Raw genomic sequence first — 144,179 nt, 5'->3', positions numbered from 1 at the left:
TACATATAGGACCTCCCCTTCCTTCTCCCCTCCTATATAGGACCTCCCCTTCCTTCTGCCCTTCCTTTATAGGCCCTCCCCTTCCTTCTCCTCCCACATATAGGACCTCCCCTTCCTTCTCACAGATATAGGACCTCCCCTTCCTTCTCCTCCCACATATAGGACCTCCCCTTCCTTCTCCTCACAGATATAGGACCTCCCCTTCCTTCTCCTCCCACATATAGGACCTCCCCTTCCTTCTCCCACATATAGGACCTCCCCTTCCTTCTCCTCCCACATATAGGACCTCCCCTTCCTTCTCCCCTCCTATATAGGCCCTCCCCTTCCTTCTCCCCTCCTATATAGGCCCTCCCCTTCCTTCTCCTCACAGATATAGGCCCTCCCCTTCCTTCTCCTCACAGATATAGGCCCTCCTCTTCCTTCTACTCACAGATATAGTACCTCCCCTTCCTTCTCCTCCCACATATAGGACCTCCCCTTCCTTCTCCTCCCAGATATAGGACCTCCCCTTCCTTCTCCTCCAAGATATAGGACCTCCCCTTCCTTCTCCTCCCACATATAGGACCTCCCCTTCCTTCTCCTCCCAGATATAGGACCTCCCCTTCCTTCTCCTCCCACATATAGGACCTCCCCTTCCTTCTCCTCCCACATATAGGACCTCCCCTTCCTTCTCCTCCCACCTATAGGACCTCCCCTTCCTTCTCACAGATATGGACCTCCCCTTCCTTCTCACAGATATAGACCTCCCCTTCCTTCTCCTCCCACATATAGGACCTCCCCTTACTTCTCCTCCCACATATAGGCCCTCCCCTTCCTTCTCCTCACAGATATAGGCCCTCCCCTTCCTTCTCACAGATATAGACATCCCCTTCCTTCTCCTCCCACATATAGGACCTCCCCTTCCTTCTCCTCCCAAATATAGGACCTCCCCTTCCTTCTCCTCCCACATATAGGACCTCCCCTTCCTTCTCCTCCCAGATATAGGACCTACCCTTCCTTCTCCTCCCACATATAGGACCTCCCCTTCCTTCTCCTCCCACATATAGGACCTCCCCTTCCTTCTCCTCCCAGATATAGGACCTCCCCTTCCTTCTCCTCCCAGATATAGGACCTCCCCTTCCTTCTCCTCCCACATATAGGACCTCCCCTTCCTTCTCCTCCCACATATAGGACCTCCCCTTCCTTCTCCTCCCACATATAGGACATCCCCTTCCTTCTCACAGATATGGACCTCCCTTCCTTCTCACAGATATACACCTCCCCTTCCTTCTCCTCCCACATATAGGACCTCCCCTTCCTTCTCCCCTCCTATATAGGCCCTCCCCTTCCTTCTCCTCACAGATATAGGCCCTCCCCTTCCTTCTCCTCACAGATATAGGCCCTCCTCTTCCTTCTACTCACAGATATAGTACCTCCCCTTCCTTCTCCTCCCACATATAGGACCTCCCCTTCCTTCTCCTGACTTATCAAGATGGTCGGAGTAAAGGGACTACAGATGACTTATCAAGCTGGTCAAAGTGAAGAGACGACAGAGCTAATCTTGTTGAGCTGGTCAGAGTGAAGAGACGACAGAGCTAATCTTGTTGAGCTGGCCAGAGTGAAGAGACAGAGCTAATCTTGTTGAGCTGGTCAGAGTGAAGAGACTACAGATGACGTATCAAGCTGGTCAGAGTGAAGAGACGACAGAGCTAATCTTGTTGAGCTGGCCAGAGTGAAGAAACGACAGAGCTAATCTTGTTGAGCTGGTCAGAGTGAAGAGACGACAGAGCTAATCTTGTTGAGCTGGTCAGAGTGAAGAGACGACAGAGCTAATCTTGTTGAGCTGGTCAGAGTGAAGAGACGACAGAGCTAATCTTGTTGAGCTGGTCAAAGTGAAGAAACGACAGAGCTAATCTTGTTGAGCTGGCCAGAGTGAAGAGACGACAGAGCTAATCTTGTTGAGCTGGCCAGAGTGAATAGACGACAGAGCTAATCTTGTTGAGCTGGCCAGAGTGAAGAGACTACAGATGACGTATCAAGCTGGTCAGAGTGAAGAGACGACAGAGCTAATCTTGTTGAGCTGGCCAGAGTGAAGAGACGACAGAGCTAATCTTGTTGAGCTGGCCAGAGTGAAGAAACGACAGAGCTAATCTTGTTGAGCTGGCCAGAGTGAAGAGGCGACAGAGCTAATCTTGTTGAGCTGGCCAGAGTGAATAGACGACAGAGCTAATCTTGTTGAGCTGGTCAGAGTGAAGAGACTACAGATGACGTATCAAGCTGGTCAGAGTGAAGAGACGACAGAGCTAATCTTGTTGAGCTGGTCAGAGTGAAGAGACTACAGAGCTAATCTTGTTGAGCTGGCCAGAGTGAAGAGACGACAGAGCTAATCTTGTTGAGCTGGCCAGAGTGAAGAGACGACAGAGCTAATCTTGTTGAGCTGGCCAGAGTGAAGATCGACAGAGCTAATCTTGTTGAGCTGGCCAGAATGAAGAGACGACAGAGCTAATCTTGTTGAGCTGGCCAGAGTGAAGAAACGACAGAGCTAATCTTGTTGAGCTGGTCAGAGTGAAGAGACGACAGAGCTAATCTTGTTGAGCTGGTCAGAGTGAAGAGACGACAGAGCTAATCTTGTTGAGCTGGTCAGAGTGAAGAGACGACAGAGCTAATCTTGTTGAGCTGGTCAAAGTGAAGAGACGACAGAGCTAATCTTGTTGAGCTGGTCAGAGTGAAGAGACGACAGAGCTAATCTTGTTGAGCTGGTCAAAGTGAAGAGACGACAGAGCTAATCTTGTTGAGCTGGTCAAAGTGAAGAGACGACAGAGCTAATCTTGTTGAGCTGGTCAAAGTGAAGAGACGACAGAGCTAATCTTGTTGAGCTGGTCAGAGTGAAGAGACGACAGAGCTAATCTTGTTGAGCTGGTCAGAGTGAAGAGACGACAGAGCTAATCTTGTTGAGCTGGTCAAAGTGAAGAGACGACAGAGCTAATCTTAATGAGCTGGTCAAAGTGAAGAGACGACAGAGCTAATCTTGTTGAGCTGGTCAAAGTGAAGAGACGACAGAGCTAATCTTGTTGAGCTGGTCAAAGTGAAAGAGACGACAGAGCTAATCTTGTTGAGCTGGTCAGAGTGAAGAGACGACAGAGCTAATCTTGTTGAGCTGGTCAGAGTGAAGAGACGACAGAGCTAATCTTGTTGAGCTGGTCAAAGTGAAGAGACGACAGAGCTAATCTTGTTGAGCTGGTCAAAGTGAAGAGACGACAGAGCTAATCTTGTTGAGCTGGTCAGAGTGAAGAGACGACAGAGCTAATCTTGTTGAGCTGGTCAGAGTGAAGAGACGACAGAGCTAATCTTGTTGAGCTGGTCAGAGTGAAGAGACGACAGAGCTAATCTTGTTGAGCTGGTCAGAGTGAAGAGAGCGACAGAGCTAATCTTGTTGAGCTGGTCAAAGTGAAGAGACGACAGAGCTAATCTTGTTGAGCTGGTCAAAGTGAAGAGACGACAGAGCTAATCTTGTTGAGCTGGTCAAAGTGAAGAGACGACAGAGCTAATCTTAATGAGCTGGTCAAAGTGAAGAGACGACAGAGCTAATCTTGTTGAGCTGGTCAAAGTGAAGAGACGACAGAGCTAATCTTGTTGAGCTGGTCAAAGTGAAGAGACGACAGAGCTAATCTTGTTGAGCTGGTCAAAGTGAAGAGACGACAGAGCTAATCTTGTTGAGCTGGTCAGAGTGAAGAGACGACAGAGCTAATCTTGTTGAGCTGGTCAGAGTGAAGAGACGACAGAGCTAATCTTGTTGAGCTGGTCAGAGTGAAGAGACGACAGAGCTAATCTTATTGAGCTGGTCAGAGTGAAGAGACGACAGAGCTAATCTTGTTGAGCTGGTCAGAGTGAAGAGACGACAGAGCTAATCTTGTTGAGCGTGCATCATTACTGTATTATACGAGCGGGAATTATGCACCACCAACCATGAACCTGGGAGAGAACGTGATGCTGGTGCAGGACACGGCCTACAAAGTTCATTATAGACTAGCCAATTAGATTTTGAAATATTTAACATTTGCATAATTAGTAGGCTGACTCATTGCTTCATCCATTCCTCGCTTTCAACAGTTAACTGAAATGTTTTGTTTTCCTGAACTTCATCATTGTCATGACATTGCTTGAATAATATAGGACTAGAGTAAAAGATGGAGATGGCATTCTAGTCTCTTCATGAAGATTGAATGGCTAAGGGGTCTGAACAAATACCAGCCTACCGCCATCCTGCGTTCTCTTCTTTCAGGGTCCCCGGCTGTGGCCATGAGTTCTATTGGCTGCCGTATTTACCATTCAGCAAACAAGAGCTTTGCTTCCCTCTTCCAATAGTCTATTAGTGTAAGAAATGCTGAAAAAGAAGTAGCTTTTCACGCTTCTCCAAGAGCAAACACGTTTTTTTTTTTAAGGAAAAGCCAAGAGAGACGAAAAACGTTATACGCTTACACATAGCCTATCATTTATTAGCTAAATACCAAGGCTAATAACTGCACTGAATTTATCATTTAAAAAAAATATATATATATATAAGATGACCCCTGAAAGCCAGATGGAGATATGTAAATTACACACACGCATAGTCCTTATATTACAGTATCATAGCAACCACTATGGAAATAATTCTGATTTTATTGTGTAATATAACTTTAAAAGTAATATGTGTGTTGTCATGACAATGGCCTGAGGGTAGGTTTATGACAGTCATAAATACCTCTTCCCCCCCTTTTTCCTCTCTCAACCCTACTGATGTGACATTTGAAACCCCTTGGTTAACATAGAGAGCTAAACGTCAGAAAGTGGGGGGAAATTAACTATGTTCTGGTAATGCGAAAAATTTAACATGTGCGGTGGTACTTAATGAATATGATGTCAGTTCGGTTGTCATCTGAGACATTCTCAATGATAAGATGACACACTACAGTGGAAAGTCTACACATCAGAGTTATCGGATTCACATGGAATTGTTGTTCAATTTAAATGTTTGAATATGAAATTATTTGTGATGGGATGAAATGTTATTTTAGCTTTAAAATGTGAGATTTCATAAGATATTGCTGCTCACTCAGTGGCCCCGCCTCTGTGAAAGGAAATGGGTTATAAAACTTTTCAAACACGCCCTTGCCCTTCCTATATAAAGCCTTGACGACAACAGAACTTCCTGTTCCGATGAGGTAGGATGACGGTCCTATGTCAGAATGGTTCAGATAATAATTAAAGAACGAAGCCAACATCAGCATGAGCTTTGGTTGCGAATGGTATGAACTTTGAACTCTTATTCACGACAAAAGTGATACCTCCCAGCCGTTGAGTTAGTGACCGCAGCTGCAAACGCAGGTTAGGAATGGAACAGACAGAGTATCCCATCTACCAAACTATTACTAGTACCATCACCATTACCAGTACTAACAATCACCATTACCAGTACTAACGACCACCATTACCAGTACTAACGACAACTACTAGTACTAACAATTATAACTACTACCACTCACTTAAAGGTTAAATAAATGTGTACAAATTAAATTACTACTAATACTATTAATCAATCGTTATTACTCATTAGTATTACGAATTACTTTTAGTAGTACTAATTACCATTATTACAAGAACTAATAATCACTTACTAACGATCATTACTACTAGTACTAACGATCACTATCACTAATACTAACAGTCACCATCGCTACCGGTCACCATCGCTACCGGTCACCATCGCTACCGGTCGCCAGTGCAACCGGTCACCATCGGCCACCATCGCCAGTGTAACCGGTCAACATCGCCAGTGCTACCGGACACTATCACCAGTACTACCGGACACTATCACCAGTACTAACGGACACTATCACCAGTACTAACGGACACTATCACCAGTACTACCGGACACTAGTACTAACGGTCACTATTACCAGTACTACCGGACACTAGTACTAACGGTCACTATCACCAGTACTACCGGACACCATAACCAGTGCTACGGTCACTATCACCAGTACTACCGGACACTAGTACTAACGGTCACTATTACCAGTACTAACGGACACTATCACCAGTACTACCGGACACTATCACCAGTACTACCGGACACTATCACCAGTACTACCGGACACCATAACCAGTGCTATACCGGTCACTATCACCAGTACTACCGGACACTAGTACTAACGGTCACTATTACCAGTACTACCGGACACTAGTACTAACGGTCACTATCACCAGTACTACCGGACACTATCACCAGTACTACCGGACACTATCACCAGTACTACCGGACACTATCACCAGTACTACCGGACACCATAACCAGTGCTATACCGGTCACTATCACCAGTACTACCGGACACTAGTACTAACGATCACTATTACCAGTACTACCGGACACTAGTACTAACGGTCACTATCACCAGTACTACCGGACACTATCACCAGTACTACCGACACTATCACCAGTACTACCGGACACTATCACCAGTACTACCGGACACTATCACCAGTACTAACGGACACTATCACCAGTACTAACGGACACTAGTACTACCGGACACCATAACCAGTACTACCGGACACTATCACCAGTACTACCGGACACTAGTACTACCGGACACCATAACCAGTACTACCGGACACCATCACCAGTACTACCGGACACCATCACCAGTACTACGGACACCATCACCAGTACTACCGGACACTATCACCAGTACTACGGTCACTATCACCAGTACTACCGGACACTAGTACTACCGGACACCATAACCAGTACTACCGGACACCATCACCAGTACTACCGGACACTATCACCAGTACTACCGGACACTATCACCAGTACTACGGACACTATCACCAGTACTACCGGACACTATCACCAGTACTACCGGACACTAGTACTACCGGACACCATAACCAGTACTACCGGACACCATCACCAGTACTACCGGACACTATCACCAGTACTACCGGACACTATCACCAGTACTACCGGACACTATCACCAGTACTACCGGACACTATCACCAGTACTACCGGACACTAGTACTACCGGACACCATAACCAGTACTACCGGACACCATCACCAGTACTACCGGACACCATCACCAGTACTACCGGACACTATCACCAGTACTACCGGACACTATCACCAGTACTACCGGACACTATCACCAGTACTACCGGTCACTAGTACTAACGGTCACTATCACCAGTACTACCGGACACTAGTACTAACGGTCACTATCACCAGTACTACCGGACACTATCACTAGTACTACCGGACACTATCACCAGTACTACCGGACACGAGTACAAACGGACACTATCACCAGTACTAACGGACACTATCACCAGTACTAACGGACACTAGTACTACCGGACACCATAACCAGTACTACCGGACACTATCACCAGTACTACCGGACACTAGTACTACCGGACACCATAACCAGTACTACCGGACACTATCACCAGTACTACCGGACACTATCACCAGTACTACCGGACACCATAACCAGTGCTATACCGGTCACTATCACCAGTACTACCGGACACTAGTACTAACGGTCACTATTACCAGTACTACCGGACACTAGTACTCACGGTCACTATCACTAGTACTAACGGTCACTATTACCAGTACTAACGGACACTAGTACTAACGGTCACTATCACCAGTACTACCGGACACTAGTACTGTACTAACGGTCACTATTATAGTACTAACGATCACTATAACTAACTAACTATAACTAGATGGTTTATGAAAGCTTTTAGGAAGACATTACTGTGGTATTATACCTACAGCTCCAGTGTCAGAAGGGGCTTAACACAGCCACAGTAGGTTTAGTTCCCTAAACAAGCCCAGACAGTAAACATAGGTACAAGATTTACAACCTCGAAGAGTTCACAGAGGGACAAATCCTAACTCCAGTTAAAACCATCCACTCTATCACAGTACCTGCTGGGGTCCAGTATTCAGGGCCTATACATTATAGAATGTAATAGAATGTGACAGTACCTGCTGGGGTCCAGTATGCAGGGCCTATACATTATATTATGTGGCAGTACCTGCTGGGGTCCAGTATTCAGGGCCTATACATTATAGAATATAATAGAATGTGACAGTACCAGCTGGGGTCCAGTATTCAGGGCCTATACATTATATTATGTGACAGTACCTGCTGGGGTCCAGTATTCAGGGCCTATACATTATAGAATGTAATAGAATGTGACAGTCAGTACCTGCTGAGGTCCAGTATTCAGGGCCTATACATTATAGAATATAATAGAATGTGACAGTACCTGCTGAGGTCCAGTATTCAGGGCCTATACATTATAGAATATAATAGAATGTGACAGTACCTGCTGAGGTCCAGTATTCAGGGCCTATACATTATAGAATATAATAGAATGTGACAGTAACAGCTGGGGTCCAGTATTCAGGGCCTATACATTATAGAATATAATAGAATGTGACAGTACCTGCTGAGGTCCAGTATTCAGGGCCTATACATTATAGAATATAATAGAATGTGACAGTACCTGCTGGGGTCCAGTATTCAGGGCCTATACATTATAGAACGTGACAGTACCTGCTGGGGTCCCTCTCCGTTGACCATGGCAGGGGGAGGCGAGGCGAGGAGCGGGAGGTCGGGGCTGAGTATCTGGCCGGACTCCAGTGGGGGGGTGTGGTCTGCCATGACTCCCTCATTCACAACACCGACCAGGCACTCCAAGTTCCTGGAACACAACAATGGCATGAACGGAGGGCATGGATATATATATATTTTTTAACCTTTATTTAACCAGGCAAGTCAGTTAAAGAACAAATTCTTATTTTCAATGACAGCCTAGGAACAGTGGGTTAACTGCCTGTTCAGGGGCAGAACGACATATTTGTACCTTGTCACCTCGGGGATTTGAACTTGCAACATTTGGGTTACGAGTCCAACACTCACCACTAGGCTCCCCTGCCGCCTCTACACTCTAACCACTAGGCTCCCCTGCCGCCTCTACACTCTAACCACTAGGCTCCCCTGCCGCCTCTACACTCTAACCACTAGGCTCCCCTGCCGCCTCTACACTCTAACCACTAGGCTCCCCTGCCGCCTCTACACTCTAACCACTAGGCTCCCTGCCGCCTGACACTCTAACCACTAGGCTGCCCTGCCGCCTCTACACTCTAACCACAGGGCCGCCTCTACACTCTAACCACTAGGCTCCCCTGCCGCCTCTACACTCTAACCACTAGGCTCCCCTGCCGCCTCTACACTCTAACCACTAGGCTGCCCTGCCGCCTACACTCTAACCACTAGGCTGCCCTGCCGACACTCTAACCACTAGGCTGCCCTGCCGCCTCTACACTCTAACCACTAGGCTGCCCTGCCGCCTCTACACTCTAACCACTAGGCTGCCCTGCCGACACTCTAACCACTAGGCTGCCCTGCCGCCTCTACACTCTAACCACTAGGCTGCCCTGCCGCCTCTACACTCTAACCACTAGGCTGCCTGCCGCCTCTACACTCTAACCACTAGGCTGCCCTGCCGACAGTCTAACCACTAGGCTGCCCTGCCGCCTCTACACTCTAACCACTAGGCTACCCTGCCGCCTACACTCTAACCACTAGGCTACCCTAGCCTCTACACTCTAACCACTAGGCTACCCTGCCGCTCTACACTCTAACCACTAGGCTACCCTGCCGCCTCTACACTCTAACCACTAGGCTACCCTGCCGCCTCTACACTCTAACCACTAGGCTACCCTGCCGCCTCTACCTCTAACCACTAGGCTACCCTGCCGCCTCTACACTCTAACCACTAGGCTACCCTGCCGCCTCTACACTCTAACCATAGGCTACCCTGCCGACACTCTAACCACTAGGCTACCCTGCCGCCTGACACTCTAACCACTAGGCTACCCTGCCGCCTCTACACTCTAACCACTAGGCTACCCTGCCGCCTCTACACTCTAACCACTAGGCTACCCTGCCACCTCTACACTCTAACCACTAGGCTACCCTGCCACCTCTACACTCTACCCACTAGGCTACCCTGCCACCTCTACACTCTAACCACTAGGCTACCCTGCCACCTCTACACTCTAACCACTAGGATGCCCTGCCACCTCTACACTCTAACCACTAGGATACCCTGCCACCTCTACCTCTAACCACTAGGCTACCCTGCCACCTCTACACTCTAACCACTAGGCTGCCCTACCACCTCTACACTCTAACCACTAGGCTGCCCTACCACCTCTACACTCTAACCACTAGGCTGCCCTGCCTCTACACTCTAACCACTAGGCTGCCCTGCCGACACTCTAACCACTAGGCTGCCCTGCCGCCTCTACACTCTAACCACTAGGCTACCCTGCCGCCTCTAGAATCTAACCACTAGGCTACCCTGCCGCCTCTACACTCTAACCACTAGGGGTACCCTGCCGCCTCTACACTCTAACCACTAGGCTACCCTGCCGCCTCTACATCTAACCACTAGGCTACCCTGCCGCCTCTACACTCTAACCACTAGGCTACCCTGCCGCCTCTACACTCTAACCACTAGGCTACCCTGCCGCCTCTACACTCTAACCACTAGGCTGCCCTGCCAACCCTACACTCTAACCATAAAGGACCCTGCCGACACTCTAACCACTAGGCTACCCTGCCGGCTCTACACTCTAACCACTAGGCTACCCTGCCACCTCTACACTCTAACCACTAGGCTACCCCTGCCACCTCTACATCTAACCACTAGGCTACCCTGCCACCTCTACACTCTAACCACTAGGCTACCCTGCCACCTCTACACTCTAACCACTAGGCTACCCTGCCACCTCTACACTCTAACCACTAGGATGCCCTGCCACCTCTACACTCTAACCACTAGGCTACCCTGCCACCTCTACACTCTAACCACTAGGCTGCCCTACCACCTCTACATCTAACCACTAGGCTACCCTGCCGCCTCTACCTCTAACCACTAGGCTGCCCTGCCGCCTCTACACTCTAACCACTAGGCTACCCTGCCGCCTCTACATCTAACCACTAGGCTAATGCCTGACACTCTACCACTAGGCTACCCTACCCCCTCTACACTCTAACCACTAGGCTACCCTGCCACCTCTACACTCTAACCACTAGGCTACCCTGCCACCTCTACACTCTAACCACTAGGCTGCCCAGGGCCTCTACACTCTAACCACTAGGCTGCCCTACCACCTCTACACTCTAACCACTAGGCTGCCCTGCCACCTCTACACTAACCACTAGGCTACCTGCCACCTCTACACTCTAACCACTAGGCTGCCCTACCACCTCTACAGTAACCACTAGGCTCCCCTGCCGCCTCTACCTCTAACCACTAGGCTCCCCTGAGGCTACACTCTAACCACTAGGCTCCCCTGCCGCCTCTACACTCTAACCACTAGGCTACCCTGCCACCTCTACACTCTAACCACTAGGCTACCCTGCCGCCTCTACACTCTAACCACTAGGCTACCCTGCCACCTCTACACTCTAACCACTAGGCAACCCTGCCACCTCTACACTCTAACCAATGGCACCCTGCCTCTACACTCTTACCACTAGGCTACCCTGCCACCTCTACACTCTTACCACTAGGCTACCCTGCCACCTCTACACTCTTACCACTAGGCTACCCTGCCACCTCTACACTCTAACCACTAGGCTACCCTGCCACCTCTACACTCTAACCACTAGGCTACCCTGCCACCTCTACACTCTAACCACTAGGCTACCCTGCCACCTCTACACTCTAACCACTAGGCTACCCTGCCACCTCTACACTCTAACCACTAGGCTACCCTACCACCTCTACACTCTTACCACTAGGCTACCCTGCCACCTCTACACTCTAACCACTAGGCTACCCTGCCACCTCTACACTCTAACCACTAGGCTACCCTGCCTCCTCTACACTCTAACCACTAGGCTACCCTGCCACCTCTACACTCTAACCACTAGGCTACCCTACCGCCTCTACACTCTAACCACTAGGCTACCCTGCCGCCTCTACACTCTAACCACTAGGCTACCCTGCCGCCTCTACACTCTAACCACTAGGCTACCCTACCGCCTCTACACTCTAACCACTAGACTACCCTGCCACCTCTACACTCTAACCACGAGGCTACCTACCACCTCTACACTCTAACCACTAGGCTACCCTACCACCTCTACACTCTAACCACTAGGCTGCCCTGCCCGCCCCTACACTCTAACCACTAGGCTACCCTGCCACCTCTACACTCTAACCACTAGGCTGCCCTACCACCTCTACACTCTAACCACTAGGCTACCCTGCCGCCTCTACACTCTAACCACTAGGCTCCCCTGCCGCCTCTACACTCTAACCACTAGGCTACCCTGCCGCCTCTACACTCTAACCACTAGGCTACCCTGCCACCTCTACACTCTAACCACTAGGCTACCCTGCCACCTCTACACTCTAACCACTAGGCTACCCTGCCACCTCTACACTCTTACCACTAGGCTACCCTGCCACCTCTACACTCTTACCACTAGGCTACCCTGCCACCTCTACCTCTACCACAGCGCTCTAACCACTAGGCTACCCTGCCGCCTCTACACTCTCTACACTCTTACCACTAGGCTACCCTGCCACCTCTACACTCTAACCACTAGGCTACCCTGCCACCTCTACACTCTAACCACTAGGCTACCCTGCCACCTCTACACTCTAACCACTAGGCTACCCTGCCACCTCTACACTCTAACCACTAGGCTACCCTGCCGCCTCTGCACTCTAACCACTAGGCTACCCTGCCACCTCTACACTCTAACCACTAGGCTACCCTGCCGCCTCTACACTCTAACCACTAGGCTACCCTGCCGCCTCTACACTCTAACCACTAGGCTACCCTGCCGCCTCTACACTCTAACCACTAGGCTACCCTGCCAGCCTCTACACTCTAACCACTAGGCTACCCTGCCACCTCTACACTCTAACCACTAGGCTACCCTGCCACCTCTACACTCTAACCACTAGGCTACCCTGCCACCTCTACACTCTAACCACTAGGCTACCCTGCCACCTCTACACTCTAACCACTAGGCTACCCTGCCACCTCTACACTCTAACCACTAGGCTACCCTGCCGCCTCTACACTCTAACCACTAGGCTACCCTGCCGCCTCTACACTCTAACCACTAGGCTACCCTGCCGCCTCTACACTCTAACCACTAGGCTACCCTGCCGCCTCTACACTCTAACCACTAGGCTCCCCTGCCGCCTCTACACTCTAACCACTAGGCTCCCTGCCGCCTCTACACTCTAACCACTAGGCTCCCCTGCCGCCTCTACACTCTAACCACTAGGCTACCCTGCCGCCTCTACACTCTAACCACTAGGCTACCCTGCCGCCTCTACACTCTAACCACTAGGCTCCCCTGCCGCCTCTACCTCTAACCACTAGGCTCCCCTGCCGCCTCTACACTCTAACCACTAGGCTGCCCCTGCCGCCTCTACACTCTAACCACTAGGCTGCCCTGCCACCTCTACACTCTAACCACTAGGCTGCCCTGCCGCCTCTACACTCTAACCACTAGGCTACCCTGCCGCCTCTACACTCTAACCACTAGGCTACCCTGCCGCCTCTACACTCTAACCACTAGGCTACCCTGCCGCCTCTACACTCTAACCACTAGGCTACCCTACCCCCTCTACACTCTAACCACTAGGCTACCCTGCCACCTCTACACTCTAACCACTAGGCTACCCTGCCACCTCTACACTCTAACCACTAGGCTGCCCTACCACCTCTACACTCTAACCACTAGGCTGCCCTACCACCTCTACACTCTAACCACTAGGCTGCCCTGCCACCTCTACACTAACCACTAGGCTACCCTGCCACCTCTACACTCTAACCACTAGGCTGCCCTACCACCTCTACACTCTAACCACTAGGCTCCCCTGCCGCCTCTACACTCTAACCACTAGGCTCCCCTGCCGCCTCTACACTCTAACCACTAGGCTACCCTGCCACCTCTACACTCTAACCACTAGGCTACCCTGCCGCCTCTACACTCTAACCACTAGGCTACCCTGCCACCTCTACACTCTAACCACTAGGCAACCCTGCCACCTCTACACTCTAACCACTAGGCTACCCTGCCACCTCTACACTCTTACCACTAGGCTACCCTGCCACCTCTACACTCTTACCACTAGGCTACCCTGCCACCTCTACACTCTAACCACTAGGCTACCCTGCCACCTCTACACTCTAACCACTAGGCTACCCTGCCACCTCTACACTCTAACCACTAGGCTACCCTGCCACCTCTACACTCTAACCACTAGGCTACCCTGCCACCTCTACACTCTAACCACTAGGCTACCCTGCCACCTCTACACTCTAACCACTAGGCTACCCTACCACCTCTACACTCTAACCACTAGGCTACCCTGCCACCTCTACACTCTAACCACTAGGCTACCCTGCCACCTCTACACTCTAACCACTAGGCTACCCTGCCTCCTCTACACTCTAACCACTAGGCTACCCTGCCACCTCTACACTCTAACCACTAGGCTACCCTACCACCTCTACACTCTAACCACTAGGCTACCCTGCCGCCTCTACACTCTAACCACTAGGCTACCCTGCCACCTCTACACTCTAACCACTAGGCTACCCTGCCACCTCTACACTCTAACCACTAGGCTACCCTGCCACCTCTACACTCTAACCACTAGGCTACCCTACCACCTCTACACTCTAACCACTAGGCTACCCTACCACCTCTACACTCTAACCACTAGGCTACCCTACCGCCTCTACACTCTAACCACTAGGCTGCCCTGCCCGCCTCTACACTCTAACCACTAGGCTACCCTGCCACCTCTACACTCTAACCACAGGCTACCCTGGCCTCTACACTCTAACCACTACCACCTCTACACTCTAACCACTAGGCTACCCTGCCGCCTCTACACTCTAACCACTAGGCTACCCTGCCGCCTCTACACTCTAACCACTAGGCTACCCTGCCACCTCTACACTCTAACCACTAGGCTTCCTGCCGCCTCTACACTCTAACCACTAGGCTACCCTGCCACCTCTACACTCTAACCACTAGGCTACCCTGCCACCTCTACACTCTAACCACTAGGCTACCCTGCCGCCTCTACACTCTAACCACTAGGCTACCCTACCGCCTCTACACTCTTACCACTAGGCTACCCTGCCTCCTCTACACTCTAACCACTAGACTACCCTGCCGCCTCTACACTCTAACCACTAGGCTACCCTGCCACCTCTACACTCTAACCACTAGGCTACCCTGCCACCTCTACACTCTAACCACTAGGCTACCCTGCCACCTCTACACTCTAACCACTAGGCTACCCTGCCACCTCTACACTCTAACCACTAGGCTACCCTGCCACCTCTACACTCTAACCACTAGGCTACCCTGCCACCTCTACACTCTAACCACTAGGCTACCCTGCCACCTCTACACTCTAACCACTAGGCTACCCTGCCGCCTCTACACTCTAACCACTAGGCTACCCTGCCGCCTCTACACTCTAACCACTAGGCTACCCTGCCGCCTCTACACTCTAACCACTAGGCTACCCTGCCGCCACTACACTCTAACCACTAGGCTACCCTGCCGCCTCTACACTCTAACCACTAGGCTACCCTGCCGCCCCTACACTCTAACCACTAGGCTACCCTGCCGCCTCTACACTCTAACCACTAGGCTACCCTGCCGCCTCTACACTCTAACCACTAGGCTACCCTGCCGCCTCTACACTCTAACCACTAGGCTACCCTGCCCCTCTACACTCTAACCACTAGGCTACCCTGCCACCTCTACACTCTAACCACTAGGCTACCCTGCCACCTCTACACTCTAACCACTAGGCTACCCTGCCACCTCTACACTCTAACCACTAGGCTACCCTGCCACCTCTACACTCTAACCACTAGGCTACCCTGCCACCTCTACACTCTAACCACGAGGCTACCCTGCCGCCTCTACACTCTAACCACTAGGCTACCCTGCCGCCTCTACACTCTAACCACTAGGCTACCCTGCCACCTCTACACTCTAACCACTAGGCTACCCTGCCACCTCTACACTCTAACCACGAGGCTACCCTGCCGCCTCTACACTCTAACCACTAGGCTACCCTGCCACCTCTACACTCTAACCACTAGGCTACCCTGCCACCTCTACACTCTAACCACTAGGCTACCCTGCCACCTCTACACTCTAACCACTAGGCTACCCTGCCACCTCTACACTCTAACCACTAGGCTACCCTGCCACCTCTACACTCTAACCACTAGGCTACCCTGCCACCTCTACACTCTAACCACTAGGCTACCCTGCCCGCCCCCGATACGGATGGAAGCGATATACACAAAGACGTAAGCCTAGAACACTACCGATATGCATGTCCTTCGACAGTCGGCGCTCTTTACAAAAAAATAAAATTAAAAAAAAAGCTTTTAATGCTGCGAGAAACAGCACATTAAAGTTCCCCCCCGAAAGCAAAATAAAAAGAACGGAACAGTGGAAACACATTCAGAAAGATGTTCCAGCTGTGTAACAAATGGCACCCTATCCCCTACATAGGACCCTACGGACCCTGGTCTACAGTAGTACACTTTATGGTAGGGAAGACCCCCAATTAGTCGACTGTTTGGTTGATAAGCTGTTGGTCGACCAAGATTTTAGTCGAGCAGTAGCGCACACACACACACACACACACACACACACACACACACACACACACACACACTCGCCCAGCTCAGTGAACAACTCCATTGCGGAGGCCTAGACTAAAAAAACAAATTGACGCTTGATTCTAAAAATGTGGTCGGAAGCTCCATATGACACAATCGCAGAGCTTCCGGAGTCATGAGGAGGCGCCATGTGCCTCCTAATCGGTGTAACAATACGATGGGCTCTGTATAACTCCGCACTGACAAGATCGGTTGACGGTAGGCGGGGGGTGGACAAACACAAACTCACTTCCTTAAATTTCTTCACATCAGCTCTGCGTTGCTCTGCGAAGCGCAAGAAGTGTGAATATGCCCTGAATTCTGCGGAGGCCGTATCACCGTAAAATGCTGCATGTGGCCAACGCAGAAGTCGAATTGACCATGCAGCAACCAGACGCACAAATGCACTTCCTCTCTCCAGAATGTTCTCTCTTTCCTGCCAATTTGTGCACATTCATTGTTTCATAACTTCATTGTGTGAATCGTTTGTGTTTGATTGTTAGTGTCTATCAATTCCCCATACTGGTGAACATGTCACCAGTAGTACATTTAGCATCTACAATGTTCGTTACTTTGGTTAAGGTCACTTATTTTAATGCATTCCATATTACCATTCCGGTCCAACGTCCTCATGGTCAGAGTGGACACATTGTTTGCAGAGTGCACAGCCTATGCTGCTACACTAGTGAAAAACAAGTTAATTTAATTCCATTTGTGAGTTTTGTCAATTAAATGTAGTCATTATCTCGTGTTTGGAGTGCTCCTGTCAATGTTGAGTAAGGACACGCACCTGATTACACATAGAACCAGGCCTATAGACTGCCTGGCCCGATTACACATAGAAGTAGACCTATAGGCTACCTGGCCCGATTACACATAGAAGCAGGCCTATCGGCTACCTGGCCCGATTACACATAGAAGCAGGCCTATAGGCTACCTGGCCTGATTACACATAGAAGGCCTGCACACAAATATAGGCACATAAATGTGAACATTTGGGGATCTGACAGTATTTCTGATTGGCTTAACGCACCACCACTAATAACCTGTGGGGCTCATTGTTCCTGTATCCCAAACAAAACAAAGTCTGTTTTTGCATCCATTGAGAATTACAATAGTTACATAAAGAGGCCCAGCCAACGAGAGCGTACAGGTTGCAGTGGTGGGTAGTATATGGGGCTTTGGTGACAAAACAGACGGCACTGTGATAGACTGCATCCAGTTTGCTGAGTAGAGTGTTGGAGGCTATTTTGTAAATGACATCGTCGAAGTCGAGGATCGGTAGGATAGTCAGTTTTACGAGGGTATGTTTGGCAGCGTGAGTGAAGGATGCTTTCTTGCGAAATAGGAAGCTGATTCTAGATGTAATGTTGAATTGGAGATGCTTAATGTGAGTCTGGAAGGAGAGTTTACAGTCTAAACAGACACCTAGGTATTTGTAGATGTCCACATATTCTAAGTCAGAACCGTCCAGAGTAGTGATGCTGGACGGGCAGGCAGGTGCTGGTAGCAATCGGTTGAAGAGCATGCATTTAGTTTTACTTGCGTTTAAGAGCAATTGGAGGCCACGGAAGGAGTGTTGTATGGTATTGAAGCTCGTCTGGAGGTTAGTTAACACAGTGTCCAATGAAGGGCCAGAAGTATACAGAATGGTGTCGTCTGCGTAGAGGTGGATCAGGGAATCACCAGCAGTGAGAGCGACATCATTGACGTATACAGAAAAAAAAAGAGTCGGCCCGAGAATTGAACCCTGTGGCACCCCCATAGAGACTGCCAGAGACCTGGACAACAGACCCTTCCGATTTGACACACTGAACTCTGTCTGAGAAGTAGTTGGTGAACCAGGCGAGGCAGTCATTTGAGAAACCAAGGCTGTTGAGTCTGCCGATAAGAATGTGGTGTTTGACAGAGTCGAAAGCCTTGGCCAGGTCGATGAAGACTGTTGCACAGTATTGTCTCTTATCGATGGCGGTTATGAAATCGTTTAGTACCTTTGAGCGTGGCTGAGGTGCACCCATGACCAGCTCGGAAAACAGATTGCAAAGTGGAGAAGGTACGGTGGGATTCGAAATGGATGGTGATCTGTTATGTTAACTTGGCTTTCGAAGACCTTAGAAAGGCAGGGTAGGATGGATATAGGTCTGTAGCAGTTTGGGTCTAGAGTGTCTCCCCCTTTGAAGAGGGGGATGACCGCAGCAGCTTTCCAATCTTTGGGGATCTCAGACAATATGGAAGAGAGATTAAACAGGCTAGTAATAGGGGTTGCAACAATTTCGGCTAATAATTTTAGAAAGAAAGAAAGAAAGAAAGGGTCCAGATTGTCTAGTCCTGCTGATTTGTAGGGGTTCAGATTTTGCAGCTCTTTCAGAACATCAGCTATCTGGATTTAGGTGAAGGAGAAGTGGGGGAGGCTTGGGCAAGTTGCTGTGGGGGGGGTGCATGGATGTTGACCAGGGTAGGGGAAGCCAGGTGGAAAGCATGGCCAGCCGTAGAATTTTTTTTTTTTGAAATTCTCAATTATAGTGGATGCATCTATCCGTGGTGACAGTGTTTCCTAGCCTCAGTGCAGTGGGCAGATGGGATGAGGTGCTCTTATTCTCAATGGACTTTACAATGTCCCAGAACTTTTGAGTTTGTGCTACAGGATGCAACATTTTGTGCTGGTCAAGGGCAGTCGGGTCTGGAGGGCAGGTTGGTTAGGATGATATCTAAGATGGTGCCCGTGTTTACATATTTGGGGTTGTACCTGGTAGGTTCATTGATAATTTGTGTGGGATTGAGGGCATCAAGTTTAGATTGTAGGATGGCCGGGGTGAGCATGAAAGGGAAAAATGTCATGCTCTGATCAGGTGGAAAGTCATAAAATAGGCCTACCCGATTACTTCTGATCAGTGATAAACTTCTATACCATGTGTAAATACTCATTTTGGGTGCTTGTACTGTTTATATTTAGACACAGGAGCTCTACAACACTTTTGAGCAGATATTCTGTAAGACGAACAAGAGCTCAAGCAGTAGAAAATTGTAGACGCCGTCCAGTGAGCAACTGCCGCCCAAGTCAAACACTGCTTCTTATCCATTGTGCAAATAGCCGACAGCTGTGTCTGTCCCGAGCTCACTAGCACAGTAAACTATGAGGTCCCAAAATACTTTATACAATGTTGCAAGTTTGCTAGAGCAAGCTTGAGGTCTAACCCAAGTTAAATAGTTGGTACAATGTTTCAAGTTCGTTGCAGACAGGCCATGAGTAGCCAATGCAATTTATAGGATTTTTTAAAATTATTATTATAATTTTTTTTAATCACGATATTTTTCTACCTGAAATTTGGCAAGAGAAGTTTAGGTTTCTATCATTTTCAGATATTTTTCTAAAACAGTTGTGTCTTTATGTGCATATGAAAACCATAACTGGCACGCAGATCGGTAGAAAAGATCAATTGGCATATGCCACGCGAGGGGAAAAAAGGTGGGCTACTCCTCATGCAGCCTATTACTGGCAACTTCATGAGAGTAATGGCAGAATCTGAGAAAGCCTGCAGGAAGAGAAAGGTTGAGTCAGGTTCATGTTTTTCCCTCTACCTCTAGATCTCTGGCTCCCTCGAGTCATTTGTGTCTTATTTCATCAAACAGTGCGCTTAAAGCATCAGACAAGGTCAACGCATATAGTTGATTTTATTAAAACACACAGGGTGTGTTCGGGTGACTCATTTCGGGAAACTAGGCCCGCATCATCACTACTCATCATTTGAATGTAAAACATTTGATCAAAATGTGTTTTATGGCAGAAATCCCTTCTGGAACATGTGAACTTCCATGTGCCTTAAATAACACACTTGTTTACCATGTGTAAATATGAATATTACCACATCTAGGTTCCAGGAAATCTACAGGAAACCACACCTAGCTTCCGGGAGATCTACAGGAAACCACATCTAGGTTCCAGGAGATCTACAGGAAACCACACCTAGCTTCCGGGAGATCTAGAGGAAACCACATCTAGGTTCCGTGAGATCTACAGGAAACCACATCTAGGTTCCAGGAAATCTACAGGAAACCACATCTAGGTTCCATGAGATCTACAGGAAACCACATCTTGCTTCCGGGAGATCTACAGGAAACCACATCTAGGTTCCGGGAGATCTACAGGAAACCACACCTAGGTTCCAGGAAATCTACAGGAAACCACACCTAGCTTCCGGGAGATCTACAGGGAACCACACCTAGCTTCCGGGAGATCTACAGGGAACCACACCTAGCTTCCGGGAGATCTACAGGGAACCACACCTAGCTTCCGGGAGATCTACAGGGAACCACACCTAGCTTCCGGGAGATCTACAGGGAACCACATCAAGGTTCCGTGAGATCTACAGGAAACCACATCAAGGTTCCGTGAGATCTACAGGAAACCACATCAAGGTTCCGTGAGATCTACAGGAAACCACATCAAGGTTCCGTGAGATCTACAGGAAACCACATCAAGGTTCCGTGAGATCTACAGGAAACCACATCAAGGTTCCGTGAGATCTACAGGAAACCACATCAAGGTTCCGTGAGATCTACAGGAAACCACATCTAGGTTCCGGGAGATCTACAGGAAACCACATCTAGGTTCCGTGAGATCTACAGGAAACCACATCAAGGTTCCGTGAGATCTACAGGAAACCACATCAAGGTTACAACAGAGTATCCTAAAATTCACTTGCTGGCTTTAGGCCCAGTTGACAATAGTGTTATAATAGCATTGCAGCAGCATCAACTACTGCATTACAAAGCTATCAACAAAGTAGCAGCCGATGATAATTATATGAACGTTTCTATGTAATAATACTTCATTAATTTACAGCAGACATTACTACTATTACAAAGCCATCAACAACATAGCAAGCAGCCTACCACAGTAGTGATGCTTAATTTTCAATATAGAAACACAGTCCTTCAAATAAAGTGGGAGTTGGTACGAGCATAAGGAGGTCAATAACAGTGAGTAAAGGAGACATTAAAAGCTGATGACGGTTCAGTTTACGATACAATCCTCTGTCCCCTCAGTGGGCATCCACACACACACACACACACACACACACACACACACACACACACACACACACACAGTGGGGCAAAATAATGATTCTTAAGCTGTCGGCCGGCGTGCTTCAGGGCGGCTGGCGCCAAGCCAAACTCGGCTAGGCACAACGAACGCGTGTGCCCCCATACTGCTTTAAAAAAAAAGTCCTTCGCTCGAAAAATGAGAAAAGGAGTGACAATAGCACTGTTTGTCCATTTTGATACACCGTAGCTAGAATTACACTTCCTTGAAGTGGCCGGCCTAGAGGACAGCTCATTAGAGCTGGGGGCCTGAGAGAACTGACTTCTACTGTAGCAGGCCTAGAGGACAGCTCACACACACACACACACACCTCTCTCTAAGTGGGTCACACACAATTATGTTAAGTGGCCATGTGAATACTAGCCTCCCCTTTGCTAGAGTACAAACACTTAAGGGTCCTCTCACTGACCTGCCAGCCCAGCTCCAGTCCAAGTCCCCCGTCTACCCTACACCCACGCAGTGCTATAATGCAGCCAGCGCAGTGGAGCTAACCCCAGGCAGGCAGGGTTATAGGCAATTACACTACTCACAGTCATTGCCTCCTCTCAAGATCTGACTGCAGTGGCCCAATGGCAAGAGAAAATGGCCCAGAGTACAGCACCCTGCAAAAATAAGTGGACCACTTTCTACTACCCCAGAATTGAATTGGTGTCAGTGAGAGTCAGGGTGAGAAAGAAAACATTTTTTTTTTTAAATGACTTCCATCATTTAGCAAGAAAGAAAGATGAGAGCAAGAGAGTGAGAGACAACAGAGAGAGAGAAGGGGCGTAGTTTGTTTTTAACATGGGGGGGGGGGCATTATGGAGGAGGAGTGGCAAACACCTATAGATGGAGAAGATGAGTCGAGTCAAGGGTAAGGTCAAGGATGCCTTCAAAATGGCACCCTATTCCCTATTGGCCCTGGTTCAAAGGCACCCCATTGGCCCTGGTTCAAAGGCACCCTTTGGCCCTGGTTCAAAGGCACCCCCAATGGCCCTGGTTCAAAAACACCCCATTGGCCCGGGTTCAAAGGCACCCCATTGGCCCGGGTTCAAAGGCACCCCATTGGCCCGGGTTCAAAGGCACCCCATTGGCCCGGGTTCAAAGGCACCCCATTGGCCCGGGTTCAAAGGCACCCCATTGGCCCGGGTTCAAAGGCACCCCATTGGCCCGGGTTCAAAGGCACCCCATTGGCCCGGGTTAAAAGCCACTCTATTGGCCCGGGTTAAAAGGCACCCTATTGGCCCAGGTTAAAAGCCACCCTATTGGCCCTGGTTCAAAGCAGTGCACTATACAGGGAATGAGGTGTAGACATAAGTCAAGTGCTCTGAGGAAACAGAGATTGGTCTTTACTCAGTCATGAGGTCACAAAGAGAACATCCTTCGCTACAATACTTAGGAACTATGCCGTTACATTACTGGGGAACATTTGAATTTCCTCAAAATGTCCACCCCATATGAAAATCACTTTCAATATCTCAGGCAATAATTGTGCATAAAGAACTAAATCTGACAAACTGAGATCAGTGGAGTTTCGTTTGAAAATGTTTCTTACACTCGACCTCAACACAGTACCGAAACAAGCACAAATAGCTGTGATAGTTGTGTTTTTCAGTTTCGGGTGGTTATAAACAGCACAACTACCTTCCTGAGTCTGTCCCAAAACACAGTAGCCTACTCTCGGCAGCTGTAATGACCACTCTTATATAGGACACCTGGACTGGAGACATACTGTATCTGAGGCTAAATGTAGATTATCAAGAGTAGGACCGCTGATCAAAGATCAGTTATATCTTCAAGATCGTAGTAAATAAGAGAGGATAACTGATCCTAGAACAGCACTCATATTCAGAGACCCTGAGCACATACAGCCCGTGGTTGTTCACTTCATTCATTTGTGAACAACTTAGACTGAACGTTTCATTTAACATGTCTTTCACAGCAGTCATAAAAGTAAACATGGTGGAGGCTTAGGTTAGTTGACCATCAGGCTTGGGTTAGTTGACCATCAGGCTTGGGTTAGTTGACCATCAGGCTTAGGTTAGTTGACCATCAGGCTTAGGTTAGTTGACCATCAGGCTTGGGTTAGTTGACCATCAGGCTTGGGTTAGTTGACCATCAGGCTTGGGTTAGTTGACCATCAGGCTTGGGTTAGTTGACCATCAGGCTTGGGTTAGTTGACCATCAGGCTTGGGTTAGTTGACCATCAGGCTTGGGTTAGTTGACCATCAGGCTTGGGTTAGTTGACCATCAGGCTTGGGTTAGTTGACCATCAGGCTTGGGTTAGTTGACCATCAGGCTTGGGTTAGTTGACCATCAGGCTTAGGTTAGTTGACCATCAGGCTTGGGTTAGTTGACCATCAGGCTTAGGTTAGTTGACCATCAGGCTTGGGTTAGTTGACCATCAGGCTTGGGTTAGTTGACCATCAGGCTTAGGTTAGTTGACCATCAGGCTTGGGTTAGTTGACCATCAGGCTTGGGTTAGTTGACCATCAGGCTTGGGTTAGTTGACCATCAGGCTTAGGTTAGTTGACCATCAGGCTTGGGTTAGTTGACCATCAGGCTTAGGTTAGTTGACCATCAGGCTTGGGTTAGTTGACCATCAAGCTTGGGTTAGTTGACCATCAGGCTTAGGTTAGTTGACCATCAAGCTTGGGTTAGTTGACCATCAGGCTTGGGTTAGTTGACCATCAGGCTTGGGTTAGTTGACCATCAGGCTTGGGTTAGTTGACCATCAGGCTTGGGTTAGTTGACCATCAGGCTTGGGTTAGTTGACCATCAGGCTTGGGTTAGTTGACCATCAGGCTTGGGTTAGTTGACCATCAGGCTTGGGTTAGTTGACCATCAGGCTTGGGTTAGTTGACCATCAGGCTTGGGTTAGTTGACCATCAGGCTTGGGTTAGTTGACCATCAGGCTTGGGTTAGTTGACCATCAGGCTTGGGTTAGTTGACCATCAGGCTTGGGTTAGTTGACCATCAGGCTTGGGTTAGTTGACCATCAGGCTTGGGTTAGTTGACCATCAGGCTTGGGTTAGTTGACCATCAGGCTTGGGTTAGTTGACCATCAGGCTTGGGGTAGTTGAGAAGATTCTAAAATATATTTTTATTCATCAGGCTTGGGTTAGTTGACCATCAGGCTTGGGTTAGTTGACCATCAGGCTTGGGTTAGTTGACCATCAGGCTTGGGTTAGTTGACCATCAGGCTTGGGTTAGTTGACCATCAGGCTTGGGTTAGTTGACCATCAGGCTTGGGTTAGTTGACCATCAGGCTTGGGTTAGTTGACCATCAGGCTTGGGTTAGTTGACCATCAGGCTTGGGTTAGTTGACCATCAGGCTTGGGTTAGTTGACCATCAGGCTTGGGTTAGTTGACCATCAGGCTTGGGTTAGTTGACCATCAGGCTTGGGTTAGTTGACCATCAGGCTTGGGTTAGTTGACCATCAGGCTTGGGTTAGTTGACCATCAGGCTTGGGTTAGTTGACCATCAGGCTTGGGTTAGTTGACCATCAGGCTTGGGTTAGTTGACCATCAGGCTTGGGTTAGTTGACCATCAGGCTTGGGTTAGTTGAGAAGATTCTAAAATATATTTTGATTTGTTTAACACTTTGATTACTACATGATTCCATATGTGTGTTATTTATTCGCTATTATTTATTTTATGTATTCGCTATTATTCTGCAATGTAGAAAAGGGTAAAAATAAAGAAAAACCTTTGAAATTAGTAGGTGTGTCCAAACTTTTGACATACACACCATAGATGTGAAGAGGGCACAACATCATCTTTCACCCCCCCAGGAGACTGAAAGATTTGCCATGGGTCCCCAGAAACTCAAACAGATCTACAGCTGCACCATCCTGAGTGGTTGCATCACTGCCTGGTACGGCAATTGCTCGGCATCTGACCGTAAGGCGCTACAGAGGGTAGTGCCTACAGCCCAGTACGTCACTGGGGCTAAGCAGCCTGCCATCCAGGACCTCTATACTACGCAGTGTCACACTGGTGCTACTCACTGTTTATTATCTATGCATAGTCCCTTAATATAGAACAGGGCAGCACAGCTGGCCCTTAAAAAAAGTACACAGTGAGCTAACATTAATGACATGCATATCAATCTCTCATAGCTCAAAGTAGTAGAAGCGATATTGACTTAATCACTGCTTGTTTTTTAAGAGGTGTTGACAAGCTGAATGCACCGAGCTGCCAGTTTAAAATACTTGCACACAGCTCAGACACGTATGCATGCCCCACAAGATATGCCACAAGAGGCCTCTTCACAGTCCCCAAGTCCAGAACAGACTATGGGAGGTACACAGTACTACATAGAGCCATGACAACATGGAACTCTATTCCACAGTTACTACATAGAGCCATGACTACATGGAACTCTATTCCACAGTACTACATAGAGCCATGACTACATGGAACTCTATTCCACAGAACTACATAGAGCCATGACTACATGGAACTCTATTCCACAGAACTACATAGAGCCATGACTACATGGAACTCTATTCCACAGTACTACATAGAGCCATGACTACATGGAACTCTATTCCACAGTACTACATAGAGCCATGACTACATGGAACTCTATTCCAGTTACTACATAGAGCCATGACGACATGGAACTCTATTCCACAGTTACTACATAGAGCCATGACTACATGGAACTCTATTCCACAGTACTACATAGAGCCATGACGACATGGAACTCTATTCCACAGTACTACATAGAGCCATGACGACATGGAACTCTATTCCACAGTTACTACATAGAGCCATGACGACATGGAACTCTATTCCAGTTACTACATAGAGCCATGACTACATGGAACTCTATTCCACAGTACTACATAGAGCCATGACTACATGGAACTCTATTCCACAGTACTACATAGAGCCATGACTACATGGAACTCTATTCCACAGTACTACATAGAGCCATGACTACATGGAACTCTATTCCACAGTACTACATAGAGCCATGACGACATGGAACTCTATTCCACAGTACTACATAGAGCCATGACGACATGGAACTCTATTCCACAGTACTACATAGAGCCATGACGACATGGAACTCTATTCCACAGTACTACATAGAGCCATGACGACATGGAACTCTATTCCACAGAACTACATAGAGCCATGACTACATGGAACTCTATTCCACAGAACTACATAGAGCCATGACTACATGGAACTCTATTCCACAGTACTACATAGAGCCATGTCTACATGGAACTCTATTCCACATCAGGTAACTGATGCAGCAGTAGAATCTTTTTTTAACATTTTTATACAGGTAAAAATACACCTTATGGAACAGCGAGGACTGTTAAGAGACACATGCATACATTGTGATATTGTTGTATGCGTCACGCCTTGGTCTTAGTATTTTGTGTTTTCTTTATTATTTGGTCAGGTTTGTTGTGATGCCATATTCTTTCAATTTTTTACTAATGGATTTAATGGTGCTCTGTTGAATGTTCAAAGTTTCTGATACAGTGGGGCAAAAAAGTATTTAGTCAGCCACCAATTGTGCAAGTTCACCCACTTAAAAAGATGAGAGAGGCCTGTAATTTTCATCATAGGTACAACTATGACAGACAAAATGAAGAAAAAAAATCCAGAAAATCACATTGTTGTCACGCCTTGGTCATTGTATTTTGTGTTTTCGTTATATATTTGGTCAGTCCAGGGTGTGACATGGGTTTATGTTGTTGTATTTCGTATTGGGGTTTTTGTATTATTGGGATTGCGGCTGAGTAGGGGTGTTGTATGGGCTTGGCTGCCTGAGGCGGTTCTCAATCAGAGTCAGGTGATTCTCGTTGTCTCTGATTGGGAACCGTATTTAGGTAGCCTGGTTTCGCTTTGTATTTCGTGGGTGATTGTTCCTGTCTCTGTGTAGTTTCACCAGATAGGCTGTATTAGGTTTCACGTTCCGTTTGTTGTTTTCGTATTTGTATAGTTATTTCATGTATCGTGTCACTTTCCTTCATTAAAGATCACGAGTAACAACCACGCTGCATTTCGGTCCGACTCACTTTCGACAAACGAAGAACGCCGTTACAGTATGGTGCTATTAAACATTTGGTTTTCTAGATATGTAGTGGTATAATAATATTATATGTACTGTTTTACAATTTCTTTTTTTTTTTTAAGTAATGTAAGTGCTTTAATATGTTTGGACCCCAGGAAGAGTAGTGGGGTTCCATAATAAGTACATTAACAAATTACCTATACATAACCTGTACTGTCGTTGTTATTTTGTTGTGTTACTAAAAATATATTACTAAAAATATATATATATATATATATATATATATATATATATATATATACACACACACTTTAGTATATTTAGTAAATCTTTTCTTACCTATTTCTTGAACTACATTGTTGGTTAAAGGGCTTGTAAACTAAGAATTTCCACGGGAAGGTGCATGTGATAAATACAATGTGATAATAAAAAGACTACTACGTAAAGAACATTGTGAAGAACATTTCATTTTCTCTCTGTACCGAAATCGCACCGTGGACCTAAACCGCAATTAGTACCGAACCATGGGTATGTACGGTGAACCTTTACACTCCTAGTTTCAACCGGTTTTAACTTCAGTTCCAGCCGACAGCATTTTTGTGACAAGACGTCTGTGGCGTCCATCTTCCGTCCACACACACACAGGTGTTCAGAGAGCAGACAGCACAGGCAGTCCACTCCATCTTCCGTCTGTTTTCCGTAAACAAGGGTTGTAAAAAAAAACATGTCTGTGTGGAAACCCTAAACCTTTAAAAATGTGTTCCCAAAATCGTACCGCAAGCGATGCGTGTTCATGTTTAGCCTTTCGACGAGGGTTTTAACTAAAAAACTCCCCGGTCAGATACATACTATCGCCAATACTTGGCGGTAAAGCAGTTAGCGTCTATGGCAAAAGCCAGCTACAGGTGTTGTAGTAGGCCGTTTAATAGCTATAATAGCTAACTAAACTAGCTAAAACTTAGCTTTTTAAAAAAATGGCCTACCTACAACACATGTAGCTGCTATTATTAACACGCTAATAGCGACTATTAACAAAAACAACAGGCGAGAATAACATTCACACTGACGATAGCCACATTCGGATAGCTTAACACTCATGTTTAGCTTCCTATAGCATTAAACGTTACACAAGTCAAGACTAAGTTAGCCGTCTGCGCTAGTTGCTAATTAGCACCAAATGTATGTCACCAAATGGTACTCACCACAGTTGTTTCCTTGCTCGGCGGCGGCAATGTGATTAATAGTGATGAAGTTAGCTAGTTACTGTAAGTAGCTATAATCGTCGAAGATAATTAGTTAGCACAGGCAAGCAGCACCTGATACTGTTGTAGTTAGCTGGACAGCTGGCTAGCTACTCTCAACCTAACGTTAGCTAGCCAAGTTAACTCACGTTTAAGTAAGTAGTCGGTCAGATTTTGGCTATGTGACATGTTTTAAAGTGACTATTTTGAGATTTTCTGTGCTCTCCCCCCCCCAACCCCCCAAAAAAATTGCAAAATGAACAGCTATTCTTGACACTTTTGTAATCGTTAACCCTCAGCTCAGGTCCGCACATAACGCAAACAGTCTCTCGCACTGACTCGCAGAAGAATGTACACAACTCTTCGTACGCATGCGCATCACAGACATATTCTCTGTAGCCTAAATCCAGAAATTAGTTTTTTTTAAAGCCAGGTTTGCTTGTGATGGATGCTGTTCATATGAGATGGGTGGGAGTTTCAATGTTTCTTATCAAAAGCAATAAGTGATTCAACTGTTAGCCAATAAAGACTGGCTTGCATAGTATTATATATATATATAAATACACATTTCATCTTTATTTAATAAAGCAGGTAGGCTAGTTGAAAACAAGTTCTCAATTACAACTGCGACCTGGCCAAGATAAAGCAAAACAGTTCAACACATACAACAATAAAGAGTTACACATGGAATAAACAAACATAGTCAATAATACAGTAGGAAAAAAAAGTATATATACAGTGTGTGCAAATGAGGTAAGATAAGGGAGGTAAAGGCAATAAAATAGGCCATAGTGGCAAGGTAATTACGATACAGCAATTAAACACTGGAGTGATAGATGTGCAGAAGATGAATGTGCAAGCAGAGATACTGGGGTGCAAAGGAGCAAAATAAATAAATACAGTATGGGGATGAGGTAGTTGGATGGGCTGTTTACAGATGGGCTATGAACAGGTGCAATGATCTGTGAGCTGCTCTGACTGCTGGTGCTTGAAGATAGTGAGGGAGATGAGAGTCTCCAGCTTCAGTGATTTTTGCAGTTCGTTCAAGTCATTGCCAGCAGAGAACTGTGAGGAAAGGCGGCCAAAGGAGGAATTGGCTTTGGGGGTGACCAGTGAAATATACCTGCTGGGGGCGTGTGTTGCGGGTGGGTGCTGCTATGGTGACCAGTGAACTGAGATAAGGCGGGGCTTTACCTAGCAAAGACTTGTAGATGACCTGGAGCCAGTGGGTTTGGCGATGAGTATGTAGCCCGGAGGACAGCTAGCTTCCATCCTCCTCTGGGTACATTGACTTCAATACAAAACCTAGGAGGCTCATGGTTCTCACCCCCTTCCATAGACGTACACAGTAATTACTTCCAGAGGATGTCCTCCAACCTATCAGAGTTCTTACAGCATGAACTGACATGTTGTCCACCCAATCAAAGGATCAGATAATTAATATTCTACTGAAAGCACAAGCTACAACTAGCTAACACTGCATTGTTTAAAATGTGGTGAGTAGTTAACTCAAAGAGAGAGACAGACAATAGTTTAACAGTTTTGAACTAATTCATTTCTTTCTAAATGAAGGAGAAGCAAGAGAGAAATAGAGATAGAGTTTTTTTTTTTCACTTTCAGTTTTGCTTACTTAGCTAGCAAATGCAGCTAGCTAGTTTAGCCTATTGAAACAACCTGCCCAAACAGAGGGATACTATGTTAGCTAGCTGGCTATGACTTTCCAACACAACACTGGAACTCTTCCAAGTCAAGGTAAAGCTTTTGGTTTCATTACTTTATTGCCACTGGAGCCCACCGGTGTAACTGCTTAGTGACTGTACACTGTAACGTTACCGCATGATTGTAGCGGGTTTACTAACCCGTTAGTTCTATTAGCAATGCTGACTATGACGTTACTTTAGCTAATATGGTGACAATGATGTCGGCTGGGTGTAGTGGTTTGGCTTGGAAACTTTTTTCCCTTGGTCACATACAGCTGATGTGTCGTGCATTAAAGTCCACAAGAGAAGGTGAAGAGGTGAAAGGAGGAGAGTGCGTAGATGTGAGAAGGAATACAACGTGGCTGCAATGAAAGTGAACTGTGTTTACGCGTGATCAGGGGTGTATTCATTCCGTCGAATCTGTTGAAAAACGTTTGTTAAACGGAAGCAAACGGAACAAAATGAGGATAAACATACTTGAATTTGTCCAATAGAAACTCTCGTTTGCAACTGTTGGACTAATGATTACATCCCACTATCAACTAGATGCAGGTAAGAGAGTGCAAGGAGGTATTGAATGACAGTCATCCAATATGCTGTAATAGAAATAAGGCCATGCTCATTAAAATATATACGCTGTATCCATGGTAGCGTGCCATCAGAAAGGGGTAAACAGTTAGTGGAGAGTCAACGGAGTAGGTACAACCTGAACAACATGGTGGACGACATCGTATGCAGAACCACCAATGGAGCGTCAGTGATGGCCAAGTACGGGAGACCTGCTAAAATAAAGGTCAAATAAAATAAAATAAAATAAAAACATGCTACTTTACATGTCTGTGACTGAGCACGTCTGTGACTGACTGTGACTGACTGGCTGTCAAGAACTGATGTCCTCTGTGACTGATGTCCTGTCTGTGACTGATGTCCTGGCTGTGACTGATGTCCTGTCTGTGACTGATGTCCTGGCTGTGACTGATGTCCTGTCTGTGACTGATGTCCTGGCTGTGACTGATGTCCTGGCTGTGACTGATGTCCTGGTGTAACACGGTTGAAATTGACATGTATGTATGGGGCGGCAGGGTAGCCTAGTGGTTAGAGCGTTGGACTAGTAACCAGAGTTCAAACCTCCGAGCTGACAAGGTACAAATCTGTCATTCTGCCCCTGAACAGGCAGTTAACCCACTGTTCCTAGCCCGTCATTGAAAATAAGAAGTTGTTCTTAACTGACTTGCCTGGTTAAATAAAGGTAAAAAAAAAAATAAAAAAAAATGTATGTATGTACATGTATGTGTAGTTGTGGAGCCACCTGCTGTATTATTTGTGCAACTGCATCTCTGTGCATAATACGTCATATATCTCATATTACGTCTGCATGATCACGCAGCATCCAGCCAACGAGTTGTTCAACTTTGATTGGAGGTTATGTGTCGTGCTCCATGCTGCGCCCAGTGTTTTCACTTTTAAAATGATACCTAATGTATGTTAAGGCTGAAAACGATATTGTTTTATAATCACTATCGATGTTGACCTGTTATATGATAGTGTAATGACCTGACTAGATCATAAATGAACAATTGTCCAGACAGAGGCTTGAGTTTGCGAATTGACGGTTTATTAAACCAACTTTACACAGGCTACTGTTTGGGCCGTAGCACACGCCAAATAGATGACAGATAACCCACAAGCCAATCGTGACCTTCTCTTGTGAAGCCCAGACGTAAGAGAGAGAGAACAAAGGCTGAACCTGGTCTTAACTTCCAATGCTCCACCCCCCTCCACGCCACTCCACCAACCACCAGGAAGCCCGGCATCAGAACATTCCAGGCATTCCTGTGATTGGCAGATAGCAGGTTGATTGACAGGTCGGACCCCGCGAACACCGGGTACTGGTCAGTGCAACACAACCACCTCCTCCTAGCCTAACACATAACACACAGCTGTCTGTGCGCGTCGCTACAATAGTGTTTCAGAGTTGTTCCCTGTATTTACAATTGTATGGACATGTACGCTAAAGGCTAGCTTAGCGTCCATCCTGTACTTTCCCTGCTCGTGAGATTAGTCACCTCGTGAAGTGTAAATGTGTTTTTATTTAAGGTGAATCAGATTTCATGACGGATTTGCAGTTGCTCTGAGGTTTACCCATTGGGTTGTGTGTGTGTGTGTGTGTGTGTGTGTGGGGGGGGGGGTGTGTGTGTGGGTGTGTGGGTTGTGTGTGTGAGTCTTCAGGTACGTGCTCCCAAACTGTTATGGACCAATGTTATGTGACTGTATAGGTGGAGGCCATGTGCTGCGGTGCTGTGTCATGACCAACAGATGGAGACATACTAAATTGAGGGCTCCTCTGTCGTCATGTTGTTGGAGATGTCATGATACATATTGTAAGTATGAATTTGTTCTTAACTTGTCTAGTTAAATAAAAGGTAACAGTTTTTTTTTGTGGTTTAAAAAAAAATAAAACATTTTTCTACAACTACTATTATTTTATTTTTATTTATTTTACCTTTACCTTTATTTAACCAGGCAAGTCAGTTAAGAACACATTCTTATTTTCAATGACGGCCTGGGAACAGTGGGTAAACTGCCTGTTCAGGGGCAGAACGACCTTCCGGTTACTAGTCCAACGCTCTAACCACTAGGCTACCCTGCCCCCCCCAATCTCCATTATAAAAATGGAGATTGGAGATTTCATCATGAATTTTCAGTTGCTCTGAAGTTTACACCTTGTGTTGTGTTTCTGTCTGCAGAATAAACCGTGGAAGAGAACAGCACTGTGTCCTTTGTCGTCCAAGCAAATGAGAACCGTTACAGCAGCCACTTACCAGAGATGATGACAGCAGAGATGATGACAGCAGAGATGATGACAGCAGCCACTTACCAGAGATGATGACAGCAGAGATGATGACAGCAGCCACTTACCAGAGATGATGACAGCAGTCACTTACCAGAGATGATGACAGCAGAGATGATGACAGCAGAGATGATGACAGCAGCCACTTACCAGAGATGATGACAGCAGAGATGATGACAGCAGCCACTTACCAGAGATGATGACAGCAGTCACTTACCAGAGATGATGACAGCAGAGATGATGACAGCAGCCACTTACCAGAGATGATGACAGCAGTCACTTACCAGAGATGATGACAGCAGAGATGATGACAGCAGCCACTTACCAGAGATGATGACAGCAGCCACTTACCAGAGATGATGACAGCAGCCACTTACCAGAGATGATGACCGCAGCCACTTACCAGAGATGATGACAGCAGAGATGATGACAGCAGCCACATATATAAAATATATGCCATTTATCAGACGCTTTTATCCAAAGCGACTTACAGTCATGTGTGCATACATTCTACGTATGGGTGGTCCCGGGGATCGAACCCACTACCCTGGCGTTACAAGCGCCATGCTCTACCAACTGAGCTACAGAAGGACCAGAGATGATGACAGCAGAGATGATGACAGCAGAGATGATGACAGCAGCCACTTACCAGAGATGATGACAGCAGAGATGATGACAGCAGAGATGATGACAGCAGAGATGATGACAGCAGCCACTTACCAGAGATGATGACAGCAGAGATGATGACAGCAGCCACTTACCAGAGATGATGACAGCAGAGATGATGACAGCAGAGATGATGACAGCAGAGATGATGACAGCAGCCACTTACCAGAGATGATGACAGCAGAGATGATGACAGCAGCCACTTACCAGAGATGATGACAGCAGCCACTTACCAGAGATGATGACAGCAGCCACTTACCAGAGATGATGACAGCAGAGATGATGACAGCAGCCACTTACCAGAGATGATGACAGCAGCCACTTACCAGAGATGATGACAGCAGCCACTTACCAGAGATGATGACCGCAGCCACTTACCAGAGATGATGACAGCAGAGATGATGACAGCAGCCACTTACCAGAGATGATGACAGCAGAGATGATGACAGCAGCCACTTACCAGAGATGATGACAGCAGAGATGATGACAGCAGCCACTTACCAGAGATGATGACAGCAGAGATGATGACAGCAGCCACTTACCAGAGATGATGACAGCAGAGATGATGATGGAACTGACGGAAGAAGCAGAGGGAATCGGAGCCCTGTCCCACGTACGAGATGATCTGCACAACACAGTGAAGAGGATCCTAAAGATTTGCATGTCACTTTCACAGGGCCCAACAGTCAGCGATGATAAGCTTCAGGCCTACGTGCAACAGGAGATGGAGCATGAACTGACCCTGATATTGGATTGTCGAACCCGCTGGAACGGCCTCGCCTTTTTGGTTGGAGCGATGTGTGCTGTTGCACAGATCAGTGTGCAAGGCTCTAATCGATGTCAATCCAGGACTTCTTGTGAGTGATGGGCAGCTGAAACTTAATATAATATAATAATAATAATATATGCCATTTAGCTGACGCTTTTATCCAAAGCGACTTACAGTCATGTGTGCATACATTCTACGTATGGGTGGTCCCGGGAATCGAACCCACTACCCTGGCGTTACAAGCGCCATGCTCTACCAACTGAGCCACAGAAGGACCACTTTTGCAAGAGCTAATCTCACCTAGTCTAAAAAACCTGTCAAAATGGACGTGGAGTAATTCTCATCGTGGCAGATGGATTCATTCGGTCCACACCGGATTAAGCCCCGATCTGCCTGGAGATACCGTCGAGACCAGATTCAACCAGCGGATGCAAAATAACCTGGTCTTCCTCTTCAGGCATAGGCTTGCATATGTATCCAATTTATATTTTTAGTATTCCAATGTGTAACAGTATAGCTTCCGTGCCTCTCCTCGCCCCCTACCTGGGCTCGAAACCACAGACCCTCTGCACACATCTACAACTGCTTCCCACGAAGCAGTCGCTCCACAAGCTAGTCGCTCCACTAGCTAGTTGCCTATGTAACAGAATAACTTTACGTCCGTCCCCTCGCCCATACCCGGGCGCGAACCAGGGACCTTCTGCACACAACGACAACAGTCACCCTCGAAGCATCGTTACCCATCACTCCACAAAAGCCGCGGCCCTTGCAGAGCAAGGGGAACTACTACTTCAAGGTCTCAGAGGGAGTGACGTCACCGATTGAAACGCTATTAGCGCGCACCACGCTAACTAGCTAGCCATTTCACACCGGTTACACTAGCATATAGTGTAATAAAGAGGTTTTATTCCCCATTATAAAAACACTCATAGTTTAGGCGACGATTGCCTATGATTCTATCTTCGGTAAATCATCAGACTATGCCAGTACCTATGTGAAAGTGATTTTGTCTTATTTTTAAAAAATATTTACAGGTACCTCCTGAATCCATCTGTTCTGAGCAAACTACCCGACGACGCCTTCAGGATACCATCGCAGCAAATGGCCTTGTCGAAGACCTGCTATTCGAGGCCAAGGAGGAAGATGCAGAGTCAGAGAGCCCTATAGACCTGTAGGAGCTGAATAAAGCCCTGTAGGAGCTGAATAAAGCCCTGTAGGAGCTGGATAAAGCCCTGTAAGAGCTGAATAAATCCCTGCAGGACCTGAATAAAGCCCTGTAGGAGCTGGATAAAGCCCTGTAAGAGCTGATTAAAGCCCTGTAGGAGCTGAATAAAGCCCTGTAGGAGCTGAATAAAGTCCTGTAAGACCTGAATAAAGCCCTGTAAGAGCAGGCCCCGAAAGATGGCGTTTATTATGATGATGTTAATTATTTTAATATGTTTATTATTTTAATATGTTTATTATTTTAATATGTTTATTATTTTAATATGTTAATTATTTTAATATGATAATTTTAATATGTTTAAGTATTTTAATATGTTAATTATTTTAAAATGTTAGTTATTTTAATATGTTAATTATTTTAATATGTTTAAGTATTTTAATATGGTAATTATTTTAATATGTGTAATTATTTTAATATGTTAATTATTTTAGTATGCTAATTATTTTTAATATGGTAATTATTTTAATATGTTAATTATTTTAATATGTTTAAGTATTTTAATATGGTAATTATTTTAATATGTTAATTATTTTAATATGGTAATTATTTTAATATGTTAATTATTTTAGTATGCTAATTGTTTTAATATGTTAATTATTTTAATATGTTAATTATTTTAGTATGCTAATTGTTTTAATATGATAATTATTTTAATATGTTTATTATTTTCCAACAGAAAAAAAGAAGACGAAGATACAAACATTGACATCATTGTTGTGTTGAACGGGATGGCAAATGTACAGGACAAAACTAAACTCGCATATACAAAAATAAAAAATCCTATTAGGTGGTAGATATTATAAGCGGATAGTCATTACAAGCAGTGTGGTTAAACCACAAGCACATATTAAGTGGTATATAGTACACAGTAGCAGCAGATCATCATGAAGGGGCAAGAGACCATTTAACCAGTATCGGCTGACATATTTATTTTTATAACATTGGACTTCTATTGGAGGTATTGTATCGAATCTTCTCCATATGTATTACATCCCCTAAATCCCGTAACCACATTTCAAAGGTAGGTACAGTCTCCAATTTCCCAAATTACAACATGAGCCTTTTGGCTAATAGTCTTCCCTTCCTGGTAAATCCCCACCAACTGTAGCCAAACAGAGTGATCAATGGCTCTGGGACTATGACTCTTATCAAAGGCTTTAGATAAGCCCAGTAAGCATGTAACTAAGGACATGTCTAAAAATCAGTGGGTCAATGTCCCCCTCACCCTGATTGCACCTCTTGCACAGTGGTGAGGTCCCTTGGAATATTTTATGTAGTTTAAACCGTTGAGTAATTTAAACTGTGTAGGGAGCATCTTTAAGTGCACAAGGGGAGGCCAAAAACTTACAACAAGTGATCTCCATGACAACTGACCCCCCCCCCCTGACATGGGAGAGAAGTGATGACATGCACAAGATTCTCAGAGGATCAATTTTTTTTATAAATAATAACTTGCCTGTGCTACAGACAGCTATACATCTACTAATACAGAACGTGTAAAGACACAGTGTACTACTTTTGTGAGATTATAAAAAATGTTCTCCATAAAAAAAAATATATATATATATTATTGTTTTTTGTATAGTGATTTTTCAGTATCCCTTCTTCCCGCTGCTATGTAAGGAACTGGTATTGTTTGATGCAGCAAATAAAGATCGGGTCACCTCCAACAGCTGGTTAAGGCGCTTCCCACCATAAAGGCGACATCTTGGAGGCAGAAAGGACCTTATATCGGTGGACAGTTTGTCACCAAGCTACGAAATCGTCTGAGATCAGAGTCCATCAGCGCTCTTATGTTTTTTGAGAACGCACTTAAGAGAGAAGCTACACGTTCCCTAGCCCAATGTTGCACACTCAAATCCCCCTCATAAACATCCCAGATAGGCCATTATGTGTTACTGATAGGCTACTGTAGGCTCTTTTCACCTGTAATGTGTTTGTTATTCAAAATAATATTGTATGTAAGGGATATTCAACTTACCACCGGCCCTGTCAACCATTATTACGCACACCTGGACTTCATCATCACCTTGATTATCTTCTCTTTATTTATCCCTCTGTAGCCTCAGTCATCAGACAGTGTTGGTTTGTTTTCATGTTCAGTTCGCGTCTCCTGTTTTGGTCTCTTTTTTTGTAACTTGCATCAAACGCTCCTTCTGCTCCTGCTTCCTACCGAGTTTGATTATTTTCCACAGAAGCATAACGTCCTATCCCTTTAAAACCATGGCTGTAATTTAACACATTTGCCACTAGAAATGTGTTCTCAACATCCACTGGAGTAGCTCGCAAGTCTACTAGATAGCTACAGTCGTTACCGTGGTAAACATACAGACTTGCCAGTTTAGTTGACCAAACTATCCGTCCTAGTTCGCTATTATGAAAATCGAACTAAACAAAACAAATAGGATTTTCAATTAGACTTTTGCTTTCAAAAAGCAGCTCAAACAAAACTTGTAAAAAATTAAGTAATAGCCATTGAATTCCAAATATACCGTGGTAGGGGTATATGGCCAATAAACTGTAACGACCCAAAGCTAAAGGCTGTTAATTAAGCACAACGCAACACCTGGATACAGCCTTCGCCGTGGTGCCTTAGTGCTATTATAAACGAGTTATCAAGGTAATTAGAGCAGTAATACCCGTGGTATACGGTCTGATATACCACAGCTGTCAGGCAATCAGCATTCAGGGCTCTCACCACCCAGTTTATAAAGGGACATAATGCACGCTCTAGAATCCCCTTCAAGCCAATCGGAAAATAATGTACAACAATGCCATGGTATAATATATTTTATTATTTGTTAGGCTATTGTCATAGCCTGGCATATACACTGTGACTGCACATCATTTTGACCTGGAAGTTCATTTTCTAAGATAAATGTATCATCGTTTTTTTTTTTTTTACAAAGTCCTGAGCCCTCTGTCATTATTTATGCAGACAAAAATAAACACAACACAAGAGGAAATTTTACACAGGTCTCAAATGCAATAATCAGACTGTGGCTCAACTGTGTCAGCACTGTATAAACGTGCTCAACTGTGTCAGCACGGTATAAACGTGCTCAACTGTGTCAGCACGGTATAAACGTGCTCAACTGTGTCAGCACTGTATAAACGTGCTCAACTGTGTCAGCACTGTATAAACGTGCTCAACTGTGTCAGCACGGTATAAACGTGCTCAACTGTGTCAGCACGGTATAAACGTGCTCAACTGTGTCAGCACTGTATAAACGTGCTCAACTGTGTCAGCACTGTATAAACGTGCTCAACTGTGTCAGCACTGTATAAACGTGCTCAACTGTGTCAGCACTGTATAAACGTGCTCAACTGTGTCAGCACTGTATAAACGTGCTCAACTGTGTCAGCACTGTATAAACGTGCTCAACTGTGTCAGCACGGTACTCAACTGTGTCAGCACGGTACTCAACTGTGTCAGCACGGTACTCAACTGTGTCAGCACGGTACTCAACTGTGTCAGCACGGTACTCAACTGTATCAGCACGGTATAAACGTTCACAAAGCCTTGTATGTAAACGGTTGGAGTTTATTGTTGTGACTCGGTTTTAAATGCTTTAAATGGGCACTTCCTGTTTTTGCGGTATTTCCCAGGACTCTTGCGGATCAACTATAATTATTCCCGGTATAAATATTTACTAGATTTCCAGTCAAATATGAATCCCTACAATGGATGGCCATAGTTCACCTCTGATAGATTCATTATCAACAGTAACTCATATTCCACCGACCCTGTACTGCATTAGGGGGTAATAACACTGAATAGCAGTAAAAACCCACTAATAATTGTTTTAACTTATGTACATAATGTTGCTGCGACTGTGTCTTATGCCAGAAAATAACTTCTGGACATGAGAACAATGCAGGCAAACTTAAATCAGTTTTACCACATTTTTACCAGAATGTCACATATCCTAGACCACCTTTACTCTACACAGAGACGCATACAAAGCTCTCCCCACCCTCCATTTGGCAAATCTGACAATAATTCTATCCTCCTGATCCCTGCTGACAAGCAACAACTAAAGCAGGAAGTACCAGTTACTTGCTCAATACAGAAGTGGTCAGGTGACACGGATGCTACACTACAGGACGGTTTTGCACAGACAGGAATATGTTCCGGGATTCATCCAATGGCATTGAGGTGTATACCACCTCAGTCAACGGCTTCATCAATAAGTGCATCGATGACGTCGTCCCCACAGTGACTGTACGTACATATCCCAACCAGAAGCCATGGATTACAGGAAACATCCGCATCAAGCAAGAAGCTAGAGCTGCCGCTTTCAAGTAGCGGGACACTAATCCGGACACTTATAAGAAATCCCGCTATGCCCTCAGATGAACCATCCAACAATCAAAGCGTCAATACAGGACTAAGACTGAATCCTACTACACCGGCTCTGACACTCGTTGGATGTGGCAGGGCCTGAAAACTATTACGGATTACAAAAAGAAACCCAGACGCGAGCTGCCCAGTGACGCGAGCCTACTAGACAAGCTAAATTCCTTTTATGCTCACTTCGAGGATAGCAACACTGAAGCATGGACGAGAGCACCAGCTGTTCTGGAGGACTGTGTGATAACGCTCTCGGCAGCCGATGTGAACAAAACCTTGAAACAGGTCAACATTCACAAAGCCGCTGGGCCAGACGGATTACCAGGATGTGTACTCAAAGCATGCGTGGACCAACTGTCAAGTGTCTTCACTGACATTTTCAATCTCTCCCTGACCAAGTCTGTAATACCTACATGTTTCAAGCAGACCAACATAGTCCCTGTGCCCAAGGAAGCGACGGTAACCTGCCTGAATGATTACCTCACGTCGGTAGCCATTAAGTGCTTTAAAAGGCTGATCATGGCTCACATTATCAGCATTCTCCAATTTGCATACCGCCCCAACAGATCCACAGATGATGCAATCTCTATTGCACTCCACACTGCCCTTTCTCATCTGGACAAAAGGAACATCTATGTGAGAATGCTGTTCATTGACTACAGCTCAGCGTTCAACACTATAGTGCCCAAGAAGCTCATCACTAAGCTAAGGACTCTGGGACTAAACACCTCCCTCTGCAACTAGATCCTGGACTTCCTGATGGGCCGCCCCCCAGGTGGTAAGAGTAGGCAATGCTGATTCTTAACACTGGAGCCCCTCAGGGGTGTGTACTTAGCCCCCTCCAGTATTCCCTGTTGACCCACGACTGCATGGCCAAACACGACTCCAACACCATCGTTAAGTTTGCTGACGACACAACAGTGGTAGGCCTGATCACCGACAACGATGACACGGCCTATAAGGAGGAGGTAAAATAATTTGTAGTGTGGTGCCATGACAACAAAATCTCCCTCAATGTGAGCAAGACAAAGGAGCTCATCGTGGACTACAGGAAAAGGCGGGCCAAACAGTCCCCCATTAACATCAACAGGGCTGTAGTGGAGTGTTTCAAGTTCCTTGATCTCAACATCAATGAACTATCCATGGTCCAAACATATCAACACAGTCGTGAAGAGGGTACAACAATGCTTATTCCCCCTCAGGAGACTGAAAAGATCTGGCACGGGTCCCAAGATCCTCAAAAGGTTCTACAGCTGCACCATCGAGAGCATCCTGACCGTTTGCATCACTGCCTGGTACGGCGACTGCTCTGCATTCGACCGTAAGGCATTACAGAGGGTAGTGTAAACGGTCCAGTACATCACTGGGGCCGAGCTTCCTGCCATCCAGGATCTCTATACCAGGCGGTGTCAGAGGAAAGCCCAGAAAATGGTCAGAGACTCCAGTCACCCAAGTTGTAGACTGTTCTCTCTGCTACCGCATGACAAGCACCCGGAGCACCAAGTCTAGGTCCAAAAGGCTCCTCAACAGCTTCTACCCCCAAGCCATAAGACTGCTGAACAATTAATACAACCTCCTTTTTTTGTACACTGCTGCTACTCGCTGTTTATTATCTATGCATAGTCACTTCACTCCCACCTACATGTACAAATTACCTCGACTAACCTGTACCCCTGCACACTGACTCGGTACCGGTGCCCCCTGTATATAGCCTCGTTATTGTCATTCTTATTGTGTTACTTTTTATTATAACTTTTTTATTTTAGTCTACTTGGTAAATATTTTCTTAACCAACACTACAGTTCAAGAAGAGGGCTGGTCAGTAAGCATTTCGCGCTAAGGTCTACACTTGTTGTATTCGGCATTTCACTGTATGGTCTACTACACTTGTTGTATTCGGCATTTCACTGTAAGGTCTACTACACTTGTTGTATTCGGCATTTCACTGTAAAGTCTACTACACCTGTTGTATTCGGCATTTCACTGTAAGGTCTACTACACTTGTTGTATTCGGCATTTCACTGTAAGGTCTACTACACCTGTTGTATTCAGCATTTCACTGTAAGGTCTACTACACCTGCTGTATTCGGCATTTCACTGTAAGGTCTACTACACTTGTTGTATTCGGCATTTCACTGTAAAGTCTACTACACCTGTTGTATTCGGCATTTCACTGTAAGGTCTACTACACTTGTTGTATTCGGCATTTCACTGTAAGGTCTACTACACTTGTTGTATTCGGCATTTCACTGTAAGGTCTACTACACCTGTTGTATTCGGCATTTCACTGTAAGGTCTACTACACTTGTTGTATTCGGCATTTCACTGTAAGGTCTACTACACCTGTTGTATTCGGCATTTCACTGTAAGGTCTACTACACCTGTTGTATTCAGCACTGTAAGGTCTACTACACCTGTTGTATTCAGCATTTCACTGTGAGGTCTACTACACCTGTTGTATTCGGCATTTCACTGTGAGGTCTACTACACCTGTTGTATTCAGCATTTCACTGTGAGGTCTACTACACCTGTTGTATTCAGCATTTCACTATGAGGTCTACTACACCTGTTGTATTCGGCATTTCACTGTGAGGTCTACTACACCTGTTGTATTCGGCATTTCACTGTGAGGTCTACTACACCTGTTGTATTCAGCATTTCACTGTGAGGTCTACTACACCTGTTGTATTCGGCATTTCACTGTGAGGTCTACTACACCTGTTGTATTCAGCATTTCACTGTAAGGTCTACTACACCTGTTGTATTCAGCATTTCACTGTAAGGTCTACTACACCTGTTGTATTCAGCATTTCACTGTGAGGTCTACTACACCTGTTGTATTCAGCATTTCACTGTGAGGTCTACTACACCTGTTGTATTCAGCATTTCACTGTAAGGTCTACTACACCTGTTGTATTCGGCATTTCACTGTGAGGTCTACTACACCTGTTGTATTCAGCATTTCACTGTAAGGTCTACTACACCTGTTGTATTCAGCATTTCACTGTAAGGTCTACTACACCTGTTGTATTCAGCATTTCACTGTAAGGTCTACTACACCTGTTGTATTCGGCATTTCACTGTGAGGTCTACTACACCTGTTGTATTCAGCATTTCACTGTAAGGTCTACTACACCTGTTGTATTCAGCATTTCACTGTAAGGTCTACTACACCTGTTGTATTCAGCATTTCACTGTAAGGTCTACTACACCTGTTGTATTCAGCATTTCACTGTGAGGTCTACTACACCTGTTGTATTCAGCATTTCACTGTAAGGTCTACTACACCTGTTGTATTCAGCATTTCACTGTGAGGTCTACTACACCTGTTGTATTCAGCATTTCACTGTGAGGTCTACTACACCTGTTGTATTCAGCATTTCACTGTGAGGTCTACTACACCTGTTGTATTCAGCATTTCACTGTGAGGTCTACTACACCTGTTGTATTCAGCATTTCACTGTGAGGTCTACTACACCTGTTGTATTCAGCATTTCACTGTAAGGTCTACTACACCTGTTGTATTCAGCATTTCACTGTGAGGTCTACTACACCTGTTGTATTCAGCATTTCAGTGTAAGGTCTACTACACCTGTTGTATTCAGCATTTCACTGTAAGGTCTACTACACCTGTTGTATTCAGCATTTCACTGTGAGGTCTACTACACCTGTTGTATTCAGCATTTCACTGTAAGGTCTACTACACCTGTTGTATTCTGCATTTCACTGTGAGGTCTACTACACCTGTTGTATTCAGCATTTCACTGTGAGGTCTACTACACCTGTTGTATTCAGCATTTCACTGTGAGGTCTACTACACCTGTTGTATTCATCATTTCACTGTAAGGTCTACTACACCTGTTGTATTCAGCATTTCACTGTAAGGTCTACTACACCTGTTGTAGTCAGCATTTCACTGTGAGGTCTACTACACCTGTTGTATTCAGCATTTCACTGTAAGGTCTACTACACCTGTTGTATTCAGCATTTCACTGTAAGGTTTTTGTTTGACGTGACCTCTACTTTATCACTCATTCATGCTGATTGGTGCTTTCCATTCAGAACCTACAGAGCTGTCCAATCCTGTCAGTCTGTACCCTGCCAATGGTGGGTGTGTCTGGTTTCTCCAGAAGTTGCTGTTTGAACATGACCAAGGTAAATGTTATATATTGCAACGGTTCAGGCTTGGACAAGTCACAGAATATTCTGATAGTAAACCTGTTGGCCAACAACAATTACATTAAAAATAATTCATGAGGAGGGGACTGGATACACACACAGTGGGACACATAATTTGTATTGATATACCTAGCTGTAAATTGCCTTCTAGGGTTGTCAACAGAAAATAACCATCTCTAGAGTTTCTTCTCAAAGCCATCAAATATAGTCATATTTCACTTCCAACCTGTCCCAGGCTAACTATCAGGTCTGGAGCTGTTTGGAGTGTTTAGTTCCTGTAGCTCTGATGTCAGACGTGTTCCTTCCTGTAGCTCTGATGTCAGACGTGTTCCTTCCTGTAGCTCTGATGTCAGACGTGTTCCTTCCTGTAGCTCTGATGTCAGACGTGTTCCTTCCTGTAGCTCTGATGTCAGACGTGTTCCTTCCTGTAGCTCTGATGTCAGACGTGTTCCTTCCTGTAGCTCTGATGTCAGACGTGTTCCTTCCTGTAGCTCTGATGTCAGACCCTTCATCTTTCCCTCTGTCTTAGCCAATGACTTTGCCTCCGTCTCTTTGTAAGCACCCTGACAGAAAAGCCTGAAGTTCTCTCCAACGAAGAAATAAAGAAGTGGGTCCAAGCAGCTGTTCATCGCTGCCAGACACAAAGTGAGCACAGCTGTTTTGCGTACACGCTCTATGTACCTACAGGAACCTCCATACCCTTTATCCCTCACCTGCATCTCAGCTTCCAGGAAGACAGTCCGCATGACGTGGTAGGGCAGGAAACACACTAGGAAGATGCTAAGGACTATTACAACCAGGGACATGGACTTCTTGTATTGGGATTTCGGCCTTCCTTCAACCTTCCTCAGCTTCAGCAGGCTACGCACCACAAATATGTAACAGATAGAGATCACTGCAAAGGGCAGGATGAAGCCCAGAAGTAAGGTGGCATGGTTGGCTATGATCAGTGTGCGGATGTGAATGAGTTTGTATTCTGGATTAAGCTCCAAGCACCTGGTTCTACCATAAGCATCTGTGACGGTCCCTGAAGTCAGCATAGGGATGGAGGCTAGCGACACCAACAGCCAGACCAAAATACAGACCAGCCAGGAATTACGGCTATTCTGCATGCTCATATACCTGTACGGCCGGGTGATTGCCACAAAACGAACCACACTCAGCACCGTGAGGAAGTAGATGCTCCCGTACATGTTGATGTAGAAGATGTAGGACATAACGCGACAGGCGATGTCTCCAAACACCCAGCTAGATTCCATGTAGTAGTAGTAGGCCCGGAGTGGCAGGGAGCACACCAGCATCAAGTCTGACACCAGCAGGTTGACCATGTACAGGTTTACGGGAGTAAACGTTTTCTTACTCCTCCAGACACTGACGAAGAAGCAGAGGGAGATGAGGTTGAAGGTGAGGCCGAGGAGGAAGATGACTAGGTATATGGGTGGGTAGACTCTGTGTTTGAACATGCTGATGGAGCAGTCAGAGGACAAGTTTCCATCTTCCATGATGACTGATTTATTCACTTTAGATTCCTCCTAAAACATGGAGAAAGAAAGGGAGAGAGAGAGAGAGAGAACGAGGCAGAGGGGAGAGAGAGAGAGAGAGAGAGAACGAGGTAGAGAGAGAGAGAAAGAAAGGGAGAGAGAGAGAGAACGAGGTAGAGAGAGAGAGAGAGACAGAACGAGGCAGAGAGAGAGAGAGAGAGAGAGAGAGAGAGAGAGAGAGAGAGAGAGAGAGAGAGAGAGAGAGAGAGAGAGAGAGAACGAGGCAGAGAGAGAACGAGGTAGAGAGAGAGAGAGAACGAGGTAGAGAGAGAGAGAGAGAGAGAGAGAGAGAGAGAGAGAGAGAGAGAGAGACGAGGAGAGAGAGAGAGAGAGAACGAGGTAGAGAGAGAGAGACAGAACGAGGCAGAGAGAGAGAGAGAGAGAGAGAGAGAGAGAGAGAGAGAGAGAGAACGAGGCAGAGAGCAGAGAGAGAGAGAGAGAGAGAGAGAGAGAGAGAGAGAGAGAGAGAACGAGGCAGAGAGAGAGAGAGAGAGAGAGACAGAACGAGGCAGAGAGAGAAAGAAAGAGAACGAGGCAGAGAGAGAGAGAGACAGAACGAGGCAGAGAGAGAGAGAGAGAGAGAGAGAGAGAGAGAGAGAGAGAGAGAGAGAGACAGAACGAGGCAGAGAGAGAAAGAAAGAGAACGAGGTAGAGAGAGAGAGAGAGAGAGAGAACGAGGTAGAGAGAGAACGAGGTAGAGAGAGAGAGAGAGAGAGAGAGAGAGAGAGAGAGAGAGAGAGAGAGAGAGAGAGACGAGTAGAGAGAGAGAGAGAGAGAGAGAACGAGGTAGAGAGAGAGAGACAGAACGAGGCAGAGAGGTAGAGAGAGAGAGAGAGAACGAGGCAGAGAGAGAGAGAGAGAGAGAACGAGAGAGAGAGAGAGAGAGAGAGAGAGAGAGAGAGAGAGAGAGAGAGAGAGAACGAGGCAGAGAGAGAACGAGGTAGAGAGAGAGAGAGAACGAGGTAGAGAGAGAGAGAGAGAGAGAGAGAGAGAGAGAGAGAGAGAACGAGGTAGAGAGAGAGAGAGAGAGAGAGAGAACGAGGTAGAGAGAGAGAGACAGAACGAGGCAGAGAGAGAGAGAGAGAGAGAGAGAGAGAGAGAGAGAGAGAGAGAGAGAGAGAGAGAGAGAGAGAGAGAGAGAGAGAGAGAGAGAACGAGGCAGAGGGAGAGAGAGAGAGAGAACGAGGCAGAGAGAGAGAGAGAGAGAGAGAGAGACAGAACGAGGCAGAGAGAGAAAGAAAGAGAACGAGGCAGAGAGAGAGAGAGACAGAACGAGGCAGGAGAGAGAGAGAGAGAGAGAGAGAGAGAGAGAGAGAGAGAGAGAGAGAGAGAGAGAGAGAGAGACAGAACGAGGCAGAGAGAGAAAGAAAGAGAACGAGGTAGAGAGAGAGAGAGAGAACGAGGTAGAGAGAGAACGAGGTAGAGAGAGAGAGAGAACGAGGTAGAGAGAGAGAGAGAGAGAGAGAGAGAGAGAGAGAGAGAGAGAGAGAGAGAGAGAGACGAGGTAGAGAGAGAGAGAGAACGAGGCAGAGAGAGAGAGAGAGAGAGAGAACGAGGCAGAGAGAGAGAGAGAGAGAGAGAGAGAGAGAGAGAGAGAGAGAGAGAGAGAGAGAGAGAGAGAGAGAACGAGGAGAAGAGAGAGAGAGAGAGAGAGAGAGAGAGACAGAACGAGGCAGAGAGAGAAAGAAAGAGAACGAGGCAGAGAGAGAGAGAGACAGAACGAGGCAGAGAGAGAGAGAGAGAGAACGAGGCAGAGAGAGAGAGAGAAAGAGAAAGAGGCAGAGTGAGAGATCAGTTTATTAGGATCCCCATTAGCTGTTGCTACATGCACTATTCCTTGAATTCCTTGAGTCCACACAAAAAAGAGAGTGATGTAATGGGGGGGTGATGACAACAGTTACACAGCAGCACAAAGTGTTCCTCAGCAGGTGAAAGAATTCACACGGAAGTTTACTCACTCGCTCCGCTTTCAGACTACAAGAGTGTTTCAAAGCCTTACCTCATATCTGTGGTTGTCACAATACTTTTTTTTAGACTTCTAAATACCATTTCCTTTCATCCTGTTGACACATTACCATCACTAGTAATAGAATAGTAATAGAAACCCCAAACCTGTTCAGTTATCACTGATCTACCACATCGTCTGGGGCCGCAATTGAGTTTTGCTTCTCCAAAGTCAAACATTCTCAAATACCACAGTCCCCCCTGACCTGCACTGTAAACATGCTTTCACTTGTGATAAGGAAGAATTCTTAACAATAACAACTGAGAGAACGAGAAATAGTGGGAGAAGAGAGTGATTAACCCTTAAGTCAATTTTAAAAAGAAGAAGAAGAACAGCAGAACAATAACTAAAAATGGTTAAAAAAAAAATACTTTTTTACTTTAATACTGTTACCTGCGAAAATACTTCACACCCCCATCCCATGGACTCTCAATATTGTAAGAATTGTCCCATAACACAGCATTTAGAAGCTTTAAATACTCAATAGTTTGTGTGTGTATTTTTTTAATAATCTTCCATACACATTGTACAACACATTCTGTAGCAAATGTAAAAACAGATGTCAATAAGCTGCAACAACAATCAATCTTAATTAAAACAAAAAATTGACCATGATTTGATTTGTACCTACTGTGATACACTAATGATGAGAAGCACCCTGAACTTTTCAGTCAACGCTGTCTTGACGATCAAGCAGCTGTTCATCTCAGATCCAGGGGTGAACTGCCACAGCGAGACTTCATTCCAGAGTGGAGTAGGCTGAGCTGAGGACTGTTGTTTACAGGATCAACCCTAGATGCACTTGACTTTCTGTCTCCCCGGTTGGTAGTTTCATAATATGTTGTCGTTCACCCCGCCCATTTAGTTTGGCTCTTCCAGTAAAGCTACATATGTCCTTTTAAAGATGAAATTGAAAAAAGACACCTGTATAGCCCCCGCCTCCCTCCCCAGCATTCCTAGTTGCCAGACACTAAGTAAAGAGGATGTGTCTAAACGTGTGTCTGTATGGCCTGTATTTCTGCTTTCATGAACACTTGCTTATTGACTTTCCATTTTCAAAACTTTGTTTATTTGTTGGTGAGACAAATACTTTTTCTGCAACAACAAATCAGCCAATAAATCAATTCATTGTTATTATTATAAACTCCGGTGGCTGGTTTATGACTACAGTCGGAGACATTCTCTTCACACAGTGTACAGTAGACCGGTGTCCTCAGAGATTTGCTAAGGATGGAAAATAAATAAATTCATACACATCCATTGATCCAAAGTAAACAACCAGATGAAAACCCCTGATGTTAGGCCTATACGGAGGATAGACTTTTTTACTTGAGAAGTACTTCCTTTCCAGTAGCTTAAATGACATGTTTGTGCATGGTTACTGAGAAACACAAACCTATGGCTTGCAGATCAAATCTTGGGTACATTTTATTTTTTCCCCTTTAGGTAACCAAAAACTGGATTATTGGACATTTAGATATTCTAGTAATCAATTAATGTAAGGCAGGGGTGAAATATATTATGTAATGTTTACTTAAAAGGTAAATATATTATGTAATGTTTACTTAAAAGGTAAATATATTATGTAATGTTTACTTAAAAGGTAAATATATTATGTAATGTTTACTTAAAAGGTAAATCTATTATGTTATGGGTACCAAAAGGGAAGAAAAAAAAGATTGTGCCAAGATTCTCTTATCTTAAATATACTGTAAGTATCTCTCAATAACCCTTCGCTGACATGTATTTTAGGCTCCGATGTATATAAACCCGGGATAGTTGATGCTGTGTATTGGCAATTAAGAGGCTTTGAAGTCACTAGTCGGCCTCCATGGGAATGAATGGAATTCTACAGTATTTCAATTTAACGTTTCAAGGACTAAATTACATTTATTTAAGTATTGTTTTGTTGTCGTTGGGACGGTAACATTAGTACTCTCTCTCTAGGAAAATGTTTTGATATATTTTTTCATTTTTAAAACTGTTTAGCTCACATACATTTTAAAGTATGCATTTAAGTGTTTGTAATAGAATAGACGTGGCAAAAACGAATGTAGACATTAATAAATGCATTTCTATTATCTATAGCTTCCAAAATATGTTGTACACGGGTGGAGGTGCGGTGGCTACAAAGCAGCCCCCTTAAAATCGTCTTGTCTACATATAAAACACATATTTTAGGCTACTGGAAAGGAATTATTTCAAATCAACCTGTAGCAGTGTGCCCATCAATCACATCTTGCTGACGAATGCGCAGGACGGATGTGCTTGAATGTAAACACGAACGAGAACGCCCCCATCGAGGAAGATATGAACTCGGCAGTCAACTTGTACTGTCTGAATAGTAAGTGATGGGACGTTCGGACCTTTTTACTGACTGATCTTGTCGACTCATTCAGTCAAAAGAACGAATCTTTCGACTCATTTCGTCCATTTGAGTAAATAATGCATAGGACCCTCTACCGATGAATGATGAACTGGAAATTCGTCATGATTTTACAAGTCTCTCGTTCACCACAAGGGGTTTATTGGAGCTGTTATTTGTGACTGAGACTTGTAAAAAAGTGTGCTTTAATAAACAATGTGCATGTATTTGTTGATACATTTGAAAGCAGGTCTAGTTGTGTCAGCAGCCGGACTAGATTGTGAACGACTCCTGGTGGAAGGCATTGCCTGACTGCTATGAAGGTGATTATGGTTCAACACCCCAAACGATTCGTTCTCGAGTTCGTTGACAAAGGGAGGTATGTTTAGTGGTATATTTTGGTTCCACACAAAGCTGTGTCCATCATAACATTCAATAATACACGAATTGCATCCATTGTTGCACCATGTGAACAATTATCAGCTCAAAACATGTTTTATTTACTTTTTTTTTCCCGGTGGAGTGCGTATTTATCCTGTTTTAATGATTTAATTGAGGCCTGACAGCAGGTCAAACGAACAACTAAAATGATTGAGTCACTCGGGAAAATAAATCATGAATCATGAATCAGTAATAAAAAAAAGAGTCGTTCGTGAACTGCACATCTCTACTGAATAGCCAAGCAGCTTCCTCGGCTAGAGAGAGAAAGGGATCCGCACTGTATTGTCACGGTTGGTTGGCACGCAACCATCCTCTGTCCTCTAGAAGAAATGTGATCGCTTTTTTTTAACTCGATTTGCCACATGAAGATGTTAGGGAGTCGCCGACATCACCGTCTGAACCGACGACATCGTTGACGAAAAAGCACAACGACGCCGGGGTAAGCTATGCTAACTAGCGTACGCTACTTTAGAAAACATCTTCGACTAACGTTATCCGAGTCTTGTTTACGTTGGAGTCAGTCTGTCAGTCATAGTATAAACATCTAGAATGACATTCAATAACTAAGCAATTTTTAGTGTGTTTTTTTTTTTTTTTTTTTTGGCGTTAACTTAGCCACTACAGTTTCTAAATTACGTGTTTCTGCGCATGATCTTAGCGCGCCAACGTCGCCATGACATCGCCTACAAAGTGTGACTCGGGGGCGTGTCAGTTCCTGCTTATCTTCATACCTCCTACTGTACTATCTTTGGTCTCACTAGCTTAGCGTAGAGGATAAACTCTCAAAAAGATTTACTTGAGAGGCGACAAGAGTGGGCAAACTGGAAAGCCCGACGTAAACACAGGGAATAGGTAGCCACTATGAATCCGAGAGTGGAAGACTCCTCTCTCTCTTTCTGTCTCTCTCTTTCTGTCTGTCTGTCTCTCTTTCTGTCTGTCTCTCTTTCTGTCTGTCTGTCTCTCTTTCTGTCTCTCTTTCTGTCTCTCTTTCTGTCTGTCTGTCTGTCTCTCTTTCTGTCTGTCTGTCTCTCTTTCTGTCTGTCTCTCTTTCTGTCTGTCTGTCTTTCTTTCTGTCTGTCTCTTTCTGTCTGTCTCTTTCTGTCTGTCTCTCTTTCTGTCTCTCTTTCTGTCTGTCTCTTTCTGTCTCTGTCTGTCTTTCTGTCTCTCTTTCTGTCTCTCTCTTCTGTCTGTCTCTCTCTTTCTGTCTGTCTCTCTCTTTTTGTCTGTCTCTCTTTTTGTCTGTCTCTCTTTCTGTCTGTCTCTCTCTCTGTCTGTCTGTCTGTCTGTCTGTCTGTCTGTCTGTCTGTCTGTCTGTCTCTCTCTCTCTCTCTGTCTGTCTCTCTTTCTGTCTCTCTCTTTCTGTCTCTCTCTTTCTGTCTCTCTCTTTCTGTCTGTCTCTCTTTTTGTCTGTCTCTCTCTTTTGTCTGTCTCTCTCTTTTGTCTGTCTCTGTCTGTCTCTCTTTCTGTCTGTCTCTCTTTCTGTCTGTCTCTCTTTCTGTCTGTCTCTCTTTCTGTCTGTCTCTCTTTCTGTCTGTCTCTCTATCTGTCTCTTTGTCTTTCTCTCTCTCTCTCTCTCTCTTTCTGTCTGTCTCTCTTTCTGTCTGTCTCTCTGTCTGTCTCTTTGTCTTTCTCTCTCTCGTCTCTTAACAGGCTTCCCATTTGTGAACAGTTCAATCCCAAGTCAGACTGTTGAATATACTTCATTAGAATGTACTTTACTTGTTGTCTGATGATTTTTGACTCCTTTTGTTTCATGTAGGAGGTAATCTGAGACAAAATAGCCACACAGTAGTGTTCTTAAACCGTATTTCAGTGTGCTGGTCTGTATTTCAGAGCTCAAATGTAATAAATAAATAAAAAATACATTAGTCTCAGTATGACTCCCTGATAAAAATACAGGTTAAATAAAAATGTCGGTTTTTACCCGTACAAAAAAGATTGCTGTTTTGAAACTGAATTAAAAGTGCTGTAACTGCAGTTGACTGTGGTATTTTGGATGCAGTAATTGCAGAATTATTAAATTATTATTATTATTGTAATTTATTTTACTTATTATACTTATTATAATTATTATACTTATTATACTTACTATACTTATACTTACTATACTTACTATACTTATTATACTTACTATACTTACTATACTTACTATACTTATTATATTTATTATACTTACTAACTTATTATATTTATTATACTATACTTATTATACTTATTATACTTATTATACTTATTATACTATACTTATTATACTTATTATACTTATTATACTTATTATACTTATTATACTTACTATACTTATTATACTTACTATACTTATTATACTTACTATACTTATTATACTTATTATACTTATTATACTTATTATACTTACTATACTTATTATACTTATTATACTTACTATACTTATTATACTTACTATACTTATTATACTTACTATACTTACTATACTTACTATACTTATTATACTTACTATACTTATTATACTTACTATACTTACTATACTTATTATACTTACTATACTTATTATACTTACTATACTTACTATACTTATTATACTTATTATACTTACTATACTTACTATACTTATTATACTTATTATACTTTTATACTTATTATACTTACTATACTTATTATATTTACTATACTTATTATACTTATTATACTTATTATACTTACTATACTTATTATATTTATTATACTTACTATACTTACTATACTTACTATACTTATTATACTTACTATACTTATTATACTTATTATACTTATTATACTTACTATACTTATTATACTTACTATACTTATTATACTTACTATACTTATTATACTTATTATACTTACTATACTTACTATACTTACTATACTTATACTTATTATACTTACTATACTTATTATACTTACTATACTTATTATACTTACTATACTTATTATACTTACTATACTTACTATACTTATTATATTTACTATACTTATTATACTTACTATACTTACTATACTTATTATACTTACTATACTTATTATACTTATTATACTTACTATACTTATTATACTTACTATACTTATTATATTTACTATACTTACTATACTTATTATACTTATTATACTTATTATACTTATACTTACTATACTTATTATACTTACTATACTTATTATACTTATACTTATTATACTTACTATACTTATTATATTTACTATACTTATTATACTTACTATACTTATTATACTTATTATACTTATTATACTTACTATACTTACTATACTTATTATACTTACTATACTTACTATACTTATTATACTTACTATACTTATTATACTTACTATACTTATTATACTTACTATACTTACTATACTTATTATACTTACTATACTTATTATACTTACTATACTTACTATACTTACTATACTTATTATACTTACTTATTATTAACTTTATTATACTGCATTAAAAATAACACCAACAATAACACGTTCGGTTACATTCAGATATTGTTTACATATTGTGCGTCGTGAAAAATCCGTCAGGAGGTGAGAAACACAAGCAAACAGAACCTACCAGCACATGGTTACTATGGTTACTATGGTTACTATGGTTACTGTATCGCCACCTCCTACCGCCAAAAAAGGACAGACAACCGGTGAAGTACGTGTTTAAATATTCTATTCAACATTCTGGCTTGTACAGACTTGACCTTTTCTCTTTTAAAAATATATTTTTGTATTTTTTTTTACAGTGACTTCTTTCAGACTGTTATCAATGGAGCTAATAAGTTGCCGTTTTGGGGGACAATTTACAGTCTGAAACTCTCCTCGCTCACTCTAAACGGACACTTATGATACTAGATACATGGGAATAACTTTCTGTACGTTGTTGGAATTCCCCCATTCCCGTGTTGACAGATGAATTCCCCCATTCCTGTGTTGACAGGTGAATTCCCCCATTCCTGTGTTGACAGATGAATTCCCCCATTCCTGTGTTGACAGATGAATTCCCCCATTCCTGTGTTGACAGATGAATTCCCCCATTCCCGTGTTGACAGATGAATTCCCCCATTCCCGTGTTGACAGATGAATTCCCCCATTCCCGTGTTGACAGATGAATTCCCCCATTCCCGTGTTGACAGATGAATTCCCCCATTCCCGTGTTGACAGATGAATTCCCCCATTCCTGTGTTGACAGATGAATTCCCCCATTCCCGTGTTGACAGATGAATTCCCCCATTCCCGTGTTGACAGATGAATTCCCCCATTCCTGTGTTGACAGATGTACGTTGAATTCCTTTTTGCTCAGGGAGAATGTTGTTTGTGTGCCGACTGTTTTCATTTAATTAGTGATTCAACAACTGTTATTGTTACATTATTCTATGCTGATGATGGATGGGAAAGTGGCTCTGTCTGTTTGTCCTAGTTGAGTAGTAGTAGTAGTAGTAGTAGTAGTAGTAGTAGTAGTAGTAGTAGTAGTAGTAGTAGTATGCTCGATGCTACCCTGACGTTTCTGTCTGTTTGTCCTAGTTGAGTAGTAGTAGTAGTAGTAGTAGTAGTAGTAGTAGTATGCTCGATGCTACCCTGACGTTTCTGTCTGTTTGTCCTAGTTGAGTAGTAGTAGTAGTAGTAGTAGTAGTAGTAGTAGTATGCTCGATGCTACCCTGACGTTTCTGTCTGTTTGTCCTAGTTGAGTAGTAGTAGTAGTAGTAGTAGTAGTATGCTCGATGCTACCCTGACGTTTCTGTCTGTTTGTCCTAGTTGAGTAGTAGTAGTATTAGTAGTAGTAGTAGTAGTAGTAGTAGTATGCTCGATGCTACCCTGACGTTTCTGTCTGTTTGTCCTAGTTGAGTAGTAGTAGTAGTAGTAGTAGTAATAATAATAATAATAATAATATATGCCATTTAGCTGACGCTTTTTATCCAAAGCGACTTACAGTCATGTGTGCATACATTCTACGTATGGGTGGTCCCGGGAATCGAACCCACTACCCTGGCGTTACAAGCGCCATGCTCTACCAACTGAGCCACAGAAGGACCATCATAGTAGTAGTAGTAGTAGTAGTAGTAGTAGTATGCTCGATGCTACCCTGACGTTTCTGTCTGTTTGTCCTAGTTGAGTAGTAGTAGTAGTAGTAGTAGTAGTAGTAGTATGCTCGATGCTACCCTGACGTTTCTGTCTGTTTGCCCTAGTTGAGTAGTAGTAGTAGTAGTAGTAGTATGCTCGATGCTACCCTGACGTTTCTGTCTGTTTGCCCTAGTTGAGTAGTAGTAGTAGTAGTAGTAGTAGTAGTAGTAGTAGTAGTAGTTGTAGTATGCTCGATGCTACCCTGACGTTTCTGTCTGTTTGTCCTAGTTGAGTAGTAGTAGTAGTAGTAGTAGTAGTAGTATGCTCGATGCTACCCTGACGTTTCTGTCTGTTTGTCCTAGTTGAGTTGTAGTAGTAGTAGTATGCTCGATGCTACCCTGACGTTTCTGTCTGTTTGTCCTAGTTGAGTTGTAGTATGCTGGACGTGGGGAAGTGGCCAGTGTTAGTATGCTCGATGCTACCCTAACGTTTCTGTCTGTTTGTCCTAGTTGAGTAGTAGTATGCTGGACGTGGGGAAGTGGCCAGTGTTTGCTCTCCTGCCTCCAGAGGAACTGCGTCTGATACGACAGGCCTGTGTGTTCGGCAGCGCTGCCAACGAAGCCCTCTATGTCACCGTCAACGATGAGGTACGGCACTGTAGGGGCCCCGTCTGACTCAGCAGCAGGGGACATGGGTTTCTTCCCAAATGGCACCGTAGTCCCAATATAGTTCACTACTTTTGACATGGGGTCTCATAGGGCTCTGGTCAAAAGTAGTGCACGATGTAGGGAATAGGGTGCAATTTGGGACTCGGATATACTACTACTATGTAATAGACAAGCTCAAAGTTATATTCTAACGCGGTCCGATAGGTGTTAGGCCTAGTGTTTATGAAATCATTGTGTTTAGTACTTGGACCTAGTACCTAGTAGACTACTTGTGACAACGTATAGGCTAGGCCTGACGGAGTAATCAGCAGCATCCTCAGAGTGATATGTGGCTGGAAGTCGCTCTGGATAAGAGCGTCTGCTAAATGACTTAAATGTAAATGTAAATGTAAATAGAGGCCTTGTTTTTTTGTCACACTGAGGCAGAACACTCCAAATGACACCTTGTTCCCTACACACAGGGCCTTGCAAAGTTATTCAAATCCCCTTGGATTTCTTCACATTTTATTGTGTTACAAAGGGGGATTTAAAAAATAAAAAATAAACAAAAAATAAACAAAAATAAATAATAATAATAATAACAAATAGAGAGATTTAAGCCAATAAATAAAAAATAATGTATATTTTTATTTGATTTATTATTTTTTATTTTAAGTCAAAGCTGTAACTAGGTATCTTAGGAACATTCAATATATTCTTGGTAAGCAACTCTAGTATATATATTAGGCCTTGTGCTTTAGGTTGTTGTCCTGCTGAAAGGTGAATTCATTTCCCAGTGTCTGGTGGAAAGCAGACTGAACCAGGTTATTGTCCTGCTGAAAGGTGAATTCATCTCCCAGTGTCTGGTGGAAAGCAGACTGAACCAGGTTATTGTCCTGCTGAAAGGTGAATTCATCTCCCAGTGTCTGGTGGAAAGCAGACTGAACCAGGTTATTGTCCTGCTGAAAGGTGAATTCATCTCCCAGTGTCTGGTGGAAAGCAGACTGAACCAGGTTATTGTCCTGCTGAAAGGTGAATTCATCTCCCAGTGCCTGATGGAAAGCAGACTGAACCAGGTTATTGTCCTGCTGAAAGGTGAATTCATCTCCCAGTGTCTGGTGGAAAGCAGACTGAACCAGGTTATTGTCCTGCTGAAAGGTGACTTCATCTCCCAGTGTCTGGTGGAAAGCAGACTGAACCAGGTTTTCCTTTCGGATTTTGCCAGTGCTAAGATCTTTTCCATTATTTTTTTTCCTGAAGATCTCCCTAGTCCTTGCTGATGACAAGCATACCCATAACATGATGCAGCCACCACCATACTTGAAAATATGAGGACGTACTCAGTGATGTGTTGGATTTGTCCCAAACAAATAACACCTTCTATTCATGACATAAAGATAATTTCTTAGCTATTTTTTTTCTCCAGTTTTACTTTAGTGCCTTATTGCAAACAGGATGCACATTTTGGAATATTTGTATTCTGTACAGACTTCCTTCTTTTCACTTTGACCTTTTAGGTTAGTATTGTGGAGTAACTACAATGTTGCACACAGAGTCCATACAACATGATAAGCACAGTTTTACTCCTGAACTTATTATGTGACTTGTAGTAATTTATAAATCATGTCATCACCTGTTATTTAACACAGAGTGAGTTTGTGTAACTTATTCGGTGATTAGTGGAGCCACATTTTATCTCCTGAACTAATTTCGGCCAAAACCAGGGTGCCGAATACTTATGGAATGACTATATTTTAGTTTATAGATTTACATTTTTTTTTTTTTTTATGTAAAAAGAAATAATCATTTTCTTCCACTTTCACATTAGAGTATTTTCTGTAGATTGTTCACAAGAAATAACAAATCCATTTTAAAATCCCACTTTGTAACACAGTAAAACGTGAAGAAATCCTCGTAAAAGGATACGTTTAGGGAATACCGTGTGGGGAATACCGTGTAGGGAATACCGTGTGGGGAATACCGTGTAGGGAATACCGTGTGGGGAATACCGTGTGGGGAATACCGTGTGGGGAATACCGTGTGGGGAATACCGTGTGGGGAATACCGTGTGGGGAATACCGTGTGGGGAATACCGTGTGGGGAATACCGTGTGGGGAATACCGTGTGGGGAATACCGTGTGGGGAATACCGTGTGGGGAATACCGTGTGGGGAATACCGTGTAGGGATACAGCCTGAGGTCAGTCAGCGAGCGATAGTTCCAGAGACTGGGTCAAGCAGATAGTGAGGCTATATTTAGCCATTGTAAAGCCCTGTTTTTGATCCATCTGAAAGCCTCTGTTCATGTCTAACTGTGTCTTAACACGCTTATCCATGTGTTTTTCTCAATAAGGACCCAGTTTACACCCAGACAATGATGTTATTTACATATATATTATATTATATATTATTTTGTCATGCCGTGTCTTTATAAACTTAAAAGTGGGCACCCAGGCTAAACTTTTACAACAAAAAAATATAGGAATGCCAAATGGAGGTGTTGCTGTTTATAATTCAGAACATAGATAGAGAGGATCTCATGTTAAATACTGTTGTAGTAATATGGCTACAGGTTCATCTGCCTCACCTAAAGCCCCTTCTGGGGGGAAGCTGCTATAGACCACCAAGTGTTAACAGTCAGTATCTAGATAATGTTAAATACTGTTGTAGTAATATGGCTACAGGTTCATCTGCCTCACCTAAAGCCCATTCAGGTGGGCAGCTGCTATAGACAGTCAGTATATGGATAATGTTAAATACTGTTGTAGTCATATGGCTACAGGTTCATCTGCCTCACCTAAAGCCCATTCAGGTGGGCAGCTGCTATAGACCACCAAGTGTTAACAGTCAGTATCTGGATAATGTGTGCGAAATGCTTGATAATCTATGTGATATCAACAGAGAGGTATATTTTCTGGGTGATTTAAATATTGACTGGGTATCAACAAGCTGCCCACTCAAGGAAAAAGCTTCAAACTGTAACCAGTGTCTGCAACCTGGTTCAGGCTATCAGTCAACCTACCAGGGTAGTTACAAACAGCACAGGAATTAAATCATCAACATGTATTGCTGCAGACATGAGCTTTAAAGCAGTATCCAGATCCATAGGATGTAGCCATCACAATATAGTAGCCATATCTAGGAAAACCAACGTTCCAAAGGCTGGGCCTAATATAGTGTATGAGAGGTCAGGCTCGGCCTAATATAGTATATAAGAGGTCAGGCTGGGCCTAATATAGTGTAGAAGAGGTCAGGCTGGGCCTAATATAGTGTATAAGAGGTCAGGCTGGGCCTAATATAGTGTAAAAGAGGTCAGGCTGGGCCTAATATAGTGTAAAAGAGGTCAGGCTGGGCCTAATATAGTGTAAAAGAGGTCAGGCTGGGCCTAATATAGTGTAAAAGAGGTCAGGCTGGGCCTAATATAGTGTATAAGAGGTCAGGCTGGGCCTAATATAGTGTATAAGAGGTCAGGCTGGGCCTAATATAGTGTATAAGAGGTCAGGCTGGGCCTAATATAGTGTATAAGAGGTCATACAATCGTTTTGTAGTGATTCCTATGTTGATGATGTAAATAATATTTGCTGGTCTGTGGTGTGTAATGAGGATTTATGAAATTGCTTATTCCAGTTGTTAATAAACACGTACTAATTAAGAAAATGACCTTTTAAAACGGTTAAATCCCTGTGGATTGATGAGGCATTGAAACATCGTGTGGTTGAGAGGGATGAGGAATTAAACATTGTGTGGTTGAGAGGGATGAGGAATTAAACATTGTGTGGTTGAGAGGGATGAGGAATTAAACATTGTGTGGTTGAGAGGGATGAGGAATTAAACATTGTATGGTTGAGAGGGATGAGGAATTGAAACATTGTGTGGTTGAGAGGGATGAGGCCAAAAGGAAAGGCAAATAAGTCTATCTGAACAACCGATTGGTCAAAGTATTATAAATTGAGAAATCACGTGACTAAACCAAGATGAATGATAGTAAAAAGCTTTGGAGCGTCTTAAGTTACATTTTGGTGGGAGGGGGAGCAAACTCCGCTCCATCATTCATTGAATATATATATATATATTGAATCAGATGGCTCATTCATCACAAAACCCACTGATATCGCCAACTACTTGAACATGCCAGCAACAAACACTGACACTACACATCCAAGTATAACTGACCAAATTATAAAAGACAAGAATTGTCATTTTAAATTCTGTAGAGTGTGGAAGAGGTGAAAAAAGTTTTGTTGTTTATCAACAATGACAAGCCACTGGGGTCTGACAACTTGGATGTAAACATTACTGTGGATAATAGAGGACGATATTACCACTCCTATTTGCCACATCTTCAATCTAAGCCTACTAGAGAGTGTGTTCCCTGAGGTCTGGAGGGAAGCTGAAGTCATTCCTCTACCTAAGAATAGTAAAAGCCCCCTTTACTGGCTCAAATAGCCGACCAATCAGCCTGTTACCAACCCTTAGTAAACTTGGTGTTTGACCAGATACAATGCAATTTCTCAGTAAACAAATTGACAACAAACGTTCAGCTTATAGGGAAGGACACTCAACAAGCAGCACTTACACAAATGACTGATGATTGGCTGAGAGAATTTGATGATAAAAAAGATTGTGGGAGGCTGTTTTGTTAGACTTCAGTGTGTCTTTTGACATTATGGATCATAGTCTGCTGCTGGAAAAACGTATGTGTTATGGCTTTACACCCCCTGCTATAATGTGGATAAAGAGTTACCTGTCTAACAGAACACAGAGGGTGTTATGGCTTTACACCCCCTGCTATAATGTGGATAAAGAGTTACCTGTCTAACAGAACAGAGGGTGTTATGGCTTTACACCCCCTGCTATAATGTGGATAAAGAGTTACCTGTCTAACAGAACACAGAGGGTGTTATGGCTTTACACCCCCTGCTATATTGTGGATAAAGAGTTACCTAACAGAACACAGAGGGTATTATGGCTTTACACCCCCTGCTATATTGTGGATAAAGAGTTACCTAACAGAACACAGAGGGTGTTATGGCTTTACACCCCCTGCTATATTGTGGATAAAGAGTTACCTGTCTAACAGAACACAGAGGGTGTTATGGCTTTACACCCCCTGCTATATTGTGGATAAAGAGTTACCTAACAGAACACAGAGGGTGTTATGGCTTTACACCCCCTGCTATAATGTGGATAAAGAGTGACCTGTCGAACAGAACACAGAGGGTGTTATGGCTTTACACCCCCTGCTATAATGTGGATAAAGAGTGACCTGTCTAACAGAACACAGCGGGTGTTATGGCTTTACACCCCCTGCTATAATGTGGATAAAGAGTTACCTGTCTAACAGAACACAGCGGGTGTTCTGGCTTTACACCCCCTGCGATAATGTGGATAAAGATTGACCTGTCGAACAGAACACAGAGGGTGTTATGGCTTTACACCCCCTGCTATAATGTGGATAAAGAGTTACCTGTCTAACAGAACACAGCGGGTGTTCTGGCTTTACACCCCCTGCTATAATGTGGATAAAGAGTTACCTGTCTAACAGAACACAGCGGGTGTTCTGGCTTTACACCCCCTGCTATAATGTGGATAAAGAGTTACCTGTCTAACAGAACACAGCGGGTGTTCTGGCTTTACACCCCCTGCTATAATGTGGATAAAGAGTGACCTGTCTAACAGAACACAGAGGGTGTTCTTTAATGGAATCCTCTCCAACATAATCCAGATAGAATAAGGAATTTCCCAGGGCAGCCGTCTAGGCATTTTGCCGAACACCAGGAAGAGTAGGTAGCAGCTAATGGCGATCCATAATAAATACAAAATTCTATGGTCTTTCAAGAAATGCTCCATGCATGCTTTTTAGTTCAAGAATGGGATTACCCAGGAAACGGGCCCTAGATGCTTATCATGGAAATAACACGATAAGAATCTGTTACGTGACAACAACATGCCTATATAGTTTTATTATCATTCTTACCCCTGAGCAAGGCAGTTAACCCACTGTTCCCCAGGCATCGAATGTGGAACATACATTTCAGTTGAATGCATTACGTTTTGCGACTGACTAGGTACCCCCCTTCCTTTCCCTATCTTTTTAATTAAGCTCATAGAAATTAAGCCGAGCCATATGGGTTTCTGGTCACAATTAGTTCACTCTTAGTGGGAACAGGTTGTAATTTGGGGCTCAGACAAGTTGTCTTGCTCCTCATTGTACAGGTGTTTGCCCTGGGCACCAACTGTAGTGGCTGTCTGGGTCTGGGGGACCTGCAGAGTACCATAGAGCCCCGCAGGATCGACGTGCTATGTGGGAAGAAAATAGTCTCTCTGAGCTACGGAACAGGACCACATGTAGTCATCGCTACTGCCGGTGAGATGAGGCGATCTTAATCATGTTTGGTACATTTTGTTGCTTGTTAAAGTAGGATTCCATATATTTTTGTATAGTTTTTTTGTCAAGAAAATAGATTTAGTATTTTTCCCATTTTTACTCCGTAGAAGGTGGACATTGGATTGAGGTTAATTCTGACCTGTAAATGTGGATATTTGTCAACTAAATCAAATCAGTCTGTTATATGTGCTGTTTAGATGGAGAGGTGTTTGCCTGGGGACACAACGGCTACAGCCAGCTGGGAAATGGGACCACCAACCATGGCTTGACCCCAGCCCAGGTCTCCACTAACCTGCTCAACAAGAGGGTGACGGAGGTGGCCTGTGGCTCTCACCACACCATCGCCCTCACTACCGACGGAGAGGTAGGATGCGTCCCAAATTGCACCCTATTTCTTATAGTGCATCACTTTTGACCATGGCCCAGAGGTATTGGGCCCAGGGGTATTGGGCCCAGGGGTATTGGGCCCAGAGGTATTGGGCCCAGAGGTATTGGGCCCAGAGGTATTGGGCCCAGAGGTATTGGGCCCAGAGGTATTGGGCCCTGAGGTATTGGGCCCTGAGGTATTGGGCCCTGAGGTATTGGGCCCTGAGGTATTGGGCCCTGAGGTTTTGGGCCCTGAGGTATGTGCCATGTCCAGGGCCCAGAGGTGTGTGTGTATATACAGGGAGGGGATAATGACGTGGCTGTAGGCAGGGAGGGGATAAGGTGTTATTGAGAGTGGCTATAGGCGGTGTTATTGAGTGGCTATAGGCAGTGTTATTGAGTGGCTATAGGCAGTGTTATTGAGAGTGGCTATAGGCGGTGTTATTGAGAGTGGCTATAGGCGGTGTTATTGAGTGGCTATAGGCGGTGTTATTGAGTGGCTATAGGCGGTGTTATTGAGAGTGGCTATAGGCGGTGTTATTGAGAGTGGCTATAGGCGGTGTTATTGAGAGTGGCTATAGGCGGTGTTATTGAGTGGCTATAGGCGGTGTTATTGAGTGGCTATAGGCGGTGTTATTGAGAGTGGCTATAGGCGGTGTTATTGAGTGGCTATAGGCGGTGTTATTGAGAGTGGCTATAGGCGGTGTTATTGAGAGTGGCTATAGGCGGTGTTATTGAGAGTGGCTATAGGCGGTGTTATTGAGAGTGGCTATAGGCGGTGTTATTGAGAGTGGCTGTAGGCGGTGTTATTGAGAGTGGCTTAGGCGGTGTTATTGAGAGTGGCTGTAGGCGGGTATTGAGAGTGGCTGTAGGCGGTGTTATTGAGAGTGGCTATAGGCGGTGTTATTGAGAGTGGCTGAAAATGTTATTGAGAATTTTAGGCGGTGTTATTGAGAGTGGCTGTAGGCGGTGTTATTGAGAGTGGCTATAGGCGGTGGGTGTTATTGAGAGTGGCTATAGGCGGTGGGTGTTATTGAGAGTGGCTATAGGCGGTGGGTGTTATCGAGAGTGGCTATAGGCGGTGGGTGTTATCGAGAGTGGCTATAATGTTATTGAAGTGGCTATAGGCTGTTATTGGGAGTGGCTATAGGCGGTGTTATTGGGATGGCTATAGGCGGTGTTATTGGGAGTGGCTATAGGCGGTGTTATTGGGAGTGGCTATAGGCGGTGTTATTGGGAGTGGCTATAGGTGTTATTGAGAGTGGCTATAGGCGGTGTTATTGAGAGTGGCTATAGGCGGTGTTATTGAGAGTGGCTATAGGCGGTCTTGAGAGTGGCTACAGGCGGTGTTATTGAGAGTGGCTCAGGCGGTGTTATTGAGAGTGGCTACAGGCGGTGTTATTGAGAGTGGCTACAGGCGGTGTTATTGAGAGTGGCTACAGGCGGTGTTATTGAGAGTGGCTACAGGCACCATTGAGAGTGGCTACAGGCGGTGTTATTGAGAGTGGCTACAGGCGGTGTTATTGAGAGTGGCTACAGGCGGTGTTATTGAGAGTGGCTACAGGCGGTGTTATTGAGAGTGGCTACAGGCGGTGTTATTGAGAGTGGCTACAGGCGGTGTTATTGAGAGTGGCTACAGGCGGTGTTATTGAGAGTGGCTACAGGCGGTGTTATTGAGAGTGGCTACAGGCGGGTTATTGAGAGTGGCTGAGGCGGTGTTATTGAGAGTGGCTGTAGGCGGTGGGTGTTATTGAGAGTGGCTGTAGGCGGTGGGTGTTATTGAGAGTGGCTGTAGGCGGTGGGTGTTATTGAGAGTGGCTGTAGGCGGTGGGTGTTATTGAGAGTGGCTGTAGGCGGTGTTATTGAGAGTGGCTGTAGGCGGTGGGTGTTATTGAGAGTGGCTGTAGGCGGTGGGTGTTATTGAGAGTGGCTGTAGGCGGTGTTATTGAGAGTGGCTGTAGGCGGTGTTATTGAGAGTGGCTGTAGGCGGTGTTATTGAGAGTGGCTGTAGGCGGTGTTATTGAGAGTGGCTGTAGGCGGTGTTATTGAGAGTGGCTGTAGGCGGTGTTATTGAGAGTGGCTGTAGGCGGTGTTATTGAGAGTGGCTGTAGGCGGTGTTATTGAGAGTGGCTGTAGGCGGTGTTATTGAGAGTGGCTGTAGGCGGTGTTATTGAGAGTGGCTGTAGGCGGTGTTATTGAGAGTGGCTGTAGGCGGTGTTATTGAGAGTGGCTGTAGGCGGTGTTATTGAGAGTGGCTGTAGGCGGTGTTATTGAGAGTGGCTGTAGGCGGTGTTATTGAGAGTGGCTGTAGGCGGTGTTATTGAGAGTGGCTATAGGCGGTGTTATTGAGAGTGGCTATAGGCGGTGTTATTGAGAGTGGCTATAGGCGGTGTTATTGAGAGTGGCTATAGGCGGTGTTATTGAGAGTGGCTATAGGCGGTGTTATTGAGAGTGGCTATAGGCGGTGTTATTGAGAGTGGCTATAGGCGGTGTTATTGAGAGTGGCTATAGGCGGTGTTATTGAGAGTGGCTACAGGCGGTGTTATTGAGAGTGGCTACAGGCGGTGTTATTGAGTGGCTACAGGCGGTGTTATTGAGTGGCTACAGGCGGTGTTATTGAGTGGCTACAGGCGGTGTTATTGAGAGTGGCTACAGGCGGTGTTATTGAGAGTGGCTACAGGCGGTGTTATTGAGAGTGGCTACAGGCTGTGTTATTGAGAGTGGCTACAGGCTGTGTTATTGAGAGTGGCTACAGGCGGTGTTATTGAGAGTGGCTATAGGGGGGAAGAGAGGGTAGAGAGGGAGGGAGAGAGAGGGGGAGAGCGAGAGAGAGAGAGCGATCGATCTTAGCACTCAGTATCCAGTCATGCCACCATGAACAGAGTTTGATCTCGGTCGGAACTTGTACCGCCTTTCAACGAGAAGGAGATGGATGTACAGTACCTGTCAAAAGTTTGGGCACTTCTTTTAGTTTTTTTTGGTTATTTTTTACTATTTTCTACATTGTAGAATAATAGTGAAGACATCAAAACTATGAAACAACACCTCGTTGGCTGCTTTTCCTTCAGTCTGCGGTCCAACTCATCCCAAACCATCTCAATTGGGTTGAGGTCGGGTGATTGTGGAGGCCAGGTCATCTGCAGCACTCCATCACTCTCCTTCTTGGTCAAATAGCCCTTACCAAGTCTGGAGGTGTGTTGGGTCATTGTCCTGTTAAAAAACAAATGATAGCCCCACTAAGCCCAAACCAGATGGGATGGCGTATCGCTGCAGAATGATGTGGTGGCCATGCTGGTTAGGTGTGCCTTGAATTCTAAATAAATCACCGACAGTATCACCAGCAAAGCACCATCACACCTCCTCCTCCATGCTTCACATTGGGAACCACACATGCTGAGATCATCCATTCACCTCCTCTGCATCTCAGAAAGACACGGTGGTTGGAACCAAAAATCTCCAATTTGGACTCATCAGACCAAAGCACAGATTTCCACCGGTCTAATGTCCATTGCTCGTGTTTCTTGCCTCAAGCAAGTCTCTTCTACTTATTGGTGTCCTGAACAGTTGATGTGTCTGTCTGTTACTTGAACTCTGAAGCATTTATTTGGGCTGCGGCTGGTAACTCTACTGAACTTATCCTCTGCAACAGAGGTAACTCTGGGTCTTCCTTTCCTGTGGTGGTCCTCATGAGAGACAGGTAACTCTACTGAACTTATCCTCTGCAGCAGAGGTAACTCTGGGTCTTCCTTTCCTGTGGTGGTCCTCATGAGAGACAGGTAACTCTAATGAACTTATCCTCTGCAGCAGAGGTAACTCTGGGTCTTCCTTTCCTGTGGCGGTCCTCATGAGAGCCAGTTTCATCATAGCGCTTGATGGGTTTTGCGACTGCACTTGAAGAAACGTGAAAAATTCTTCATTTTCAGTATTGACTGACCTTCATGTCTTAAAGTGATTATGGACTGTCATTTCTCTTTACTTATTTGACCTGTTCTTGCCATAATATGGACTTGGTCTTTTACCAAATAGGGTTATCTTCCGTATTCCAATCCTACCTTGTCACAACACAGCTGATTGGCTCAAACGCATTAAGAAGGAAATAAATTCCTCAAATGAACTTTTAACAAGGCACACCTGTTAATTGAAATGCATTCCAGGTGCTCTACCTCATGAAGTCTGGCTGAGAGAATGCCAAGAGTGTGCAAAGCTGTCATCAAGGCAAAGGGTGGCTACTTTGAAGAATCTCAAATATAAAATATATTTTGATTTGTTTAAACACTTTTCTTTAGTTACAACATGACTCCATATGTGTTATTTCATAGTTTTGATGTCTTCACTATTATTCTACAATGTATAAAATAGTACAAAATAAAGACAACACCCTTGAATGAGTAGGTGTGTCCAATCTTTTGACTAGTACTGTATATTTTACTCCATTTGAGTGGGTTGACACATCCCGAAAATGGTCACTGCTCCTCCAAAGTGTTCTGGTGGGAAAAGCTCCCCAAAGTCAACGCTACTTTATCCCTTGATCAGAGCTCAGATACTGATAAAAGTAAAATAAAGATAACGCTGATTTTATTTTGAGCTTACAAATCGGTCCCAGAGGCATATAGACAACAATCACACAATCACACAATCAGCCATGTTGACCCTGTAAGGAAATAGCATGTCTTTTTGATCTGTGGTTCTCAAGAGGACCAAGGACCTTGGGGATTTAAATACACTCCTACTTCTCGATTAGTTCAACAACAAAAATGGTTCGGATTTGTATCAGATTCCTGGCTAAACGCAATGTGAAGTGTTGGTCCCGTTTTTCATGAGCTGAACTTAAAAGATCCCAGAAATGTTCTATATGCACAAAAAAATATAATTTCTGTCATTGTGCACAAATTTTCTTTACATCCCTGTTAGTGAGCATTTCTCCTTTTCCCAAGATAATCCATCCACCTGACAGGTGTGGCGTATCAACAAGCTGATTGAACAGCATGATCATTACACAGGTGCACCTTGTGCTGGTCACAATAAAAGGCCAATCTAAATTGTGCAGTTTTGTCAACCAACACGAAGCCACAGATGTCTCAAGTTTTGAGGCAGTGTGCAATTGACATGCTGACTGTAGGAATGTCCACCGGAGCTGTTGCCAAATAATTTAATGTTCATTTCTCAACCATAAGCTGCCTCCAACATAATTTTTAGAGAATTTGGCAGTACGTCTAATCAGCCTCAAAACCGTAGACCACCACGTGTAGCTGCGCCAGCCCAGGACCTCCTCATCTGTCTTCTTCACCTGCGGGATCTTCTGAGACCAGCCACCCGGACAGCCGAGGAGCAATTGTGACTGTAATAAAGCCCTTTTTGTGGGGGAAATCTAATTGTGGGTTGGCCCTATGCCCTCCCAGGCTCCGCCCATGGCTGCACCACTTTCACATGACTGGGCCTAAAGCATTTATTTGGATTGACTGCGTTTTACCTGAACGGTAAAATTGTTACATGTTGCGTTTTCTATTTATTTTTGTTCATTATAAATAGGATTTAATAACTGCCATTTGTGAACACAGCTTTTGTTAGTTCCCTCTTCTGTTTTGAACAACAATGTTTGGTTTTCTTGCACAGCAAAGGGTTGAGGTAATTTAGGTAGATATGTACATGTAGCGTGCATCTGTTCTTAAATGTTCAGTTTTTGTTGTTCATAGTCTGGTTCTGTGACCTTATTTTAACCTTTCACCTCTGACCCCCCCTTCCAAGGTGTTTGCATGGGGCTACAACAACTCTGGCCAGGTGGGGTCAGGGTCGACGGCCAACCAGCCCACGCCGCGTCGGGTCAGCAGCTGCCTGCAGAACAAAGTGGTGGTTAATATCGCCTGTGGTCAGCTCTGTTCCATGGCTGTGCTGGACAATGGAGAGGTAAAGTGTAAATCCTGAATACAACCAGTATCTTATACGGTCACGTTCCTGTCCAGGCCGAGTTTGTCTGTGTGGCAGAAACACAGAGGATGGAAAACGTAAGAAATCGATGCATTGATCGGTAGTTGATGAAGTCGTAGCAGCAGAAGAGTGTTTTCGTAATCAACTATTGATTCGGCTGCAGGCAGTGAAAAAGACAGTAAATATAATGGCTGTCCAAAAATATATAATTTGTGCTTTTGAGCATGGAAGGCTGCTGATGCATCCAATGAAGTCAGTGAGTTAGGATGGATTGTATTAATATAGTCCCACTATCTGTAGGACTACAACCCTGCCATGTTGCTATCTGTAGGACTACAACCCTGTCCTGTTGCTATCTGTAGGACTACAACCCTGCTATCTGTAGGACTACAACCCTGCTATCTGTAGGACTACAACCCTGCTATCTGTAGGACTACAACCCTGCCATGTTGCTATCTGTAGGACTACAACCCTGTCCTGTTGCTATCTGTAGGACTACAACCCTGCCATGTTGCTATCTGTAGGACTACAACCCTGTCCTGTTGCTATCTGTAGGACTACAACCCTGTCCTGTTGCTATCTGTAGGACTACAACCCTGTCCTGTTGCTATCTGTAGGACTACAACCCTGTCCTGTTGCTATCTGTAGGACTACAACCCTGTCCTGTTGCTATCTGTAGGACTACAACCCTGTCCTGTTGCTATCTGTAGGACTACAACCCTGTCCTGTTGCTATCTGTAGGACTACAACCCTGTCCTGTTGCTATCTGTAGGACTACAACCCTGTCCTGGTGCTATCTGTAGGACTACAACCCTGTCATGGTGCTATCTGTAGGACTACAACCCTGTCCTGGTGCTATCTGTAGGACTACAACCCTGTCCTGGTGCTATCTGTAGGACTACAACCCTGTCCTGTTGCTATCTGTAGGACTACAACCCTGCTATCTGTAGGACTACAACCCTGCTATCTGTAGGACTACAACCCTGCTATCTGTAGGACTACAACCCTGCTATCTGTAGGACTACAACCCTGCTATCTGTAGGACTACAACCCTGTCCTGTTGCTATCTGTAGGACTACAACCCTGTCCTGTTGCTATCTGTAGGACTACAACCCTGCTATCTGTAGGACTACAACCCTGCTATCTGTAGGACTACAACCCTGTCCTGTTGCTATCTGTAGGACTACAACCCTGTCATGTTGCTATCTGTAGGACTACAACCCTGCTATCTGTAGGACTACAACCCTGCTATCTGTAGGACTACAACCCTGCTATCTGTAGGACTACAACCCTGTCCTGTTGCTATCTGTAGGACTACAACCCTGTCCTGTTGCTATCTGTAGGACTACAACCCTGCTATCTGTAGGACTACAACCCTGCTATCTGTAGGACTACAACCCTGCTATCTGTAGGACTACAACCCTGTCCTGTTGCTATCTGTAGGACTGTAATCTTTGATCTGTTTGCAGACCTATGGTTGGGGCTATAACTGCAACGGGCAGCTTGGTCTGGGCAACAATGGGAACCAGCAGACCCCGTGTAGGATCGCAGCTCTACAGGGAGTCAACATTATACAGGTGAGGAGTCCACATTATACAGGTGAGGAGTCAACATTATACAGGTGAGGAGTCCACATTATACAGGTGAGGAGTCCACATTATACAGGTGAGGAGTCCACATTATACAGGTGAGGAGTCCACATTATACAGGTGAGGAGTCCACATTATACAGGTGAGGAGTCCACATTATACAGGTGAGGAGTCCACATTATACAGGTGAGGAGTCCACATTATACAGGTGACTCTGTTAGCTGTGTGTGGGACTCATGGTTGGTTGTGCTGTGCAGGTAGGAAGATGCAGGGTAATGACATAGGAAGATCTGAATATTAACTTCCTGTTTCTCTGTGCCGTGCAGGTTGCTTGTGGCTACGCCCATACGCTGGCGCTGACAGACGAGGGCTTTATTTACGCTTGGGGGGCCAACTCTTATGGCCAGCTGGGGACAGGCAATAAGAGTAACCAGGCTGTCCCTACACTCATCAATACAGACAAGGAGAGGTGAGTTCCTCTGGACCTCCTTCAGGTCCCCAGGGTAGGACAGCTTCCAGGGTAGGACGGCCTCCAGGGCCCCAGGGTAGGATGGGTCCCAGGGTAGGACGGCCTCCAGGGTAGGACGGCCTCCAGGGCCCCAGGGTAGGATGGGTCCCAGGGTAGAACGGCCTCCAGGGTAGGACGGCCTCCAGGGTAGGACGGCCTCCAGGGCCCCAGGGTAGGATGGGTCCCAGGGTAGGACGGCCTCCAGGGTAGGACGGCCTCCAGGGTAGGACGGCCTCCAGGGCCCCAGGGTAGGATGGGTCCCAGGGTAGGACGGCCTCCAGGGTAGGACGGCCTCCAGGGTAGGATGGCCCCCAGGGCTCCAGGGTAGGACAGCCTCCAGGGTAGGCTCGGGCGATATCTAGAGTTCCATACCTTCATATCGTTCTGATTTCACAGTATTATCCTGGTGTACATCTGTTCATGTTCATGAAGCAGTATTATCCTGGTGTGTTCATGAAGCAGTATTTTCCTGGTCTGTTCATGGAGCAGTATTATCCTGGTGTATTATCCAGGTCTGTTCATGAAGCAGTATAATCCTGGTGTATTATCCTGGTCTGTTCATGGAGCAGTATTATCCTGGTGTGTTCATGAAGCAGTATTTTCCTGGTCTGTTCATGGAGCAGTATTATCCTGGTGTATTATCCAGGTCTGTTCATGAAGCAGTATTATCCTGGTGTATTATCCTGGTCTGTTCATGGAGCAGTATTATCCTGGTCTGTTCATGAAGCAGTATTATCCTGGTCTGTTCATGGAGCAGTATTATCCTGGTCTGTTCATGGAGCAGTATTATCCTGGTCTGTTCATGAAGCAGTATTATCCTGGTCTGTTCATGAAGCAGTATTATCCTGGTCTGTTCATGAAGCAGTATTATCCTGGTCTGTTCATGAAGCAGTATTATCCTGGTCTGTTCATGAAGCAGTATTATCCTGGTCTGTTCATGAAGCAGTATTATCCTGGTCTGTTCATGAAGCAGTATTATCCTGGTCTGTTCATGAAGCAGTATTATCCTGGTCTGTTCATGGAGCAGTATTATCCTGGTCTGTTCATGAAGCAGTATTATCCTGGTCTGTTCATGGAGCAGTATTATCCTGGTGTATTATCCTGGTCTGTTCATGAAGCAGTATTATCCTGGTCTGTTCATGAAGCAGTATTATCCTGGTCTGTTCATGGAGCAGTATTATCCTGGTCTGTTCATGGAGCAGTATTATCCTGGTCTGTTCATGGAGCAGTATTATCCTGGTCTGTTCATGGAGCAGTATTATCCTGGTCTGTTCATGAAGCAGTATTATCCTGGTCTGTTCATGAAGCAGTATTATCCTGGTGTATTATCCTGGTGTATTATCCTGGTGTATTATCCTGGTCTGTTCATGAAGCAGTATTATCCTGGTGTATTATCCTGGTGTGTTCATGGAGCTACCGTAGACATGAGCCTACGCTTTGACATTAAACTTTAGTGGAAGTGGTGCTTGTTACACACTGCAAAGAGATCTGTTCTTTGGTGACATTTTACACCCCTTAGGTCCTGGATCGAAATCTCACTTTGTCCTTGTCAAATGAAATGAAGAAACTCATTTGTATTCAAGGTGTCGCTGGCGTGTTCTCTTGGTCTCGTCTTCCCCATACCGATGATACTATTGGTGGCATACGATCCATTGGCAATAGCCCCGTTTTAAACCTGGCGTGAACATGGATCCTTTTTTGTCCTGATCTTTTCCACGTTCTGAAGGTGACGTCATTTCCAGCCGTGTGTCTACACGTGGTGTAGACTTGAGTCTGCACTGTGACCAGATTTCATGGTCCCTTTTGTGCAAATTATTTCACAGCTACTATTTCAAAATATGTATTTATTCTAAGAAATATAGTGATGTGTGCAGGGTGGGATAATAATAAATAATAATATATGCCATTTAGCTGACGCTTTTATCCAAAGCGACTTACAGTCATGTGTGCATACATTCTACGTATGGGTGGTCCCGGGAATCGAACCCACTACCCTGGCGTTACAAGCGCCATGCTCTACCAACTGAGCCAACTACCGGTGATATTAGAGGGTGGGATAATGGTGTCAACTACCAGTGATATTAGAGGGTGGGATAATGGTGCCACCTACCAGTGATATTAGAGGGTGGGATAATGGTGCCAACTACCAGTGATATTAGAGGGTGGGATAATGGTGCCAACTACCAGTGATATTAGAGGGTGGGATAATGGTGCCACCTACCGGTGATATTAGAGGGTGGGATAATGGTGCCAACTACCGGTGATATTAGAGGGTGGGATAATGGTGCCAACTACCAGTGATATTAGAGGGTGGGATAATGGTGCAACTACCAGTGATATTAGAGGGTGGATAATGGTGCCACCTACCGGTGATATTAGAGGGTGGGATAATGGTGCCAACTACCAGTGATATTAGAGGGTGGGATAATGGTGCCAACTACCAGTGATATTAGAGGGTGGGATAATGGTGCCAACTACCAGTGATATTAGAGGGTGGGATAATGGTGCCAACTACCGGTGATATTAGAGGGTGGGATAATGGTGCCACCTACCGGTGATATTAGAGGGTGGGATAATGGTGCCAACTACCAGTGATATTAGAGGGTGGGATAATGGTGCCACCTACCAGTGATATTAGAGGGTGGGATAATGGTGCCACCTACCAGTGATATTAGAGGGTGGGATAATGGTGCCACCAACCAGTGATATTAGAGGGTGGGATAATGGTGCCACCTACCGGTGATATTAGAGGGTGGGATAATGGTGCCACCTACCGGTGATATTAGAGGGTGGGATAATGGTGCCAACTACCAGTGATTTTAGAGGGTGGGATAATGGTGCCAACTACCAGTGATTTTAGAGGGTGGGATAATGGTGCCACCTACCAGTGATATTAGAGGGTGGGATAATGGTGCCACCTACCGGTGATTTTAGAGGGTGGGATAATGGTGCCACCTACCGGTGATTTTAGAGGGTGGGATAATGGTGCCACCTACCGGTGATATTAGAGGGTGGGATAATGGTGCCACCTACCGGTGATATTAGAGGGTGGGATAATGGTGCCACCTACCGGTGATATTAGAGGGTGGGATAATGGTGCCACCTACCGGTGATATTAGAGGGTGGGATAATGGTGCCACCTACCGGTGATATTAGAGGGTGGGATAATGGTGCCAACTACCAGTGATATTAGAGGGTGGGATAATGGTGCCAACTACCAGTGATTTTAGAGGGTGGGATAATGGTGCCACCTACCGGTGATTTTAGAGGGTGGGATAATGGTGCCAACTACCAGTGATATTAGAGGGTGGGATAATGGTGCCACCTACCAGTGATATTAGAGGGTGGGATAATGGTGCCACCTACCAGTGATATTAGAGGGTGGGATAATGGTGCCACCTACCGGTGATTTTAGAGGGTGGGATAATGGTGCCACCTACCGGTGATTTTAGAGGGTGGGATAATGGTGCCACCTACCGGTGATTTTAGAGGGTGGGATAATGGTGCCAACTACCAGTGATATTAGAGGGTGGGATAATGGTGCCAACTACCAGTGATTTTAGAGGGTGGGATAATGGTGCCACCTACCGGTGATTTTAGAGGGTGGGATAATGGTGCCACCTACCTGTGATTTTAGAGCGTGGGATAATGGTGCCACCTACCGGTGATTTTAGAGGGTGGGATAATGGTGCCAACTACCGGTGATTTTAGAGGGTAGGATAATGGTGCCACCTACCGGTGATATTAGAGGGTGGGATAATGGTGATTTTAAATGGTTTGGTCCAGATCTGTCTACACTTGTAAGATATCCAGACCCATACTACCCTCTGGAGGTAATCGCATCACAGACGACCCTCTGGAGGTAATCACATCACATACTACCCTCTGGAGGTAATCACATCACAGACGACCCTCTGGAGGTAATCACATCACAGACGACCCTCTGGAGGTAATCACTTCACAGATGACCCTCTGGAGGTAATCACAGACGACCCTCTGGAGGTAATCACAGACGACCCTCTGGAGGTAATCACATCACAGACGACCCTCTGGAGGTAATCACTTCACAGACGACCCTCTGGAGGTAATCGCACCACAGACGACCCTCTGGAGATAATCGCATCACAGACGACCCTCTGGAGGTAATCACAGACGAACCTCTGGAGGTAATCACAGACGACCCTCTGGAGGTAATCGCATCACAGACGACCCTCTGGAGATAATCGCATCACAGACGACCCTCTGGAGCTAATCGCATCACAGACGACCCTCTGGAGCTAATCGCATCACAGACGACCCTCTGGAGGTAATCGCATCACAGACGACCCTCTGGAGGTAATCGCATCACAGACGACCCTCTGGAGGTAATGACATCACAGACGACCCTCTGGAGGTAATGACATCACAGACGACCCTCTGGAGGTAATGACATCACAGGCAACCCTCTGGAGGATAATCACATCACCGGCGACCCTCTGGAGGTAATCACAGACGACCCTCTGGAGGTAATCACATCACAGACGACCCTCTGGAGGTAATCACAGACGACCCTCTGGAGGTAATCACAGACGACCCTCTGGAGGTAATCACAGACGACCCTCTGGAGGTAATCACAGACGACCCTCTGGAGGTAATCACAGACGACCCTCTGGAGGTAATCACATCACAGACTACCCTCTGGAGGTAATCACAGACGACCCTCTGGAGGTAATCACAGATGACCCTCTGGAGGTAATCGCATCACAGACGACCCTCTGGAGGTAATCACAGGACCCTCTGGAGGTAATCACAGACGACCCTCTGGAGGTAATCACATCACAGACGACCCTCTGGAGGTAATGACATCACAGGCAACCCTCTGGAGGATAATCACATCACCGGCGACCCTCTGGAGGTAATCACAGACGACCCTCTGGAGGTAATCACATCACAGACGACCCTCTGGAGGTAATCACAGACGACCCTCTGGAGGTAATCACAGAGACCCTCTGGAGGTAATCACAGACGACCCTCTGGAGGTAATCACAGACGACCCTCTGGAGGTAATCACAGATGACCCTCTGGAGGTAATCGCATCACAGACGACCCTCTGGAGGTAATCACAGACGACCCTCTGGAGGTCATCACAGACGACCCTCTGGAGGTAATCACATCACAGACGACCCTCTGGAGGTAATCACAGACGACCCTCTGGAGGTAATCACAGACGACCCTCTGGAGGTAATCACAGACGACCCTCTGGAGGTAATCACAGACGACCCTCTGGAGGTAATGACATCACAGAACCCTCTGGAGGTAATGACATCACAGACGACCCTCTGGAGGTAATGACATCACAGGCAACCCTCTGGAGGATAATCACATCACCGGCGACCCTCTGGAGGTAATCACAGGCGACCCTCTGGAGGTAATCACAGACGACCCTCTGGAGGTAATCACAGACGACCCTCTGGAGGTAATCACAGACGACCCTCTGGAGGTAATCACAGACGACCCTCTGGAGGTAATCACATCACAGACGACCCTCTGGAGGTAATCACATCACAGACGACCCTCTGGAGGTAATGACATCACAGACGACCCTCTGGAGGTAATGACATCACAGACGACCCTCTGGAGGTAATGACATCACAGGCAACCCTCTGGAGGATAATCACATCACCGGCGACCCTCTGGAGGTAATCACCGGCGACCCTCTGGAGGTAATCACAGGCGACCCTCTGGAGGTAATCACAGACGACCCTCTGGAGGTAATCACAGACGACCCTCTGGAGGTAATCACAGACGACCCTCTGGAGGTAATCACAGACGACCCTCTGGAGGTAATCACAGACGACCCTCTGGAGGTAATGACATCACAGACGACCCTCTGGAGGTAATGACATCACAGACGACCCTCTGGAGGTAATGACATCACAGGCAACCCTCTGGAGGATAATCACATCACCGGCGACCCTCTGGAGGTAATCACAGGCGACCCTCTGGAGGTAATCACATCACAGACGACCCTCTGGAGGTAATCACAGACGACCCTCTGGAGGTAATCACAGACGACCCTCTGGAGGTAATCACAGACGACCCTCTGGAGGTAATCACAGACGACCCTCTGGAGGTAATCACATCACAGACTACCCTCTGGAGGTAATCACAGACGACCCTCTGGAGGTAATCACATCACAGACTACCCTCTGGAGGTAATGACAGACGACCCTCTGGAGGTAATCAAATCACAGACGACCCTCTGGAGGTAATCACAGACGAACCTCTGGAGGTAATCACAGATAACCCTCTGGAGGTAATCACAGACGCGACCCTCTGGAGGTAATCGCATCACAGACGACCCTCTGGAGGTAATCGCATCACAGACGACCCTCTGGAGGTAATCGCATCACAGACGACCCTCTGGAGGTAATCGCATCACAGACGACCCTCTGGAGGTAATCGCATCACAGGCGACCCTCTGGAGGTAATCGCATCACAGACGACCCTCTGGAGGTAATCGCATCACAGACGACCCTCTGGAGGTAATCGCATCACAGGCGACCCTCTGGAGGTAATCGCATCACAGACGACCCTCTGGAGCTAATCGCATCACAGGCGACCCTCTGGAGGTAATCGCATCACAGACGACCCTCTGGAGGTAATCGCATCAGAGGCGACCCTCTGGAGGTAATCGCATCACAGGCGACCCTCTGGAGGTAATCGCATCACAGACGACCCTCTGGAGATAATCGCATCACAGACGACCCTCTGGAGGTAATCGCATCACAGACGACCCTCTGGAGGTAATCGCATCACAGACGACCCTCTGGAGGTAATCGCATCACAGACGACCCTCTGGAGGTAATCGCATCACAGACGAACCTCTGGAGGTAATCACATCACAGGCGACCCTCTGGAGGTAATCACAGACGACCCTCTGGAGGTAATCACAGGCGATCCTCTGGAGGTAATCGCATCACAGACGACCCTCTGGAGGTAATCACATCACAGGCGACCCTCTGGAGGTAATCACAGGCGACCCTCTGGAGGTAATCACAGACGACCCTCTGGAGGTAATCACAGATGACCCTCTGGAGGTAATCACAGACGACCCTCTGGAGGTAATCACAGACGACCCTCTGGAGGTAATCACATCACAGGCGACCCTCTGGAGGTAATCGCATCACAGACGACCCTCTGGAGATAATCGCATCACAGGCGACCCTCTGGAGGTAATCGCATCACAGGCGACCCTCTGGAGGTAATCGCATCACAGACGACCCTCTGGAGGTAATCGCATCACAGACGACCCTCTGGAGGTAACAACACAGACGACCCTCTGGAGGTAATCGCAACACAGACGACCCTCTGGAGGTAATCGCATCACAGACGACCCTCTGGAGGTAATCGCATCACAGGCGACCCTCTGGAGGTAATCGCATCACAGGCGACCCTCTGGAGGTAATCGCATCACAGGCGACCCTCTGGAGGTAATCGCATCACAGACGACCCTCTGGAGGTAATCACAGACGACCCTCTGGAGGTAATCACAGACGACCCTCTGGAGGTAATCACAGACGACCCTCTGGAGGTAATCACAGACGACCCTCTGGAGGTAATCACATCACAGGCGATCCTCTGGAGGAAATGACATCACAGACGACCCTCTGGAGGTAATGACTTCACATACAAACCTCTGGAGGTAATGACATCACAGACAAACCTCTGGAGGTAATCACAGACTACCCTCTGGAGGTAATCACAGACGACCCTCTGGAGGTAATCACATCACAGACGACCCTCTGGAGGTAATCACATCACAGACGACCCTCTGGAGGTAATCACATCACAGACGACCCTCTGGAGGTAATCACATCACAGACGACCCTCTGGAGGTAATCACATCACAGACGACCCTCTGGAGGTAATCGCATCACAGACGACCCTCTGGAGGTAATCACAGACAACCCTCTGGAGGTAATCACAGACGACCCTCTGGAGGTAATCACAGACGACCCTCTGGAGGTAATCACAGACGACCCTCTGGAGGTAATCACAGACGACCCTCTGGAGGTAATCACATCACAGACTACCCTCTGGAGGTAATCACAGACGACCCTCTGGAGGTAATCACATCACAGACTACCCTCTGGAGGTAATCACAGACGACCCTCTGGAGGTAATCACAGACGACCCTCTGGAGGTAATCACAGACGACCCTCTGGAGGTAATGACATCACAGACGACCCTCTGGAGGTAATGACATCACAGACGACCCTCTGGAAGTAATGACATCACAGACGACCCTCTGGAGGTAATCACATCACAGACTACCCTCTGGAGGTAATCACAGACGACCCTCTGGAGGTAATCACATCACAGACTACCCTCTGGAGGTAATGACAGACGACCCTCTGGAGGTAATCACAGATGACCCTCTGGAGGTAATCGCATCACAGACGACCCTCTGGAGGTAATCGCATCACAGACGACCCTCTGGAGGTAATCGCATCACAGACGACCCTCTGGAGGTAATCGCATCACAGACGACCCTCTGGAGGTAATCGCATCACAGACGACCCTCTGGAGGTAATCGCATCACAGACGACCCTCTGGAGGTAATCGCATCACAGACGACCCTCTGGAGGTAATCGCATCACAGACGACCCTCTGGAGGTAATCGCATCACAGGCGACCCTCTGGAGGTAATCACAGACGACCCTCTGGAGGTAATCGCATCACAGACGACCCTCTGGAGGTAATCGCATCACAGGCGACCCTCTGGAGGTAATCGCATCACAGGCGACCCTCTGGAGGTAATCGCATCACAGGCGACCCTCTGGAGGTAATCGCATCACAGACGACCCTCTGGAGGTAATCGCATCACAGACGACCCTCTGGAGGTAATCACAGACGACCCTCTGGAGGTAATCACATCACAATGTGTCTTTTGAATATCTACACCGGTTTTCAAATGTGGCCACAATCAGGACAAATATGGACACAATATGGACAAAATCAGAATGAAGGACACAAGTTAGAACCAGGTATAAACAGGGCTAGAGTAATATAATAATAATAATATATGCCATTTAGCTGACGCTTTTATCCAAAGCGACTTACAGTCATGTGTGCATACATTCTACGTATGGGTGGTCCCGGGAATCGAACCCACACCCTGGCGTTACAAGCGCCATGCTCTACCAACTGAGCCACAGAAGGACCACTTCAGTATCTTGGCAAAGACCTTTCCATTGAAAACCCCTGGAAGGGTTTAGGTTGGGGTGAAAACCCCTGGAAGGGTTGGGGTGAAAACCCCTGGAAGGGTTAGGGTGAAAAGCCCTGGAAGGGTTGGGGTGAAAATTCCCTGGAAGGGTTGGGGTGAAAATTCCCTGGAAGGGTTGGGGTGAAAAAGCCCTGGAAGGGTTTAGGTTGGGGTGAAAACCCCTGGAAGGGTTGGGGTGAAAACCCCTGGAAGGGTTGGGGTGAAAATTCCCTGGAAGGGTTGGGGTGAAAATTCCCTGGAAGGGTTGGGGTGAAAATTCCCTGGAAGGGTTGGGGTGAAAAAGCCCTGGAAGGGTTGGGGTGAAAAAGCCCTGGAAGGGTTGGGGTGAAAAAGCCCTGGAAGGGTTGGGGTGAAAAAGCCCTGGAAGGGTTGGGGTGAAAATTCCCTGGAAGGGTTGGGGTGAAAAAGCCCTGGAAGGGTTGGGGTGAAAAAGCCCTGGAAGGGTTGGGGTGAAAAAGCCCTGGAAGGGTTGGGGTGAAAAAGCCCTGGAAGGGTTGGGGTGAAAAAGCCCTGGAAGGGTTGGGGTGAAAAAGCCCTGGAAGGGTTGGGGTGGAAAACCCCTGGAAGGGTTGGGGTGGAAAACCCCTGGAAGGGTTGGGGTGGAAAACCCCTGGAAGGGTTGGGGTGAAAAAGCCCTGGAAGGGTTGGGGTGAAAAAGCCCTGGAAGGGTTTAGGTTGGGGTGAAAACCCTGGAAGGGTTGGGGTGAAAAAGCCCTGGAAGGGTTGGGGTGAAAAAGCCCTGGAAGGGTTGGGGTTGGGGTGAAAAAGCCCTGGAAGGGTTGGGGTGAAAAAGCCCTGGAAGGGTTGGGGTGAAAAAGCCCTGGAAGGGTTGGGGTTGGGGTGGAAAACCCCTGGAAGGGTTGGGGTGAAAAAGCCCTGGAAGGGTTGGGGTGAAAAAGCCCTGGAAGGGTTGGGGTTGGGTGGAAAACCCTGGAAGGGTTGGGGTGGAAAACCCCTGGAAGGGTTGGGGTGGAAAACCCCTGGAAGGGTTGGGGTGAAAAAGCCCTGGAAGGGTTGGGGTGAAAAAGCCCTGGAAGGGTTGGGGTGAAAAAGCCCTGGAAGGGTTGGGGTGAAAAAGCCCTGGAAGGGTTGGGGTGAAAAAGCCCTGGAAGGGTTGGGGTTGGGGTGGAAAACCCTGGAAGGGTTGGGGTGAAAAAGCCCTGGAAGGGTTGGGGTTGGAAAAGCCCTGGAAGGGTTGGGGTTGGGGTGAAAAAGCCCTGGAAGGGTTGGGGTGAAAAAGCCCTGGAAGGGTTGGGGTTGGGGGTGAAAAAGCCCTGGAAGGGTTGGGGTTGGGGTTGAAAAAGCCCTGGAAGGGTTGGGGTTGGGGTTGAAAAAGCCCTGGAAGGGTTGGGGTTGAAAAAGCCCTGGAAGGGTTGGGGTTGGGGTTGAAAAAGCCCTGGAAGGGTTGGGGTGAAAAAGCCCTGGAAGGGTTGGGGTTGGGTTGCTCATTGGAATTATGAGAGACTGTTGTTGTGTTCCAGCCTGTATTTATCTTGTCGGTCTACGTTTTTTGTTATAATAATGCTTGTTGATCATTATGTATCTATTGAACTCTAATGCTGCTCAGTGAAATCCTTCACTTGAAGAAGCCTGTTTTGTTCCAGCCTGTCTTTGCCACAGTCAGGTTGTCCGGCCTGGCGAGGTGTCTAAAAGACTGATGTCTGTCCTGTCTGTCTGTCTGTCCTGTCTGTCTGTCCTCCTCGTCTGTCCTGTCTGTCTGTAGGATGGTGGAGGTGGCAGCGTGCCACACCAGCCATACGTCTGCAGCTAAGACTCAGAGCGGTCAGGTGCTGATGTGGGGTCAGTGTAGGGGTCAAGCTGTAGCCTGCCCTCACCTCACTCACTTCGCCAGCACTGACGATGTCTTTGCTTGCTTCGCCACACCCGCTGTCACATGGCACCTCCTCACCGTGGGTAAGACTGATACACCTCCTCACCGTGGGTAAGACTGATACACCTCCTCACCGTGGGTAAGACTGACACACCTCCTCACCGTGGGTAAGACTGACACACCTCCTCACCGTGGGTAAGACTGACACACCTCCTCACCGTGGGTAAGACTGATACACCTCCTCACCGTGGGTAAGACTGACACACCTCACCGTGGGTAAGACTGACACACCTCCTCACCGTGGGTAAGACTGACACACCTCCTCACCGTGGGTAAGACTGACACACCTCCTCACCGTGGGTAAGACTGACACATCTCCTCACCGTGGGTAAGACTGACACACCTCCTCACCGTGGGTAAGACTGACACACCTCCTCACCGTGGGTAAGACTGATACACCTCCTCACCGTGGGTAAGACTGACACACCTCCTCAACCGTGGGTAAGACTGACACACCTCCTCACCGTGGGTAAGACTGACACACCTCCTCAACCGTGGGTAAGACTGACACACCTCCTCACCGTGGGTTAGACTGACACACCACCTCAACCGTGGGTTAGACTGACACACCTCCTCACCGTGGGTAAGACTGACACACCTCCTCACCGTGGGTAAGACTGACACACCTCCTCACCGTGGGTAAGACTGACACACCTCCTCACCGTGGGTAAGACTGATACACCTCCTCACCGTGGGTAAGACTGACACACCTCCTCACCGTGGGTAAGACTGATACACCTCCTCACCGTGGGTAAGACTGACACACCTCCTCACCGTGGGTAAGACTGACACACCTCCTCACCGTGGGTAAGACTGACACACCTCCTCACCGTGGGTAAGACTGACACACCTCCTCACCGTGGGTAAGACTGACACACCTCCTCACCGTGGGTAAGACTGACACACCTCCTCAACCGTGGGTAAGACTGACACACCTCCTCACCGTGGGTAAGACTGACACACCTCCTCACCGTGGGTAAGACTGACACACCTCCTCACCGTGGGTAAGACTGACACACCTCCTCACCGTGGGTTAGACTGACACACCTCCTCACCGTGGGTAAGACTGACACACCTCCTCACCGTGGGTTAGACTGACACACCTCCTCACCGTGGGTAAGACTGACACACCTCCTCACCGTGGGTAAGACTGATACACCTCCTCACCGTGGGTAAGACTGACACACCTCCTCAACCGTGGGTAAGACTGACACACCTCCTCACCGTGGGTAAGACTGACACACCTCCTCAACCGTGGGTTAGACTGACACACCACCTCAACCGTGGGTTAGACTGACACACCTCCTCAACCGTGGGTTAGACTGACACACCTCCTCAACCGTGGGTAAAACTGACACACCTGCTCAACCGTGGGTTAGACTGACACACCTCCTCAACCGTGGGTTAGACTGACACACCTCCTCAACCGTGGGTTAGACTGACACACCTCCTCAACCGTGGGTTAGACTGACACACCTCCTCAACCGTGGGTTAGACTGACACACCTCCAGGATGTGATGATGGTTACAGACCTGGGATCAGATACTATTGGAAGTATTTCCAATAGGTTTGAGTGTTTTTCGTTGCTCTGGCCTCTTTTTTAGAGGACTGACTGACTGATTTTATTTTGTTCTGTGTTATTCAGACGGTGATGACTATCTGACGGTGGCCCAGTCTCTGAAGAGGGAGTTTGACAGCCCGGACATCTCAGATCTCAAGTTCCTTGTGGATGGAAAGTGTATCCACGTACACAAAGCCCTCCTAAAGATCAGGTACCTAAAAGGAACTTGAGTTTACACAGGCAGGCCAATTTACATCTTCTATACCAATCAGATCAGCTCATTTGACAATAGTTGGGAGGGTTGTTGGTGGGTGGGTGAAGAAGATCAGAATTTGGGTTGCCCGTGTAAACGGTGCCAAACAGACCCAGGTGGTCTCTCCTTATGGGCCTTGGTCACACACAACCACTGTTTAATACAACGATAACGTTAGTTTTAGCCAAACAACTGTCAACCCGAGACACATATATTCGGTATATGCTGCGGCGCTGTGCGTTTTAGTATTTCTACTGAAGTTTTGTTACGTTCGTTCACTTTTCCTCTGTAAATACATCATTTATTTGAGGTACAACACCACTCTGAAGGTTATTTAGTGCTTTGTACCACTGTGGCCCCCCCGCCCCGCCCCCCACACTATCAACCTGCCTGCAGAACACAGGTCACCGTCTTTGAGACACTGGAGAGACCCAGAGAGACAGCCCTCTGGTCACTGGAGGGACCCAGAGAGACAGCCCTCTGGTCACTGGAGAGACCCAGAGAGACAGCCCTCTGGTCACTGGAGGGACCCAGAGAGACAGCCCTCTGGTCACTGGAGAGACCCAGAGAGACAGCCCTCTGGTCACTGGAGAGACCCAGAGAGACAGCCCTCTGGTCACTGGAGAGACCCAGAGACAGCCCTCTGGTCACTGGAGAGACCCAGAGAGACAGCCCTCTGGTCACTGGAGAGACCCAGAGAGACAGCCCTCTGGTCACTGGAGAGACCCAGAGAGACAGCCCTCTGGTCACTGGAGAGACCCAGAGAGACAGCCCTCTGGTCACTGGAGAGACCCAGAGAGACAGCCCTCTGGTCACTGGAGAGACCCAGAGAGACAGCCCTCTGGTCACTGGAGAGACCCAGAGAGACAGCCCTCTGGTCACTGGAGAGACCCAGAGAGACAGCCCTCTGGTCACTGGAGAGACCCAGAGAGACAGCCCTCTGGTCACTGGAGAGACCCAGAGAGACAGCCCTCTGGTCACTGGAGAGACCCAGAGAGACAGCCCTCTGGTCACTGGAGAGACCCAGAGAGACAGCCCTCTGGTCACTGGAGAGACCCAGAGAGACAGCCCTCTGGTCACTGGAGAGACCCAGAGAGACAGCCCTCTGGTCACTGGAGAGACCCAGAGAGACAGCCCTCTGGTCACTGGAGAGGCCCAGAGAGACAGCCCTCTGGTCACTGGGAGGCCCAGAGAGACAGCCCTCTGGTCACTGGAGAGACCCAGAGAGACAGCCCTCTGGTCACTGGAGAGACCCAGAGACAGCCCTCTGGTCACTGGAGAGACCCAGAGAGACAGCCCTCTGGTCACTGGAGAGACCCAGAGAGACAGCCCTCTGGTCACTGGAGAGACCCAGAGAGACAGCCCTCTGGTCACTGGAGAGACCCAGAGAGACAGTCCTCTGGTCACTGGAGAGACCCAGAGAGACAGCCCTCTGGTCACTGGAGAGACCCAGAGAGATAGCTGCCGGTCACTGCTAGGGAATACATGTTAGGAACTTCATCATTCCTCCTCCTCAGGCCTCTCTCTCTCTCTCTCTCTACTCCCCTCCCCTATTCAAGTCTCTCTCTCTCTCTCTCTCTCTCTCTCTCTCTCTCTCTCTCTCTCCCCCTATTCAAGTGTCTCTCTCTCTCTCTCTCTCTCTACTCCCTCCCCTATTCAAGTCTCTCTCTCTCTCTCTCTCTCTCTCCTCCCTATTCAAGTGTCTCTCTCTCTCTCTCTCCTCTCTCTCTCTCTCTCTCTCTCTCTCTCTCCTCCCTATTCAAGTGTCTCTCTCTCTCTCCTCCCCTCCCCTATTCAAGTGTCTCTCTCTCTCCCCTAGTCAAGTCTCTCTCTCTCTCTCTCTCTCTCCCCTAGTCAAGTCTCTCTCTCTCTCTCTCTCCCTAGTCAAGTCTCCCTCTCTCTCTCCCCTAGTCAAGTCTCCCTCTCTCTCCCCTAGTCAAGTCTCTCTCTCTCTCCCTAGTCAAGTCTCTCTCTCCTCCCCTAGTCAAGTCTCTCTCTCTCTCCTCCCCTAGTCAAGTCTCTCTCTCTCTCCCTCCCCAAGTCAAGTCTGTCTCTCTCTCTCTCTCCTCCCATAGTCAAGTCTCTCTCTTCTCTCCCCAGTCAAGTCTCTCTCCCCTCCCCCGTTCAAGTCTCTCTCTCTCCTCCCCTAGTCAAGTCTCTCTCTCTCTCTCTCTCTCTCTCTCTCTCTCTCTCTCTCCCTAGTCAAGTCTCTCTCTCTCCTCCCTAGTCAAGTCTCTCTCTCTCTCCTCCCCAAGTCAAGTCTCTCTCTTCTCTCCCTAGTCAAGTCTCTCTCTTCTCTCCCCTAGTCAAGTCTCTCCCTAGTTCAAGTCTCTCTCTCTCCCTCCCCTAGTCAAGTCTCTCTCTCTCCTCCCCTAGTCAAGTCTCTCTCTCTCTCCCTCCCTAGTCAAGTCTCTCTCTCTCCCTCCCTAGTCAAGTCTCTCTCTCTCTCTCTCCCTCCCTAGTCAAGTCTCTCTCTCTCTCTCTCCCCCCCTAGTCAAGTCTCTCTCTCCCTCCCCTAGTCAAGTCTCTCTCTCTCTCTCTCTCTCTCTCCCCCCGTTCAAGTCTCCTCTCTCTCTCTCTCTCTCTCTCTCTCTCTCTCTCTCTCTCTCTCTCTCTCTCTCCCCTCCCTAGTCAAGTCTCTCTCTCTCTCTCTCTCTCCCTCCCTAGTCAAGTCTCTCTCTCCCTCCCCTAGTCAAGTCTCTCTCTCTCTCTCTCTCTCTCTCTCTCCCTCCCCGTTCAAGTCTCTCTCTCTCTCTCTCTCTCTCTCTCTCTCTCTCTCTCTCTCTCTCTCTCTCTCCCCTAGTCAAGTCTCTCTCTCCCCTCCCCTAGTCAAGTCTCTCTCTCTCTCTCTCCCCTCCCTAGTCAAGTCTCTCTCTCCCTCCCTAGTCAAGTCTCTCTCTCCCTCCCTAGTCAAGTCTCTCTCTCTCTCTCTCTCTCCCCTCCCCTAGTTCAAGTCTCTCTCTCTCTCTCTCTCTCTCCTCTCTCTCTCTCTCTCTCTCTCTCCTCCCCCCTCCCTAGTCAAGTCTCTCTCTCCCTCCCTAGTCAAGTCTCTCTCTCTCTCTCTCTCTCTCTCTCTCTCTCTCTCTCCCCTAGTCACACAGCCACATGTTGGCACAGGTTCAGAGTTAGTTTTGTTTATGCCGCCCCACTCCCCCACAAACGGCTACAAACAATTTCTGAAAAGAATGTGTTGAAATGACATGGTGATTTCCAGTAGTTGCCTTCCTTGTCTCCTCCCAAATCTGCTATGTTTGTTACCACTGCGTTGTATGAAACTGCTGTCTCGGTGTGTCTGTCCTTCCTGTTGACGCTATGAGGAAGCAAGGCTATTGTTTCCCCTCTGGTTATTACACGCAACATCCTCATGCCTCAAACGCTATCGTTTTCCATTTGACAAATCAGAGGTTTAAAAAAAAAAATGTATTTCTTTCGAAATGTGTTTGTTTGAAACACAGAGTTTACAAAACATTAAGTACACCTGCTGTTCCCTCCCCCACCTGACATAGATTGACCAGGTGAAAACATTAAGTACACCTGCTGCCCCCCCACCTGACATAGATTGACCAGGTGAAAACATTAAGTACACCTGCTGTCCCCCCTCCCCTCCCCCCACCTGACATAGATTGACCAGGTGAAAACATTAAGTACACCTGCTGCCCCCTCCCCCCACCTGACATAGCTTGACCAGGTGAAAACATTAAGTACACCTGCTGTTCCCCCTCCCCCCACCTGACATAGATTGACCAGGTGAAAACATTAAGTACACCTGCTGTTCCCCCTCCCCCCACCTGACATAGATTGACCAGGTGAAAACATTAAGTACACCTGCTGTCCCCCCACCTGATATAGATTGACCAGGTGAAAACATTAAGTACACCTGCTGTCCCCCCCACCTGACATAGATTGACCAGGTGAAAACATTAAGTACACCTGCTGTCCCCCCACCTGACATAGATTGACCAGGTGAAACATTAAGTACACCTGCTGTTCCCCTCCCCCCACCTGACATAGATTGACCAGGTGAAACATTAAGTACACCTGCTGCCCCCCACCTGACATAGATTGACCAGGTGAAAACATTAAGTACACCTGCTGTCCCCCCACCTGACATAGATTGACCAGGTGAAAACATTAAGTACACCTGCTGTCCCCCACCTGATATAGATTGACCAGGTGAAAACATTAAGTACACCTGCTCCCCCCCCCACCTGACATAGATTGACCAGGTGAAAACATTAAGTACACCTGCTGCCCCCCACCTGACATAGATTGACCAGGTGAAAACATTAAGTACACCTGCTGCCCCCCCCCCACCTGACATAGATTGACCAGGTGAAAACATTAAGTACACCTGCTGTCCCCCCCCACCTGACATAGATTGACCAGGTGAAAACATTAAGTACACCTGCTGTCCCCCCCCACCTGACATAGATTGACCAGGTGAAAACATTAAGTACACCTGCTGCCCCCCTCCCCCACCTGATATAGATTGACCAGGTGAAAACATTAAGTACACCTGCTGCCCCCCTCCCCCCACCTGACATAGATTGACCAGGTGAAAACATTAAGTACACCTGCTGCCCCCCCACCTGATATAGATTGACCAGGTGAAAACATTAAGTACACCTGCTGCCCCCCCCACCTGACATAGATTGACCAGGTGAAAACATTAAGTACACCTGCTGCCCCCCACCTGACATAGATTGACCAGGTGAAAACATTAAGTACACCTGCTGCCCCCCCACCTGACATAGATTGACCAGGTGAAAACATTAAGTACACCTGCTGCCCCCCTCCCCCACCTGACATAGATTGACCAGGTGAAACATTAAGTACACCTGCTGCCCCCTCCCCCCACCTGACATAGATTGACCAGGTGAAAACATTAAGTACACCTGCTGTCCCCCCCCACCTGACATAGATTGACCAGGTGAAAACATTAAGTACACCTGCTGCCCCCTCCCCCCACCTGACATAGATTGACCAGGTGAAAACATTAAGTACACCTGCTGCCCCCCCACCTGACATAGATTGACCAGGTGAAAACATTAAGTACACCTGCTGCCCCCCACCTGACATAGATTGACCAGGTGAAAACATTAAGTACACCTGCTGCCCCCCTCCCCCACCTGACATAGATTGACCAGGTGAAAACATTAAGTACACCTGCTGCCCCCCACCTGACATAGATTGACCAGGTGAAAACATTAAGTACACCTGCTGCCCCCCCACCTGATATAGATTGACCAGGTGAAAACATTAAGTACACCTGCTGCCCCCACCTGATATAGATTGACCAGGTGAAAACATTAAGTACACCTGCTGCCCCCCACCTGACATAGATTGACCAGGTGAAAACATTAAGTACACCTGCTGCCCCCCTCCCCCCACCTGACATAGATTGACCAGGTGAAAACATTAAGTACACCTGCTGCCCCCTCCCCCCACCTGACATAGATTGACCAGGTGAAAACATTAAGTACACCTGCTGCCCCCCCACCTGACATAGATTGACCAGGTGAAAACATTAAGTACACCTGCTGCCCCCCTCCCCCCACCTGATATAGATTGACCAGGTGAAAACATTAAGTACACCTGCTGCCCCCCTCCCCCCACCTGACATAGATTGACCAGGTGAAAACATTAAGTACACCTGCTGCCCCCCTCCCCCCACCTGACATAGATTGACCAGGTGAAAACATTAAGTACACCTGCCCCCCTCCCCCCACCTGACATAGATTGACCAGGTGAAAACATTAAGTACACCTGCTGCCCCCCCCCCCCCACCTGATATAGATTGACCAGGTGAAAACATTAAGTACACCTGCTGCCCCCCCCACCTGACATAGATTGACCAGGTGAAAACATTAAGTACACCTGCTGCCCCCTCCCCCCACCTGACATAGATTGACCAGGTGAAAACATTAAGTACACCTGCTGCCCCCCACCTGATATAGATTGACCAGGTGAAAACATTAAGTACACCTGCTGCCCCCCCACCTGACATAGATTGACCAGGTGAAAACATTAAGTACACCTGCTGCCCCCCCACCTGACATAGATTGACCAGGTGAAAACATTAAGTACACCTGCTGCCCCCCACCTGACATAGATTGACCAGGTGAAAACATTAAGTACACCTGCTGCCCCCTCCCCCCACCTGACATAGATTGACCAGGTGAAAACATTAAGTACACCTGCTGTTCCCCCTCCCCCCACCTGACATAGATTGACCAGGTGAAAACATTAAGTACACCTGCTGCCCCCTCCCCCCACCTGACATAGATTGACCAGGTGAAAACATTAAGTACACCTGCTGCCCCCCACCTGATATAGATTGACCAGGTGAAAACATTAAGTACACCTGCTGCCCCCCCACCTGATATACAGATTGACCCCACCTGATATAGATTGACCAGGTGAAAACATTAAGTACACCTGCTGCCCCCACCTGATATAGATTGACCAGGTGAAAACATTAAGTACACCCTGCCCCCCACCTGACATAGATTGACCAGGTGAAAACATTAAGTACACCTGCTGTCCCCCCCACCTGACATAGATTGACCAGGTGAAAACATTAAGTACACCTGCTGCCCCCCACCTGATATAGATTGACCAGGTGAAAACATTAAGTACACCTGCTGCCCCCCACCTGATATAGATTGACCAGGTGAAAACATTAAGTACACCTGCTGTTCCCCCCACCTGACATAGATTGACCAGGTGAAAACATTAAGTACACCTGCTGTCCCCCCCACCTGACATAGATTGACCAGGTGAAAACATTAAGTACACCTGCTGTTCCCCCCACCTGACATAGATTGACCAGGTGAAAACATTAAGTACACCTGCTGTTCCCCCTCCCCCCACCTGACATAGATTGACCAGGTGAAAACATTAAGTACACCTGCTGTTCCCCCCACCTGACATAGATTGACCAGGTGAAAACATTAAGTACACCTGCTGTTCCCCCTCCCCCCACCTGACATAGATTGACCAGGTGAAAACATTAAGTACACCTGCTGCCCCCTCCCCCCACCTGACATAGATTGACCAGGTGAAAACATTAAGTACACCTGCTGCCCCCCTCCCCCCACCTGATATAGATTGACCAGGTGAAAACATTAAGTACACCTGCTGTCCCCCCCACCTGATATAGATTGACCAGGTGAAAACATTAAGTACACCTGCTGCCCCCCACCTGACATAGATTGACCAGGTGAAAACATTAAGTACACCTGCTGCCCCCCACCTGATATAGATTGACCAGGTGAAAACATTAAGTACACCTGCTGCCCCCCACCTGACATGATTGACCAGGTGAAAACATTAAGTACACCTGCCCCCCACCTGATATAGATTGACCAGGTGAAAACATTAAGTACACCTGCTGCCCCCCACCTGATATAGATTGACCAGGTGAAAACATTAAGTACACCTGCTGCCCCCCCCACCTGATATAGATTGACCAGGTGAAAACATTAAGTACACCTACCTGATATGGATTGACCTGTACACCTGCCCCCCCCACCTGACATAGATTGACCAGGTGAAAACATTAAGTACACCTGCTGTTCCCCCCACCTGACATAGATTGACCAGGTGAAAACATTAAGTACACCTGCTGCCCCCCCCACCTGACATAGATTGACCAGGTGAAAACATTAAGTACACCTGCTGCCCCCTCCCCCCACCTGACATAGATTGACCAGGTGAAAACATTAAGTACACCTGCTGTCCCCCCCACCTGACATAGATTGACCAGGTGAAAACATTAAGTACACCTGCTGTTCCCCCTCCCCCCACCTGACATAGATTGACCAGGTGAAAACATTAAGTACACCTGCTGTCCCCCCCACCTGACATAGATTGACCAGGTGAAAACATTAAGTACACCTGCTGTTCCCCCTCCCCCCACCTGACATAGATTGACCAGGTGAAAACATTAAGTACACCTGCTGCCCCCCCTCCCCCACCTGATATAGATTGACCAGGTGAAAACATTAAGTACACCTGCTGTCCCCCCACCTGACATAGATTGACCAGGTGAAAACATTAAGTACACCTGCTGTTCCCCCTCCCCCCACCTGACATAGATTGACCAGGTGAAAACATTAAGTACACCTGCTGTTCCCCCTCCCCCCACCTGACATAGATTGACCAGGTGAAAACATTAAGTACACCTGCTGTTCCCCCTCCCCCCCACCTGACATAGATTGACCAGGTGAAAACATTAAGTACACCTGCTGCCCCCCCCCCCCACCTGATATAGATTGACCAGGTGAAAACATTAAGTACACCTGCTGCCCCCTCCCCCCACCTGATATAGATTGACCAGGTGAAAACATTAAGTACACCTGCTGTCCCCCCCACCTGATATAGATTGACCAGGTGAAAACATTAAGTACACCTGCTGTTCCCCCTCCCCCCACCTGACATAGATTGACCAGGTGAAAACATTAAGTACACCTGCTGTTCCCCTCCCCCCACCTGATATAGATTGACCAGGTGAAAACATTAAGTACACCTGCTGCCCCCCACCTGACATAGATTGACCAGGTGAAAACATTAAGTACACCTGCTGCCCCCCTCCCCCCACCTGACATAGATTGACCAGGTGAAAACATTAAGTACACCTGCCCCCCCCCCCACCTGACATAGATTGACCAGGTGAAAACATTAAGTACACCTGCTGCCCCCCCCCCACCTGACATAGATTGACCAGGTGAAAACATTAAGTACACCTGCTGCCCCCCCACCTGACATAGATTGACCAGGTGAAAACATTAAGTACACCTGCTGCCCCCACCTGACATAGATTGACCAGGTGAAAACATTAAGTACACCTGCTGCCCCCCCCCACCTGACATAGATTGACCAGGTGAAAACATTAAGTACACCTGCTGTTCCCCCTCCCCCCACCTGACATAGATTGACCAGGTGAAAACATTAAGTACACCTGCTGTTCCCCCTCCCCCCACCTGACATAGATTGACCAGGTGAAAACATTAAGTACACCTGCTGTTTCCCCCTCCCCCCACCTGACATAGATTGACCAGGTGAAAACATTAAGTACACCTGCTGTTCCCCCTCCCCCCCACCTGACATAGATTGACCAGGTGAAAACATTAAGTACACCTGCTGCCCCCCACCTCCCCCTCCCCCCACCTGACATAGATTGACCAGGTGAAACATTAAGTACACCTGCTGCCCCCCACCTGACATAGATTGACCAGGTGAAAACATTAAGTACACCTGCTGTTTTCCCCCTCCCCCCACCTGACATAGATTGACCAGGTGAAAACATTAAGTACACCTGCTGCCCCCCACCTGACATAGATTGACCAGGTGAAAACATTAAGTACACCTGCTGTTCCCCCCACCCATAGATTGACCCCACCTGCCCCCCACCATAGATTGACCAGGTGAAAACATTAAGTACACCTGCTGTCCCCCCCACCTGACATAGATTGACCAGGTGAAAACATTAAGTACACCTGCTGTCCCCCCCACCTGACATAGATTGACCAGGTGAAAACATTAAGTACACCTGCTGTCCCCCCACCTGATATAGATTGACCAGGTGAAAACATTAAGTACACCTGCTGTCCCCCCCCACCTGACATAGATTGACCAGGTGAAACATTAAGTACACCTGCTGCCCCCCCCCCCACCTGACATAGATTGACCAGGTGAAAACATTAAGTACACCTGCTGTCCCCCCACCTGACATAGATTGACCAGGTGAAACATTAAGTACACCTGCTGTCCCCCCACCTGACATAGATTGACCAGGTGAAAACATTAAGTACACCTGCTGTCCCCCCCCACCTGATATAGATTGACCAGGTGAAAACATTAAGTACACCTGCTGTCCCCCCCCACCTGACATAGATTGACCAGGTGAAAACATTAAGTACACCTGCTGTCCCCCCACCTGACATAGATTGACCAGGTGAAAACATTAAGTACACCTGCTGTCCCCCCCCACCTGACATAGATTGACCAGGTGAAAACATTAAGTACACCTGCTGTCCCCCACCTGACATAGATTGACCAGGTGAAAACATTAAGTACACCTGCTGTCCCCCCACCTGACATAGATTGACCAGGTGAAAACATTAAGTACACCTGCTGTCCCCCCCCACCTGACATACAGATTGACCAGGTGAAAACATTAAGTACACCTGCTGTCCCCCCCACCTGACATAGATTGACCAGGTGAAAACATTAAGTACACCTGCTGTCCCTCCCCCCACCTGACATAGATTGACCAGGTGAAAACATTAAGTACACCTGCTGTCCCCCCCCCCCCACCTGACATAGATTGACCAGATTGACCAAAACATTACACCTGCTGTCCCCCCACCTGACATAGATTGACCAGGTGAAACATTAAGTACACCTGCTGTCCCCCCCACCTGACATAGATTGACCAGGTGAAAACATTAAGTACACCTGCTGTCCCCCCACCTGACATAGATTGACCAGGTGAAAACATTAAGTACACCTGCTGTCCCCCTCCCCCCACCTGACATAGATTGACCAGGTGAAAACATTAAGTACACCTGCTGTCCCCCTCCCCCACCTGACATAGATTGACCAGGTGAAACATTAAGTACACCTGCTGTCCCCCCTCCCCCCACCTGACATAGATTGACCAGGTGAAAACATTAAGTACACCTGCTGCCCCCCACCTGACATAGATTGACCAGGTGAAAACATTAAGTACACCTGCTGCCCCCCCTCCCCCCACCTGACATAGATTGACCAGGTGAAAACATTAAGTACACCTGCTGCCCCCCCCCCCACCTGACATAGTACACCTGCTGACCTGATATAGATTGACCAGGTGAAAACATTAAGTACACCTGCTGCCCCCCCCCCCCACCTGACATAGATTGACCAGGTGAAAACATTAAGTACACCTGCTGCCCCCTCCCCCCACCTGATATAGATTGACCAGGTGAAAACATTAAGTACACCTGCTGCCCCCCTCCCCCCACCTGACATAGATTGACCAGGTGAAAACATTAAGTACACCTGCTGCCCCCCCTCCCCCCACCTGATATAGATTGACCAGGTGAAAACATTAAGTACACCTGCTGTCCCCCCCCCCACCTGACATAGATTGACCAGGTGAAAACATTAAGTACACCTGCTGACCCCCCTCCCCCCACCTGATATAGATTGACCAGGTGAAAACATTAAGTACACCTGCTGCCCCCCCCCCCACCTGACATAGATTGACCAGGTGAAAACATTTACACCTGCTGTCCCCCCACCTGACATAGATTGACCCTGCTGCCCCCTCCCCCCACCTGACATAGATTGACCAGGTGAAAACATTAAGTACACCTGCTGCCCCCACCTGACATAGATTGACCAGGTGAAAACATTAAGTACACCTGCTGCCCCCCCACCTGACATAGATTGACCAGGTGAAAACATTAAGTACACCTGCTGTCCCCCCCCCCCCCCCCCCACCTGACATAGATTGACCAGGTGAAAACATTAAGTACACCTGCTGTCCCCCTCCCCCACCTGACATAGATTGACCAGGTGAAAACATTAAGTACACCTGCTGTTCCCCCTCCCCCCACCTGACATAGATTGACCAGGTGAAAACATTAAGTACACCTGCTGTTCCCCCTCCCCCCACCTGACATAGATTGACCAGGTGAAAACATTAAGTACACCTGCTGTTCCCCCTCCCCCCCCCACCTGACATAGATTGACCAGGTGAAAACATTAAGTACACCTGCTGTTCCCCCTCCCCCCACCTGACATAGATTGACCAGGTGAAAACATTAAGTACACCTGCTGTTCCCCCTCCCCCCACCTGACATAGATTGACCAGGTGAAAACATTAAGTACACCTGCTGTCCCCCCTCCCCCCACCTGACATAGATTGACCAGGTGAAAACATTAAGTACACCTGCTGTTCCCCCTCCCCCCACCTGACATAGATTGACCAGGTGAAAACATTAAGTACACCTGCTGCCCCCCACCTGACATAGATTGACCAGGTGAAAACATTGTACACCTGCTGTTCCCCCTCCCCCCACCTGACATAGATTGACCAGGTGAAAACATTAAGTACACCTGCTGCCCCCCACCTGACATAGATTGACCAGGTGAAACATTAAGTACACCTGCTGTCCCCCCACCTGACATAGATTGACCAGGTGAAAACATTAAGTACACCTGCTGTCCCCCCACCTGACATAGATTGACCAGGTGAAAACATTAAGTACACCTGCTGCCCCCTCCCCCACCTGACATAGATTGACCAGGTGAAAACATTAAGTACATGTGGTAGTAGGTGCCGGAGGCAGGTGTTCCTAATGTTTGGTGTACTCCATGTAGAAACTAGATGCATATTTACAAAAGTATATGGACACCTATTCAAATTAGTGGATTCGGGCTATTTTAGCCACACACCAGTTGCTAGCAGGCGTTAAAAATCGAGCACACAGCATTGCAATCTCCATAGACAAACATTGGAAGTAGAATGGCCCGTACTGAAAAACTCTTTCAACGTGGCACTGTTATAGGGATGCCATCTTTCCAACAAGTCAGTTTGTCATATTCTTGCTCTGCTAGAGCTGCCCCGGTCAACTGTAAGTGCTGTTATTTTGAAGTGGAAAAGTCTAGGAGCAACAACGGCTCAGCCGTGGAGTGGTAGGCCACACAAGCTCACAGAACGGGAGTGGCGAGTGATGAGGCGCGTAAAACAATTATCTGTCTTCGGTTGCAACACTCACTACCGAGTTCCAAACTGCCTCTGGAAGCAACGTCAGCACAAGAACTGTTCGTCGGAAGCTTCATGAAATGGGTTTCCGTGGCCGAGCAGCCGCACACAAGCCTAAGATCACCATGTCCAATGCCAAGCGTCGGCTGGAGTGGTGTAATGCTCAGCGCCATTGGAATCTAGAGCAGTGGAAACGCGTTCTCTGGTGATGAATCACTCTTCAGCATCTGGCTGTCCGACTGACAAATCTCGGGGTTTTTTTCGGATGCCAGGAGAACACTATTTGCCCCAATGCATAGTGCCAACTGTAAAGTTTGGTGGATGAGGAATAATGGTCTGGGGCTGTTTTTCATGATTCGGGCCCCTTAGTTCCAGTGAAGGGAAATCTTAACACTACAGCATACAATGACATTCTAGATGATTCTATGCTTCAAACTTTGTGGCAACAGTTTGGGGAAGGTCCTTTCCAGCATGACAATGCCCCCATGCACAAAGCAAGGTCCATACAGAAATGGTTTGTCAAGATCGGTGTGGAAGAACTTGACTGGCCTGCGCAGAGCCCTGACCTCAACCCCATCGAACACCTTTGGGATGAATTGGAACGCCGACTGCGAGCCAGGCCTAATCGCCCAACATCAGTGTCCGACCTCACTAATGCTCTTGTGGCTGAATGGAACCAAGTCCCCCACAGCAATGTTCCAACATCTAGTGGAAAGCCTTCCCAGAAGAGTGGAGGCTGTTATAGCAGCAATGTTCCAACATCTAGTGGAAAGCCTTCCCAGAAGAGTGGAGGCTGTTATAGCAGCAATGTTCCAACATCTAGTGGAAAGCCTTCCCAGAAGAGTGGAGGCTGTTATAGCAGCAAAGGAGGGGGACCAACTCCATATTAATGCCCATGATTTTGGAATGAGATGTTCGATGAGCAGGTGTCCACATACTTTTGTTCATGTAGTGCATCTAATATGCAGCTAGCAGAGATCAACATGGGCTGAATTCAAACTTTACATCAGGGCACATATTTTCCATGGTGACTGGTCTGTTGTCAACCTCCACGGTGACTGATCTCCACGGTGACTGATCTCCACGGTGACTGATCTCCACGGTGACTGATCTCCACGGTGACTGATCTGTTGTCATCTTTCCATGTTTTCAGGTGTGAACATTTCCGTGTGTTGCTGAACGAGACCGACGAGGAGTCTATCGAGATTCACCAGTTCTCTTACCTGGTCTACAGGGCCTTCCTCGAATACCTTTACACAGACACCATCAACCTGCCTCCGGAGGACGCCATAGGTTCATATATTTATTTAACCTTCTATTTAATGGGGAAAGTCAGTTAAGAACAAATTCTTATTTGCAATGACGGCCTAGGAACAGTGGGTTAACTGGTCTAGGAACAGTGGGTTAACTGGTCTAGGAACAGTAGGTTAACTGGTCTAGGAACAGTGGGTTAAACTGCCTTTGTTCAGGAGGCAGATACAACAGACAACAACCTTGTCAGCAGGGGATTCGATCTTGCAACAGTGGGTTACTAGTCCAACGGAACCACTGGGCTACCCTGCCACCTCTCTCTAACCACTGGGCTACCCTGCCACCTCTAGGAACCACTGGGTTACCCTGCCACCTTTGTTCTAACCACTAGTCTGCCCTGCAACCTCTTGTCACTCTAACCACTAGGCTGCCCTGCCACCTCTACACTCTAACCACTAGGCTCCCCTGCCACCTCTACACTCTAACCACTAGACTACCCTGCCACCTCTAACCACTAGGCTACCCTGCCACCTCTAACCACTAGGCTACCCTGCTACCCTGCCACCTCTAACCACTAGGCAACCCTGCCACCTCTAACCACTAGGCAACCCTGCCACCTCTAACCACTAGGCAACCCTGCCACCTCTAACCACTAGGCTACCCTGCCGTCTCTAACCACTAGGCTACTCTGCCGTCTCTAACCACTAGGCAACCCTGCCGTCTCTAACCACTAGGCAACCCTGCCACCTCTCTAACCACTAGGCTACCCTGCCGTCTCTAACCACTAGGCTACCCTGCCGTCTCTAACCACTAGGCTACCCTGCCGTCTCTAACCACTAGGCTACCCTGCCGTCTCTAACCACTAGGCTACCCTGCCGTCTCTAACCACTAGGCTACCCTGCCGTCTCTAACCACTAGGCTACCCTGCCGTCTCTAACCACTAGGCAACCCTGCCGTCTCTAACCACTAGGCTACCCTGCCGTCTCTAACCACTAGGCTACCCTGCCGTCTCTAACCACTAGGCTACCCTGCCGTCTCTAACCACTAGGCTACCCTGCCGTCTCTAACCACTAGGCTACCCTGCCGTCTCTAACCACTAGGCAACCCTGCCGTCTCTAACCACTAGGCAACCCTGCCGTCTCTAACCACTAGGCAACCCTGCCGTCTCTAACCACTAGGCTACCCTGCCGTCTCTAACCACTAGGCTACCCTGCCGTCTCTAACCACTAGGCTACCCTGCCGTCTCTAACCACTAGGCTACCCTGCCGTCTCTAACCACTAGGCTACCCTGCCGTCTCTAACCACTAGGCTACCCTGCCGTCTCTAACCACTAGGCTACCCTGCCGTCTCTAACCACTAGGCTACCCTGCCGTCTCTAACCACTAGGCTACCCTGCCGTCTCTAACCACTAGGCTACCCTGCCGTCTCTAACCACTAGGCTACCCTGCCGTCTCTAACCACTAGGCCACCCTGCCGTCTCTAACCACTACTCTACCTTGCCACCTCTACACTCTAACCACTAGGCAACCCTGCCGTCTCTAACCACTAGGCTACCCTGCCACCTCTACACTCTAACCACTAGGCTACCCTGCCACCTCTACACTCTAACCACTAGGCTACCCTGCCACCTCTACACTCTAACCACTAGGCTGCCCTACCACCTCTACACTCTAACCACTAGGCTGCCCTACCGCCTCTACACTCTAACCACTAGACTACCCTGCCGCCTCTACACTCTAACCACTAGGCTACCCTGCCGCCTCTACACTCTAACCACTAGGCTACCCTGCCGCCTCTACACTCTAACCACTAGGCTACCCTGTCGCCTCTACACTCTAACCACTAGGCTACCCTGCCGTCTCTAACCACTAGGCTACCCTGCCGTCTCTAACCACTAGGCTACCCTGCCGTCTCTAACCACTAGGCTACCCTGCCGTCTCTAACCACTAGGCTACCCTGCCGTCTCTAACCACTAGGCTACCCTGCCGTCTCTAACCACTAGGCTACCCTGCCGTCTCTAACCACTAGGCTACCCTGCCGTCTCTAACCACTAGGCTACTCTGCCGTCTCTAACCACTAGACTACCCTGCCGCCTCTACACTCTAACCACTAGGCTACCCTGCCACCTCTACACTCTAACCACTAGGCTGCCCTACCACCTCTACACTCTAACCACTAGACTACCCTGCCGCCTCTACACTCTAACCACTAGGCTACCCTGCCACCTCTACACTCTAACCACTAGGCTACCCTGCCGCTCTACACTCTAACCACTAGGCTACCCTGCCACCTCTACACTAACCACTAGGCTACCCTGCCGTCTCTAACCACTACTCTACCTTGCCACCTCTACACTCTAACCACTAGGCAACCCTGCCGTCTCTAACCACTCTACCTTGCCACCTCTACACTCTAACCACTAGGCTGCCCTACCACCTCTACACTCTAACCACTAGGCTGCCCTACCACCTCTACACTCTAACCACTAGACTACCCTGCCGCCTCTACACTCTAACCACTAGACTACCCTGCCGCCTCTACACTCTAACCACTAGGCTACCCTGCCGCCTCTACACTCTAACCACTAGGCTACCCTGCCGCCTCTACACTCTAACCACTAGGCTACCCTGCCTCCTCTACACTCTAACCACTAGGCTACCCTGCCACCTCTACACTCTAACCACTAGGCTACCCTGCCGCCTCTACACTCTAACCACTAGGCTACCTGCCACCTCTACACTCTAACCACTAGGCTACCCTGCCACCTCTACACTCTAACCACTAGCCTCCCTACCACCTCTACACTCTAACCACTAGGCTACCCTGCCGCCTCTACACTCTAACCACTAGGCTACCTGCCTCCTCTACACTCTAACCACTAGGCTACCCTGCCGCTCTACACTCTAACCACTAGGCTACCCTGCCGCCTCTACACTCTAACCACTAGGCTACCCTGCCACCTCTACACTCTAACCACTAGGCTACCCTGCCACCTCTACACTCTAACCACTAGGCTACCCTGCCACCTCTACACTCTAACCACTAGACTACCCTGCCACCTCTAACCACTAGGCTACCCTGCTACCCTGCCACGTCTAACCACTAGGCAACCCTGCCACCTCTAACCACTAGGCAACCCTGCCACCTCTAACCACTAGGCAACCCTGCCGTCTCTAACCACTAGGCTACCCTGCCGTCTCTAACCACTAGGCTACCCTGCCGTCTCTAACCACTAGGCAACCCTGCCGTCTCTAACCACTAGGCAACCCTGCCGTCTCTAACCACTAGGCAACCCTGCCGTCTCTAACCACTAGGCAACCCTGCCGTCTCTAACCACTAGGCTACCCTGCCGTCTCTAACCACTAGGCTACCCTGCCGTCTCTAACCACTAGGCTACCCTGCCGTCTCTAACCACTAGGCAACCCTGCCGTCTCTAACCACTAGGCAACCCTGCCGTCTCTAACCACTAGGCTACCCTGCCGTCTCTAACCACTAGGCTACCCTGCCGGTCTCTAACCACTAGGCTACCCTGCCGTCTCTAACCACTAGGCTACCCTGCCGTCTCTAACCACTAGGCTACCCTGCCGTCTCTAACCACTAGGCTACCCTGCCGTCTCTAACCACTAGGCTACCCTGCCGTCTCTAACCACTAGGCTACCCTGCCACCTCTACACTCTAACCACTAGGCTGCCCTACCACCTCTACACTCTAACCACTAGACTACCCTGCCGCCTCTACACTCTAACCACTAGGCTACCCTGCCACCTCTACACTCTAACCACTAGGCTACCCTGCCGCCTCTACACTCTAACCACTAGGCTACCCTGTCACCTCTACACTCTAACCACTAGGCTACCCTGCCGCCTCTACACTCTAACCACTAGGCTACCCTGCCACCTCTACACTCTAACCACTAGGCAACCCTGCCGTTTCTAACCACTACTCTACCTTGCCACCTCTACACTCTAACCACTAGGCTGCCCTGCCACCTCTACACTCTAACCACTAGGCTACCCTGCCGCCTCTACACTCTAACCACTAGGCTACCTGCCACCTCTACACTCTAACCACTAGGCTACCCTGCCACCTCTACACTCTAACCACTAGGCTACCTGCCTCCTCTGCACTCTAACCACTAGGCTACCCTGCCGCCTCTACACTCTAAACACTAGGCTACCCTGCCGCCTCTACACTCTAACCACTAGGCTACCCTGCCACCTCTACACTCTAACCACTAGGCTACCCTGCCACCTCTACACTCTAACCACTAGACTACCCTGCCACCTCTACACTCTAACCACTAGGCTACCCTGCCGCCTCTACACTCTAACCACTAGGCTACCCTGTCACCTCTACACTCTAACCACTAGGCTACCCTGCCGCTCTACACTCTAACCACTAGGCTACCCTGCCACCTCTACACTCTAACCACTAGGCAACCCTGCCGTTTCTAACCACTACTCTACCTTGCCACCTCTACACTCTAACCACTAGGCTACCCTGCCACCTCTACACTCTAACCACTAGGCTACCCTGCCGCCTCTACACTCTAACCACTAGGCTACCTGCCACCTCTACACTCTAACCACTAGGCTACCCTGCCGCCTCTACACTCTAAACACTAGGCTACCCTGCCGCCTCTACACTCTAACCACTAGGCTACCCTGCCACCTCTACACTCTAACCACTAGGCTACCCTGCCACCTCTACACTCTAACCACTAGACTACCCTGCCACCTCTAACCACTAGACTACCCTGCCACCTCTAACCACTAGGCTACCCTGCCACCTCTAACCACTAGGCTACCCTGCTACCCTGCCACCTCTAACCACTAGGCTACCCTGCCGTCTCTAACCACTAGGCTACCCTGCCGTCTCTAACCACTAGGCTACCCTGCCGTCTCTAACCACTAGGCTACCCTGCCGTCTCTAACCACTAGGCTACCCTGCCATCTCTAACCACTAGGCTACCCTGCCGTCTCTAACCACTAGGCTACCCTGCCGTCTCTAACCACTAGGCTACCCTGCCGTCTCTAACCACTAGGCTACCCTGCCGTCTCTAACCACTAGGCTACCCTGCCGTCTCTAACCACTAGGCTACCCTGCCGTCTCTAACCACTAGGCTACCCTGCCGTCTCTAACCACTAGGCTACCCTGCCGTCTCTAACCACTAGGCTACCCTGCCGTCTCTAACCACTAGGCTACCCTGCCGTCTCTAACCACTAGGCTATCCTGCCGTCTCTAACCACTACTCTACCTTGCCGCCTCTACACTCTAACCACTAGGCTCCCCTGCCGTCTCTAACCACTACTCTACCTTGCCACCTCTACACTCTAACCACTAGGCAACCCTGCCGTCTCGAACCACTACTCTACCTTGCCACCTCTACACCTAACCACTAGGCTACCCTGCCACCTCTACACTCTAACCACTAGGCTACCCTGCCACCTCTACACTCTAACCACTAGGCTACCCTGCCACCTCTACACTCTAACCACTAGGCTGCCCTACCACCTCTACACTCTAACCACTAGGCTGCCCTACCACCTCTACACTCTAACCACTAGGCTAGGCTACCCTGCCACCTCTACACTCTAACCACTAGGCTACCCTGCCACCTCTACACTCTAACCACTAGGCTGCCCTGCCACCCCTACACTCTAACCACTAGGCTACCCTGCCACCTCTACACTCTAACCACTAGGCTACCCTGCCACCTCTACACTCTAACCACTAGGCTACCCTGCCACCTCTACACTCTAACCACTAGGCTACCCTGCCACCTCTACACTCTAACCACTAGGCAACCCTGCCGTTTCTAACCACTACTCTACCTTGCCACCTCTACACTCTAACCACTAGGCTACCCTGCCACCTCTACACTCTAACCACTAGGCTACCCTGCCGCCTCTACACTCTAACCACTAGGCTACCTGCCACCTCTACACTCTAACCACTAGGCTACCCTGCCACCTCTACACTCTAACCACTAGGCTACCTGCCTCCTCTACACTCTAACCACTAGGCTACCCTGCCGCCTCTACACTCTAAACACTAGGCTACCCTGCCGCCTCTACACTCTAACCACTAGGCTACCCTGCCACCTCTACACTCTAACCACTAGGCTACCCTGCCACCTCTACACTCTAACCACTAGACTACCCTGCCACCTCTACACTCTAACCACTAGGCTACCCTGCCGCCTCTACACTCTAACCACTAGGCTACCCTGTCACCTCTACACTCTAACCACTAGGCTACCCTGCCGCCTCTACACTCTAACCACTAGGCTACCCTGCCACCTCTACACTCTAACCACTAGGCAACCCTGCCGTTTCTAACCACTACTCTACCTTGCCACCTCTACACTCTAACCACTAGGCTACCCTGCCACCTCTACACTCTAACCACTAGGCTACCCTGCCGCCTCTACACTCTAACCACTAGGCTACCTGCCACCTCTACACTCTAACCACTAGGCTACCCTGCCGCCTCTACACTCTAAACACTAGGCTACCCTGCCGCCTCTACACTCTAACCACTAGGCTACCCTGCCACCTCTACACTCTAACCACTAGGCTACCCTGCCACCTCTACACTCTAACCACTAGACTACCCTGCCACCTCTAACCACTAGACTACCCTGCCACCTCTAACCACTAGGCTACCCTGCCACCTCTAACCACTAGGCTACCCTGCTACCCTGCCACCTCTAACCACTAGGCTACCCTGCCGTCTCTAACCACTAGGCTACCCTGCCACCTCTAACCACTAGGCTACCCTGCCGTCTCTAACCACTAGGCTACCCTGCCTCTCTAACCACTAGGCTACCCTGCCATCTCTAACCACTAGGCTACCCTGCCGTCTCTAACCACTAGGCTACCCTGCCGTCTCTAACCACTAGGCTACCCTGCCGTCTCTAACCACTAGGCTACCCTGCCGTCTCTAACCACTAGGCTACCCTGCCGTCTCTAACCACTAGGCTACCCTGCCGTCTCTAACCACTAGGCTACCCTGCCGTCTCTAACCACTAGGCTACCCTGCCGTCTCTAACCACTAGGCTACCCTGCCGTCTCTAACCACTAGGCTACCCTGCCGTCTCTAACCACTAGGCTACCCTGCCGTCTCTAACCACTAGGCTACCCTGCCGTCTCTAACCACTAGGCTACCCTGCCGTCTCTAACCACTAGGCTATCCTGCCGTCTCTAACCACTACTCTACCTTGCCGCCTCTACACTCTAACCACTAGGCTCCCTGCCGTCTCTAACCACTACTCTACCTTGCCACCTCTACACTCTAACCACTAGGCAACCCTGCCGTCTCGAACCACTACTCTACCTTGCCACCTCTACACTCTAACCACTAGGCTGCCCTGCCACCTCTACACTCTAACCACTAGGCTACCCTGCCACCTCTACACTCTAACCACTAGGCTACCCTGCCACCTCTACACTCTAACCACTAGGCTGCCCTACCACCTCTACACTCTAACCACTAGGCTGCCCTACCACCTCTACACTCTAACCACTAGGCTAGGCTACCCTGCCACCTCTACACTCTAACCACTAGGCTACCCTGCCACCTCTACACTCTAACCACTAGGCTACCCTGCCACCCCTACACTCTAACCACTAGGCTACCCTGCCACCTCTACACTCTAACCACTAGGCTACCCTGCCACCTCTACACTCTAACCACTAGGCTACCCTGCCACCTCTACACTCTAACCGCTAGACTACCTGCCACCTCTACACTCTAACCACTAGGCTACCCTGCCGCCTCTACACTCTAACCACTAGGCTACCCTGTCACCTCTACACTCTAACCACTAGGCTACCCTGCCGCTCTACACTCTAACCACTAGGCTACCCTGCCACCTCTACACTCTAACCACTAGGCAACCCTTGCCGTTTCTAACCACTACTCTACCTTGCCACCTCTACACTCTAACCACTAGGCTACCCTGCCACCTCTACACTCTAACCACTAGGCTACCCTGCCGCCTCTACACTCTAACCACTAGGCTACCTGCCACCTCTACACTCTAACCACTAGGCTACCCTGCCACCTCTACACTCTAACCACTAGGCTACCTGCCTCCTCTACACTCTAACCACTAGGCTACCCTGCCGCCTCTACACTCTAAACACTAGGCTACCCTGCCGCCTCTACACTCTAACCACTAGGCTACCCTGCCACCTCTACACTCTAACCACTAGGCTACCCTGCCACCTCTACACTCTAACCACTAGACTACCCTGCCACCTCTAACCACTAGACTACCCTGCCACCTCTAACCACTAGGCTACCCTGCCACCTCTAACCACTAGGCTACCCTGCTACCCTGCCACCTCTAACCACTAGGCAACCCTGCCACCTCTAACCACTAGGCTACCCTGCCGTCTCTAACCACTAGGCTACCCTGCCGTCTCTAACCACTAGGCTACCCTGCCGTCTCTAACCACTAGGCTACCCTGCCGTCTCTAACCACTAGGCTACCCTGCCGTCTCTAACCACTAGGCTACCCTGCCGTCTCTAACCACTAGGCTACCCTGCCGTCTCTAACCACTAGGCTACCCTGCCGTCTCTAACCACTAGGCTACCCTGCCGTCTCTAACCACTAGGCTACCCTGCCGTCTCTAACCACTAGGCTACCCTGCCGTCTCTAACCACTAGGCTACCCTGCCGTCTCTAACCACTAGGCTACCCTGCCGTCTCTAACCACTAGGCTACCCTGCCGTCTCTAACCACTAGGCTACCCTGCCGTCTCTAACCACTACTCTACCTTGCCGCCTCTACACTCTAACCACTAGGCTACCCTGCCGTCTCTAACCACTACTCTACCTTGCCACCTCTACACTCTAACCACTAGGCTGCCCTACCACCTCTACACTCTAACCACTAGGCTGCCCTACCACCTCTACACTCTAACCACTAGGCTGCCCTACCACCTCTACACTCTAACCACTAGGCTGCCCTGCCGCCTCTACACTCTAACCACTAGACTACCCTGCCGCCTCTACACTCTAACCACTAGGCTACCCTGCCACCTCTACACTCTAACCACTAGGCAACCCTGCCGTTTCTAACCACTACTCTACCTTGCCACCTCTACACTCTAACCACTAGGCTACCCTGCCACCTCTACACTCTAACCACTAGGCTGCCCTACCACCTCTACACTCTAACCACTAGGCTGCCCTACCACCTCTACACTCTAACCACTAGGCTACCTGCCACCTCTACACTCTAACCACTAGGCTACCCTGCCACCTCTACACTCTAACCACTAGGCTACCTGCCTCCTCTACACTCTAACCACTAGGCTACCCTGCCGCCTCTACACTCTAAACACTAGGCTACCCTGCCGCCTCTACACTCTAACCACTAGGCTACCCTGCCACCTCTACACTCTAACCACTAGGCTACCCTGCCACCTCTACACTCTAACCACTAGACTACCCTGCCACCTCTAACCACTAGACTACCCTGCCACCTCTAACCACTAGGCTACCCTGCCACCTCTAACCACTAGGCTACCCTGCTACCCTGCCACCTCTAACCACTAGGCTACCCTGCCGTCTCTAACCACTAGGCTACCCTGCCGTCTCTAACCACTAGGCTACCCTGCCGTCTCTAACCACTAGGCTACCCTGCCGTCTCTAACCACTAGGCTACCCTGCCGTCTCTAACCACTAGGCTACCCTGCCGTCTCTAACCACTAGGCTACCCTGCCGTCTCTAACCACTAGGCTACCCTGCCGTCTCTAACCACTAGGCTACCCTGCCGTCTCTAACCACTAGGCTACCCTGCCGTCTCTAACCACTAGGCTACCCTGCCGTCTCTAACCACTAGGCTACCCTGCCGTCTCTAACCACTAGGCTACCCTGCCGTCTCTAACCACTAGGCTACCCTGCCGTCTCTAACCACTACTCTACCTTGCCGCCTCTACACTCTAACCACTAGGCTCCCTGCCGTCTCTAACCACTACTCTACCTTGCCACCTCTACACTCTAACCACTAGGCTACCCTGCCACCTCTACACTCTAACCACTAGGCTACCCTGCCACCTCTACACTCTAACCACTAGGCTACCCTGCCACCTCTACACTCTAACCACTAGGCTGCCCTACCACCTCTACACTCTAACCACTAGGCTGCCCTACCACCTCTACACTCTAACCACTAGGCTGCCCTACCACCTCTACACTCTAACCACTAGGCTGCCCTGCCGCCTCTACACTCTAACCACTAGACTACCCTGCCGCCTCTACACTCTAACCACTAGGGCTACCCTGCCACCTCTACACTCTAACCACTAGGCAACCCTGCCTCTACTTCTAACCACTACTCTACCTTGCCACCTCTACACTCTAACCACTAGGCTACCCTGCCACCTCTACACTCTAACCACTAGGCTGCCCTACCACCTCTACACTCTAACCACTAGGCTGCCCTACCACCTCTACACTCTAACCACTAGGCTCCCTGCCACCTCTACACTCTAACCACTAGGCTACCCTGCCACCTCTACACTCTAACCACTAGGCTGCCCTACCACCTCTACACTCTAACCACTAGGCTACCCTGCCCCCGCTACACTCTAACCACTAGGCTACCCTGCCGTCTCTAACCACTACTCTACCTTGCCACCTCTACACTCTAACCACTAGGCAACCCTGCCGTCTCTAACCACTACTCTACCTTGCCACCTCTACACTCTAACCACTAGGCTGCCCTACCACCTCTACACTCTAACCACTAGGCTGCCCTACCACCTCTACACTCTAACCACTAGGCTGCCCTACCACCTCTACACTCTAACCACTAGACTATCCTGCCGCCTCTACACTCTAACCACTAGACTACCCTGCCGCCTCTACACTCTAACCACTAGGCTACCCTGCCGCCTCTCTACACTCTAACCACTAGGCTACCCTGCCGCCTCTACACTCTAACCACTAGGCTACCCTGCCACCTCTACACTCTAACCACTAGGCTACCCTGCCGCCTCTACACTCTAACCACTAGGCTACCTGCCACCTCTACACTCTAACCACTAGGCTACCCTGCCACCTCTACACTCTAACCACTAGGCTACCCTGCCACCTCTACACTCTAACCACTAGGCTACCCTGCCACCTCTACACTCTAACCACTAGGCTACCCTGCCACCTCTACACTCTAACCACTAGACTACCCTGCCACCTCTACACTCTAACCACTAGGCTACCCTGCCACCTCTACACTCTAACCACTAGGCTACCCTGCCACCTCTACACTCTAACCACTAGGCTACCCTGCCTCCTCTACACTCTAACCACTAGGCTACCCTGCCGCCTCTACACTCTAACCACTAGGCTACCCTGCCGCCTCTACACTCTAACCACTAGGCTACCCTGCCGCCTCTACACTCTAACCACTAGGCTACCTTCCTCCTCTACACTCTAACCACTAGGCTACCCTGCCGCCTCTACACTCTAACCACTAGGCTACCCTGCCGCCTCTACACTCTAACCACTAGGCTACCCTGCCGCCTCTACACTCTAACCACTAGGCTACCCTACCGCCTCTACACTCTAACCACTAGGCTACCCTGCCGCCTCTACACTCTAACCACTAGACTACCCTGCCACCTCTACACTCTAACCACTACTCTACCCTGCCGCCTCTACACTCTAACCACTAGGCTACCTGCCTCCTCTACACTCTAACCACTACTCTACCCTGCCACCTCTACACTCTAACCACTAGGCTACCCTGCCACCTCTACACTCTAACCACTAGACTACCCTGCCACCTCTACACTCTAACCACTAGGCTACCCTACCACCTCTACACTCTAACCACTAGACTACCCTGCCACCTCTACACTCTAACCACTACTCTACCCTGCCGCCTGGTACGACACAGTGTTTCCCCTAGATTATTCTCCAGGCGGGGGTGTAAAGAACTCCATAAGTACACCACAGTGTTTCCCCTAGATTATTTATTTACCAGATGTGGTTGCAAATGACCCCCAAAATCAGCATCTATGTGAGTTACGACAGCTTATAGAAAGTATTGTAAATGCACTAGAATTCCACCGTTAACTCAGAAAGAGATCACTATAAAATAAACTGGGTTACCATTTGGGCCGTATTCCATGTATCTCTCCTGTGTGTACCGTAGGTCTCCTGGACTTAGCTACGTTCTACCGTGAGACGCGTCTGAAGAGACTGTGTCAGGAGACCATCAAGAGAGGCATCTCTGAGGAAAACGCGATTACACTGCTCTCTGCTGCCGTCAAGTACGAGGCCAGGGTAAGAGGCTTTACACGTTCTGTTGTCCTCCCGTAGACCCTGAACACTGACCAGCCAGCCCCTCTCTGTTGTCCTCCCGTAGACCCTGAACACTGACCAGCCAGCCCCTCTCTGTTGTCCTCCCGTAGACCCTGAACACTGACCAGCCAGCCCAGACCCTCTGTTGTCCTCCCGTAGACCCTGAACACTGACCAGCCAGCCCACAGACCCTCTCTGTTGTCCTCCCGTAGACCCTGAACACTGACCAGCCAGCCCACAGACCCCTCTGTTGTCCTCCCGTAGACCCTGAACACTGACCAGCCAGCCCAGACCCTCTCTGTTGTCCTCCCGTAGACCCTGAACACTGACCAGCCAGCCCAGACCCTCTCTGTTGTCCTCCCGTAGACCCTGAACACTGACCAGCCAGCCCACAGACCCTCTCTGTTGTCCTCCGGTAGACCCTGAACACTGACCAGCCAGCCCAGACCCTCTCTGTTGTCCTCCGGTAGACCCTGAACACTGACCAGCCAGCCCAGACCCTCTCTGTTGTCCTCCCGTAGACCCTGAACACTGACCAGCCAGCCCACAGACCCTCTCTGTTGTCCTCCGGTAGACCCTGAACACTGACCAGCCAGCCCAGACCCTCTCTGTTGTCCTCCCGTAGACCCTGAACACTGACCAGCCAGCCCACAGACCCTCTCTGTTGTCCTCCCGTAGACCCTGAACACTGACCAGCCAGCCCACAGACCCTCTCTGTTGTCCTCCGGTAGACCCTGAACACTGACCAGCCAGCCCACAGACCCTCTCTGTTGTCCTCCCGTAGACCCTGAACACTGACCAGCCAGCCCAGACCCTCTCTGTTGTCCTCCTTAGACCTGAACACTGACCAGCCAGCCCAGACCCTCTCTGTTGTCCTCCCGTAGACCCTGAACACTGACCAGCCAGCCCCTCTCTGTTGTCCTCCCGTAGACCCTGAACACTGACCAGCCAGCCCACAGACCCTCTCTGTTGTCCTCCGGTAGACCCTGAACACTGACCAGCCAGCCCAGACCCTCTCTGTTGTCCTCCGGTAGACCCTGAACACTGACCAGCCAGCCCAGACCCTCTCTGTTGTCCTCCCATAGACCCTGAACACTGACCAGCCAGCCCACAGACCCTCTCTGTTGTCCTCCCGTAGACCCTGAACACTGACCAGCCAGCCCAGACCCTCTCTGTTGTCCTCCCTTAGACCCTGAACACTGACCAGCCAGCCCAGACCCTCTCTGTTGTCCTCCGGTAGACCCTGAACACTGACCAGCCAGCCCAGACCCTCTCTGTTGTCCTCCCGTAGACCCTGAACACTGACCAGCCAGCCCACAGACCCTCTCTGTTGTCCTCCCGTAGACCCTGAACACTGACCAGCCAGCCCAGACCCTCTCTGTTGTCCTCCCGTAGACCCTGAACACTGACCAGCCAGCCCAGACCCTCTCTGTTGTCCTCCGGTAGACCCTGAACACTGACCAGCCAGCCCAGACCCTCTCTGTTGTCCTCCCGTAGACCCTGAACACTGACCAGCCAGCCCAGGCCCTCTCTGTTGTCCTCCCGTAGACCCTGAACACTGACCAGCCAGCCCAGACCCTCTCTGTTGTCCTCCCGTAGACCCTGAACACTGACCAGCCAGCCCAGACCCTCTCTGTTGTCCTCCCGTAGACCCTGAACACTGACCAGCCAGCCCAGACCCTCTCTGTTGTCCTCCCGTAGACCCTGAACACTGACCAGCCAGCCCACAGACCCTCTCTGTTGTCCTCCCGTAGACCCTGAACACTGACCAGCCAGCCCAGACCCTCTGTTGTCCTCCGGTAGACCCTGAACACTGACCAGCCAGCCCAGACCCTCTCTGTTGTCCTCCCGTAGACCCTGAACACTGACCAGCCAGCCCACAGACCCTCTCTGTTGTCCTCCCGTAGACCCTGAACACTGACCAGCCAGCCCAGACCCTCTCTGTTGTCCTCCCGTAGACCCTGAACACTGACCAGCCAGCCCAGACCCTCTCTGTTGTCCTCCCGTAGACCCTGAACACTGACCAGCCAGCCCAGACCCTCTCTGTTGTCCTCCCGTAGACCCTGAACACTGACCAGCCAGCCCAGACCCTCTCTGTTGTCCTCCCGTAGACCCTGAACACTGACCAGCCAGCCCAGACCCTCTCTGTTGTCCTCCCGTAGACCCTGAAAACTGACCAGCCAGCCCAGACCCTCTCTGTTGTCCTCCCGTAGAACCTGAACACTGACCAGCCAGCCCACAGACCCTCTCTGTTGTCCTCCCGTAGACCCTGAACACTGACCAGCCAGCCCAGACCCTCTCTGTTGTTCCTCCCGTAGACCCTGAACACTGACCAGCCAGCCCAGACCCTCTCTGTTGTCCTCCGGTAGACTCTGAACACTGACCAGCCAGCCCAGACCCTCTCTGTTGTCCTCCCGTAGACCTGAACACTGACCAGCCAGCCCAGACCCTCTCTGTTGTCCTCCCTTAGACCCTGAACACTGACCAGCCAGCCCAGACCCTCTCTGTTGTCCTCCGGTAGACCCTGAACACTGACCAGCCAGCCCACAGACCCTCTCTGTTGTCCTCCCGTAGACCCTGAACACTGACCAGCCAGCCCAGACCCTCTCTGTTGTCCTCCCGTAGACCCTGAACACTGACCAGCCAGCCCAGACCCTCTCTGTTGTCCTCCCATAGACCCTGAACACTGACCAGCCAGCCCAGACCCTCTCTGTTGTCCTACCGTAGACCCTGAACACTGACCAGCCAGCCCAGACCCTCTCTGTTTCCTCCCGTAGACCTGAACACTGACCAGCCAGCCCAGACCCTCTCTGTTGTCCTCCCGTAGACCCTGAACACTGACCAGCCAGCCCAGACCCTCTCTGTTGTCCTCCGGTAGACCCTGAACACTGACCAGCCAGCCCAGACCCTCTCTGTTGTCCTCCCGTAGACCCTGAACACTGACCAGCCAGCCCAGACCCTCTCTGTTGTCCTCCCGTAGACCCTGAACACTGACCAGCCAGCCCAGACCCTCTCTGTTGTCCTCCCGTAGACCCTGAACACTGACCAGCCAGCCCAGACCCTCTCTGTTGTCCTCCCGTAGACCCTGAACACTGACCAGCCAGCCCAGACCCTCTCTGTTGTCCTCCCGTAGACCCTGAACACTGACCAGCCAGCCCACAGACCCTCTCTGTTGTCCTCCGGTAGACCCTGAACACTGACCAGCCAGCCCAGCCCCTCTCTGTCCTGTCCTGTTGTTCTCGTTGTGTTGTTCTCGTTGTGTTGTTCTCGTTGTGTTGTTCTCGTTGTGTTGTACCAGTAGTTCCTCTACCAGTCACTGCCCTCTGTGTTGTACTCCTCCTGTCCCCAGCGCTGACCACTGACCAGCCATCCATCTCCCTGTTCCTCCTACAGGACCTGGAAGAGTTCTGCTTCAAGTTCTGTGTCAACCACCTGACAGCCGTTACGCAGACGCAGGCCTTCGCCGACATGGACCACGAGCTGCTGAAGGACTTCATCAGTAAAGCTAGCCGATATGGGGCCTTCAAAAACTGACTGGTCGACAGCCCACTAGCTAAGACTCTGGGTTAAGAGACTGGGGAATGGGGATGGGGGATGGGATGGGATGGAGGAGCAGGAAGGGGAATGGGGGGATGGGAGAGAGGGAGTGGGGGGGGCAGGAAGGAGAATGGGGATGGAAGAGGGGGATGAAGGCAGATGGATGCCTATCTGAGAGAGAGGGGACAGAGATGTCTCAACCCTGGGAGAGAGGGGACAGAGATGTCTCAACCCTGGGAGAGAGGGGACAGAGATGTCTCAACCCTGGGAGAGAGGGGACAGAGATGTCTCAACTCTGGGAGAGAGGGGACAGAGATGTCTCAACCCTGGGAGAGAGGGGACAGAGATGTCTCAACTCTGGGAGAGAGGGGACAGAGATGTCTCAACTCTGGGAGAGAGGGGACAGAGATGTCTCAACCCTGGGAGAGAGGGGACAGAGATGTCTCAACCCTGGAAGAGAGGGGACAGAGATGTCTCAACCCTGGGAGAGAGGGGACAGAGCTGTCTCAACCCTGGAAGAGAGGGGACAGAGCTGTCTCAACCCTGGAAGAGAGGGGACAGAGATGTCTCAACCCTGGGAGAGAGGGGACAGAGATGTCTCAACCCTGGAAGAGGGGACAGAGATGTCTCAACCCTGGAAGAGGGGACAGAGATGTCTCAACCCTGGAAGAGAGGGGACAGAGATGTCTCAACCCTGGGAGAGAGGGGACAGAGATGTCTCAACCCTGGGAGAGAGGGGACAGAGATGTCTCAACCCTGGGAGAGAGGGGACAGAGATGTCTCAACCCTGGGAGAGAGGGGACAGAGATGTCTCAACCCTGGGAGAGAGGGGACAGAGATGTCTCAACCCTGGGAGAGAGGGGACAGAGATGTCTCAACCCTGGAAGAGAGGGGACAGAGATGTCTCAACCCTGGAAGAGAGGGGACAGAGATGTCTCAACCCTGGAAGAGAGGGGACAGAGATGTCTCAACCCTGGGAGAGAGGGGACAGAGATGTCTCAACCCTGGGAGAGAGGGGACAGAGATGTCTCAATCCTGGGAGAGAGGGGACAGAGATGTCTCAACCCTGGAAGAGGGGACAGAGATGTCTCAACCCTGGAAGAGAGGGGACAGAGATGTCTCAACCCTGGAAGAGAGGGGACAGAGATGTCTCAACCCTGGAAGAGAGGGGACAGAGATGTCTCAACCCTGGGAGAGAGGGGACAGAGATGTCTCAACCCTGGGAGAGAGGGGACAGAGATGTCTCAACCCTGGGAGAGAGGGGACAGAGATGTCTCAACCCTGGGAGAGAGGGGACAGAGATGTCTCAACCCTGGGAGAGAGGGGACAGAGATGTCTCAACCCTGGGAGAGAGGGGACAGAGATGTCTCAACCCTGGAAGAGAGGGGACAGAGATGTCTCAACCCTGGAAGAGAGGGGACAGAGATGTCTCAACCCTGGAAGAGAGGGGACAGAGATGTCTCAACCCTGGGAGAGAGGGGACAGAGATGTCTCAACCCTGGGAGAGAGGGGACAGAGATGTCTCAACCCTGGGAGAGAGGGGACAGAGATGTCTCAACCCTGGGAGAGAGGGGACAGAAATGTCTCAACCCTGGGAGAGAGGGGACAGAAATGTCTCAACCCTGGAAGAGAGGGGACAGAGATGTCTCAACCCTGGAAGAGAGGGGACAGAGATGTCTCAACCCTGGAAGAGAGGGGACAGAGATGTCTCAACCCTGGAAGAGAGGGGACAGAGATGTCTCAACCCTGGGAGAGAGGGGACAGAGATGTCTCAACCCTGGGAGAGAGGGGACAGAGATGTCTCAACCCTGGGAGAGAGGGGACAGAGATGTCTCAACCCTGGGAGAGAGGGGACAGAGATGTCTCAACCCTGGGAGAGAGGGGACAGAGATGTCTCAACCCTGGGAGAGAGGGGACAGAGATGTCTCAACCCTGGAAGAGAGGGGACAGAGATGTCTCAACCCTGGGAGAGAGGGGACAGAGATGTCTCAACCCTGGGAGAGAGGGGACAGAGATGTCTCAACCCTGGGAGAGAGGGGACAGAGATGTCTCAACCCTGGAAAGAGGGGACAGAGATGTCTCAACCCTGGAAGAGAGGGGACAGAGATGTCTCAACCATGGAAGAGAGGGGACAGAGATGTCTCAACCCTGGGAGAGAGGGGACAGAGATGTCTCAACCCTGGGAGAGAGGGGACAGAGATGTCTCAACCCTGGAAGAGAGGGGACAGAGATGTCTCAACTCTGGGGAGAGGGGACAGAGATGTCTCAACTCTGGGAGAGAGGGGACAGAGATGTCTCAACCCTGGGAGAGAGGGGACAGAGATGTCTCAACTCTGGGAGAGAGGGGACAGAGATGTCTCAACCCTGGAAGAGAGGGGACAGAGATGTCTCAACCCTGGGAGAGAGGGGACAGAGATGTCTCAACCCTGGAAGAGAGGGGACAGAGATGTCTCAACCCTGGGAGAGAGGGGACAGAGATGTCTCAACCCTGGGAGAGAGGGGACAGAGATGTCTCAACTCTGGGAGAGAGGGGACAGAGATGTCTCAACTCTGGGAGAGAGGGGACAGAGATGTCTCAACTCTGGGAGAGAGGGGACAGAGATGTCTCAACTCTGGGAGAGAGGGGACAGAGATGTCTCAACTCTGGGAGAGAGGGGACAGAGATGTCTCAACTCTGGGAGAGAGGGGACAGAGATGTCTCAACTCTGGGAGAGAGGGGACAGAGATGTCTCAACCCTGGGAGAGAGGGGACAGAGATGTCTCAACCCTGGAAGAGAGGGGACAGAGATGTCTCAACTCTGGGAGAGAGGGGACAGAGATGTCTCAACTCTGGGAGAGAGGGGACAGAGATGTCTCAACTCTGGGAGAGAGGGGACAGAGATGTCTCAACTCTGGGAGAGAGGGGACAGAGATGTCTCAACTCTGGGAGAGAGGGGACAGAGATGTCTCAACCCTGGAAGAGAGGGGACAGAGATGTCTCAACCCTGGGAGAGAGGGGACAGAGATGTCTCAACCCTGGAAGAGAGGGGACAGAGATGTCTCAACCCTGGAAGAGAGGGGACAGAGATGTCTCAACTCTGGGAGAGAGGGGACAGAGATGTCTCAACTCTGGGAGAGAGGGGACAGAGATGTCTCAACTCTGGGAGAGAGGGGACAGAGATGTCTCAACTCTGGGAGAGAGGGGACAGAGATGTCTCAACTCTGGGAGAGAGGGGACAGAGATGTCTCAACTCTGGGAGAGAGGGGACAGAGATGTCTCAACTCTGGGAGAGAGGGGACAGAGATGTCTCAACTCTGGGAGAGAGGGGACAGAGATGTCTCAACTCTGGGAGAGAGGGGACAGAGATGTCTCAACTCTGGGAGAGAGGGGACAGAGATGTCTCAACCCTGGAAGAGAGGGGACAGAGATGTCTCAACCCTGGGAGAGAGGGGACAGAGATGTCTCAACCCTGGGAGAGAGGGGACAGATGTCTCAACCCTGGAAGAGAGGGGACAGAGATGTCTCAACTCTGGGAGAGAGGGGACAGAGATGTCTCAACCCTGGAAGAGAGGGGACAGATGTCTCAACCCTGGGAGAGAGGGGACAAACAGTGTACTTATTGGATCCTGGGTGAAGAGATTTGGGCTTTGGGGGCTTTAGTGATTTTAACACCCTTGGACCCGGAGCCATCACCTGTACCACTGGTCCAATAGGGAGGGTTAGAGGTCGTCTCTGTTTGCTGCCGTAGTGGTTTTAATGCTATTGGACGTCCTTCACTCTGGTCCTATAGGTGCTGTTACAACACACCAGCACCGAACAGGAGACCAAACAGACAGGGAAGAACCACGGACTGTTGGCAGTTAAAGACCAAATGGACACCAACTAACTGCAAATGGTAGATTCCATATTTTGTCACGCTCAGAAGGTCAAAAGGTTATTTGGCCAAGCTGTTTCAGACAGTGCTGTGCTGCTTGTGTATTGATGTGCTTTTGTCGTTCATTCATTATTGTATTACTAGAACTGTCTGGTCTAGTCTCACTAGCTGCTATGTTACCAAGTCATCTCACCCACGATGAGCTAATTATCTGATAGGAAATTATACACACACACACACACACACACACACACACACACACACACACACACATTTCATTTTTGACTCAGAAGGGGGAGTAGCGATCTCTTAAAGTGCTTACTTACGCATGTCTGATGTCCATTAACTCACTGTCTGTGCAGCTGTAAACATATATTTGTTCTAACAGGAAACATGACAAAACAACCTCCATTATCTTTCTATGGATTTACTGTGAGTGACATCATATGCATCCTAAATGATTCCCTATATAGTGCATTACCTTTGACCAGGGCACGAAGGGGGGGACCAGGGGTCGTAAGGGGAGGGGGGGGACCAGGGCTCATAAGGGGGGGAGGACCAGGGCCCGAAGGGGGGGGCAGTACTGCCTAGTCCCAGTGCAAATGACAACTGAATGTGGTTCCTTCAACTTGGATCTGTTAAGAGAGTCCTATAGGCCTGTTTATACAGAAACAATATGATAAAATGCTTTGTCATCGAGAAGCCAATGACGTTTTAATAAATCTGGATGAAGCTGTCATTCTTTGGTTCTGTTTTAGCTACTGGGTCCATTTGGGGATGTACAACCCCCCCGGCCATTTTGGAGATGTACAGCCCCCCCCGGGTACATGGGTAACAGGGAGCCATTTGGGGTGCAGAATGTGCCGTCTGGTGTCAGTGCTACCCATTCTAACTTGTCCATAATGCTGAATAACCTTTGTACACCGAGATGTGATGCCTGCTGTGAACCAGAGGGGGGCAGTGTTTCATTCTTCCATACTTCCATTCTGACAGAAAGCTTCTGGGCCTCGTTTATAAAACGGACTTCCGATCAATTTTGATCTTAAGTATAACTTACCCAGAAAACCACGTGTAAGAAGTTATTTATGGAAATGATCGTATCTCTACTCAGAGTCTAGACTTGACGTAAGTGATTTTCCCTGCGGGTTATATATGACTATATTTTCCCCTTGCAGTTTAAGATCAGACCATTTTATTTTTCACTTCAGCCACAGTTCTGTCTTGCTCTCCCGCCTCGTTCACTGCTGCGGTGACACACTCCCAAAGATGCCTGTTTCTGGCTTTTGTTTGACAACCCACTACTTAGTCCCACCGAATAATACGCGTTGCCTGTCTTCAATCACCTCCTACCATCGCCGTGATCTCGTCTTTCGGACCGTGTCTATTCCTGTCTAAACCCTCGTTTGTGCTGTCATTCTATAAGGGGAAATCGCTGTTTTGAAAGGCACATTTCAGGTGTCGTTAATTAGAGATTTATATAGACGACAGGTGCCGTAAGTTACAAATGGGCCTCTTAGAAGCTGCCTAAGCAAGGTTTTTCATGCTCAGTGTGCTTCATGCTTCAAACGTAAGCACAGCGTTGGAAATTATTCTACGACCAAGTATAAATCTTAACATTTAGTTATAAATGAGGTCTCCTGGTCCTTGTGGGGATAACGGGGACATTTTTATGTTTTCATGTATTCAGCTTTTTCCATGACTTTTGCAGGTATTTAAATAATTTAAAAAAAATTATTTTCCAGTCTTTACTTTGTAGTTTCCAAATGACTTGCCAATTTCCTGTTTAAACGGGTTATAAGAAAACCATTTTAGTCCATTAGCTTGGAGAAAACATTGGGGAAATAACTTGTGATTTCTGAAATGATAAGGATGTCCACAAGTCTCTCCAAGTCGCACGTAAAATCACTTGTAATTCCTATTGATGGTATCAAATATAACTTCTGAACTCTGGGCTTAAGTCTCACCACCGATGCTGTGGTACAACACAGGAACTGATAAACAATGGTCATTTCACTCTCCTCACACCAACGATGCTCTACAAGTTATATTCTGTTTTTGCTGTAGTCAATGATTTGTCTATGAAGGTGTGGAAAAGTTTTTTTGTATTTTTTATTTTTATTTTTAAAGATTCTCCACACTGACTTTAGAATGTGATGTACATCTCAATAAGGCCTTGGGCAAACTGAATGGTCATTTCACTCTCCTCACACCAACGAGGCAAACTGAATGGTCATTTCACTCTCCTCACACCAACGAGGCAAACTGAATGGTCATTTCACTCTCCTCACACCAACGAGGCAAACTGAATGGTCATTTCACTCTCCTCACACCAACGAGGCAAACTGAATGGTCATTTCACTCTCCTCACACCAACGAGGCAAACTGAATGGTCATTTCACTCTCCTCACACCAACGAGGCAAACTGAATGGTCATTTCACTCTCCTCACACCAACGAGGCAAACTGAATGGTCATTTCACTCTCCTCACACCAACGAGGCAAACTGAATGGTCATTTCACTCTCCTCACACCAACGAGGCAAACTGAATGGTCATTTCACTCTCCTCACACCAACGAGGCAAACTGAATGGTCATTTCACTCTCCTCACACCAACGAGGCAAACTGAATGGTCAAAGAGTTCATAAAAATGGTTTGAATAAAGTAACAAATGCTAAGCTGCTCCAACTAAACTAAAAACGGAGAGAAAAGCTTTCAACCTTATTCCTCTCTCGTTCCGACGGTTTGTTTTGGGCAGGAAGTGATGTGCTGCCGTAGGATTGGTCAATAGTTGTGCACTCTCTAGGGAATAGGGTGCCATTTGGGACACAAGGCCAGAAGGTACTTCCTGGGTGATTAGCCGTCTGACCGCTCTCATGGTTACTCCCAAAAACAAATCATACCAAAGTATTGAGGGTAAGATACCAGTGCTTAAGTACCTATCTTCAATTAACACAACAAGCATGCTCAAATCTCCCCCCATACACAGATCTGGAATGTATAGGATCTGGTTTCAGAGCTCACACACACACACACATTCATGCTACACACACATCACAACTGTTGCTACCAGACTCTTATTATGATTGCTAATAATGCAACATTTAAATACTGACCCTTCAATCCCCCCTTTCCCTGATACAGGTGTAAATATTGGGACTATAAACTGTGCCTTCCTGTATTATACTAATGAGAAAATGTTTATTCTACTGAGACATTTACTTTATGTTCCTATTGTTATACTTTATTCATTCTTATTTGTTGTTGCGTTGTAGAGAGCAAGCATTTGATTGGACGGTGTATACCATGTGTATCCTGTACATACGACTAATAAAACTGGAAACTTGGCCACAAATATAGACTGTTCTCATTCACTAGTTAAGCCTGTACTCCGAGACAGAATACAGTATGGAATTGTATTGAATAGTTTGGGGTAGGCCTCCGAGGTTGGTTACAGTGAAGTGGTTTATTGTATGAGTGATCCCATAGGTTAATCAGCAAGCGTGGTGGAATTGCCTTCATGCTCATTGGCTGAAGTTAATAGGCAAATGACATTCCGCATGCTTGCTAATAGTAAACATGGACACACCCATATCAATACCTGATCTACTGATCAGGTAACATAATAATCAATACCTGCTCTACTGATCAGGTAACATAATAATCAATACCTGCTCTACTGATGAGGTAACATAATAATCAATACCTGCTCTACTGATCAGGTAACATTATAATCAATACCTGCTCTACTGATGAGGTAACATAATAATCAATACCTGCTCTACTGATCAGGTAACATTATAATCAATACCTGCTCTACTGATCAGGTAACATAATAATCAATACCTGCTCTACTGATCAGGTAACATTATAATCAATACCTGCTCTACTGATCAGGTAACATTATAATCAATACCTGATCTACTGATGAGGTAACATAATAATCAATACCTGCTCTACTGATCAGGTAACATTATAATCAATACCTGCTCTACTGATGAGGTAACATAATAATCAATACCTGCTCTACTGATGAGGTAACATTATAATCAATACCTGCTCTACTGATCAGGTAACATTATAATCAATACCTGCTCTACTGATCAGGTAACATTATAATCAATACCTGCTCTATTGATCAGGTAACATAATAATCAATACCTGCTCTACTGATGAGGTAACATTATAATCAATACCTGCTCTACTGATCAGGTAACATTATAATCAATACCTGCTCTACTGATCAGGTAACATAATAATCAATACCTGCTCTACTGATCAGGTAACATTATAATCAATACCTGCTCTACTGATCAGGTAACATAATAATCAATACCTGCTCTACTGATCAGGTAACATTATAATCAATACCTGCTCTACTGATCAGGTAACATAATAATCAATACCTGCTCTACTGATCAGGTAACATTATAATCAATACCTGCTCTACTGATCAGGTAACATTATAATCAATACCTGCTCTTCTAATCAGGTAACATTATAATCAATACCTGCTCTACTGATCAGGTAACATAATAATCAATACCTGCTCTACTGATCAGGTAACATTATAATCAATACCTGCTCTACTAATCAGGTAACATTATAATCAATACCTGCTCTACTGATCAGGTAACATTATAATCAATACCTGCTCTACTGATCAGGTAACATTATAATCAATACCTGTTCTACTGATCAGGTAACATTATAATCAATACCTGCTCTACTGATCAGGTAACATTATAATCAATACATGCTCTATTGATCAGGTAACATTATAATCAATACCTGCTCTACTGATCAGGTAACATAATAATCAATACCTGCTCTACTGATCAGGTAACATTATAATCAATACCTGCTCTACTGATCAGGTAACATAATCAATACCTGCTCTACTGATCAGGTAACATTATAATCAATACCTGCTCTACTGATCAGGTAACATAATCAATACCTACTCTACTGATCAGGTAACATAATCAATACCTGCTCTACTGATCAGGTAACATTATAATCAATACCTGCTCTACTGATCAGGTAACATAATCAATACCTGCTCTACTGATCAGGTAACATAATCAATACCTGCTCTACTGATCAGGTAACATAATCAATACCTGCTCTACTGAACAGGTAACAGTATAAAAAAATGTTTTACCTTTATTTTACCAGGCAAGTCAGGTTAAGAACAAATTCTTATTTTCAATGACGGCCTGGGAACAGTGGGTTAACTGCCTGTTCAGGGGCAGAACGACAGATTTGTACCTTGTCAGCTCGGGGGTTTAGTAATTTTTAGTTAGTAATTTTATAGCTACCTAGCATGCTGCCTGTATATCCCTGACCGAATGTCAGAATAGTAACCAAATCAAATCCAATCTTCTACCATCTACATGTGTTGTGTTGAATGAGAGGCTGAAACGAGCAGTTGAGCCTCCACCACATGCATCCAATCTAGTTTGACTAGCAAATTACTAACTCATCAGACCAGATCTATGGACAGGAAACAGGAAGCCAGGGGATGAGGTAGAAAGAGGAGATATCTAATGCTCTGTGCCCCCTTCTAGCCTGGCTGGATTATGTACGTAGAGAGAGAACAACAATTAGGATTAACAGGGATTATCTCTGGGTCAACTGGTGGTGTTTCTAGCTTTTTGTTTCTGCTTGTTATTAACTCAATGTTTAATATGATCAATACTAGATTATACATTTGGGTAATAGATAATTAACTCGGGTAATTTTGTCTAATAGATTATGAATAATATATTATTGACACAGACAATGTTTCTGATAGATTATTGACACAGACAATGTTTCTGATAGATTATTGACACAGACAATGTTTCTGATAGATTATTGACACAGACAATGTTTCTGATAGATTATTGACACAGACAATGTTTCTGATAGATTATTGACACAGACAATGTTTCTGATAGATTATTGACACAGACAATGTTTCTGATAGATTATTGACACAGACAATGTTTCTGATAGATTATTGACACAGACAATGTTTCTGATAGATTATTGACACAGACAATGTTTCTGATAGATTATTGACACAGACAATGTTTCTGATAGATTATTGACACAGACAATGTTTCTGATAGATTATTGACACAGACAATGTTTCTGATAGATTATTGACACAGACAATGTTTCTGATAGATTATTGACACAGACAATGTTTCTGATAGATTATTGACACAGACAAAAATGGAGCATGATGGCGATTACCCATTACATGTACAACAACTGCTTTCTCCCCCTAATATAGTGCACTACTTTCTCCCCCTAATATAGTGCAGGACTTTTCCCCCTAATATAGTGCTGGACTTTTCCCCCTAATATAGTGCTGGACTTTTCCCCCTAATATAGTGCACTACTTTCCCCCCTAATATAGTGCACTACTTTCCCCCTAATATAGTGCTGGACTTTTCCCCCTAATATAGTGCACTACTTTCTCCCCCTAATATAGTGCACTACTTTCTCCCCTAATATAGTGCAGGACTTTTCCCCCCTAATATAGTGCACTACTTTCTCCCCTAATATAGTGCACTACTTTCTCCCCCTAATATAGTGCACTACTTTTCCCCCTAATATAGTGCAGGACTTTTCCCCTAATATAGTGCACTACTTTTCCCCCTAATATAGTGCAGGACTTTCCCCCTAATATAGTGCACTACTTTTCCCCCTAATATAGTGCAGGACTTTTCCCCCTAATATAGTGCACTACTTTTCCCCCCTAATATAGTGCAGGACTTTCCCCCCTAATATAGTGCACTACTTTTCCCCCTAATATAGTGCAGGACTTTTCCCCCTAATATAGTGCAGGACTTTTCCCCCTAATATAGTGCACTACTTTTCCCCCTAATATAGTGCAGGACTTTTCCCCCTAATATAGTGCACTACTTTTCCCCCTAATATAGTGCAGGACTTTTCCCCCCTAATATAGTGCACTACTTTCTCCCCTAATATAGTGCCAGACTTTTCCCCCTAATATAGTGCACTACTTTCTCCCCTAATATAGTGCACTACTTTCTCCCTAATATAGTGCACTACTTTTCCCCCTAATATAGTGCAGGACTTTTCCCCTAATATAGTGCACTACTTTTCCCCTAATATAGTGCAGGACTTTCCCCCTAATATAGTGCACTACTTTTCCCCTAATATAGTGCAGGACTTTCCCCCTAATATAGTGCACTACTTTTCCCCTAATATAGTGCAGGACTTTCCCCTAATATAGTGCACTACTTTTCCCCCTAATATAGTGCAGGACTTTTCCCCTAATATAGTGCAGGACTTTTCCCCCTAATATAGTGCACTACTTTTCCCCTAATATAGTGCAGGACTTTTCCCCCTAATATAGTGCACTACTTTTCCCCTAATATAGTGCAGGACTTTCCCCCTAATATAGTGCACTACTTTTCCCCTAATATAGTGCAGGACTTTTCCCTAATATAGTGCAGGACTTTCTCCCCTAATATAGTGCACTACTTTTCCCCTAATATAGTGCTGGACTTTTCCCCTAATATAGTGCACTACTTTCTCCCCTAATATAGTGCCAGACTTTTCCCCCTAATATAGTGCACTACTACTAATATTGCACTACTTTTCCCCCTAATATAGTGCACTACTTTTCCCCCTAATATAGTGCAGGACTTTTCCCCTAATATAGTGCACTACTTTTCCCCCTAATATAGTGCACTACTTTTCCCCTAATATAGTGCAGGACTTTTCCCCTAATATAGTGCACTACCCTAATATAGTGCAGGACTTTTCCCCTAATATAGTGCACTACTTTTCCCCTAATATAGTGCAGGACTTTTCCCCCTAATATAGTGCACTACTTTTCCCCCTAATATAGTGCAGGACTTTTCCCCCTAATATAGTGCACTACTTTTCCCCCCTAATATAGTGCAGGACTTTTCCCCCCTAATATAGTGCACTACTTTTCCCCCCTAATATAGTGCAGGACTTTTCCCCCTAATATAGTGCACTACTTTTCCCCCCTAATATAGTGCACTACTTTTCCCCCCTAATATAGTGCAGGACTTTTCCCCCTAATATAGTGCAGGACTTTTCCCCCCTAATATAGTGCACTACTTTCTCCCTAATATACTGCACTACTTTCCCCTAATATAGTGCAGGACTTTTCCCCTTTTGCCTTTTCCCCTAATATAGTGCACTACTTTTCCCCCTAATATAGTGCACTACTTTTCCCTAATATAGTGCACTACTTTTCTCCCTAATATAGTGCAGGACTTTCCCCCTAATATAGTGCACTACTTTCCCCCTAATATAGTGCAGGACTTTTCCCCTAATATAGTGCAGGACTTTTTCCCCTAATATAGTGCACTACTTTTCCCCTAATATAGTGCAGGACTTTTCCCCCTAATATAGTGCACTACTTTCCCCTAATATAGTGCAGGACTTTTCCCCCTAATATAGTGCACTACTTTTCCCCCTAATATAGTGCACTACTTTCCCCTAATATAGTGCAGGACTTTTCCCTAATATAGTGACTACTTTCCCCCTAATATAGTGCACTACTTTTCCCCTAATATAGTGCAGGACTTTTCCCCTAATATAGTGCACTACTTTTCCCCTAATATAGTGTACTACTTTCCCCTAATATTGCAGGACCCCCTAATATAGTGCAGGACTTTCCCCCCTAATATAGTGCACTACTTTTCCCCCTAATATAGTGCAGGACTTTTCCCCTAATATAGTGCAGGACTTTTCCCCTAATATAGTGCACTACTTTTCCCCCCACTACTTTTCCCCTAATATAGTGCACTACTTTTCCCCTAATATAATATAGTGCAGGACTTTTCCCCTAATATAGTGCACTACTTTCCCCTAATATAGTGCACTACTTTTCCCCTAATATAGTGCAGGACTTTTCCCCTAATATAGTGCAGGACTTTTCCCCTAATATAGTGCACTACTTTTCCCCCCTAATATAGTGCACTACTTTTCCCCTAATATAGTGCACTACTTTCTCCCCCTAATATAGTGCAGGACTTTTCCCCCCTAATATAGTGCACTACTTTTCCCCTAATATAGTGCAGGACTTTTCCCCCTAATATAGTGCAGGACTTTCTCCCCTAATATAGTGCACTACTTTCCCCCTAATATAGTGCACTACTTTTCCCCTAATATAGTGCAGGACTTTTCCCCTAATATAGTGCACTACTTTTCCCCCTAATATAGTGCAGGACTTTTCCCCCTAATATAGTGCACTACTTTTCCCCCCTAATATAGTGCAGGACTTTTTCCCCCCTAATATAGTGCACTACTTTTCCCCCTAATATAGTGCACTACTTTTCCCCCTAATATAGTGCACTACTTTCCCCCTAATATAGTGCAGGACTTTCCCCCTAATATAGTGCACTACTTTTCCCCCTAATATAGTGCACTACTTTCTCCCCTAATATAGTGCACTACTTTTCCCCCCTAATATACTGCACTACTTCCCCCCCCTAATATAGTGCACTACTTTCTCCCCCTAATATAGTGCACTACTTTTCCCCTAATATAGTGCACTACTTTTCCCCTAATATAGTGCAGGACTTTTCCCCTAATATAGTGCAGGACTTTCCCCTAATATAGTGCACTACTTTTCCCCTAATATAGTGCACTACTTTTCCCCTAATATAGTGCACTACTTTTCCCCTAATATAGTGCACTACTTTCTCCCCTAATATAGTGCAGGACTTTTCCCCTAATATAGTGCACTACTTTTCCCCTAATATAGTGCACTACTTTCCCCCTAATATAGTGCAGGACTTTTCCCCTAATATAGTGCAGGACTTTTCCCCCTAATATAGTGCACTACTTTTCCCCTAATATAGTGCAGGACTTTTCCCCTAATATAGTGCACTACTTTTCCCCTAATATAGTGCACTACTTTTCCCCTAATATAGTGCACTACTTTTCCCCTAATATAGTGCAGGACTTTTCCCCTAATATAGTGCACTACTTTTCCCCTAATATAGTGCAGGACTTTTCCCCCTAATATAGTGCACTACTTTCTCCCCCTAATATAGTGCAGGACTTTTCCCCCCTAATATAGTGCACTACTTTCCCCCCCTAATATAGTGCAGGACTTTTCCCCCTAATATAGTGCAGGACTTTTCCCCTAATATAGTGCACTACTTTCCCCCTAATATAGTGCAGGACTTTTCCCCCCTAATATAGTGCACTACTTTCTCCCCTAATATAGTGCACTACTTTCTCCCCCTAATATAGTGCAGGACTTTCCCCCCCTAATATAGTGCACTACTTTCCCCCTAATATAGTGCAGGACTTTTCCCCCCTAATATAGTGCACTACTTTCTCCCCCTAATATACTGCACTACTTTCCCCCCCTAATATAGTGCAGGACTTTTCCCCCCTAATATAGTGCACTACTTTTCCCCTAATATAGTGCAGGACTTTTCCCCTAATATAGTGCACTACTTTCCCCCTAATATAGTGCAGGACTTTCCCCCCCTAATATAGTGCAGGACTTTTCCCCCCTAATATAGTGCACTACTTTTCCCCCCTAATATAGTGCACTACTTTCCTCCCCTAATATAGTGCAGGACTTTCCCCCCCTAATATAGTGCAGGACTTTCCCCCCCTAATATAGTGCAGGACTTTTCCCCCCTAATATAGTGCACTACTTTCTCCCCTAATATAGTGCAGTACTTTTCCCCCTAATATAGTGCAGGACTTTCTCCCCCTAATATAGTGCACTACTTTCCCCCTAATATTGCAGGACTTTTCCCCCTAATATAGTGCACTACTTTCTCCCCTAATATAGTGCACTACTTTTCCCCTAATATAGTGCAGGACTTTTCCCCCTAATATAGTGCACTACTTTCTCCCCCTAATATAGTGCAGGACTTTTCCCCCCTAATATAGTGCACTACTTTCTCCCCCTAATATAGTGCAGGACTTTTCCCCCTAATATAGTGCACTACTTTCTCCCCCTAATATACTGCACTACTTTCCCCCCCTAATATAGTGCAGGACTTTTCCCCCCTAATATAGTGCACTACTTTTCCCCTAATATAGTGCAGGACTTTTCCCCCCTAATATAGTGCACTACTTTTCCCCCTAATATAGTGCAGGACTTTTCCCCTAATATAGTGCAGGACTTTCCCCTAATATAGTGCACTACTTTCCCCCTAATATAGTGCACTACTTTTCCCCCTAATATAGTGCAGGACTTTTCCCCTAATATAGTGCACTACTTTTCCCCTAATATAGTGCAGGACTTTCCCCCTAATATAGTGCACTACTTTTCCCCCTAATATAGTGCACTACTTTCTCCCTAATATAGTGCAGGACTTTTCCCCTAATATAGTGCACTACTTTCCCCTAATATAGTGCACTACTTTCCCCTAATATAGTGCACTACTTTTCCCCTAATATAGTGCAGGACTTTTCCCCTAATATAGTGCAGGACTTTTCCCCTAATATAGTGCACTACTTTTCCCCTAATATAGTGCACTACTTTTCCCCTAATATAGTGCACTACTTTCCCCTAATATAGTGCACTACTTTTCACCCTAATATAGTGCACTACTTTTCCCCTAATATAGTGCACTACTTTTCCCCTAATATAGTGCACTACTTTCCCCCCCTAATATAGTGCACTACTTTTCCCCCTAATATAGTGCAGGACTTTTCCCCCCTAATATAGTGCACTACTTTTCCCCCCTAATATAGTGCACTACTTTTCCCCTAATATAGTGCAGGACTTTTCCCCCTAATATAGTGCAGGACTTTTCCCCCTAATATAGTGCACTACTTTTCCCCCTAATATAGTGCAGGACTTTTCCCCCTAATATAGTGCACTACTTTTCCCCCTAATATAGTGCACTACTTTTCCCCTAATATAGTGCACTACTTTTCCCCCCTAATATAGTGCAGGACTTTTCCCCCCTAATATAGTGCACTACTTTCTCCCCTAATATAGTGCAGGACTTTTCCCCCCTAATATAGTGCACTACTTTCTCCCCTAATATAGTGCAGGACTTTTCCCCCCTAATATAGTGCACTACTTTCCCCCCCTAATATAGTGCACTACTTTCCCCCCCTAATATAGTGCAGGACTTTTCCCCCCTAATATAGTGCACTACTTTCTCCCCCTAATATAGTGCAGGACTTTCCCCCCCTAATATAGTGCACTACTTTCTCCCCCTAATATACTGCACTACTTTCCCCCTAATATAGTGCAGGACTTTCCCCTAATATAGTGCAGGACTTTTCCCCCTAATATAGTGCACTACTTTCTCCCCTAATATAGTGCAGGACTTTTCCCCCCTAATATAGTGCACTACTTTCCCCCTAATATACTGCACTACTTTCTCCCCTAATATAGTGCAGGACTTTTCCCCCTAATATAGTGCACTACTTTCCCCCTAATATAGTAGTGCACTACTTTTTCCCCTAATATAGTGCACTACTTTCTCCCCTAATATAGTGCACTACTTTTCCCCTAATATAGTGCAGGACTTTTCCCCTAATATAGTGCACTACTTTCTCCCCTAATATAGTGCAATACTTTCTCCCCTAATATAGTGCAGGACTTTTCCCCTAATATAGTGCACTACTTTTCCCCCTAATATAGTGCAGGCTACTTTTCCCCTAATATAGTGCACTACTTTTTCCCCTAATATAGTGCACTACTTTTCCCCCTAATATAGTGCAGGACTTTTTCCCCCTAATATAGTGCAGGACTTTTCCCCTAATATAGTGCACTACTTTCCCCCTAATATAGTGCAGGACTTTTCCCCCTAATATAGTGCACTACTTTTCCCCTAATATAGTGCACTACTTTTCCCCTAATATAGTGCACTACTTTCTCCCCTAATATAGTGCAGGACTTTTCCCCTAATATAGTGCACTACTTTTCCCCCTAATATAGTGCACTACTTTTCCCCTAATATAGTGCAGGACTTTTCCCCTAATATAGTGCACTACTTTTCCCCCTAATATAGTGCACTACTTTTCCCCTAATATAGTGCACTTTTCTCCCCTAATATAGTGCACTACTTTCCCCCCTAATATAGTGCAGACTTTTCCCCTAATATAGTGCAGGACTTTCTCCCCTAATATAGTGCCAGACTTTTCCCCCTAATATAGTGCACTACTTTCTCCCCCTAATATAGTGCACTACTTTTCCCCCCTAATATAGTGCACTACTTTCTCCCCTAATATAGTGCACTTTTCCCCTAATATAGTGCACTACTTTTCCCCTAATATAGTGCAGGACTTTTCCCCTAATATAGTGCACTACTTTCTCCCCCTAATATAGTGCACTACTTTCCCCCCTAATATAGTGCACTACTTTTCCCCCCTAATATAGTGCACTACTTTCTCCCCTAATATAGTGCACTACTTTTCCCCTAATATAGTGCACTACTTTCCCCCCTAATATAGTGCAGGACTTTTCCCCCTAATATAGTGCAGGACTTTTCCCCCTAATATAGTGCACTACTTTCCCCCTAATATAGTGCAGGACTTTCCCCCTAATATAGTGCAGGACTTTTCCCCTAATATTGCACTACCCCCTAATATAGTGCAGGACTTTTCCCCTAATATAGTGCACTACTTTTCCCCCTAATATAGTGCAGGACTTTTCCCTAATATAGTGCAGGACTTTTCCCCTAATATAGTGCACTACTTTTCCCCCCTAATATAGTGCACTACTTTTCCCCCTAATATAGTGCAGGACTTTTCCCCCTAATATAGTGCACTACTTTTCCCCCTAATATAGTGCAGGACTTTTCCCCTAATATAGTGCACTACTTTCCCCCCTAATATAGTGCACTACTTTTCCCCCTAATATAGTGCAGGACTTTTCCCCCCTAATATAGTGCACTACTTTCCCCCCTAATATAGTGCACTACTTTTCCCCCCTAATATAGTGCAGGACTTTTCCCCCCTAATATAGTGCACTACTTTTCCCCCTAATATAGTGCAGGACTTTTCCCCCTAATATAGTGCACTACTTTCCCCCCTAATATAGTGCACTACTTTTCCCCCCTAATATAGTGCAGGACTTTTCCCCCTAATATAGTGCACTACTTTTCCCCTAATATAGTGCAGGACACTACTTTTCCCCCTAATATAGTAGTGCACTACTTTTCTCCCTAATATAGTGCACTACTTTTCCCCTAATATAGTGCACTACTTTTCCCCCTAATATAGTGCAGGACTTTTCCCCCTAATATAGTGCACTACTTTTTCCCCTAATATAGTGCACTACTTTTCCCCTAATATAGTGCACTTTTCCCCCCTAATATAGGACTTTTCCCCCTAATATAGTGCACTACTTTTCCCCTAATATAGTGCAGGACTTTTCCCCTAATATAGTGCACTACTTTTCCCCTAATATAGTGCACTACTTTTCCCCCTAATATAGTGCTGGACTTTTCCCTAATATAGTGCAGGACTTTTCCCCCCTAATATAGTGCACTACTTTTCCCCCTAATATAGTGCTGGACTTTTCCCCTAATATAGCAGGACTTTTCCCCTAATATAGTGCTGGACTTTTCCCCTAATATAGTGCACTTTTCCCCTAATATAGTGCAGGACTTTTCCCCTAATATAGTGGGACTTTTCCCCCCTAATATAGTGCACTACTTTCCCCCCTAATATAGTGCACTACTTTCCCCCTAATATAGTGCAGGACTTTTCCCCTAATATAGTGCAGGACTTTCCCCTAATATAGTGCACTACTTTCCCCTAATATAGTGCACTACTTTTCCCCTACTTTCCCCCTAATATAGTGCACTACTTTTCCCCCTAATATAGTGCACTACTTTCCCCCTAATATAGTGCACTACTTTTCCCCCTAATATAGTGCACTACTTTTCCCCCTAATATAGTGCAGGACTTTCCCCCTAATATAGTGCACTACTTTTCCCCCTAATATAGTGCACTACTTTCCCCCTAATATAGTGCACTACTTTTCCCCCCTAATATAGTGCACTACTTCCCCTACTATATTCCCCCCCTAATATAGTGCACTACTTTTCCCCTAATATAGTGCACTACTTTTCCCCCTAATATAGTGCACTACTTTTCCCCTAATATAGTGCACTACTTTTTCCCCTAATATAGTGCACTACTTTTCCCCCCTAATATAGTGCACTACTTTTCCCCCTAATATAGTGGACTTTCCCCCTAATATAGTGCACTACTTTTCCCCTAATATAGTGCACTACTTTTCCCCTAATATAGTGCACTACTTTTCCCCCTAATATAGTGCACTACTTTCCCCTAATATAGTGCACTACTTTTCCCCCTAATATAGTGCACTACTTTTCCCCCTAATATAGTGCACTACTTTTCCCCCCTAATATAGTGCAGGACTTTTCCCCCTAATATAGTGCACTACTTTTCCCCTAATATAGTGCAGGACTTTTCCCCCTAATATAGTGCACTACTTTCCCCTAATATAGTGCACTACTTTTCCCCTAATATAGTGCAGGACTTTTCCCCTAATATAGTGCAGGACTTTTCCCCCTAATAGTGCACTACTTTCCCCCTAATATAGTGCAGGACTTTCCCCCTAATATAGTGCACTACTTTTCCCCTAATATAGTGCAGGACTTTTCCCCTAATATAGTGCAGGACTTTTCCCCTAATATAGTGCACTACTTTCCCCCTAATATAGTGCACTACTTTTCCCCTAATATAGTGCAGGACTTTTCCCCCTAATATAGTGCACTACTTTTCCCCCTAATATAGTGCACTACTTTTCCCCTTTTGCAGGACTTTCCCCCTAATATAGTGCACTACTTTTCCCCTAATATAGTGCACTACTTTCCCCCTAATATAGTGCAGGACTTTCCCCTAATATAGTGCACTACTTTTCCCCCCTAATATAGTGCACTACTTTTCCCCTAATATAGTGCAGGACTTTTCCCCAGGACTTTTCCCCTAATATAGTGCACTACTTTTCCCCTAATATAGTGCAGGACTTTTCCCCTAATATAGTGCAGGACTAATTTGCCCCCTAATATAGTAGTGCTACTTTTCCCCCTGGACTTTCCCTAATATAGTGCAGGACTTTTCCCCCTAATATAGTGCACTACTTTCCCCCTAATATAGTGCTGGACTTTTCCCCTAATATAGTGCAGGACTTTTCCCCCTAATATAGTGCACTACTTTTCCCCCTAATATAGTGCAGGACTTTCCCCCTAATATAGTGCAGGACCCCCTAATATAGTGCACTACTTTTCCCCTAATATAGTGCACTTTCCCCTACTTTCCCCCTAATATAGTGCAGGACTTTTCCCCCTAATATAGTGCACTACTTTTTCCCCTAATATAGTGCAGGACTTTTCCCCTAATATAGTGCAGGACTTTCCCCCTAATATAGTGCACTACTTTCCCCTAATATAGTGCACTACTTTCTCCCCTAATATAGTGCACTACTTTCCCCCCCTAATATAGTGCACTACTTTCCCCTAATTTCCTTTCCCCTAATATAGTGCACTACTTTCCCCCTAATATAGTGCAGGACTTTCCCCTAATATAGTGCAGGACTTTTCCCCCCTAATATAGTGCACTACTTTCCCCTAATATAGTGCACTACTTTTCCCCCTAATATAGTGCACTACTTTCCCCCCTAATATAGTGCACTACTTTTACTTTTCCCCCTAATATAGTGCACTACTTTTCCCCCCTAATATAGTGCACTACTTTTCCCCCTAATATAGTGCACTACTTTTCCCCTAATATAGTGCACTACTTTTCCCCCTAATATAGTGCACTACTTTTCCCCTAATATAGTGCACTACTTTTCCCCCCTAATATAGTGCACTACTTTTCCCCCTAATATAGTGCACTACTTTCCCCCCTAATATAGTGCAGGACTTTTCCCCTAATATAGTGCACTACTTTTCCCCTAATATATAGTCCCCTAATATAGTGCACTACTTTTCCCCTAATATAGTGCACTACTTTCCCCCTAATATAGTACTACTTTTCCCTAATATAGTGCACTACTTTCCCCTAATATAGTGCACTACTTTTCCCCCTAATATAGTGCACTACTTTCCCCTAATATAGTGCACTACTTTCCCCCTAATATAGTGCACTACTTTCCCCTAATATAGTGCACTACTTTCCCCTAATATAGTGCACTACTTTCCCCTAATATAGTGCACTACTTTTCCCCCTAATATAGTGCACTACTTTTCCCCTAATATAGTGCACTACTTTCCCCTAATATAGTGCAGGACTTTTCCCCTAATATAGTGCAGGACTTTTCCCCTAATATAGTGCACTACTTTCCCCCCTAATATAGTGCACTACTTTTCCCTAATATAGTGCAGGACTTTTCCCCTAATATAGTGCACTACTTTCCCCCTAATATAGTGCAGGACTTTTCCCCCTAATATAGTGCACTACTTTTCCCCCTAATATAGTGCACTACTTTCCCCCTAATATAGTGCAGGACTTTTCCCCCCTAATATAGTGCACTACTTTTCCCCCTAATATAGTGCACTACTTTCCCCCCTAATATAGTGCACTACTTTTCCCCCCTAATATAGTGCAGGACTTTTCCCCTAATATAGTGCACTACTTTCCCCTAATATAGTGCACTACTTTCCCCTAATATAGTGCACTACTTTCTCCCCTAATATAGTGCACTACTTTCCCCTAATATAGTGCAGGACTTTTCCCCTAATATAGTGCACTACATTTCCCCTAATATAGTGCACTACTTTCCCCTAATATAGTGCACTACTTTCCCCTAATATAGTGCACTACATTTCTCCCTTTCTCCCCTAATATAGTGCACTACTTTTCCCCTAATATAGTGCAGGACTTTTCCCCCTAATATAGTGCACTACTTTTTCCCCTAATATAGTGCACTACTTTCCCCTAATATAGTGCACTACTTTCCCCCTAATATAGTGCACTTTTTTCTCCCCCTAATATAGTGCACTACTTTTCCCCTAATATAGTGCACTACTTTCTCCCCCCCTAATATAGTGCACTACTTTCTCCCTAATATAGTGCACTACTTTTCTCCCCTAATATAGTGCACTACTTTCCCCCTAATATAGTGCACTACTTTTCCCCTAATATAGTGCACTACTTTCCCCTAATATAGTGCACTACTTTCCCCCTAATATAGTGCACTACTTTCCCCCTAATATAGTGCAGGACTTTTCCCCCTAATATAGTGCAGGACTTTTCCCCCTAATATAGTGCACTACTTTTCCCCTAATATAGTGCACTACTTTCCCCCCTAATATAGTGCAGGACTTTTCCCCTAATATAGTGCACTACTTTCCCCCTAATATAGTGCACTACTTTCTCCCCTAATATAGTGCACTACTTTCCCCCTAATATAGTGCACTACTTTTCCCCTAATATAGTGCAGGACTTTTCCCCTAATATAGTGCACTACTTTTCCCCCTAATATAGTGCAGGACTTTTTCCCCCTAATATAGTGCACTACTTTTCCCCTAATATAGTGCACTACTTTCTCCCCCTAATATAGTGCACTACTTTCCCCCCCTAATATAGTGCACTACTTTTCCCCCTAATATAGTGCACTACTTTTCCCCTAATATAGTGCAGGACTTTTCCCCCTAATATAGTGCACTACTTTTCCCCCTAATATAGTGCACTACTTTTCCCCCTAATATAGTGCACTACTTTTCCCCCTAATATAGTGCACTACTTTCCCCCCTAATATAGTGCACTACTTTTCCCCTAATATAGTGCACTACTTTTCCCCCTAATATAGTGCAGGACTTTTCCCCCCTAATATAGTGCACTACTTTCCCCCCTAATATAGTGCAGGACTTTTCCCCCCTAATATAGTGCAGGACTTTCCCCCCTAATATAGTGCACTACTTTCCCCCCTAATATAGTGCAGGACTTTTCCCCCCTAATATAGTGCACTACTTTTCCCCCCTAATATAGTGCACTACTTTTCCCCTAATATAGTGCACTACTTTCCCCCCTAATATAGTGCACTACTTTTCCCCCCTAATATAGTGCAGGACTTTTCCCCTAATATAGTGCACTACTTTTCCCCTAATATAGTGCACTACTTTTCCCCCCTAATATAGTGCACTACTTTTCCCCCCTAATATACTGCACTACTTTTCCCCCCTAATATAGTGCACTACTTTTCCCCCCTAATATACTGCACTACTTTTTCCCTCTAATATAGTGCACCACATAGGGATTATGGTCCCATTTGTGCCGTACCCTCTGTTTCCTGCAGCTGTCACAGTATTCTGTTACTTCCTGTCTGTAATGGAGACGTGTCAGAAGAGCCCACACATATATTATCAGAACTTACACATGCAACAAGTTAATATAACACACATCTTATAACAATGTCTCTGCATCCCTCCCCTCCTCAAAGGGGTAAGGAAATGGCTTTACACTAACGAGAAATTATTTCACACTTTAATGCTAAACAAATAGCTAAGTTTTAATGCCGACATCATGGGAATACAATTGCACAAGTCGTGTTAAAACGAGGACAGGGAGTAGATCGAATGCATTTCAACCTTTTTTTATTGAACAAGGCAAAGAACCAATTCATATTTACAATGACGCCCTATAGAACTCCCGATCACGGTCGGTTGTGATACAGCCCGGGATCGAACCCGGGTCTGTAGTGACACCTCTTGCACTGTGATGCAGTGCTTTGGAACGCTGAGCCACACAGGATCCATTTTAGGGAGGAATGTGTAGAGAGGAGATAGAATGACAGAGCAGCAGTAGCTTTTAAATTCCACACATTCTCAGCGTTCGTTCTTCTTTCTAAATGACACACTATGCCCGAGTGGACTACTTTTGACCAGGATCCATAGGGAATAGGGTACGATTTGGGACACTGACAGTGTGCTGCCTGGCAGTACCAGTGGACAGAGTAACACCTGTATATTCGGTCTCTGTTAATATAAACATAACCCAACATACTGACCTAGACAGAAGATTACCACACAACACAAACAGACACGGACTTATCAGTATCAACAGATCACATGGAAGAGAGTGTGTACATCCCAAATGACACCCTATTCCCCATAACGTGTACTACTTTAGACCAGAGCCTGTAGTGCACTATATAGGGAATAAGGTGCTATTAGGGATGAATACAATGGCTCCCCGAGAATGACTCCCCACTGCAACATCCACTGTATATCACGTGGAGATAGAGAGCCTGTCTTCTACAATTCTCGTGACAACTTGTGATTCTATAACTAGAGGACTCCTGTTATCTCCTGTTATCGCTAGGTGTGATTCTATATCTAGAGGACTCCTGTTATCTCCAGGGGTGATTCTATAGCTAGAGGACTCTTGTTCTCTCCTGTTATGTCCAGGGGTGATTCTATAGCTAGAGGACTCCTGATATGTCCTGTTATCTCCAGGGGTGATTCTATAGCTAGAGGACTCCTGATATCTCCAGGTGTGATTCTATAGCTAGAGGACTCCTGATATCTCCTGTTATCTCCAGGGATGATTCTATAGCTAGAGGACTCCTGATATCTCCTGTTATCTCCAGGTGTGATTCTATAGCTAGAGGACTCCTGATATCTCCTGTTATCTCCAGGTGTGATTCTATAGCTAGAGGACTCCTGATATCTCCTGTTATCTCCAGGGGTGATTCTATAGCTAGAGGACTCTTGTTCTCTCCTGTTATCTCCAGGGGTGATTCTATAGCTAGAGGACTCATGTTATCTCCAGGGGTGATTCTATAGCTAGAGGAATCCTGTTATCTCCTTATATCTCCAGGGGTGATTCTATAGCTAGAGGACTCATGTTATCTCCAGGGGTGATTCTATAGCTAGAGGACTCCTGATATCTCCTGTTATCTCCAGGGGTGATTCTATAGCTAGAGGACTCCTGATATCTCCAGGGGTGATTCTACAGCTAGGTGACTCCTGTTATCTCCAGGGGTGATTCTATAGCTAGAGGACTCCTGTTATCTCCAGGGGTGATTCTATAGCTAGAGGACTCCTGATATCTCCTGTTATCTCTAGGGGTGATTCTATAACTAGATGACTCCTGTTATCTCCTGTTATCTCCAGGGGTGATTATATAGCTAGAGGACGCATGTTATCTCCAGGGGCGATTCTATAGCTAGAGGACTTCTGTTATCTCCTGGGGTGATTCTATAGCTCGAGGACTCCTGTTATCTCCAGGGGTGATTCTATAGCTAGAGGACTCTTGTTTTCTCCTGGGGTGATTATATAGCTAGAGGACTCCTGTTATCTCCAGGGGTGATTCTATAGCTAGAGGACTCCTGATAACTCCAGGGGTGATTCTATAACTAAAGGACTCCTGTTATCTCCAGGGACGATTCTATAGCTGGAGGACTCCTGTTATCTCCAGGGGTGATTCTATAGCTAGAGGACTCCTGATATATCCTGTTATCTCTAGGGGTGATTCTATAACTAGATGACTCCTGTTATCTCCTGTTATCTCCAGGGGTGATTCTATAGCTAGAGGACGCATGTTATCTCCAGGGGTGATTCTATAGCTAGAGGACTCCTGATATCTCCTGTTATCTCCAGGGGTGATTCTATAACTAGAGGACTCCTGATATGTCCTGTTATCTCCAGGGGTGATTCTATAGCTAGAGGACTCCTGATATCTCCTGTTATCTCCAGGGGTGATTCTATAGCTAGAGGACTCCTGATATCTCCTGTTATCTCCAAGGGTTATTCTATAGCTAGAGGACTCCTGATATCTCCTGTTATCTCCAGGTGTGATTCTATAGCTAGAGGACTCCTGATATCTCCTGTTATCTCCAGGTGTGATTCTATAGCTAGAGGACTCCTGATATCTCCTGTTATCTCCAGGGGTGATTCTATAGCTAGAGGACTCTTGTTCTCTCCTGTTATCTCCAGGGGTGATTCTATAGCTAGAGGACTCATGTTATCTCCAGGGGTGGTTCTATAGCTGGAGGACTCCTGATATCTCCTGTTATCTCCAGGGGTGATTCTATAACTAGAGGACTCCTGTTATCTCCAGGAGTGATTCTATAGCTGGAGGACTCCTGATATATCCTGTTATTTCCAGGGGTGATTCTATAACTAGAGGACTCCTGTTATCTCCTGTTATCTCCAGGGGTGATTCTATAACTAGAGGACTCCTGTTATCTCCTGGGGTGATTATATAGCTAGAGGACTCTTGTTATCTCCAGGGGTGATTCTATAGCTAGAGGACTCCTGTTATCTCCAGGGGCGATTATATAACTAGAGGACTCCTGATATCTCCGGTTATCTCCAGGGGTGATTATATAGCTAGAGGACTCCTGATAACTCCAGGGGTGATTCTATAACTAAAGGACTCCTGTTATCTCCAGGGACGATTCTATAGCTGGAGGACTCCTGTTATCTCCAGGGGTGATTCTATAGCTAGAGGAATCCTGTTATCCCCTGTCATCTCCAGGGGTGATTCTATAGCTAGAGGACTCCTGATATCTCTTGTTATCTCCAGGGGTGATTCTATAGCTAGAGGACACCTGATATATCCAGGGGTGATTCTATAGCTAGAGGACTCCTGATATCTCCTGTTATCTCCAGGGGTGATTCTATAGCTAGAAGACTCCTGTTATCTCCAGGGGCGATTCTATATATCTAGAGAACTCCTGTTATCTCCAGGGGCGATTCTATAGCTAGAGGACTCCTGTTATCTCCAGTCCTGTCTAACTACTACACCAGGATACTGTCTAACTACTACACCAGGATACTGTCTAACTACAACACCAGGATACTGTCTAACTACAACACCAGGATACTGTCTAACTACAACACCAGGATACTGTCTAACTACAACACCAGCCTGAGACAACTGAATTGCATGTCAATAGTAGCTCCACAGGTTGTATTTTTCACCAGATTATACAGCCGTGTCCATCTATTAAAGTTGCCCTTTGTCCCTCACCTCACACCGTACATAGCATTGATCACATGACATAACGATTTCGCATTTTGACTTGATGTTTTTGTTTTGTCTCCATATTTGAAGACTGAATGCCTTGGCCTTGGGGTGATATCAGGACACCTGATATATCCAGGGGTGATTCTATAGCTAGAGGACTCCTGATATCTCCTGTTATCTCCAGGGGTGATTCTATAGCTAGAAGACTCCTGTTATCTCCAGGGGCGATTCTATATATCTAGAGAACTCCTGTTATCTCCAGGGGCGATTCTATAGCTAGAGGACTCCTGTTATCTCCAGGGGTGATTCTATAGCTAGAGGACTCCTGATATCTCCTGTTATCTCTACGGGTGATTCTATAACTAGATGACTCCTGTTATCTCCTGTTATCTCCAGGGGTGATTCTATAGCTAGAGGACTCATGTTATCTCTAGGGGTGATTCTATAGCTAGAGGACTCCTGATATCTCCTGTTATCTCCAGGGGTGATTCTATAGCTAGAGGACTCCTGATATCTCCTGTTATCTCCAAGGGTGATTCTATAGCCAGAGGACTCCTGTTATCTCCTGTTATCTCCAGGGGTGATTCTATAGCTAGAGGACTCCTGATATCTCCTGCTATCTCCAGGGGTGATTCTATAGCTAGAGGACTCCTGATATATCCTGTTATGTCCAGGGGTGATTCTATAACTAGAGGACTCCTGTTATCTCCAGGGGCGATTCTATATATCTAGAGAACTCCTGTTATCTCCAGGGGCGATTCTATAGCTAGAGGACTCCTGTTATCTCCAGGGGTGATTCTATAGCTAGAGGACTCCTGATATCTCCTGTTATCTCTACGGGTGATTCTATAACTAGATGACTCCTGTTATCTCCTGTTATCTCCAGGGGTGATTCTATAGCTAGAGGACTCATGTTATCTCTAGGGGTGATTCTATAGCTAGAGGACTCCTGATATCTCCTGTTATCTCCAGGGGTGATTCTATAGCTAGAGGACTCCTGATATCTCCTGTTATCTCCAAGGGCGATTCTATAGCCAGAGGACTCCTGTTATCTCCTGTTATCTCCAGGGGTGATTCTATAGCTAGAGGACTCCTGATATCTCCTGTTATCTCCAGGGGTGATTCTATAGCTAGAGGACTCCTGATATATCCTGTTATGTCCAGGGGTGATTCTATAACTAGAGGACTCCTGTTATTTCCTGTTATCTCCAGGGGTGATTCTGTAACTAGAGGGCTCCTGATATCTCTGGTTATCTCCAGGGGTGATTCTATAGCTAGAGGACTCCTGATAACTCCAGGGGTGATTCTATAACTAAAGGACTCCTGTTATCTCCAGGGACGATTCTATAGCTGGAGGACTCCTGTTATCTCCAGGGGTGATTCTATAGCTAGAGGACTCCTGATATATCCTGTTATCTCCAGGGGTGATTCTATAGCTAGAGGACTCCTGATATATCCTGTTATCTCCAGGGGTGATACTATAGCTAGAGGAATCCTGTTATCCCCTGTCATCTCCAGGGGTGATTCTATAGCTAGAGGACTCCTGATATCTCTTGTTATCTCCAGGGGTTATTCTATAGCTAGAGGACTCCTGTTATCTCCAGGGGTGATTCTATAGCTAGAGGACTCCTGATATATCCTGTTATCTCCAGGGGTGATTCTATAGCTAGAGGACTCCTGATATCTCTTGTTATCTCCAGGGGTTATTCTATAGCTAGAGGACTCCTGTTATCTCCAGGGGTGAATCTATAGCTAGAGGACTCCTGATATCTCCTGTTATCTCCAGGGGTGATTCTATAGCTAGAGGACTCATGTTACCTCCAGGGGTGATCTCCTGTTATCTCCAGGTGTGATTCTATAGCTAGAGGACTCCTGTTCTCTCCTGTTATCTCCAGGGGTGGTTCTATAGCTGGAGGACTCCTGATATCTCCAGGGGTGATTCTATAACTAGAGGACTCCTGTTATCTCCAGGGGTGATTCTATAGCTAGAGGAATCCTGTTATCTCCTTATATCTCCAGGGGTGATTCTATAGCTAGAGGACTCTTGTTCTCTCCTGTTATCTCCAGGGGTGATTCTATAGCTAGAGGACTCCTGATATCTCCTGTTATCTCCAGGGGTGATTCTATAGCTAGAGGACTCCTGTTATCTCCAGGGGTGATTCTATAGCTAGAGGACTCCTGTTATCTCCTGTTATCTCCAGGGGTGATTCTATAGCTAGAGGACTCCTGATATCTCCAGGGGTGATTCTATAGCTAGAGGACTCCTATTCTCTCCTGTTATCTCCAGGGGTGATTCTATAGCTAGAGGACTCATTCTCTCCTGTTATCTCCAGGGGTGATTCTATAGCTAGAGGACTCATTCTCTCCTGTTATCTCCAGGGGTGATTCTATAGCTAGAGGACTCCTATTCTCTCCTGTTATTTCCAGGGGTGATTCTATAGCTAGAGGACTCATTCTCTCCTGTTATCTTCAGGGGTGATTCTATAGCTAGAGGACTCATGTTATCTCTAGGGGTGATTCTATAGCTAGAGGACTCCTGATATCTCCTGTTATCTCCAGGGGTGATTCTATAGCTAGAGGACTCCTGATATCTCCTGTTATCTCCAAGGGCGATTCTATAGCCAGAGGACTCCTGTTATCTCCTGTTATCTCCAGGGGTGATTCTATAGCTAGAGGACTCCTGATATCTCCTGTTATCTCCAGGGGTGATTCTATAGCTAGAGGACTCCTGATATATCCTGTTATGTCCAGGGGTGATTCTATAACTAGAGGACTCCTGTTATTTCCTGTTATCTCCAGGGGTGATTCTGTAACTAGAGGGCTCCTGATAT

General features: G+C 46.9%; 4 protein-coding genes and 5 long non-coding RNA genes across 66 annotated transcripts in view; 5 read left to right on the top strand and 4 right to left on the bottom strand.

The window, feature by feature from the left end:
• fndc3a (fibronectin type III domain containing 3A) overlaps positions 1-29,484 on the bottom strand; it is a 172,868-nt gene extending 143,384 nt beyond the window's left edge. Inside the window, exons 1-2 of the transcript XR_008069170.1 lie at positions 29,117-29,484; positions 8,596-8,743 (exon numbers count right to left, since the gene is read on the bottom strand). The gene's annotated coding sequence lies outside the window, so the exon portion shown is untranslated. The remainder of the gene's footprint in view (positions 1-8,595; positions 8,744-29,116) is intronic.
• A 12,936-nt stretch (positions 29,485-42,420) lies between these two features.
• LOC127908972 (uncharacterized) lies at positions 42,421-43,077 on the top strand. Its single transcript, XR_008069345.1, has 3 exons — positions 42,421-42,634; positions 42,711-42,824; positions 42,939-43,077. It is a non-coding gene; the product is annotated as an uncharacterized LOC127908972 (long non-coding RNA).
• Positions 42,641-44,599, bottom strand: LOC127908967 (uncharacterized). 8 transcript variants are annotated; one of them, XR_008069281.1, is made up of 6 exons: positions 44,351-44,599; positions 43,781-44,274; positions 43,591-43,742; positions 43,287-43,514; positions 42,874-43,248; positions 42,641-42,759 (listed from the first exon to the last, which is right to left on the bottom strand). It is a non-coding gene; the product is annotated as an uncharacterized LOC127908967 (long non-coding RNA). The 8 variants fall into 8 exon arrangements; XR_008069277.1 differs by having other exon boundaries at positions 43,325-43,514; positions 43,591-44,274; positions 44,351-44,597; XR_008069278.1 differs by having other exon boundaries at positions 42,874-43,210; positions 43,325-43,514; positions 43,591-44,274; positions 44,351-44,597.
• Positions 44,600-44,611: 12 nt separating this feature from the next.
• On the bottom strand, positions 44,612-49,278 carry LOC118397591 (cysteinyl leukotriene receptor 2). 2 transcript variants are annotated; one of them, XM_035792520.2, is made up of 2 exons: positions 49,073-49,278; positions 44,612-46,431 (listed from the first exon to the last, which is right to left on the bottom strand). In XM_035792520.2, exon 2 carries the CDS (start codon positions 46,399-46,401, stop codon positions 45,136-45,138), a length of 1,266 nt encoding a protein of 421 aa, XP_035648413.2. In that variant the 5' UTR covers positions 46,402-46,431; positions 49,073-49,278; the 3' UTR covers positions 44,612-45,135. The 2 variants fall into 2 exon arrangements, with proteins under 2 accessions (XP_035648413.2, XP_035648412.2); XM_035792519.2 differs by having other exon boundaries at positions 49,077-49,278.
• A 1,731-nt stretch (positions 49,279-51,009) lies between these two features.
• Positions 51,010-114,622, top strand: rcbtb2 (regulator of chromosome condensation (RCC1) and BTB (POZ) domain containing protein 2). Its single transcript, XM_052468858.1, has 12 exons — positions 51,010-51,133; positions 56,807-56,944; positions 63,159-63,309; positions 63,528-63,694; positions 69,442-69,600; positions 71,091-71,198; positions 71,537-71,679; positions 82,710-82,900; positions 84,523-84,649; positions 98,602-98,741; positions 110,871-111,001; positions 114,413-114,622. The coding sequence occupies exons 1-12, from the start codon at positions 51,128-51,130 to the stop codon at positions 114,551-114,553; spliced, it is 1,602 nt and encodes a 533-aa protein (XP_052324818.1). The 5' UTR covers positions 51,010-51,127; the 3' UTR covers positions 114,554-114,622.
• Positions 75,457-75,906, top strand: LOC127908996 (uncharacterized). The gene is made up of 3 exons (XR_008069411.1): positions 75,457-75,551; positions 75,610-75,696; positions 75,861-75,906. It is a non-coding gene; the product is annotated as an uncharacterized LOC127908996 (long non-coding RNA).
• Positions 75,949-80,690, top strand: LOC127908981 (uncharacterized). The gene is made up of 7 exons (XR_008069375.1): positions 75,949-76,140; positions 77,014-77,250; positions 77,493-77,705; positions 79,220-79,595; positions 79,654-79,749; positions 80,121-80,458; positions 80,628-80,690. It is a non-coding gene; the product is annotated as an uncharacterized LOC127908981 (long non-coding RNA).
• Positions 82,773-84,516, bottom strand: LOC127908968 (uncharacterized). 50 transcript variants are annotated; one of them, XR_008069331.1, is made up of 6 exons: positions 84,267-84,516; positions 84,154-84,208; positions 83,953-83,983; positions 83,448-83,812; positions 83,221-83,390; positions 82,792-83,164 (listed from the first exon to the last, which is right to left on the bottom strand). It is a non-coding gene; the product is annotated as an uncharacterized LOC127908968 (long non-coding RNA). The 50 variants fall into 50 exon arrangements; XR_008069336.1 differs by having other exon boundaries at positions 82,773-82,915; positions 82,972-83,055; positions 83,249-83,390; positions 83,448-83,896; positions 83,981-84,516; XR_008069320.1 differs by having other exon boundaries at positions 82,792-82,971; positions 83,028-83,164; positions 83,448-83,896; positions 83,981-84,516.
• Positions 114,623-116,808: 2,186 nt separating the features above from the next.
• LOC127908955 (uncharacterized) lies at positions 116,809-118,921 on the top strand. The gene is made up of 2 exons (XM_052468824.1): positions 116,809-118,025; positions 118,086-118,921. Exons 1-2 carry the CDS (start codon positions 116,879-116,881, stop codon positions 118,247-118,249), a joined length of 1,311 nt encoding a protein of 436 aa, XP_052324784.1. The 5' UTR covers positions 116,809-116,878; the 3' UTR covers positions 118,250-118,921.
• Positions 118,922-144,179: the final 25,258 nt, after the last annotated feature.

Source organism: Oncorhynchus keta, chromosome 18 (assembly GCF_023373465.1).
Source record: "Oncorhynchus keta strain PuntledgeMale-10-30-2019 chromosome 18, Oket_V2, whole genome shotgun sequence".
In the NCBI taxonomy this organism is placed as follows: domain Eukaryota; kingdom Metazoa; phylum Chordata; class Actinopteri; order Salmoniformes; family Salmonidae; genus Oncorhynchus; species Oncorhynchus keta.
Note: the sequence above shows the minus strand (reverse complement) of the source record. Positions and strands in the feature narration are given on the sequence as shown.

Coding starts and splice junctions, on each gene's coding strand:
- LOC118397591 (XM_035792520.2), bottom strand. CDS start 46,401: ATGGAAGATGGAAACTTGTCCTCTGACTGCTCCATCAGCATGTTCAAA.
- rcbtb2 (XM_052468858.1), top strand. Junction 69,601..71,090: donor CTGTGCTGGACAATGGAGAG/GTAAAGTGTAAA, acceptor ATCTGTTTGCAG/ACCTATGGTTGGGGCTATAA. Junction 98,742..110,870: donor GCCTCCGGAGGACGCCATAG/GTTCATATATTT, acceptor TGTGTACCGTAG/GTCTCCTGGACTTAGCTACG.
- LOC127908955 (XM_052468824.1), top strand. CDS start 116,879: ATGTCTCAACTCTGGGAGAGAGGGGACAGAGATGTCTCAACCCTGGAA. Junction 118,026..118,085: donor CTGGGAGAGAGGGGACAGAT/GTCTCAACCCTG, acceptor GAGGGGACAGAG/ATGTCTCAACCCTGGAAGAG.